The sequence below is a fragment of the Macrotis lagotis genome, chromosome 5 (genome assembly GCF_037893015.1).
Source record: "Macrotis lagotis isolate mMagLag1 chromosome 5, bilby.v1.9.chrom.fasta, whole genome shotgun sequence".
In the NCBI taxonomy this organism is placed as follows: Eukaryota; Metazoa; Chordata; class Mammalia; order Peramelemorphia; family Peramelidae; genus Macrotis; species Macrotis lagotis.
Window position 1 is genome coordinate 33364761 of NC_133662.1, and position 144179 is coordinate 33508939.

The 144179-nt window shown below is 34.8% G+C and overlaps 1 long non-coding RNA gene across 1 annotated transcript; it reads left to right on the forward strand.

Moving 5' to 3' along the window:
• The first annotated feature begins 2629 nt into the window (after positions 1 to 2629).
• Positions 2630 to 76974, forward strand: LOC141489663 (uncharacterized). The gene is made up of 3 exons (XR_012468965.1): positions 2630 to 2802; positions 12118 to 12215; positions 76920 to 76974. It is a non-coding gene; the product is annotated as an uncharacterized LOC141489663 (long non-coding RNA).
• Positions 76975 to 144179: the final 67205 nt, after the last annotated feature.

Below are 144179 nucleotides of genomic sequence, written 5' to 3' on the forward strand. Positions count from 1 at the left end.
TTTTTTGACTCTTTCCCATCTGGTTCAAAGCCTATGATTCAAATACAGGTACTTACTAAGAGGGAGTTGGATTGAATCATGGTCAATTTTATTTCTATAAATATTTTCAATTCTCATAAAATTTTCATGTGTTTTACCTCTTTGCATCCTAAAAGAGAATCTGTGAAGTAGATAAATCAGGCATTATTATTTCTATTTCATTGCTGAGGAGTAAGAGTTGAGAAGATCAGTTATCTTCTTTTTAGTTTGTATATCAGTAACCTTTATTTCTCATTATATTCCCCCTTGATCCCTTATCAAAAGTCACCTCTTATAAAAAGAAATAAAAACAAAAATCTTTAAAAGTCCATTGAAAAAGAAATAAAGACATCAATCAGGTCAAAGAATGTATGCAAAGTGAGGCATCTACTGTCTTCCTTTTCTCCAAAGAGAGAAAAGCTTTCTCTTCATAAGTCTCCTTTGGAGTCAAGGTTAAGATTTTAATTAGTTTTTATTTTGTGGTTATTGTTTTTTTCCAATTACATTGTAGTCACTGTATATGTTGTTTTCTTATTTCTACTTATTTTACTTTTTATTAGTTCATTATGTTTTCCTATGGCAACCTGTAGTCATTATATTCACCATTCAACATTGGAGTACAACAATATTAAATCATATTCATATACCACAATTTTCTAAATCATGGTTACAATGAGCTTCTGTTCAATTTTCAAAAATTCTTCATTAGTATTGTTTAAAGTTTTTCTGTAAAAATTTCAGTGTATATGGTTCCTTTTGTGTTGTCCTTAACTTCCTTGGAGCATAGGCCTATCAATAGGATTTCTGTAAACCTTACAAAGCTTTGTAAATATTATTCATTAATCATCATCATCATTATTATCACAATAATCATATCATCATCATCATCATCATCAATAGTAGTGGTAGTGATGGTGGTGGTGGTGCTGATAGTAACAGTAGCAACAATGGTAGTAGCATTTTAGTCATTTTTTTCATAATTCCAATTTGCTTTTCACAAGAACTAAATCAATTTACAACTCTAATCACATGACATTTCTTTTATTTATTTTCTGTACATAGAATATGAAATAAAATATTTATGCTATATACATACAATTTTGGCCTCACCTAAATTTCTCAAAGCATCCTTTTCCCCAACAAGCCCAAAGAGTCTAAAATTCAACAAATGAAGTTCTCTGAAAAAGTCTGAAATGCAGTGTTCTAAACTTAAAGTATCTCACCTTTGCAGTGGTTGGGGAAGTCCTTTCATATCTCTTCTTTGAAGCCCTTCATTTTTATTTAAAGATAATAGCAATAATAATAATATTTTTGTTCAGTCATTTCATTTGGGTTTGACTCTTTGGGATGCCATTTGGGATTTTATTGGCAAAAATAATGGAGTAGTATCTATTTCCTTCTCCACCTCATTTTACAGATGAGAAAACTGAAGCAAATAGGGCTGAATTACTTACTTAGGGTCATACAGTGTCTGAGATCAGATTTGAATTCAGGAAGATGAGTCTTTCTCAACTAGACCTGGTACTCAATTCCCTGTGCCACCTAACTGCTATAATTGATATTTGTATGAGTGGAGAATTCAGGTCTCACTGCATTATGTTTTATTTTGGGTCAAACTGCTTCTTAATAGGAGAGAAGAGATAGATTAGTTTTTAAATTCAAACACTCAAGGTGCCTCTTGGAACAACAAAAGCCTCCCAAATTCTCCCTGAGATAAGTTTTGATAGCAGTGTATTTATCCAAGTTTGCCTGGATATTTCTCAAGTAGCCTCACCTAAATTCTCTAATGACATAGTAATCTTTCCACCTGAATGTTCTGGAATAAGTTGTAACTTTTCATTTCTATTTCTTTTTCAAAGTTTTAATGAGGTGTGGACTGGGGGTGGGGGTGGGCAGTAACCAGCAATTTCTTTGAATGCTACAATCTGACAGCGGGTCACCACTGCATTGTAACCCATCACTTCAGACCACATCAGGAATCGCTCCAAGCTGACATAAACCAGAAGGGTCATAGAAAGAAGGTTCAAAAAGACATTATTTTAAAATTCTTTTTACCTTGTATCTTGAAAGAGGGAAGGAGTTGGAGAAAAAACAAACAACAAATAAGAAACCACTATGTTTTTATTTTCCCAGGGGTAGTTTTCTGCAGAGATGCCAGTTCATAAAAATATGAGAACTTTTTGGCAGCATGACTTTGAAAACAGACCTGGTTTGGAGCCCTCCATGTGTCCTCAGATTCTCCTTGGTGACCCTGAGGTTAAATTTCTAGAGGTGGAAAAAATTTTCAAGGACACTGTGATAGATGATAATTGCTAGTCTGGGTCTAAGACAATCAGAATCTTAAAACTGGAGAAATGACCATAAATTATGTAATTCAATCTATCCCTTTTAAAACTGGGGAAAATATATATGCATACAACTACAACAACTGAAGGTCAAGGAGGTTGTGACGTTGTCAAAGACTGTAGTTAAATTGTGGTAAAGTTTGGGCAAGAATCAAATTTTCCTGAGTCCTGAATCAATGTTCTTTCACATCACATGTTTTGACCACTCAGGGTTTGTTTTTAACTATGATGTTCTTTTCAGTTCTCGAAAGCTCCTGCTGACTTGCTTGAACTGATGCTGAGTGAAGTCAACAGAAGCAATAGAACATTGTCCACATTAACATAAACATTGTGATATGATCAACTGTGATGGGTGCAGCTCCTCTTACAGTTCAGAGATCAAGGACAATCCTGGAAAACCTTCTATGGACAATGCCATCCACATCCGGAGGGAAAAAAGGTATGGAATCTGAATTCAGAGCAAAATATACTGTTCACTTTTTTGAAACTTCTTTTATGTTTTTCCTTTCTTCTCATATTTTTTCTTTCCCCTTAGTTCTAATTCCTCTTTTACAACATGACAAAAATGTAAATGTGCTAATCATGAATTCACATATATAAGTTTTACCAGACCATTTGCTGTCATGGTGGGGGGAAAGGGAAGGGGAGAGGGCTGATAGAAAAATGTAGAACACATAAACTTAGATGAATTCACATTTCTTGCATAAAAAAATAAAATGAAATGAAATTGAAAATAAAAAAGAAAGCTCCTACTTACTCTTCTACAATCCAGGCAAATTGACTGTTTCTCCTTTCCTCATATATGACTATTCAACACCAGTTCTAGGTCATTACACTGTATTATCCCCCAAGCCAGGAATGTGCTCACTCATTCTTCATCAATGATTCCTTTTCTTCCTGTAAAACACACCTCAATTTACTTTCTTCTACATAAAACATTTCTTTATGTCTCCAAGTTCAATAGCCCTCTCTAACCATCACCTTTTGTACTTAACTTTATATTTATTTGTACTTCTTTTCCTTATATGTATATATGTCTTTATATGTATGTATATATATATACACATATATATATACATATATATATATTTATATATATGGACTGTTTCCTTCCCTACTTTTGTAACTCCCAGTGCCTAGAAAAGTGCCTGACACATAGCTGTTTAAAAAAAGTTCACTAACTGGTTGAAAAGCAGACATTTATCTAGTGTACAAGTTTTGAAAAAACATTTTATGCATATTATATCATTGACTCCCCTATATAATAATGCTGGGAGATAAGTTTGTGATTATACCCATCTTATATATGAAGAACTTAATTCATAGAGAGCTTATTTTTCCATGGCTGAATTATTAATGTTGTCAATTATGTTTATAATTTTCCTAAAAATTTTAATCAGTCCTACTTTCCTGGGTAAAAAAGAAATCCATCCTGGTCATAATGTACAATTTTTGTGATATATTAGCTGTACTCTCCATAGTCATATTTTATTTAAAATTTTTCATCAGTAGTTATTATTGGTTTGTAGTCATATTTGGTCTATTGTTTTCTTTCTATGGTAACTCTTTCTGGTTAAGATATCAGGAACATATTTGTAATAGAGAAGTAATATGGTAGAATTTCTTCTTTAATTTCTTTTTTAAAAATAGATCATATAGTATTAGAATTAATTATAAATGTGTGGCAGAATTCATTTTAAATTCATCTAGTCCTTGAGTCTTTTCCTTGGGAGTTTATTTATAGTTTGCCTGATTTCTTTCTTTTTTTAATGTTTGTAAGGCTATGAGGTTAAGTGACTTGTTCAAGATTGCACTGCTAAGTAAGCACTAAGTGTCTGAGGTCAAATTTGAACTCAGGGCTTCCTGATTCCAAGGTCAATGCTCTATCCACTGCACCACCTAGCTGCCCCATTAATATACTTTTCTAAGAGAGATTATTTAAGCATTCTGATTCATTTTCTGTCAGTTTGGACAATATATATTTTTATAAATATTTGTTCAATTAATTCATGTTATTAATTTTACTGACATATAGGTGGATGCAATAGCTCTTGTTTTTAATTTTTAATTGACTGTGAGTTCAGGTTTTTCTTTAATTTTTGATGCTGGTAATATGGTTGTCTCTTTCTTTTGAAAAAATCAAATTAGCAAATGGATTATCCATTTTCCCCCTATTCCCCCCAAAAGACCTGCTCCTGGTTTTACTTATTTCCTTTTTTTTAAAATTTGGAAACTTATTAGTCTCCACTTTGATTTATAGGAGTTCTGTTCTGTGGTTTAAGGGAGGGGGTAATTTGTGGATTTTCCAGGTTTTCTTTTTTATTTCCATGTCCAATTTGTTGCTCCACTCTCTATTCTATCCCTCAAATGTTGGTATGTTTTCCATTGTTGTCGCATTTAATGAAAATGATTGCTTCTTTAATATATCATTTTACAACTATTCTTTAGGATTAAATTAATTAATTTCTAATGAACTTAATCTAGTATTAAAATATCTTTTATTGAATGTATTTTTATTGAATGGTGCTTATCAAAGGATATAGTCAATATTTCTGTTTTGCTGTATTTGTTTTGTAATATAATACATGGACAATTTTTGTAAAGGTGACATGCCCAGCTGAGAAAAAGGTTATATTCCTTTCTATTCCCATTTGACATTCTCCAGCAGTGTATCATACCCAATTAAAATTCTATTTTTCTCTTTAACATATTTCTTGGGTATTTTACAGTTAGGATTATATAAGTATAAGAGGAATAAATTGAGGCCCCCCACAATTATGTTTTTTCTGTTTAATTTCTCCTGTGATTTAACTTTTCCTTTAATAGTTTACATATCATGCCATTTTGTATATATAGGTTCCTTATTCTCTTAATTAGATCTGTTTTTGCTTTTGCTTTATCTGAAATCATGATTGTCAACCCTGCCTTTTTGCTTCAGGTAAAACTTAAGAAACTCTATTTCAGTCATATATTCTAACTGTGTGTTTCTTATGAATCATATATAGTTGATTCATCAATTCTGCTATCTTCTTCCCTTTAATGATGAGTTCATCCCATTCATGTTTATAGTTATAATTGTTAATTATATTTCTCTCCTTTTCTGTCTCTTAGATTTCTCCTTCTCTTTTTCCTTTGTTCCTTCTTTAATAACCCTATTTTGCTTCTGAACCTTGCCTATCTTAACCTACTCTCTCTCTTATTCTTTGCCCTTTCCCCTTAATCACTTTCCCTTCTTCTTCCCTGTTTGGTAAGATATATTTCTATTCCTAACTCTAAGTTTGTGTAGTCTTCTCTTTTTTAACTAATGTGAAGTTCAAATTTTCTTCCCCTCCCCATCAATTACCCCATTGGTTATTAAAAACTAAAACCTCTTTCTTGTGCACTCCATTTATGTGAAAACATTTTCTCCATTTTCCCCCTGCTCTTCTGCTTCTCCTAGTGCATTGTTTTTCCCTCTTCTTCCATTCTTCATTTAAGATCATCTAAACAAAATAGGATCATATGTCTATTTCTTTCTCTGGGTCTAAATTAATTAAATTCCCTCTAACATTGCTGATGATGACAAAGTTCTGAGGGATTACAGGTATTATCTCTCCATATAAGAATGTCAACAGTTTAACCTTATTTAGTCCTTTTAGACTTCTCTATGTTTTCTTTTTTGGTTTACTTGACTCTTGATTTGTGTGTCAAACTTTCTCCATGGTTCTGACCTTTCCACTGGGGATATTTTAGAGTCCTCTATTTCCTATTTCATTTCCCCCCAGTAGGATCATACTCAATTTTGTTGGGTGGAGATAGCAACTCTAGTATAGATTTATACTCAAATATTAAATTATATATATATATATATATATATATATATATATATATATATATATAGTATGGAATTCTAGTGTAGAATTATAATGTGATAATAATAATTGTGATAATAATAGCTGATGAAAGAATTGAAGCATACCTGAGAATGGGTTTAGCAGGACTATTCCATGGAACAAGAACAAAAATTCTGCAAAATTCTGGGAACTTTAAAGAAATGTGTCTCAGAGTTGGAGGGTTTGTACTGTGACAAGCTGAAATGATTCCCATGATGACCCTCAATTAGAAAGAGCTTCTGAACTCACTGGATCTTAAAGTCCTCTACCCTTGACTGCAATCTGTAGATTGCACTGAGATTATTGAAACCATTCCCTGGGATACTTTTCAATCTCTCTCTCTCTCTCTCTCTCTCTCTCTCTCTCTCTCTCTATCTATCTCTCTCTCTATCTATCTATCTATCTCCCTTCCTCCCTCATATATGTAACAAATTATAAATATATAAATATAAAATTAATATATATTACATATTTATGATTAAGAATTCCTGGTTATATGACAGTAGGTTTTCAATATTGATCTGACATATTATCAGAGTAGTAGTCCCTATCTTCACTCCATATACAGGTTCCATAACCAAACCAGAATCATAGTTCAGTACATTGCAACTAGATCAAAGAGAAAAAGGTAGAAGAAATGGGAAACTGATGGAGGCACAATGTTGTGACTTTGTCCCATCTGTATGTGATTGGTGAAATTATCACACCCTTATCTTAATCCTACATTTAAATACACAAAAGAGAAACTTTTAAAATCTATTTAATGATTTCTTTTTCCCTTTGCTGATATAACTTTAAAAATATGCCTACCAATTTATTTGTTAAAAAAAGAAAAAAAAGGTAGAAAATTTCCTTTTGGACTTAGTTCCCCTGTGTTGAATCTGAGCCTGGAGCACCTTTTTACAGCTGGAAATAGGGGGTTATAATGAAAATGCTGACACAACCTCAACTATAGAGGTGCTAGCAGGCATTGCTATAATAAATAATGTGGGAAATATTTTACACTTCAAGGCAATTACATGTTCAGCCATCTTTAGGATAGCTGGCCCATGAAGGGTAAGGATTAGGTTTCTTTGACAAGTGTAAAAGACCCATGACTCATGAATGCCAGGAGGCAAGAATGAATTACAAGAACTGAGTGAAAGCCACATAATCACCTATCATAGGTAAAAAATATTCTGTTTATTTGCAGGAGGCAGGCTAGCCAAGCCCATCTAGAATGTTCCTACCAGTTTGGGATTTGATCATGTGGATTGGAGTTATCAAACATTGGGCAAATTCCCTTTATGACGTCAACTAGAATCATTATTCTCACAGATGTTTCTACCATAATATATATAATACATACAATTATTTATATATATATATACATATATGTATGAGTGAACAGAAAAATGATGATTGCTTGTATTGAGGGTATCAGATCTATCATATACCACAATGACAACCAAGAAAAGCAGCAGTAGGATGGTTGATGAATGGTGAGATTCTTAAACAAGGGAGATATTTATAGTTATATATAGATTTTATATAAATATATTTATATAATGTCTCATCTCTGCCTTCTAATTTTTTTCTGATTGTAATACTTTTATTACAGAAGACAACTATTTAAAGTCTGACCCAAGCTTATTTTATTTTTTTTATTTTTAGGTGCACTGTAGACATAAAAATTCATTATCAAAGAATGCAGTTATAATTCAATGTAACTAATAATAAAGAAAGGAAGAAAATAGTAAAATAGGGAACATAATTCTTATAACCCCCCCAAAAAAACTATAATTTAATTTACCTTTAGTCTTTCTAACTTCCTAGAATAAGGGATGTTACAGTTACTTTGCAACTCAAAATCTGAATTGTGGAAGTTTAGATAGCAGGGCCATTTCATCTTTGAAGTCTTTCTCAAGAGTACTTTGAAAGTAAACAAAAGAACAATAGAAAACTCTTAGCTCTCATCTGTAAACATTATCATGGTTTTGACAGTATTCTAAGCTTGAAGACCCCATGACTACAGACCCAGAAATTATGTTCTTTCCCTTTATTCTAACCGTATCTTTCCATTCCTATTTGGACATTCACTTATCTAGGCCACATTTTTAAGCCTCTCATGATAAAAATTCCTCACCAATCAAAATTCTCAATTAACCACATCACCATGCAAATGTACAGACATAAAGGAAATTATTTCACATTCCCTAAATCTCATGAAAAATGAAATGCAATAGAACATATATATGTGTATATATATATATATATATATATATATATATATATATATATATATACACCAAATGGCATAGTATGTAAACTATTAAAGGAAAAGTTAAATCACTTATAGGAGAAATTAAACAGAAAAATCATAATTGTGGGAGACCTCAGTTTATTCCTCTTGCACTTATTTAATTCTAACTATAAAATACCCAAGAAATATTTTAAAGAGATAAATAGAATTTTAATTGGGCATGATACACTGCAGGACAATGTCAAATGGGAATAGAAAGGATATATTTTATCTCAGTTCAATTACTACTAGGCATTTTTAAGGTTCAGTTATTTAGTCTTAATTTAATTTTGAATACTTTCTTTAAAGGTTTTGTATTGTGGGACAGCTAGGTGGCACAGTGGATAGAGCACCAGCTTGGACTCAGGAGAACCGGAGTTCAAATGCAGACTCAGATGTTTAATAATTGCCTTGCTTTATGAGCTTGGGCAAGTCACTTAACCCCATTACCTTAAATGAATAAAAAAATTTTTAAAAGATTTTGTATTGCTTATAATTCTTATTGCATTTTGCTTAGTGAAGTAAGTCTCATATTTCTACTTCTTTTGTTTTTTTTGTTCATGAAGAATGCTTCATAAATGGTATGTTGTGTTTGTAAAATTGTCAGATATAGATATGATATATCAATATTCTTTCTTTTCCTGTTCATTAGCAGAAATCTGTCATATCATATCAGTTTTCTAAAGTGCAATTCAGTTAGATTTATCAACAACTAGAAAAGAAAAATTGATGCCTCAAACTATTATACTTTTATTGCACATTTCCCCCTTATTTAGATACTTTTTCTTTGATTACTTAGATATCATTTAATATTTATTATATAATAATAATATTATTATTATTATTATTAAATTATTAAATAGTGATCTTATTTCATTATCTATGATGCCTTTAAGCATAATATTCAATCATAGTTAATTTTTCTGTTGCCTCTTCTGAGATCATGATTGTTACTCTTGGTTTGTTTTGGTTTGTTTTTCTTTTAGTTTAGCTGAAGCATAATGAGTTTTGCTTCATCTCCCTTTTTTTAAACTCTTTGTGAATCTTTATATTCCAAGCATCTCCCTCATAAATATCAATTTTGGTCCCTTTTCATTCTGTTTCTTTTTCTCATTTATATGGATGAATACCTTCAATTTATATTCACTTATATGATTGTTGTCTAGTTATTTTACAAACAAGTTGTTTCAAGTTTCTCCCCTTTCACTCCTACCATAAAGAATAAAGTATTAAAAGTGCTAAGCACAAGAAATCAATACTTAAAGTAGTCTAATTTTAGTGCTATGTATCTCCTAATTTTCCCAAATTTAGAAACAATATCTCTTATATATTTTATCTCCTTTTAATTACTTCAAAAAATTAACTCTAAAATTTTCTTTGCTTTGAATTTTCTGCTTGATTCTATTGTTCTGCTTATACCAAAAGAAGTCTTTCCTGATTCTGATGGTGCTCTATCTGCCACAAAAATTGTCATGTAAATATTTTGAATTTATTTCTGTTGATTCTGTATGTTAGATATGTACTTGTATTCACCATTAAAATGAAAGCTTTTTTAAGTTTTATTCATTTTATTTTATTTTTATGCACTATTACTACTTGATAAATGCTTGTTGACTAATCAGTTGCAAATTTTATATTCCTTTCAAATTTATCCTTTGTTATTTTTGCTATTGATTTTTATTTTTATCTTTAAAAAGTCTTAGACAAATAATTTGGAAATGAATCTATACTGATAACCAGCATTTATTCTATGTTAAGATAGAATCAGTTTTATCTGTTGCAATATTATTGATAAATATCAAGTCTGCTATCTTCTAACTCACTTCTTGAAGAAAATCAACAGTGATATACATGAAGTTTCTACATAACATAAAAATCACTTGCCACTTTTTCCAACATATTCATCACTATCTTCTCATATACCTTTTGATATTCTTTCTATAAACAAAGCCAGAAAACAAAAACAGCTAAAAACTAAAAGAGGTATGGCATGTAGGCTCTCTTTGGAGAAGTTATTTAAGAAATATTGGTCCTCTCAATAAAAAAGCAAGCAAACATATATTAATTGCAAACTATGAGTCAGACACTATGCTAGAATGTGTGCTCATGACAAGTATTTGCAGGTAGACTACTAGGAAGATAATTATAGCTAATTGAGAAGCATATTTATTTCAAATATCTAGAGAAAATTTTAATGATTACCTCAATAAGATCCTCTAAATTAAATTGTTATTTAGTTTACTTCTTGGTGACCTCAATGAAAAGATGATCATACAGAAAGATAATAAAAAATGTTAAAAAATGATTCAGAGAGGGGTGGCTAGGTGGCACATTGGCTAGAGTACCGGCCCTGGAGTCAGGAGTACCTGAGTTCAAATCCGACCTAAGACACTTAATAATTACCTAGCTGTGTGGCCTTGGGCAAGTCACTTAACCCTATTGCCTTGCAAAAAAACCCTAAAAAATGATTCAGAGGTAGCAATCAAGAATAGACTTATAAACTACACAGACTACTTACACTTACATGTCATAAATATGTTCTTCAAAAGTTAGAAATTGTTACCAAATGAATGTCCTTACTAAATTAAATTAAGTATAGTCTAACTGGCTAAAAATGACTGAGTACTGATATTAATCTGTAAATACAAAGACAGATGATTTTGAATAGAAATTTTAAATTAATACCAAAACTGAAGGAATTAAATATTGGAAGATATGGAATATAGCTGAAGCAACTCCAACCTGACCTATTTAAAGATGTTTTAAAACCAAGAAATGAAAAACTAGAGATTACTATAAAAATTAATTATTTCCTAATGGCATATAATTCAAAAATCAAAAACATCAAAGGAAATTAGAACCTCTTCTACCAACATAGTACATAGGACAGACAAGGGCAATAATAGTTGAAAATGCAAGTTAATTATGCTGGAGGATTGTGAACATTATTTACATCTTAAACATGGAAATGGTAGGAAAACATTTTTTAAAAGTTTGGCAAGAGAAACAATGATGCTAGAGAATGTCCCCCAAATATTTTAGGAGTATATTAGAAACATAACACTATAAAAATGAAAATGGAATTAAAATGTTGCTTCTTCTGCAAGGAAGTACATTTTTAAACTGAAAAAAAAATAATTTCACGCTATAGGCAACTCCTAGCGAGTTTACTCCATGAATAAAGATTGGCACCTGCTAATAACTTAAGTCTTAGTTACCTGATTAAGCAACTTGTCTGAAGTCATATATGTCAGAGATGAAACTTAAATTCAGGTTTTACTTACTACAAGATCTGTTCTTTATCTTCCATACTATCTTTATTCTCTGCTCTAAAATCAGTCATTCTCCAAAACATAAAACTTTTAAAATCATACAAAATTCCTTGAAATATGTAAAAGAGATGACTTAAATTGAATATTAGTCAACAGTGACATAAAACAGGAAGAGTTACTGCTGTAAAGGCATCTGACTTCTCCACATGATATGTACAATTCAGAGTCTAAATTGAATCTTACAGTTATTTAACTAACAAGGTCCTACAAATGCCTCTGTATCAATTCTCAGGATATTGCATAATTGATCCATAATTCCTTTCTTTCAGGTTTTGTGGTTGGAGAAGTTTGTAGAAAGCAACCATTTGGCAATCTTCCTGCTCTTCCTGGACGCATTTACAAGTGTCAATTATCTTTTGGTGATATGGTATGTTTGTGAGTCATGGTCTTACAGTTTAAAGAACTAAAGTTATGGTCATCCAAAGGGCAATAAAAAAGTGAGGAGACTGAAGTTTCTTACCAAAGAATTGCTTAGGAAAACTGAGTAAAGGAACTCACCAGAGAGTTATATACCTGCTTAGAAAAACAGGTGGACTAGTCATGCAAAGTAAGTGAAGAATCAAAGATTAACTTTATTTACGTCCTCCCTAGCATCTAAGGCAATTCTGGGCACATACTATATTCCTAATAAATAGTTGTTGATTAATTGATGGCTAACATGTATGAAGAATAATTATAGGTTGTACTTTAGAAGATAATTAGTTGGAAATTGAGTTTGTGGAAATTCCCATGAAATGAATTTATGTTTTCAGGCTGGATCCAGGCTTTGATGCAGAAAGGAATAGAGGAAGTAGGAGGCAGTCTATGAAATAATAAAGTGGAGTCATGAAGTTCCCAGCTTATTTATTCTGTAGATTTATTAGAATAGATAACATAGTATCCCTATACCTCAGTTTGTTGTAAAATTATAAAATAAATGATGACTTTTTCATACCTCACAGGCATATATTGAAGATAATTTCAATTTAATTCAAAACATCAATCATTTATCAAGCCTCTATAATATGACAATCAAGGTGTTAGGTGTTGGTGCTACAAAGACAAAGGAAAAATAGTTCTCTCCCCATAAAATTATATTATTTTGGAGAAAGATGTCAACATGTGCACAGTAAATAAATGCAAAAGACATTCAAAGACAAAGTAGTTCAGAGAGAAAGAGATATGCCCCAAACCAGAGATGTCAGGAAGGGCATATTTTTAAAAGTAACATTTACTCTAACCTTGAAATGAGCAAGGTATTTCAAGAAGGGAAAGAAGAAAATAATATAGGGTATAGCTATGCAAAAGAATGGAGATGAAATATGGGATATCATGAATGAGAATGGGAAAATAATCCCATTTAGCAAGAAAATTGTGGAGAGTAGGGGAAAGAATAATGTGAAATCATCCTATGTATACAATTTTAATTCAGAAGAAATACTAAGAACTTTTAAATCAAAGTATATATGTGTTTGTGTGTGTGTGTGTGTGTATTTTTATACACAAACATGTAAGCATATTTTCCACTACATCCAGGGTAAATTCCTGATCCATATTTGACCAAAGGACCCAGAAGACTCCCAAGAAGAAAGTGAGAATGGTATCTTTGCAGCCTTTTCTTAAATCCAATTCATTTGCATGCCATGGCATCACCTCCCTAATATCCTGGTCCTTTTCAAGAAAGAAGGACAAACAACAATGCATGCATATATCTGATTTCACATATATAAGGACCTCTACATGAAAAAACCAGAACAATTTAAACTATAGCATCAGAGTTATAAAAATGAACAACTTTGTAGATTTGTTTAAACTGATAAAGGATAAATTATCAGAACTAGGACAATTTATATAATAATGGCATTGTAAAAGCAAATTTTAAAGGCTATTAAAAAACTTGATCAATCAATGACCTGTCATGATTCCAGAGGACTAATGATAAAGTATGTTGTCCATCTCTTTACAGAAAAGTGATGGACTTTTGAAAAGAAACATTTTTTGAAAATAACCAGTGAAGGAATTTTTTTTTCCTTAGTGGATTTTCCTTTCTCAGTGGATTTGGTATAAGAGAGAGAAATAAATACTTATTAATCAAAAACTAATTTAACAAATAAATTAGCCATATTATTTATTTGGTGAATTTAGTCATTATTCAGTCAATGACAATAATGCGTATCCATGTTTTATAGCCATAAAATGTGTGGCTATATTTTGGCATGTGTAGTGCATTTCTTTTGGGTAATGACAAAAACATATCTACCAGTAGAAACCCTGAGTCAAAAGATAAGAAAATTTTGGTAAATTTATTCACATAACTCCAATGTGTTTTTCAGAATGGCCATGCTCATTCACTTCTATCAATAGTATATTGATATTCCTTTCAAAAATTTCTAGCCCTTTTTGTTAGTATCTTTGCCAATTTGTTGGGTCTAGATTGAAATAAAGTTTAGGATTTGCATTTCTCTTAGTATTAGTGATTGAATACTTTTTTATATGGTTGTTAATAACTTACAATTATTCTTTTGAGAAATGTTTATTCATATTCTCTGGCCACTTATCTATTGAGAAAGATTTTCACCATTTACTCTTAAACTTAAAATATTTACTTAATGATAAATCAAATGAAGAGTCCTGCATAAAATGTTGCATTTATTCATTAGAAGGCAAAAACAGAAGTGATCATTACTTTCACTCAATAAAAGATAAAAACAGAATAATAAAATTTAATATGAAGAAAGATGGTAATATTTATAACATATACATACTCTAACACTATAAACCAATATGTATAAACCTATATCATACATATAATTTTTATTGGGGGAGGGGGAGAAGTAGACAAACACATAAACATATCAGGGGAGTACATGAATGGAAAAATCTTAGGTGCCCAAGGCAATTTTTCACTCTTTACTTCAGGTCTTGATGTCCTTGATCCCTTCAGGAAAAATATGTACCACAGAAGGAATTTCTCTGCTATTTTTTTCTCCTGATTCTCACTGTTCTGCTGTCGAGTGATAACTTTTTGTTCATACAGAACTTTTTGTTCAAGAGAACTGAGAAAGAGTGCTACATTTTTTAGTGACCAAGAAAGTTCCTTTAAATTGAAGAATTTAGATTCCTGATAAGTTCCTCAGATCTGCAAAAAAAAACAAACAAACAAACAGTGACTTCTGCTTTATCTAATAATCTCCAAGCTTTTCTCCCAGCAAAGCTGGACTCAGAAAAGGAAAAAAAAAACAATCTAAGTCTGTTTCTCCCTTGCAAAGCAGAGGATAGTAGATGATGACACCTTTCTCTGAGATTTTATAAGACAATGGGTAGAAGTAGGTTTAAATGTCTCTTCTCATGTCATCAGGATTTAGCTTTCCTCTAGAAAGTGACTATAAGTCACTCCACCCTTTCTCTAACTGATAGGCACATAAATATCTCTTTTCTTATTATCAGATTCCTAGCAAAGTAGTAGAAAAGTTGGTAGTCTTAGCAAGAAACTTTTCATGTCTTCTCTTTCTGGTTTCTTGTGACTGCAATTAAGGTCAGCTTATTCCTTTACTTCCTCTCTCTCATGTCTTTTTATAGATTATTCTTCTTTGGAATTCTTATAGTTTTTTCAATGTCTCAAATCAGTCTGGATAATTAGTGATCCATGAGTCATTTTTATCTTCTGAGGTAAAACTTAAGAAATTTACTTTTCTTTTGTAGAGACAATTATAATTTTAGACAATAATTTATATAGCCTAATTACATATAAAAACAATTTTTAATATTTTTTAAAAGTTTTGACTTCCAAATTCAATTACCCCTTTCTACTTCCTTCCTTCCCTTCTCTCACCCCTACCATGAGACAATTAGCAATAGGTTATGTTCAAGAAGATTCAAACAAACAAAAAAACCTGACTAAAGTGTGCTCCAGTCTGTTTTTAGATAACACTAGTTGTCTCTCTGTAGCTGGAGAGTATATTTCATCATGAGGTCCTTTTGGAATTTTCTGGAATTATTGTATTGCTGAGAAGAGCTAGGTCACTCATAGTTCTTCATTGTACATTGTTTTTGTTACTGTATACAATGGTCTTGGTTATGTTCATTTCATCAGTTCTTGTAAGTCTTTCCAGATTTTTCTGAAACCAGCTTACTTGTAATTTCTTATAACACTAATATTTTATTTTCAATTCTTAGCTGCAGAAAAGAGCTGTTATACATATTTTTGTACTATTAAATCTTTTTCCCTTTTTAAAAATATCTCTTTGGCATTCAGATCTAGTAGTGGTATTACCAGATCAAAGGATATGAAGTTTTATAACTCTTTGGATATAGTTCCATATTGCTCTCAAGAATGATTAAATCTGTTCACAACTCCAATAGTGCATTAGTGTCCCAGTTTTCCCAAATTCCCTCAAACATTTATCATTTTCCTCTTTTGTCTTATTGGACAATCTGATAGGTTGTTTTAATTTTCATTTCTCTACTCAATAGAGCATTTCTAAAGCATTTTTTTCAAATTACCATAGAAAGTTTTTTCTCTTTTTCTGAAATGTACCTATTCATATGTTTGACCACTTAGTTCTATGTTATATATATTTAATAAATGAGACTTTTATCAAAGATATTTGTTGCAAAGAAACATTTAGAGGGGCAGAATACACAGAAATGTTGAGTAATACAATTTCCCAGTCCAATACAATTTAGAAGTTCTGCAGGAAAGGTCTGTTCCACCACAACCAAGGGTTGGGAAAAGCTACAGCACAGTCACAGCCATAGCCTCAGAGTAGCTGAGCTGGGCAACTGGGTCTTTGGCAGAGGGGGCAGTTTCCAGACCTCTTGGCCCAGGGATCATTGGAGACAGATAGAAAGGGTGATAAGAGAACTCTGCCACAATAGAGTGAGTGTGGAGTGGAGCAATGGCCTCAGAGCAGCTCTGCAGCAGGAATTGGCAGAGCCACCCAGCATGTCCAGAGCTGTCAGCCCATAGATGGTAAGTGGGTTGGGGAAGACTGCAGAGGTCTTTCTGCTCTCCCTGGGGCAGGACTCAGCTGTTTTACCACATTCAGATCCAGGTTACAGTTTGGGCCCCCACAATACCACCATAGCCAAGCAGGGACCCTCCTCACAGCTCCAGGGCAGAGGGGAGGGACACATGCAAGAGAGTAGTCAGAGCTTCTCATAAGACCTTGGAGGAATTAAAATCCGAGTGGGGTGTCTCCAACCCCCCCCCAAAGCCTTGGAAGTGTTGTGAATCAGTCATAGGCTGAGGAAAGGAGAAAACAACAGAAAAAGAAGAATCTGACTATAGAAAATCACTGTGGTCCCATAGAGGATCAAAATACTTATTCAGATGATGACAAAATCAAAACTTTGTATCTAAAACTTCCAAGAGAAATAAAAAAAATTGGCTCAGGCTATGGATGAGCTCAAAAAAGACTTTGAAAAGCCATTAAGGGTTTACTTGGGGTGGCTAGGTGAAGCAGTGGTTAGGGCACCGGCCCTGGAGTCAGGGGTACCTAAGTTCAAATCCAGCCTCAGACACTTAGTAATTACTTATCTGTGTGGTCTTGGAAAAACCACTTAACCCCTTGCAAAAACCTAAAAAAAAGAAAGCAATTAAGGTGGTAGAAAAATTGGGAGGAGAAATGAGAGCAATGCAGATAAAGCATGAAAACCAAGTCAGCAACTTGGTGAAAGAAACACAAAAAAATACTGAAGAAAATAACATTTTAAAAACCAATTTATACAAAAAAACCCAATTTAGGCCAAATGGGAAAAAAAAAAACAACACAAAAAAGCCAATGAGGAGAAGACTGCCTTAAAAAGTAGAATTGGCCACCTGGAAAAGGAGATTAAAAAATTCTCTGAATAAAATAACTCCTTCAAATGCAAAATGGAACTAAAGGAAGATGGTGACTTTGTGAGAACTCAGGAAGAAATAAAACTATAAAGAACAAAAAATTAGAAGAAAATGTGAAATATCTCATTGGAAAAACAACTGACCTCGAAAACAGATCTAAAAGAGATGATTTAAAAATTATTGGACTACCTGAATTTCAAGACCAAGAAAAAAAAAAGCCTGGACTTCATTTTTCAAGAAACAATACAGCAAAATTGCCCTGAGATCCTAGAAACAGAAGATAAAGTAGAAAATCAGAAAATTCATTAATCACCTCCTGAAAGAGATCCCCAAAGAAAAACTTCCAAGAATATTATAGCCAAACTACAAAACTCCCAAGTCAAAGAAAAAGACAATAAAAGCTGCTAGAAACAAGCAATTCAACCACCATGGCTCTATAATCAGGATTACACAGGATGTGGCAGCATCTACATTAAGGGCTCATAGAGCTTGGAATATGATGTTCTGGAAGGCAAAAGATCTTGGTTAACAACCAAGAATCAACTACCCAGCAAAAATGAACATCCTCTTACAAGGGAAAAGATGGATTTTCAATGGAATGGGGGACTTTCAAACTTTCCTATCCAGAGCTGAACAGAAAGTTTGATTTCCAAGTATAAGACTCAGGGGAGCCGTAGAAGGGGTGGATAAGAAGGACTAACTATGAGGAACTTAATGATATTGAACTGTTTATATTCCTCCATGGAAAGAAGATACTGATAACTCTTATGAACTTTCTCATTTATAAGAGCAGTTAGAAGGGGCATATATAGACAAGGCACAGGAAGGAGATAAATATAATGGTATAATAAAGTAAAAGGATGGAGTTAATGGGTGATAAAGAAAAGTACTAGAAGGAAGAGAAAGGAGAGGAGGAAGAAGGGGCTAAGATATTTCACATAAGAGTCAAGAAACAGCTTTTAAAATGGAGTGGAATGGGGGAAGGTGAGGGGGAATGAGTGATCCTTCATTCTCATCAGAAACAGCTCAGAGAGGAAATAACATACACACTTAATAGGGTATAGAAATCTATTTTATCCCAGAGAAAAATGAGAAGGAAAGGGATGGGAATAAAGGGGAACAGAGGGAGGGGAGGAGGATGTAGATGGTAGAAGAGAGGGAAGATGGTGGGAGAAGGTACCTGGCTTGTTTTCCTGTTCAGGATCTTAAGAAAATGGAGGAGTCCCTGACAGTACTTCCTTCTTTTTTTTTCCTCCATGCTATGACTACATCCCAGCTTAGCTAAAATTGGCCTGGTGCAAAAGTTGTTACCTATGCCATGTTCCAACTGGTATTAATTCCATTTATCTTCCATGTTTCAGTTTACAAAATGAAGAAGAAAGACAAGATGATCCCCTAGATCTCTCTCCAATCTTAATATTATGTGAATACAGTCTTTAGATTTATCCAATACATATAAATGTGTACAGTCTGATGTCAAAAAGCCTTCTTTAAATATTTGCCAGGCTATATAGCATAATATATTAAAGTACACACATGTAATACTCCATGCAAATATATTTTTCATTCAGAGACCGTCATGATTATTCAAGAGATTTAAAATAACATGCCACCAATTTATTATTGCTACTTATAAAGTCTTTAGAAGGGCGCCTTGAACATTATGTTAGCATTGATGTGTCAATCTTTTAGTTGAAGGATGACAGTCTGAATCCCAGAACAGTCTTAATTAACAGAAAATAATTAGCATCATTTCCCCAGCAGTGAATATGAGATTTTTTTTTTCAACAGAATCCATTGATTGATAATTAAGGAGGAGTTGGTTGTAATAAAACTCCAGTATTGCAATTTCTAATTGGCCTTTAAGGACATTTTTACAGTTACAGTTACTTTGTTCCAGGCATTTTTGCCTTTTGAAGAGTTTTAATAAGGAAAATGCTCTCTCAAAAGCAAAGGCACTAAAGAACATAAAGGAGACTAAGATGACACATTTTTAGATGCATTAGCTTTTAGACTGGTTTTCAGTTGAAGCTCTTGGTGGTGTGCCCTTTTTAATGGTAGTGTGGACCATTGTCACTCCCCAGAAGGGATAGGTTGTTTTATTTAGTAAGGAGAAATTAGCTTAGAGGCATCTCCTCTACATCCATCAGTTCTTGTCGTTGAAGCAGATCCTTCTTGGAAAATTTCTATCAAGATGTTCTTTATTATCTCTTTATTTTAAGCTCTCTTTATTAGTTCTACAATCTCCAGAAATTATGCCTTCATTATAACCCTTCCAAAACACACACAAACACACACACCTTTATACTTACAAATTCAATTTCACTCAAACCCCAAATAATCTTAAAACATGTCCAAACAGTGGTGGCTAGGTGGCACAGTGGATAGAGCACTGGCCCTGGAGTCAGGAGTACCTGAGTTCAAATCCAGCCTCAGACAATAGTAATTACCTAACTGTGTGGCCTTGGGCAAGCCACTTAACCCCATTGCCTTGAGAAAAAAAAAACATGTCCAAACAAAAAGAACAGAAAAAATTCAGATTCATTTAGGTGACTTTTTAAATGTGTATTATGCTATCCCCCCCAAAATGTAAACTCCTTGAAGTCAGAAACTGACTTTTATTTTTGTCTCTAAATTTCCAGTGCCTAGAACTGATACATCCCTAGTTTCTGATACATAATAGGCATTTTAAAATATTGTCAAAATATTGATTGAGAGTTTTGTGATCTCCAGCACTGGAGAGTGTCTAAACCCATGACTTGTAATCTCAATGGAGCTTGCATCTTAGTGGGGTTCCAAAAATAGTGGGTATCAAGATGAGTTTTATATAATGGTTGATTCTTTTGGTTTTCTACTTCTGACATCTGGACTCAATATACAATTGTTTATATGGCTTACCTGATGCCCTATAAGTATGGAATGAAATGTCTTTTTTCCCCAAGCTAAAAAAGAGGCAGAAGGATATAACAAGTTAGTTTAAGGATGAAATTCCAACTCTTTCACTTTAATCTCTTTTTTGTGAACACCACACATGAGTTTTAACACACTCCATTTCTTTAGTTTTCATTAAAGATTTCAATTTACAAATGCCCATTTGTCTTCCATTTAGTCCTAACTTAATTTCACTTAAAAGATGTTCCATAAGCATCTTTTAAGACTTTTAGAAGTTAAAGAATTTAAGTGAGTAAATAAACACACTTTAGAATATTGACTTTTTTCTCTGCTGAATAACACCTTGGCCTCTACTTTTTTTCTTTCATTCTTTGGAATAACTGACAGTGTCTGCTATCTGAAATGTCTAAGATCATGTAATCATGTGCTTCCACATGTGCTTTCACACCACCTTCATCCAAGAGCTCATACACTTACCTTGAGTATGAACAAAGGAGCCAGTCTGCTTGGAAGAGTTCCAAACAATGCTTCTGGCAAGAAGATTCTCAAATAACTGAGATTCCCCTGGGAAAAGAAATAGACAGGCATATAGAGTTCTCCATAGTTATTCTTTTCTTCTCTTTGTGTTTGTTTGTTTGAATTGTCTTTTATGTCCAGCTGAAAGCATGAATCCCAAACATGTTAAATCCATTAGGAGAAATTATTATTCTTTTTCTCACAGCCATATAAAAAGGAATAACTCTCTTGTCAGTGATGCCATCAAACATCAGTCAGAGCATTTGGTGCAATCAATCTATTACAAACCAATTTTATAGCTATATAATGAGACCTAATTGCTATTTTATTAATCTGGCTACTATTAAATGAGTCAGTAATTGCTTTGCATTCAAGTTGGTTTTCCATTTTAAATTGTGTTTCCAATATATTATCATTAACTTATATACTTATTTTATTTAATATATTTTCTCTCTCCTTTATATTTATGAGATGTTTTTCTTTCTTGCTGGCAAATTCACTAGCAGACAGATGGGAAGATGGTCAAGGCATTGGTGTTTTGCAATGATTTCATTTCTAGGGAATCAGATAAAGTTTTAAAGGAATATGAATTCAAGTACAATTTTTGGATATTTTGAATTTGTGACCCAACTTCATTCAATTACCGATTAAATTTAATTTTGTCCACTATTGATAAAAATAATTGTGCCAAACTCTTGGGTATTTATAATTTTAATCATATTGACTCAAAAACAAAATTAGCATTGGATCATTGTAGCCAATTAGCATTCAGGGATCCAATACATTCCTTGGTGCATAACAATATTGAGGGTCAAAAATTCATTGAAAATTTTCCTATAATTGAGCCTGATAAACACAAAATGTCAAACAAGGTAATGTGAACTACTTGTTTTGATCTACATCTTAGTACCATAGAAAGGTAGCCTGGGCAGCAGCCTTAGTACAATGGAATCATATCTAATGCTCGGATTAATTTTGTAGCACCAAAATCTTGGTAGGAAGTTAGGAAGCAGAAAGTGAATCAGTTTTTTCAATCTATATGGAAAGGTTCTTAAAGTCCAACTAATTCTATATCATGATGAATGGCAGTTTCAGTTCTAAACCAACCATTTAGCCTATCAAATAGATCTATCTTTTTTCATTTTCAAAGTAGGTGACTTTTTTCCACCAAATTAGTTATGACTCTTAAAAGTGTGAAAATACATCTCAGGATCAATTGATATTTGACTTTGAAAAACATAAGGATGACAAAACCAATATACAAAGAAATTAGGTGTTGCACAAGAAAATTTTCTAATTTGCAATATATTTCTATAAATTTTCAGTTCTTAGGTATTAAAAAGATAAATGTAATTGCAGGGAGTCAGAGCTACAAAATACTAATCCAAAACTCCTTTTGAACACCAGTCACTTTCTTATATTTATTTCTAAAATAAGAATTTGCAGCAGAGAGAGAAAGCAGATAATGCTATGTTATTAGTACTCTGGAATGACAGAAAATTCTCTGTTAAAACTGTAGAATACAAGAAAATATACAAAACCCTTCATCTTTTTGTTTTAATATTATCTTGGGTTTATTTATATACTATGCTAGGGTTTGTAGGGTTAGAGGTGTAGAATTGCGAATCTCTTAAATTGGAGACTCAGTCCATTTAATGCACAGATATCAAGATCAATGTTTCCTATCACTTCCATTAACCAAATATTGTGGTGAAGTAAATAAATATAAGTTATTTACAATTTACTTATTTCTCCATTTTTTCCCTTTATTTCTCCTTTCTTTCTTCCTGAGTCATTACCATTGAAAAGGACATAGTCATAAATAACAAAGGTTAAAATGTAAAACCAATCATCCAAGTTAATTAAGTTCAGCCATCCTCAATAACATCATCTGGTGAGACATCATCCATCTGATCTAACTTTGTCATTAGAAAAAATTCTAAGAAAAAAACCCTAACTTTTAAGACTTTATGCTGCTTCATTTGGGTTTTCCATAGGAGATACTTTGAGACTTTTCATCTCTCCCTATCCTCCCACTACTGTTCTCCATTTTGCAGATTATGATGCTGGTGATTTGTTAAATATTATTCAGCTACTGAGTTCTGAGAGACATAGGTGTTGTATGATAAATGATTTTTTAATACTACTCAGCAGAGAGGAATTTGTCATTTGTTAAATATATACATATTCACATGTTTATATATAACCATATAATTCACATAAAACTAATTATATACCAATTCCAAATTCTATTTTATGGAACAATATTAACAGCATTATAATTAATGTTTTTATTGCTGATTATTTCTTAAAGACAAAGTATGATGATGGGACTAAAGAAGGCAGTCAGTAACCTAGTCAAATCCTACAAGCTTCTTGGAATTCCCTTAATGTTCCACAAATTTTCTCCCCTTTGTGCTTTTATCACACTGTTCTATGTACCTAGGATGTCCTCTCATGCTCATATAGTATCAGCCTATTGATTTTCTACCCATGGTTTTAATACTACCTCAAAAGCTCTTTGCCATTTTACCTAAACTTGTATATTATTTTATATGAAAATAATTATGCCTCCCATTTCCTAATAGATTCCAAGATATGTGAAGGAAGAGAGCATATCTTATCAATTTAATTCAAGAAATATTTATTAAGTATCTGCTTTGGGTGAAGTATTTGGGGTACATAGATAATGTTATGCTTTCTCATGCTAAATTCTTTGACTTTATGGGGGGGGAGAAAGGGATAAGGCACATACATAGCTAAGGGCAACATAATGAGAAATGTGATAGTGAAAGGAGAGATATGAGAAGGTGGAGAACACTATCTTCACCTGGGAGAATTAGAACATGCTCCATGGAGTTAGTGATGCCTAAACCTCAAAGAGGTGAAATCTAGAGTAAGAGAGACATTAGACCACACTATGGTGGGTGGTCTAAGAAAATATATACAAAGGCAGTTCAAGAATTAACTAGAAGACTATTTTAGGTGCAAAATAGACTGGATAAAGTTTGAGGACAGTAAAATAAAGTGGGAACATGAGATTATAAATGGAACTGTAAGACAAAAACTAGAATTCACCTAGTTCTTTTCTTCATTTTATATATGAGAAAACAAAGGACCAGAAAGGAAAGAGAATGGCCCAAAATAACTGCTGCAGAGGCAGGACTCAGACACTGAATCAGACACTGAAGCTTTTGAGAGCTTTAGATTGTACAGTATGGAGTTTCAACCCAAGGTAAAAGGTAGACATTGGAGATTTTTGAGTAATAGAAATGGCTTGATTATAATTTGTCATAAAAAGATAATTTTGAAGGCCAAATGAAAGATTGGAAAGGGTAAATCCTGCAGGCAGGAAGAACATGGATGAGGCTATTATAGTAGTCTTAGTTATGAAATCATAAGAATATGAATTGGGTGTTGATAATAGGAATAGAAAAAATGGTAATGATATATTGATATGATTAGCTTAGATATTAGATATGTTAGTTTGTGTACCATGGTTAAGTAGCGCTTTTTAAAAGCATAATAATGTCAAGCAGCTATAATGATATTGCTAGCAGTTTTTGAGTTTTTTGAGAATTGTTGTGGAAGCAAAATCAACAACTCTTGGAACTGATTAGATTATGGGAGATAAGAGACAGGGAATAATAAAAATCAAGAATCCAGATGAGTGGAATAATAATGATACTGCCGATAGTAATTGGAGAGTAGAGAAAAGGAGCAGGTTCTTATTTCAGATTGGGACAATGAATTTGGTAAGCTGGTGGGACATCTCAGTGAAAACAGTGGAGGAACTTAGTGATTCAAGCATGGAATTAAGGAAATAAATTAGGGCTTGGAAGTAAATGACGTAAAATCAATATATGAATCTTGGGAAGAAGAGGGAAAGAAGATAAAGGTAGTAAAGAGAAGTGCCTAGGTCAGAGGCTTTTGAGGTCTTCATGATAGACAAGATCAATAAATAAGGGAAGGACTTCAAGAATATATCCATTTAAAATTTGTGCTGCAGAGTCTAACATCTAATTCTACATGTGAGTAGTTAATAAGTAAATTTTTATTTAGTTGAATTTTTCTCAGGTCAGCGTGTACTTTTATTTTAAAAACTCCTGATTAATTCCTACCTAGGTTTTGAAATGAAAAAAAAATCTTGCTTGACTCTCAGTGCATTAGATCATTCTCTATGTCCATAGAAACTAATAGAAGGTAAGAGGAATAATTCAGGCCAAAAATCATATTACCATTTGGAAACACTTGCTTTAAATGAATCGATTCATAGTCATGGTTGGTATAGAGGATCATTGATTTAGAATCAAATATTCAGATAGGTCTTTAGTAGTCTGTTAGTCCACTCTTTTTGTTTTTCTGATTAATACCTGAGACTCAGAGCTGTTTTGTGCCTTACCCATGGATGCATAGATGGTTTAAACAAAATTTGGAGACAGTCTTCTGAATCTAAATCCAGTGATATGTCCCCAGTACCATGCTACTGGACTCAACTCATACAGATCTAGGTGATCATCTAATACAGTTATCTAATTTCACAATTAAGGAAATTGAAATTGATAGAAGTTCAATGATATATGCAGAATCAAAAAAGTAAGATCTGTGATGTGACTGTAATTTGCTCCATATTGCATATTGGTGAGAAGAGTGGCAAATAGCCCAGGCTATGATTAGTCTTTCCTACCTATGAAAAGAGGAAAATAAGTCAATATGTAGAAAACACTAGCAGTTTTTGAGAATTTTTCAGAAACTGAAAGATTATAGTTACCCAAAGCAAGTATTGGCCTTGGTACTGATACAAGTAGGCTAGCTTCAGAAGAGACTACAGCTAACCATGGTGCTGACTGAACTTCCAGTGGTTGTTACAGTATTGAATGGTGGGTAAATTGACCCTACTCCCACACCCAAGATACCCTCAATAAAGTACCTATTGGTGTTGAGATCTTTAGAGATAAAGTAAATGTTCTGTTGCTCTAGTACATAGAGGAGAAAGGTGAAGACTAAAATTTAACATGATCTCTGCTGATTATCTAAGCTAATTCACCTTCATCTCGTGAGAGTTATTTCAGACCCAAGAGTTCTGGGTACATAATTCAGAGAAATCATAATCATAAGTCACAATCATCATAATCATAATAATCATAATATAACCCTCACTTATATAGTGCTTCATGTTTTGAAAGCACTTTACATACATTATTTCAGTTGGTCCTTATAACAATTTGTTAGTATTATTCTCATTTTACAAATTAGGATGTTGAATCTAAGAGAAAGAAAGCAATTTGTCCACTTAGGTAGAGCTGACTTTAAAGTCAATATTCTTTCCACTATACTACAGTTACCCTCATAGGGTTTGGTGATATAAAACTTCATTCATCTTGCTGTGAGATATGTATTTCTACTTTATAATAGGAGTCATACCTTTTGGTGTACCAGTACTCAGAGGACCAGTCTTTTCCTGGGATATTGTTAGTTTGTGTACCCTGGTTAAGTAGAACTTTTTAAAAAGCATAATAATGTCAAGCAGCTATAAAAAAGAAATAGGTTTATTGTGTAATAATTTTTCTTACTTTTATTAGAAATGTATCTCTGAAGCAAATAATAAGTTAATCATTGACCATATTGTCAAATCAGATAAAAGTTTATAAAATACTTAACATTCCTGAAATATTAAGTAGGTGCTTAATCACCCACTTAATCATTACTTGTACCCTACCTCTCTTGATGAGTAAGACATTTAGCAACTGATTTTGCATAACAATAATGTAGTTGATATTTGTATAGCATTTTACCATTTACAAAATGCCCATTATAGATTAGACTTTGAAATTAATACAAATCATTGAAATATATAATTCTTATAATTTTATTTTATAATAGAACTTTCCCTTCTATCTCCTATCATGTCCATATATTAATTTGTATCACAAAATTGTATTTATTTAAATATATTTATTTATTTGGATTTATATTTATGAAATCGCATAGATATAATTTATCCTTAACTAAGAATGACTGATTATTTTCTTCTGCTCCTACATTTAAAATGGATAAAACAGGATATCCAAGCCCTGAAGATAGCACCAGAGTGAAGAAAGTTCAAAATCTTCTAACTTGGGGGTGGCTAGGTGGTGCAGTGGATAGAGCACCGGCCCTGGAATCAGGAGTACCTGAGTTCAAATCCAGCTTCAGACACTTAATAATTACCTAGCTGTGTGGCCTTGGGCAAGCCACTTAACCCCATTTGCCTTGAAAAAACCTTAAAAAAAAACCCCAACCCCCCCCCCCCAAATCTTCTAACTTACCTCCCTTATTCCAGTCTCTCCCTTCTAACTCTCCTCTGTCTATCAATAGTTATCATTCTTCTTCCCCTTAGACTCTGGATGTCAGATGTACCTTTGACACCTGGTCCTCAAGTTGTTAAATTGTGAGGCATCTTCCTTTATAGCATTGTTTAGATCTATCTTTTAGATTCTACTGGCTTTTTCTCCCATTAGTAAGTATTCCATGGAACCTCCATTTTGGGGAAAGGCTCAAAGCAGTTATCCTGATTCAGTTGACTTATCCACCATGCTTCAAATGCCTCCTGATTCTTTTCCCTTGTATCTCCTCTCTCATGGCTAAGTTTTTCCTGGAATTTCCATTGGGCAGGAACTTAGACTATGTCATTTCTGAATCTATATACAGCCATCATGCCCCTAAATAGGTATCTTCTTCCTTCTTTCCCAATATTTGGGGCTCTTTTCAATTCTATGTATTGTCTTTCCCATTAGAATATAAGCTACTTGAGGGTAGGGTATGTATTTACTTTTATTTGTACTTTCATTTCTAGTGTTTAGAACCATCTCTGGCACATAGTAAGTACTTATTAAGTTTCTAGTTTTCAGATAGAAATTACAGAAGGAAGAGGAAATTAAAACCCAGTATAAGTGAAAAATGATCAGAAAGTTCCCAGTTACCCTTATCAAGTTCAAATCATATTGCCTAGGCTGATGAGGATACCAAATAATACATATATGCTTGCTGAGACATTGTAGGAAGGATTTAACAGGATCATAAATTACAGATGATTTTCATAGAAATATTTTGTTGGCAGATGAAGCACTATACAGTGAATAGAGGACAAAGCTCAAGGTCAGAAAGACCTGAATTAAAGTTTTATCTCTCACATTTTAAAAAATTCTTTAAAAATAATTGTAACCATATTCTAACAGTTGATTTTCTTTGTGATTCCATGTGCTTTATTTTATGAATTTAAAAACATTGTTCTAAGAAAAGGGTTCATGGATTTTACTCCTGTCATAAAAAACATAAGAATCTCTAGAATAGAACAAGAAAAGCAATAGCTCTTTTAGACAATATGTAGAGAATAATGTTCAATTTGAAAAGTCTTATTGTTTTAATAAGGACCTTGTCAGCAGAAAGAGAGAAAGAAGACATAGAAAGAGAATATCAGAGTCAGAAATAGACAGAGAAAGAGACAAAATGAAGTACCTTCTCTCCTATTAGAAAGAGACCAAAAAAGCTTAAGATCACAGACTTCTTTTCTTAGATATAATAGAACATACTTGAATTTGAATCTCTTCTCTGACACTTTGGAAAGTCATTTAAATTGCCTGGGTCTCAGTTCCTTCACCTGTAAAATAAGAAAGTTCAACTAGACAACATATATATCCCTTCTCTACTTCAAATCTTTGATCCTATATTCATCAAGAATCATGATGGGAGGGCAGGGGGGGGGGAAGTGATCAAATAAGCAAGACTATTCCAAATAACTGTGTTTTTAAACCAAGAACATTTCTCTGGTCAGATTATTTTTTTTAAAGAAAAATTTTATTTATTTTGAGTTTTACAGTTTTTCCCCCATTCTTGCTTCCCTCTCCCTATCCCCCACAGAAGGCAGTCTGTTAGTGTTTATATTGGTTCCATGTTATACATTCATCTCAGTTGAATTTGATGACAGAGAAATCATATCCTTCAGGAAGAAATGTAAAGTATGAGATAGTAAAATTACATTATAATATATTTTTTTTCTAATTTGACAGTCATAGCCTTTGGTCTTTGTTCAAAGTCCATAATTCTTTCTCTGGATACAGATGGTATTCTCCATTGCAGATAGCTCAAAATTGTCCCTGGTTGTTGCACTGAAGGGATGAGCAAGTCCATCAGAGTTGATCATCACCCCCATGTTGCTGTTAGGGTGTACAATGTTTTTCTGGTTCTGCTCATCTCATTCAGCATCAGTTCATGCAAATCTCTCCAGGCTTCCCTGAATTCCCATCCTTCCTGGTTTCTAATAGAACAACAGTGTTCTGGTCAGGTTATTTAAAATACTTCTAGACTTTTTTTTGTTCTCTTCTTGTGAAGATATAGGAATACTAGAGCCAAAACCCATTCCTTCTGCGTTATAAGCTCCACATTATCTACACCAGGAATCATGCCTTTTTTACAGTAGTTGAGTCAATTCTGCCCTATGTTTGATCTCCCTAGTCTAATCATGATGACTTGTTGGGATTCACTATTGTTCTGAATGGAGTTTATTGGGAGAGAGGCAAATAATTATGTAATGTGCCTTCTTCATCCCAAATTTTCAAAATTCACTGATAATCTTAATCACTGATCAGAAAAGTGGCCAGCATTGTAAGATGCAATAGAATGCATTCTTGTTCAGTTTCCAATTGAGCTAGTATTCCTCTGAATTAATTTCCAATTTTGACACTTTTCCTTGTTCCTATTATTACTTCCTCAAATCTGAATCATTTCTAAAGCACCCTAACTCATCTGTCTGCCAAAGAGATGTATTGGGATGTATTGCTTGGGATGTATTGCTTTGTAGAGTTAGTTGTCTTTTTGTTGGTATATTCCTTGTCTAATATACTTTTGTAAGTTCCTTGAAGGCAGGAAAAAAGGTCATACTTCTTTTTATTCCCCATCCCCCAGCTCTTAACAGAGTGCCTTGCACATAATAGATGCTCGATTTGTAGATTGATTGATTTTGTTGATTGATGGAAGGTCCCACTCAACCTTAATATTACTCAGGGTAAAATAGTGCTTTCTCATTTTCTCAGTGGAAAATATAGTTACAGCTTGCATCAGTAGCTCCTCTTTATAATTTGCATGGTTTTTTTCTTTCGTTTTCATCTTTTCATAGCAGTGCATTTGAAAATGTGATCATTTATCTTATGGATGGAGGGCTCATATTTGTACATATCTCACATTTCTCCTGTGTACATTCATTTTTTTGTTCCAAGCTCTTCTGTCTGATTTACTAGATAATTTTCAACATTATGGGGTCATAACATGTTTTTTTTTCCTTCTCTGTGTCTTTAAAGAAGATACCTAAAAGAAGAGGTCTTTCAGAGAAATTAGACAGACTGGCAATAAATATTATAGACATCATAAAGAACAGGGCAATTCAAGTCCCAAAAGTTCACGTGCTAAATGGTTGTGAAATATCCAGGGGAATCTAATATCTGTGAGAACCAATTTCTTTTGATTGCCTGTTAGTTTTTCAAGGCATAGGGCATGACATCAAATCTGGGGTAAGAGTGGCAAATTTGTGCATGTGTAGCGATTGCAGAAAAAGGACTGAGAGGCCAAATTCACTGATTTTATTCCCTTACCTATTCCCTGTGTCAGTGAGAGTGGTTGGGAATGGCCCCAGGGAGCAGCAGAAGGTATCTCTCTCTGATGAAAGTTCTTTTTCTTTGCTTGTTTTCTTACCTGTAAAAGAAGTCTTGGAAAAGAATGTTACCTAGTATCTAAGATAACTCTATCCCCTTTGTCTCACTACTCCAAACCCAATTCTTCATTCTCACTATCACTGTCACTTCCTTAATCCCCAGTTCTTTCTTAGTTTATCACTCTTGCTCTGACAAGAGTGACAATGCTATTTTCCTTGACTTCTTGGTGAAATACTTCAATTCAACACTATGTTTTAAACTTAAAGCTTTTGTCTTCTTGTCATCTTATAAATAACCATATCTCTCTCCACCATAACCTTTTTTCTCCTTTCTTTGATTTCGAGGTGATTCTATTTGTGGCAGAAAACTCTATATTCACTCTTGGTCCCTTCCCCTGGTCTTTATCTTTACTGGCGGGTTATCACTGCCTAGTCTCTCTGTCTTTCTCTTTCTCTTCCTGTCTTTCTGTGTGTATGTCTCTCTTTGACTCTCTCTATCTATTTCCATCTCTGCCTCTCTGTCTCTATCTCTGTCTCCTTGTTTCTCTCTGTCTCTGACTCTATCTCTTTATTTCTCTGTCTCTCTGTCTCTGTCTCTCTGACTCCATCTCTATCTTTGTGTTTCTGTCTCTGTCTTCTTATCCTGTCTGTCTCTGTCTCTGTTTGTCTGTCTGACTCTATCTCTCTGTCTCTGTCTGTCTATCTATCTATCATCTCCTCTCTCTCTCTCTCTCTCTCTCTCTCTCTCTCTCTCTCTCTCTCTCTCTCTCTCTCTCTCTCTCTCTCTCCCTCCCTCCTCCATTTGGAATCTGACTTCTAACTTCAGCATTCAATTGAAACTACCGAGTCTAAAACTGCCAATAATTTCTAAAACACCAAATTGAATGACCTTTTAGGAATCATTCTTCTTGAACTCTTGAACTCTTTGCAACTTTTGATACTGCATATCTTTATCTCCTTCTACATAATCTCTCTTCTATAAATTTTTATGGTACTGATTTCTCTTAATGCTCTTTCTACTTATCTGATTGATCTTCAGAATTGTTTGGTAGATTTTAATCCATGTCATATCCAGTATTCTTGGATGGCCTTCAGGTTCTATATTCACTTCTTTTTCTATACTATTTTGCTTAATGAGCTAATCAGACCTCATGTGTTTCATTATCACCTTTTCTGTAGAAAATTCCCAGATCCTTATATCTAGTCCTAATCTCAATTGAACTCAAGTCCCATATCACAACTACTTTTTGAGTATATTAAATTCTATTTAACAACATATTTGAAATAATACTCATCTCTGCCCCCCCACCCTACCTTCTTCCAAACTTTCCTCATATTGTTGAAAGCAACACCATCTTCCAAGCTACTCTGGCTTGTTACTATCTTGTTACTACTTGTTACTACTATCTTGTTACTATCCTCAATTTCTTATTTTCATTTACTAACATATACAATCCATTGCCAAATTCTGTCCTTTCTACATTTACAATTTCTCTTGTACACAGTCCTTTGCTTTCCACTAATACCTTGGTACAGGTGCTCATTACCTTTCACATAGACTATTACAATAGCTTTCTAATTACTCTTCTTAGCTCAAATCTCTCCCCATCACAATTTATTTTCCATTCCAATTTTCATGAAGTGTTTTTCCCACTAAAATGTAGACCTGGCACTGTGATCCCTCTATTCAGTAAAGTTCAATGATTCCCAATAACTTTCTGGATAAGATATAAATTCCTCACATTGACACTGAAGATTTTTTGTAACCCTATCCTATCTTAGCAAAACACTTTATTTCCCTTCTTGACCTATCATCTACACACATCTAGCCTGTAATTCTCACCAGATCCTCTATCTCCATTTTCTGGGCCTTTGCATTGGCAGTCCCTTATTTCTGGAATTCTCTACACCCTCATCTCTACTTCTTTGTTTCCTGGGCTTTCTTCACAATACAGCTCAAACTTGTATCTTTTATAGGAGGCTTTTCCCATTATTTCATCCTCTCCTCCCCATTGCCTCCCAATGCCTTTCTTCTAAGATTTCCTTCCATTTAATATGTAGGAATATTGAATGTTCACAGCTATATATATATATATATATATATATATATATATATATATATATATATATATCTATATTTCCAGTCATTTCTTGAGGGCAGGGACACTATTTTTGTCTTTATTAATATCAAATTTTCTTTTTAGTGTTCAAAACCCTTCACAACCTGCCATGACCCACCTTTCCAATCATTTGACAGTGTACCACCCACCACATACTCTGAGTTGCAATGACACCTATTCCTTGAATAGGAAACTCTATCTTTTAATTCCAAATATTTTTCTGCTCCTCAAATTCAATCTAGGATTCCCTGTCTTCCTTCAAAATCCAGATAAAAATCACATGTTCTATTAGAGACCTTTCCTGATCCCCTTTAATTCTAATGTCTTCTTCTCTGTTCCTTATCTCAAATTTAGCCTCCATACTGGTTTAATAATGGAGTTATATGAAAGTTGTCTCCCCCATTAGACTCCGAAGTGCTGAAGAACAGATTGTTTTTCCTCTCCTTTATACCCCCAGGACTTAGCTAAGCTACTGACACATAGTAGGTGCTAAATAAATATTTATTGACAGACTGATTTTGTATACCAAATATAATGGATGTTTGATAAGTTGATTTATTATTGAAACATTACTCTGCATTAAACTTAGCCAGTAGAATGTATAGAAATGATTGTCATTAGGCTAAAGCATGTCTCACTGGAATGAATAAGTGAACAAAGACAACACTGCCTATCTAATGTGCCTGTGCATAGAAGGTTGAATTGAATTGAATTGCTGAATTGAATTATTATCTTGTCATCAGGAGATATTTCAATCCCTCCTCCTCTCAAATATGCATTGTTTTATCAGCTGGTATTTCATTTCATTAAAAATTGTTTTAACTGTTCTATAATGGCATTATTTTCAACAATAATACTAATGATAATAATAATAATGATGATGACTTTTTTGCCATCCTGGTAATAAACATATGTTCCTTAACTGAGTTGGTGTTGAGATAAAGGTACACAATTTTCCCTGGAGCCTTACTCAAAACTTTTCCAGCTTGATAGAATTGGTACTTACAGTTTTTAGGGCCCAGAATTATCTGTTTAACATAAGGCATTGAATAATCATAGTAACAATTAACATTTGTGTAACATTTTAAGGTTTGCAAATCACTTTGCAAATATTGCCTCATTTGTCCTCAAAATGATCCTGGGTACTAGGTACAATTATTATCCCCAATTTTACATAAGTAGAAACTGCAGCTTACTAATGACAAGTGGTAGATGCAGGGTCATACAGCTAGTAAGTTTTTGATAAAGGATTTAAACTCTTGTCTTCCATACTCCAGGGTCAGCATTCTATTTGCCACATCATCTATTGTTTAGTCATTTAAATCATGTTTTTGTAACCCCATTTATGATTTCCTTGGCAAAGATACTAGAATGATTTGTCATTCCCTTTTCCTATTCATTTTTACATATGAGGAAACTGAGGCAAACAGTTAAGTGACTTGCCCAAGGTTACACAGCTTCTAAGTAACTGAGACCAGATTTGAACCCATGTCTTCCTGACTCCAGGTCTAGCACTCTAACCACTGTGCTACTTTAACTATGCACTACATCACTTAACTGCCTTTTTAAAAAATGATAGACTGAATCTTTGATCTCATTAGTGTGGGAACTCCTTCCAACTATATATCTCAAGCTATTCAGGGATATCTATTCTTGACAACTCTCACCTATATTCTCCTATATGTTCATCCTAGGATGTTCACCTAATGTACTAGTGTCCTTTTAAGCATTTCCTTGACATTATACCTGTGAATCATATAGGTTTATATAGCCAGGAGGTACTCTGATACTTGGTGCGCCTTGATGGACAATAAGGGAAAGAGTGCTTCATAAGCTGAATCAACTGAATTAGTTTTCAATATAGATCCTTATTGCATATCCTTCTGCTACATAGCTAAGTTAAATGGCCCATATCTTCTTTTCTGTGTATACATTACTTTGATGAAATCCTTTGTATCTTTTATGTAATTCTTTGTTTTTAATATGTTATAGCACAGTTGTATCCACAACATCCTCTAAAAACTTTTTTATTAGATGATCTTTAAGATTTCTTCTACTTCTAAATCTCTGATAGATCTTACAGCAAATTATGCTGATAATCACAGGGATGGAGAAGAGAGAAGTCAGTTAGTCAATCAACATTTATTGGATTAAAAGAGTTCAACAGATTGGATATGAAGGGTCTTGAATCTAAAGGACTGGAAGGATGGTTTGCCCTTTATAATGATATAGAAAGTTGGGGCTGAGGGAATAATGAAAAATGAGAAAGATAATGAGTTGTTTTGGACATCCTGAGCTTAAGATGTCTACTCAGCATCCAGTTAAAAGATATCTGAGACAGTTGAAGATACCTCAGAAGAGAGATTAAGGCAAGAAAAATAGATTTGAAAATCATCAGTATAGAGATGGTAATAAAAGTTTCTTGACCATATCACTCCAATGTTTTCCAATAGGCATATTTATATAAATTTGGGATTATGACTATAATAACAAAAATTAATATAAAAAGAAGTATCAAGAATTCATTCTACTACACAGATTATTAAGAATTTCACTTCTGAAAAACATCTAGAAGTTGAGCAAGAAAAAGGGAAATTTCCATTGCATGATGTGTGGAAAAAATGTGTGTGTGGAAAATGTGTATGTGTGTGTGTGTGTGTGTGTGTGTGTGTGTGTGTGTGTGTGTGTTAGTGTTTGATTCTCAGGACACTTGACATTTGGTCAGGCCTAGTTTTAGCTCCAGAGTAAAACCATATTGAGAGAAGTGACCTTCTCACCTTAAAGGTGATGATTGCTTAACCAATCACAGATTTTTAACCTGGGGCCATAAAGCAAGTTGGGAAACAGATTTCAACAACTGTGTCCAGCAACACAATCAGCTCCATTATCCGGTTTGTTTTGTGTCATAGGGATTCTTGTTTTAAGTCTAGCTCTTGAAGCATTTGTTTTAATGAGATTGTTTTTCTTTGTGGTTTTCTCTGGTTTTTTGTGTGTGATTTTAAGAGGAAATATTTGCTGATCAGGGTCACCTTTTTCCTACCCTCAGAAAATGATGGTCTAGATTGGAAATGATTGCTATATAGACTTTACCCTGATAATAAATATAAGGGACTACACAATGTACTTAATGTATTCCCTAAGCCCAAAACCTCCTTACTTGTTCTTCTGGAAGAGAGAGGGAGTAGCTAATGATCACAGAATCTCTGAATTAAAAAGCTACTGCTAATCTATGTCCCATATAGAAATCCCTATACAACATTCACAATGAGGGTATATCCACACCCTGCATTGGACACTACCAAACACCTCTTGAGGTGCCCATTCTATTTTAAACCATAGCTCTGATGCTGAGGAAAACTTTTCTTATATTGAGACAGTATTTTCCACCCATTGCTCCTGTCTGTTCTCAGGGACCTTGTAGCCCACCAATCCCTGCTGTCAGACAACTCTTCAAATCCCTGAAGGCAGTTATGTCTCCCATCCCTACCCCCCAAAATCTTCTCTTTTAGTTGAGGATAAGATGACAAAGTGAAACATTTATGGTGGAGAAACAGCTAGGTCTTTACCTTAGGATAGCATCTAGGGATCTTCATTGAATCCCAGTCTTAGCAGGTGTATTGACACCTGAAGCTGTGGTCTCTGATGTATAACTCTAGTAGCATACTTAAACTTTCCAAGTCCTTGGAAACAGAAAATGTTGTAATGTTCCAAGGTAGGAAGTTCCTAACTCTCACTAAGAATTCTATGTACAGATTCCAGGAGTCCATGACAAGAATGGGAAAAAAAAAATGTCTTTTTTTTTCACTAAACTCTAACTGAAATTTAACATTTCCTTCAAATGTAATAAAAAATACATTATTTTATTATTGTTTTATAATTGTTATTTTAAAAAACACATCTGGGGGTCCATAAGCTTCACCAGACTGCCAAAGGGGCCATGAGACAAAAAAAATAAGAATTTCTGGTCAAAGGCCTACCCTGAGACTAGATTAAGAATAATGTTCATTCTTTGCCGGGAATTTAAAACAAAAATCCACAGGAAGGCCCATTTTCCTTCAGTGGTTGGAAGTGCTCAAAGGCAAGTTAGGTCTGTACTCTGGGTCTAATTATAAAAATAATAACAAAAATATAGTATAATATGTACATAATGGGATATTATATTATAGTTATTAACAATATTATCATTAAAATTTCTCTAGGACTTTACAGTTTACAAAACACATCTCTTACAAGAATCCTATGAGGTAGATAATGAAGGCATTATTATCTCTTTTTGTAGATGAGGAAACTAAGACTCAAAAATATTAAAAGCCTTGTCCAAGAAAACATAATGCCATAGAAATGTACTGGCTCTGGAGTTCCAGAACTTGGGTTCAAATCTTCCCTCCGATTAGGAAATTAGAAAATTGTACTATTGACCTCTATGATGCTATCAGGTAAATATTTTTACCTCTGCCTCAGTTTCTTCAACTACAGAATAGGGATAATAATATGACCTACCTTCAATGGTTATTGTGAGGAGGAGATCACATTCACAAAGCTTTTAACATTTTACTAGCAAACAGCTCTTATGAATCTGAGCTCAATATAAATGTATATTATGAGTATGTTTGTGTATAAGGGGATTATATTAATAGTTTTGAATAAATTACATTAAAAGTTTTGAAGTGCAAAGCCCAGGAGAAATTGCATGAGATAGGAGGAAATAAGAGGTTGGTGCCCACTGTTGATAGTAACTAGATAGACTTATGACTATGAGAAAGTCACTGAATTTCTATGATACTTAGCTGTCTCATCAGTAAAATGGAGTTAACATGTCTATTATTATTCCATTTAAGGGTATAAAATTGCCTTAAATATGCCATGCTGAATTGTAAATGATATGGCAGATGGGGGAAGGGGGAGTTCCAGGTCTGGAATTGGGGTAATCCTCAGCTTGAATCCACTGATAACATTTGTATGTTTTACAAATGTTAAGAAAACCCATAACTCTGCTGAACCTCAGTTACCTGATCAATAAGGTGGAGACAATTAAAATAATTCCACTTTAGGTGTCATAGTTCTATTGTAAGGAAAATACTGTGTAAACCTGAAAACACTTTAGAAATATGAGTAAAGCAATATAGAACTATGTTTTTCAATAATTATTTATTGATGCCTCTTTATTCAAGGAACTCTGGGGATTCAAAGAAAGAGGGGTGGATGGATGAATGAATGAAAAACCATTTAAGACCTATAATATATTAGTCACTGTGCTAAATGCTTAGGGAAAAAATATCAAAGTAAGCTTCTGCCTGTTCTTGTGAAGCTTATATACTTAAGACCACTGAAAACACATATAGGCAAGTCCCAATTAGTATAAATAATGAATTCCTAAAGTGGTTTCATTGTTTGATTTCGCTCTGGAACCAATCATCACATTGTACATAACAATAATTTTAAATAATGCAAACTTGTATGCATAGACTACTTCAGAAGATTCGTTATCTGAACTAATCAGGACATAGCTGCATAACAGAGTGAAGATCAAGGAAAGAGTTTTGGTCTAAGTCACAGGAATGGTGGGTGATGACATAATACAGTGAATTATCATGTTATTTCCAGAAACAATAGTAGTATTGATTTGTTACAGTACTCAGTGAAGGAAAGCTCCTGGAGGGGGAAGGGCTGAGGAGTGGGAGATAAGAGAATATCTGTTGATAGCTCTGTTGTCTTTTTTAGTTTTAGTAAATGTGGGGGAAATCCTTGACTCTTTAGATTCTCACATAACTCAGAATATCAAAGGTAGGGACAGGAAACAAAGGGTCTGGGGAAGATAATATAAAACATGACTTAGATCTGGCTAGATTATAATAGACTATGCTGTAGTACAATATAGACTAGATTACAGTAGCTTGTGCTCATTATTCATCATTTAGGCTTTCTCAGTCACAGCAAAGAGAGTTCTAAAACTGAAAACAATTAATTTCCAATGGGAGAGAGGGGTTAGTTTATGACCTCTGAAAGTCTGGTCCAGAGGCTCTTATTCCAGGTGGGAAAGAGGGAATAATAACAGCGCAGACTGTAATCTGTCTAGGGTAGGTTGAATAATAGAAAGTAGACCTGTCCTCATAGAGCTTGAAATCTAGTAGAAAAGATGTATATTACAAAATATAACTATCAATTATCAATGCATATTTATTAGATACCTACTCTGTGCAAAACCCTATGTGCTAAGGCACTGGTGCGAAACACTGAAGATACAAAAACAGAGATGAAATACTGTTCCTGCCCTCAAGGATCTTACACATTAATGGAAGAGAAAACAGACAATTAAATACATACAAAGCAAATTACATACAGTATAAATAAAAAATAATTAAAAGATGGGGAAAGTACTGAAATTAAATAGAGTTGAGGAAGGCACCCTCTAGAAGGTGAGGTTTTAATTGTGACTTTAAGGAAACCAGGAAGGTAAGAAATCAGAAAGGAAGAAAGAGAGTATTCCCGATATGGAGGACAGTCAGAGAAAAATTCATGGAGACAAGAGTGTCTTATTTGTGGAACAGCTGGGAGGCCACCGGATCAAATAACACATGTTGGGAAATTAAGTTTAAGAAGATTGGAAAGACAGGAGGGGCCAGGTAGTAAATTAAAATTCAGTGAACAAGGGCCAGTACATAATGGAAGTTCAGATTTGAAAACTGAGATAAAAAGTTGGGTCTTAGACTATTTTCAATGACTTAACAAAATAGCTTCCCCAGGTCATAAGCACATATCACCATTTTTAATTTGCAATGCAGGTTATATTAATCAGAGTTTTCATTAGTACAATTCATAGGCCTAAAATACAATTTGTTCAGAATATGGTGTCTGTGATCCTATATACATAATTTTGTCCTCATGGAGGATGCAAAAGAAGTCAAAGAGTTACTATCTCCCCTGAGATGGCATATATAACAAGACAGGAAAGGACTGAACAATATAGGACAATATAATTGCACAGTTATTGTGTGATACAGACTATAAAGGCTAATACGAAAGTATGGTATATATATAAATATACTGCATGTTAATCCTCTGAGGTCCTGAGTTCTAACCTCAGCTCAACCACTTAATACCAGATTGACTAGGGTCATATTATGGAGTCTCTCTAACCTTTGGTTTCCTTATTTTAAAATATTCGATCAGTTGATTAACAAGCATTTATTAGCCCTTAATGTGTGCTATAAACTGCTAAAGTTACAAAAACAGGAGTATGACAGTCCTTTCCTTCAAGTTTCATCAACAAGTGTTTATTGAGCAACTACTGCATGCTGGACACTGCACTAAACTAAGAAGATACAAGGAAAGCAAACAACAACAACAACAACAAAAGATCTTTCCCTGCTCTTAATGAGCTCACACTGAGATAATCATGGAAAGAAGGGCAATGAAATTCAGGAAGATTGAAAAAACTTCATATAAAAGGAGACATTTTTTTTTTGCTGAAACTTAAAGGAAATCTGGGAAGCCAGAAGGCTGAGATAAGGAAGGCAATATTTCCAGGCATGTGGAACTATTTGCTTAAATTTCCCCAATTAGGAGGAACTCCTTAACTTTGAAGGCTGTTCATTTCACTTTTGGACACCTCTAATTTTAGGCTTTCTTTACATCAGGACAAAATCTGACTCTGCAATTTCCAGATATTACTTCTAGGTTCTGGATACTGAAAGAGGAAGAAAAAAATCTAATCCTATTTCCAAATTATGGCCTTTAAAATACTCTTGAACACAGTTATTATGGGCAGATTCTAAGTCTTCTCTAGGATAAGTATTTCCAGTTTTTTCAATTCTCAAATGGACTAAACTTTAAGCCACCTTCCTGGTTGTACTTCTTTGGATATACTCAGAGTATCTGTGAATTTAGAGTGCTATGCTTATAACAGAACAGTCTTCCACACATTATCTGACTGGGGTCAAATCCCCTAGCACTAATACTTCCCAAGATTTGGATAAAATATTTCTCTAGCTTCAGTTCTTGTTTTTTTTTTTAAATAGCAGTTTGTTTTTCTAATTTCATGTAAAGACAACTTTCCACATTTATTTTTATTAAGATTTCTAGGAGGCATCTAGGTGGAGCAGTTGATAGAGCACCAGCCCTGGAGTCAGGGGTACCTGAGTTCAAATCTGGCCTCAGACATTTAATAATTACCTAACTGTGTGGCCTTGGGCAAACCATTTAACCCCATTGCCTTGCAAAAACCTAAAAAAAAAAAAAAAAAGATTTTTAGTTATCAATTTTTCTCCCTTCCCCAAGATGGCAAATCATCTGATATAGATTACATGTTTAATTATAATTATCAGATAGCTTCTGAGGTTCTTTTCAGTTCTCAAATTCTGGAAATATTTTACAAATGCTTAAGAAGCGTCTGATCATCAATAAGTCAACAAACATTTGTTGAGCACCTTTTCTGTACCAGAAAGTCAAAGAAAAGCAAAAATTGTTCCCTGCCTTAAAAGATGTTCACAATGTAAAGGAAAGGCACTTGGGTATTTTGCATAAAGTGGTATTAATGTTCTTGTATTGAGTTTTGGAAATTGAGATTGCCCTTTTAGGTAATGGTTTATTCCTCACTAGAGATATTCAGTCAAAGGCCACATTGAATGACCATATTGAAGAAAATACTGTGGACTAGGCTAAGTGATTTTTGAATTTCTTTTCAACTCTGACATCCTGTGATTCTTTGAAATACTAATGACTTTCCATCAGATATCAAAACAATAAACGTCATAGAGGTGATACTATTTCTTGTTACTCCTAGATAACAGAGATTCCCATATTCCCCTTTCCCTTCCTGTTCTCTCTCATTTATTAAAACAATTTTTCCTGGTCATTCTGACACAGGGTCAGGGCAAAAATTCTGCTGAAACAAGAATTTCATCATTTGTTTCATTCAGGATAGATCTAAACAGAGTTCTACCAGCTCATTTCAACCAAAACAAATCCCATTTGCCTGCACTGGCCAGATAGAGGAACTGAAAGCAGGTTTAAGAGTCTAACATAATCTGGTCTGGCTGTAGATGGCAACCTCAGTAAAATGATTTAGTGTCTCCTGAATATAACTGGGTAGTTTATCATTTACTCACTCATACCTTTTGGGTTCCAGAGCTATGTGCAGGTATCTGGGGGTCAACAGTGGAACAGTCTTAAGACTGAAGCTTCATGCTCTCTTACCCTGAGATATAGAAACCGCTTTCAAGATGCTACAACTTTGCGGCAAGTTACTAAACCATTGCAAGTTACTAAGTTAAGTTTTCCATATTGGCAGAGCTGTTGATTTATTTTTCATTTTGTTGACTTTAAAATGAAGTTTTAATGTGGAGGTTATTGAGAACAATATGTAATTTTTGGCTATTGATGAACATGTTTATCACATGAATAATATATGTGGTAAGTGCAGACTTTTTTGTGCCAGGAAAATCCTAAAGGATGAGGCATTATATACTTACAAACCCAAAGGAGAAAGTAATCTCAAAACCTTTACTTCCCTTTATACACTTGGAATCAATAAGAAAATTTGTAAAAACACAGGAAAGACAATATAGGTCAAAAAATTCTTTACTCAAAATTTAGGAATTTAGGAACAATGTTCTCATTGTAGAGTGAGAGATTAAAGTTGATTTTTAAATCACACTGTATATTATTAAATATTTTATGTAAATTCTCATTAATATAAACTCAGTAGTAAATGCCATATTGTCATTATCCTACAGCAATCAATAATAACTTATTGCTACCATGTGCCAAAAAGACTCTGTGGTAATTGATACATCCAAAATAGTAGAACCTTTCATGTTCTTTAGATTTTCTCCAAAGATTCCTGACCCTCATTCTGAGATTATGCCTTCAAGTTATGTCAGTCTTCTTGGATGTAATTTACCTAAACTTTGATGACTTTGATGATGGTAGATGTGGTTTAGCAATAAGGACATTGGTCTTAGTCAGGACACTGGCTTCAAATCCTAGCTCCAATAGTCCTTTGCTATGTCACTTACCCTTAATGAGCCTCAGTTTCCTCATCTGTAAAATAGGGATAATGCACTATCAATAAAGGTTTCAGTTAGCAAAAAAATATTTGTATATTTTATCAATGCCTTCCACTGATGACCAGGCAAATTAGAGTTTGTCATATTGGACTAAATTCAACATCAACTAATATTATCTAGCCTACTGATATCATCCTGCTATCCAATACTGGATGAGTCCCAGCTTTTTCTATCTGGAAATGAAAGTAACACATCCTTTTAAAGATGATCTGGGGATAATTGAGATCACATAAAGTATGATTATAAAATGATGAGACTGATTGCCTTTAGAGCCCAGGGGCACAACCTTTTAAGTTATCTATCACATTGGAAAATCTTCATTCTCCCAATGAATTTAATTTTTGGAAATAGCCAGGCTTTGCTGAAAGCAAAAATTTCGCCATTCATCTGGTGAATATGGTGGGTAATTGAGATTAAAAACAAAGTGTGATTATCAAGTTATGTTCTGAGATTGCTGTTGGGTATCCTGTAAACTGACTCTGAAGGTAATTACAAAAAAAAAGGGTTCCAAATATGTTTTAACAATGGCACCATCATTGCAATAAGTACATAATCAATTAAGGTGACTTTTGAGGGGAAAATCATTTTTTAGATATATATTTTTTTACTCTTGTCCCATTTAAGTGTTTTTCAGGACAGCCAGGCACAGATAGATTGAAAATAGCATCTTTAGAGTATGAAATATCCATGTCAAGACTAGTGGATTTACAAGTAGATTCTATCTCACATTTAAATATCAGGCTCCTTTTATGAAATAAATATGACGCCAATACCTAAACAAAGATTTAAAAAAGTAATGAAATTAATGATGAAATCACATATTCATTGCAATGTTTTCAATATGGTTTTTTAAGAAATAGCCTCATTATTTCATAGCCAAATCTAACAAGTGGGAGGTCCTCTTATAAAAGAACCAACTTTTAATCCTCTAGGTTGGCAATTTCAGTATCATCCTTGATCACAGTCTCTTGTAACCCATCCAGTCAGTTGTCAAATGTTATTTCTTCTTGATTTTTTAGGTTTTTGCAAGGCAAATGGGGTTAAGTGGCTTGCCCAAGGCCACACAGCTAGGCAATTACTAAGTGCCACCTAGCTGCCCCCAAATGTTATTTCTATCATTATATTGTTTCTCTCACATGTCTTCTCTCTAATAATGCAGTCATCTGTCTAGTTCAGACTCTCATAATCTTTTCTAAACTTTTACAATATTCCTTTAAATAGTCTCCTCCCCCTTCTCTTCAGTCCTTTCCAATACATCCTACTCATGGGAATCAAAGTGATTTTCCTTAAAACAGATATGGCAAAGTCATTATCCTCTTCATTCAACCCCTGTAACTCCCTTTTTACTTTAAGACTTTCTTGGTTTGCGTTCTAAGATATCTTCCAATTCTAAATTCATGATGCATTGAATGCTATCTCTTCTTTTCTTCCCTCGCTGACTAGTTTTCTTTAAAGCCCAATTTATATGTGACCTCTTCCTGTTATTTTCCTGCTAGAATTGACTGAATCTCAGATCTCATTTAGTGCTTTGCCGTAAAACCTTTTTACTGGACTTGATGTATTTTGCAGTAGATGGTCAGTAATATGTTGGAGCTGACAGTCAGATGACACTGGAGAAGAAAGTCATGCTTTGAATAGGGAAAATGAATCTTCCTGAGTTCAAATCTGACCTTAGATACTTATCAGCTGTGTGACCATGGGCAAGTCATTTACTTCTATTTGCTTCAATTTCCTAATCTCTAAAATGTTCTAGAGAAGGAAATGGCAAAAGATACTCCTATATCTCTGCCAAGAAAATCTCAAATAGGATCACACAGAGTCAGGCATGACTGAAAATTGACTGAACAAGAACAAAAATTTATATCTCAGAAACAGGTAAATTTCAAAAATAAAAGGTCAGTTTACTGCCTTGTTGATTTATCTGTACTGAAAAAGTAATGGATAAATTGTAAACAATAAAGATTAAATTTAAGTATGCCATATACACACATTTTTTCTCCACTTCTCACCCTTACTCTCAGAGATGGTAGTTAAACCTTTATTATCACTATCTGGCTTATACTTCTTTGTTTGGGGACTTATCCCTCTGCTAAACTGTAAGCTCCATGATAATAGGTATTGTCATATCATTCTTTAGTTTTATGTCACTAGTATATAATGGTTTCTACACAGTAGGCATTTAATAAATATTTGCTTCTTCTTGGTTCTTAGTGATTCCAATACAGAATCTAAGTTGGAATTCACTCCTCCTAACAACATTTCTTACGAGCTAATTTGTCCTTGAATGGAGGCTTTACATGTTTGCTTTCAACAGTATGACGGTAATCCATGCCATCTGAAGAGGACAATTTGGGAACCACTTAAATTTATCTTATATCTAGTCAATTAGAAAACATGTCTATGGGACAACTAGGTGGTCCAGTGGATAGCACACTGGCCCTGGAGTCAGGAGGAATTGAGTTCAAATCCAACCTCAGACACTTAATACTTACTTAGCTGTGTGACATTGGACAAGTTACTTAACCCCATTGTCTTACAAAAATAAAAAAAGGTAATGGAAAGTATGACTATGAGCAATTGTTTCTCTTTTCTTCTGTGTTGATACTTTGGGTTACATTGATGACAGTTTTTTGCCTGAGGTAACCTGAGAGAGATAGCATAAAGGAATCAATCACAGGACTTGGATTAGAGTGCTGGACCTGCGGTCAAAAAGAACCAAGTTCAAATCTGGCCTCAGACACTTACTAACTGTGTGACCACGAACAAGCTACTTAGTCACATTTGCCTCAGTTTTCTCATCTGTAAAATGAACTGAAAAAGAAAATGGAAAATCAATCCAGTATCTCTGCCAAGAAAACCCACAAAAAAAAGATCATGAAAAGTCAGATCTGATTAAGAATGACTAAACAAGAAAAACAAATTTGCTACTTACTATGTCTATTTCCTTGGGCAAGGAAATACTCAAATACTCTGGTCTTTAGTTTTCTCATCAGAAAAAATGAAAGGACTAGATTAACATCTCTTCTGGCTCAAAATCTATGATACCATGATTACTTAACTGCTTATGTCTAGTTATTCAATAATGACCTGGGAATTCAAGAAGTTCCTTCTTTGAATAAAATTCATTTGTGTTTTAATCAACAAAAAGTCATTAAGTACTTAATAAAGACATAGTTCCATGTTTAACCTCCAATATATGGTTTTTACTTAAGAACAAGATGAATTATGAGCTAGGAGACTGAATTTCTACTTATAAAGTAGTGGGCTTTATTTTTTAACCATTAGTAAATGTTTAATAACTGACTTGGAGGGGGATATGCATATGATAAAGTGATTATGCCATAGAACGGAGGAATGTCTGCGACAACTGAGAGGCAATATAATTCAACAGAGTGCTAAAACTGAAGTTAGTAAGATATGACTGATTTTGAATCCTATCAATTACACAAACTAGTAGTATGAACTTCCTTGGACAAATCACCACTTATTTTAGTGTTTTTGTCATCCATAAAATGGGAATAATTCTGTTTGTTACTACCCCAAATACTTGTGAAGACACAAGAAAATGTGCATAAAGTGCTTTATAAATCTTAAAAAATGTACCATGACACATTTTGAAGTTTAAACTTTATTGACATTTTCTCCATCACTTTCTTGTTTAGACAATTAAAATAATAACAATTAAGCAAACCCTTATTTGTAGTATTAGTGTTTTTGCTAAGAGGTATAGTATGGATAGAAAACCAGCTCTTGAGTCAGAAAGACTTGAGTTCAAATTCAGCCTCAGACATTTAATTGCTGTGAATCATTTAGCCCTGTTTGCCTCAGTCTCCTTATATGCAAAATGAGCCAGGGAAGGAAATGGTAAACTATTTAAGTATCTTTGCCAAGAAAACCCCAAATAAGGTCACAAAAAGACAGAAATATACAAGAAAATGGTGTGAATGCTAATCTTGAAATTTTAACAATCTGTTCTCAGAAGGTAGTATGAACTGGTTTCAGCACAATCTTCTTTGTGACCTTAGGTAAATCATTTCATATCCCTGAATCTGTTACTTTATCAGTTAATGTGGAAAAGTGGAATAGGTAACAGGTTTAAAAGGTGATAAGGATAAAGTTAGGCTCTGTCATTCACTGATGGGGTCACCTAACCTCTGTGAGACTACTTACCTCTCAGAGATGGGAGAAAAGTATTTTGCAATCCTTAATATGTTCTATAAAAGTGAGTTATTTTTATTATCTGACAAAAGGAGGGAATTGGACTAGATGACCTCCAAGGTTCCTTCCAGCTCTGAAATTCTATGATTATATAACTGTAACCAAGTCGCTTCAAATCTTGAGCCTTTAGCCAATTTTCCCCATCTTTAAAGCTGAGAGCCTGAGGACCCCTGCTGAACAATGCCCTTGAAAATGTGCAGCCTGGAAAGCTTCATAACAAAGTTACTATAAAAACTTAGCTCTGTTCTCCTAGATTATAAGCTCCACTAGACTATAAACTTAATGAGGGCAGGGTCATGACTTAGTTTTCCTTTTTTGCTTTTCCTTTCTCAGAACCTAGTTTAGTTACAGTGCTAAATAAATGTTCATTTTTTCATATTTTGAAAGGCAACTTTGCTGAACTTCATAAATCATCTACTGGAAGCAATTTGATCCTCACCTAAATATATTACTTGACTTTGCATGCCTTCTACAGATAGGGAAAATTGGCTTGTATTTTATAAATAGGGTAAAGAGTAAGAAATTTGACTTGTAACTGTTTTGTATCAAGATAGACAGTCATATGGGGAAATAAGCAATCATCTTGTGACTGTTGATCCATATAGACAATTAATTAGACTAAAGAAGATTCTTCATCCTTTCCACCAAGTGTTTCTACCTGAATGTTGTGAATAAGTGACCATTTCTGAGACCACACAAATAGGTACATCAAGCTCTCTCTAATTTTTTCCACTTCACTTCCTAATTTTACTTTCCACTGAAATATATTGTAGACCCAAATTCTCTCCTCTGAAAGAATATCAGACTTGCATTGACTAAACAAACTTTTTTTGAAAAATAAATTTTAGGGGTGGCTAGGTGGCATAGCGGATAAAGCACCGGCCTTGCAGTCAGGAATACCTGGGTTCAAATCCGGTTTCAGACACTTAATAATTACCTAGCTGTGTGGCCTTGAGCAAGCCACTTAATCCCATTTACCTTGCAAAAACCTAAAAAAAATCAAAATAAATTTTATAACAAATTGGCTTTGTTCCCTTCAATTACTAACCTGCTTCTTGATTGAAGACCCCAAATCCAAAGATTCCAAATGCTTCTAATAAAATTATAACAACCATTTGTAGTCCTAAAATAACAGACAAGTGCCTAAAGAAAAAAAGTAGAATGTCCTTGAGGTATAAAAGGATGAGTTTTGAGAAACATTTTAAAACCAGTGCTGTCATAAACAATGCTGAAGCTAGAATCATTGCAAAAACTTGATAGTTAAGCCTATTAGAAGAGGAATAAACCTGGTCCTTTAATATTTTAGTGTGTGTGTAAATGCAACTGCTAATTCCCAAATCTTCCCGAATGGTTTTCTTCATTTCTAGTCTAGCAGACTCAGCAATACAGTAAATAAATTAACTCACAGGCTTAGTCAGATCTCAGGGCTCGCTTGATAGCAAGAATTCATGTAAGTCATAGATAGGCTTCAAGGAATCTCCCTAGAAATTGAAAATTATAAAATAGTTTTGTTCTTAAATTTACTTGGTGATCATGAAAAAAATAAAGAGGAGGAAAAACAATTTATTGTCAATGTGCTTTGAGATCTTGAATTAACTGACTTTTATACATCAATGTCATTCTTCTTACAATGAGTTTCAAGGGGTCTAAGCCACCAGTTGAGGCAAATAGCACGTCCTGATCCTTTGAAGGGCCCGGTGTAAGCAGGAAAAAAAAATCTCTAAAACTTAATCCATCTCATTGTGTCTAAGTAGTGAAGCATATAGAGGGTTAGGCTCCTACAATTGCTTGCTGATAGGGTACACTGACTACCAAAAGGCCTGCAAGAGGATGGTATTCCAAAGAGTTGTTTCAGTCCTATACCTCTGGCTATGATTCTATGATGTCAGAGAACTGGTTTGGGCTAGTGTTCTGACAGCACCTTTTCTTGAATAGTACAGTTTGATGTTGGCTAGCTCATTGGTGATACTGAAATTGCTTAAAAATGACCAGAAATCACCCATGAAGTTATTTGCACCAACTGTTCCTATGTCCAATTTGCCAGTGAATTTTAAGACTTTTAATTAATGGCACTAAGCCTTTATTAAAAAATCCTGGTTTAAGGTGTGGCAATTCAAAAATTAGGTTTTTTTTTTCTTCAGTCCAAAAACTTGAGGCCATTCAGATATTCTCATGATGCATTGCTCAAGACTAACCTTTCAGATATAATCCAGATTAGAATTAAAGTTTATTTAATCAAGAAACTTGGGTTGCTGGGAAAGGTATGAGTAATTTTCATCTGCATTTTTTGAGCAATTTAGAATTTATAAAGTATTAATTTATTTTGTACCATGAGAATTTTGGCACAATTAAATTGATATCTATTGAAACTTATCCTGGTCCCAAATGTTTAACTTTGCTCTATACCAAGAAGTCAAGTCAGCAAAAATTTATTCAACATATACTGCAAACCAGGCCCGGTGTTGTGTTGAAGATATTAAGGATGGAAAAAAGCACTTCATTCAGTTGGATCAGTGCAAATAAATGATTTTGCATAACATTTAACCTACCACAAAGGATTGCTCTAAAGATCAAATATCTTCTGCAAACCTTAAATCATGACATATATGTCAACTGTTGGAGCAGCTGCTGTTATTTTGGGAAAACAAAGTAATTCTAAAGCTAATAGTAAATTAATTGTTGATGTGTAAATAGATGCTCCTAATTATAATCTCATGTTTCTCTCCATTAACAGGGACCTGGCAGGATCTCTCTTTGGAGAAAACAAAAACACAAACTTTGCATCCATGTAGTTTGAGTTTCTCTCTGGGCAATCAATCCTACAATTAATAAAGCTGCTTTTCTTTCTTTGTGTATTGAATAGTTAAGACTTTCTCCTAAATTAAACTTCTTTGCTTCTTTATTCTGATTGCTCTTTCCCAAACCAATTTCAAGGTGGCCTAAATGAGAGTATGACTCATATTAAATCAGAGATCAGAGTAGAGAGTTGAGAAATATAGCAGATACTTTTTTTTTTTTTTTTAACAAGGCAATGGGGTTAAGTGGCTTGCCCAAGGCCACACAGCTAGGTAATTATTAAGTGTCTGAGGTTGGATTTGAACAAGTATTTCTGACTCCAGTGTCAGTGCTTTATCCACTGCGCCACCTAGCTGCCCCCTAATAGTAGATACTTTTGAAACTCTAGTCACAGGGTTTCAGAGTTGAAGAACCAGCTTATAAGGACCTCCCTGAACTTCCCTAAAGTCCTAATAAAAAGTATTTCATAAACTGGCCAAACGCTTATATGAACTCTGCATTAGAATCCATTTATTTTAGTCAAGTTTCTATATGGCTTCTCTCTTCACTCTATTGCATCTACCCTCCTATTCCTTCCAGTCTCAGATACCAAAGATTAACATTTTTGTCCCTGGTTGCCTAACATCTATCCTACAATCTTGCCCTCCCTCCCAGTCAGCATGCAATACTTACTTCTTTTCTTACTCTTCTATGATTAATCTTTGGAACATAAAGAATACTCCATAAATATGTGTTGATTCAGGAACATAATTTATCTGTTCAATGACTCAATACTATGAAAATATTAATTTTTCAATCAAAAATAGTTTTCTTATCAAAATGGTAACTTTTTTCAAAAAAGTCAAATAAAAGTAACACAAAAATGCATTTAAAGATAATAATTAGGTAGCAACTTCTAAGAAAATGAACTCATCAGTTACACTTTAGTATATTTTCACCAATTCTTAACTTTTATTCAACTGCCCCTGTGCCCTAGTTGGTATAACATAATGATAATGATAGTAATAAAAATAATGATAGTGATGATGGTGATGACGATTATGATGGTGATGATAGAATTTCTGGATTGCTCAGAATCAAAATGTCCCTGGGCTGCTTAACCTCAGAATCAAAACACATCTTAGTATGAGTCCTCTGACAACAATCCTAGACAATCAAATTAAATCATTCCTTTGATATACTTTATTTACAATGTACTTCTGTTTTTCAAAGTTAACTAGCACTTATTTCAATTCTTATTTTAACATTTTCTTCCTCCCCATGACAGTAAGCAATCTGATAAAGGTTAAATATGCATAATCATGTTAAACATATTTCCATATTAGATATGTTAGAAAAGAAAAATCAGAAAAAAAGAGAGAAACCATGAGAATGAATTTTAATAAGTGATAATAGAATGCTTTGATTTACATTTCTCTGGATGTGGATAGCATTTTCCATCTCAAGTCTTTTAGAGTTGTCTTTGGGGGGCAGAGCCAAGATGGCAACAGGAGAAGAGAATCTCTTAGGTGCTCTCTCTCTATAATATTTCAAAACTCATGAAATAAGAATTCTAACTAAATTTTCAAGAGACAGAACCCACAGATGGATCCAGTGAGGCAGTTCTCCAGCCTAAGGTAACCTGGAAAATAGTGGAAAGGTTTGGCTCCATGGGGTCAGAGTGATGGCCACCAGAGTGAAGGAACTTCACCTTCCTGGAGGCAGCCCCAGGGCACCTAGGAGCTGTGGCTCATGGCCATGGGTACAGTTTCCTGATCTACACCCCAGGGAGCACCAGGCACAATTTGGAAGATCAGCTGGGGGACCTCTGCCAGAGTGAGCACGTGTAGCCCAGCTCTCAGGGAACTCAGTGAGCAGTGTGGCTGCAGTAGCCCAGGTCCCGGAACTGGAAGCAGGTGGAGCCGGTAAGTAGGAGCCCCCAGACAACTGAGACTTGAGTGCTCAGCCTAGGTTGGGGAGTGGAGAGAGACTTCTGAGGTCTGTCCTTTGTACCTGGAAAAGGACTCTGGGGCTCTGACCACATTCAGATCCTGATCACAGTCTAGGCTCCCCATAGAACAACAGGGTTCCCCCCACCTCAGACCCATGGCAGAAGGGTGCACTTGTAGTCATTAACATACCAGGAGAGAAGACAGAGATTCACACACTGAGATCCTTTTGGGGGGGTGTGTCCCAATAATACTCAAAAGCTCAGGAAGCACCCCCAAACCAGGCAAAGGCTGGGGAAATGAGTAAACAAAGAGGAAAAAAAGAGGAACACCATTAAGAAATACTTTGCCTATGATCCCAAGAAGGATCAAAACACTCAATCTGAAGATGAGGAAGTTCAAGCTCCTGCATCTAAAGACTGCAAGAAAAACAGAAATTGGCTCAGGCTGTGACAGAGCTCAAAAAAATATTTTGAAAATAAAGTGAGGGAGATAGAAGGAAAACTGGGAAAAGAAATTAGAGAGATCCAGGAAAAACATGAAAAAGAAGTCAGCAGCTTAGTCAAGGAGATCCACAAAAATGCTGAAGAAAATAACATGTTAAAAACCAGTATAGGTCAAATGGATAAAACAGTTCAAAAAAGTGATTGAGGAGAAGAATGCTTTAAAAAGCAGAATTGGTCAGATGGAAAAAGATATAAGAAAGCTCTCTGAGGAAAACAAATTCTTCTGAAGTAGAATGGAACTAAAGGAAGCTACTGACTTTATGAGAAGTCAAGATACAATACTTCAAAAGTAAAAGAATGAAAAATTAGAAGAAAATGTGAAGCATCTCATTGAAAAAACAACTGATCTGGAAAATAGATTCAGGACAGATAATTTGAAAATTATTGGGCTCCTTGAAAGCCATGATCAGAAAAAGAGCCTTGACATCATTTTAAAAGAATTCCTACAGGAATATTGACCAGATATCCTAGAAGCAGAGGGCAAAATCGAAATTGAGCGAATCCACCAATCTCTTCCGGAAAGAGATCCAAAAAAACAACCCCCAGGCATATTATATCCAAGTTCCAGAACTCCCAAGTCAAAGAGAAAATATTACAAGCAGCCAGAAGAACACAATTCAAATATCGTGGAGCTGCAGTCAGGATCACACAGGACTTAGCAGCAACTACATTAAAGGCTCATAGGGCTTAGAATATAATATTCCAGAAGTCAAAAGAGCTTAGAAGAATGCAACCGAGAATCAATTACCCAGCAAAACTGAACATCCTCTTCCGGGGAAAAAGATGGATTTTCAATGAACTAGGGGAATTTCAAATGTTCCTGTTTAAATGGCCAGAGCTGAACAGAAAGTTTGATCTTCAAATGCAGGACTCAGGTGGAGCATAGAGAGTGGAGGAGAAGGGTAAAATATGAGGGACTTAATGATGATGAACTACATGTATTCCTGCATAGAAAAATGATACTGTTGATACTCATAAGAAACTTCTCATTTAATAGAGCAGGTAGAAGGAGCTTTTACAGATGAAGCACAGGAGAGAGCTAAATTTGAAGATATACTATATTGTAAAAATGGAGTCAATGACTAAAAGGGAAATGTAATGGGAGTAAGAGAGAGGTGGAATAGGCTAAGATATTTCATATAATAAGATTGTTTTATTACAATGAGGTGGCTTGGAGGGGAAATAGCATGTATACTAAATGGGGTATAGACATCTAGAGTAAGGAGAGAAGGGGGACAGGGGAAAGGGGAGGGATGTGAGTGATGGATGAGAGTGTGCACAGTAGGGGAGAGTGATCAGATATAACACATTTTCTTTTTTACTTCTTACAAGGGGATGGGATTGGATACCCTGTCCAGGAGCACAGGGCCAGGTGATTGCTGGGCCTTAGGGGTGGTATGTGGGCTCAAGGCCTCTTGGCCTGAGGGCCAGTGATAAGTCTGCTGTGCTACTCAGCTCCTGTACAGCACATTTAAGAAGAGGGACAGAGTGAAAGGAGAGATAAAATATAGCATATAGTAGTGGGGAAGTATGAATAGAGGGAGTTGCAATCAGCAATAGTAACAGTGGAAAAATATAGAAGTAGCTTTTGTGATGGACTTATCATAAAGAATGTGATCCACCTGTGACAGAGCTGGAGGTGTTGGAACACAGACTGAAGCACATTTATTATTATTTTTATTATTGTTGTTGTTGTTGTTGTTATTATTATTATTATCTGGGGGGATTTACAGGGCAAATGGGGTTGAGTGGCTTACCCAGGGCCATAAACTGTGTGATTGTTGGGTGTCTGAGGCCAGATTTGAGACTGGGTACTTTTGGCTCCAGGGCCAGTGCTCTGTCTGCTATGTCACCTAAATGCACTTATTATTATTATTATTATTATTATTATTATTATTATTATTATTATTATTATCATCATCATCATCATCATCGTCATCATTATTTTTGTTGTTGTTGTTGTTATTGTTATTATTATTATTTTATTTTGGGGGGTTTTGGTTTTTTCAGGGCAACGGATTTGGGGTGGTTTGCCCAGGGTCACACAGCTGGGTGATTGTTGGCTTTCTGGGGCTGGATTTGGGTTTGGATGCTCCTGGCTCCAGGGCCAGTGTTCCACCTAGCTTACATTATTATTATTAGTAGTAGTAGTAGTAGTAGTAGTAGTAGTAATTTTTATTCTCTTTCCTTTACTAATGAGGGTCTATATTTTGGGGGAGGGGGTATTATGTTTACTCTAAAACAAGAATATTTTAGTAATGTATTAAAAAACATTTGTACAAAAATATAGTTAAATAAATATAGAGTTGTCTTTGATTACTGAATTACTGAAAAAAGCTAATTCCATCATACTTGATCATCATTCAGTGTTGCCAATACTGTGTTTAATAGTCTCTTTGTTCTGCTTACTTCACTCTATATCAGTTCATATAAGTCTTTCTAGGTTTTTCTGAAATCTATCTGCTAATCATTTCTTATAGAACAATAGCATTCCATTTAATTCCTATACCACAGCTTGTTCAGTCATTCCCCCAATGATGGGCATCCCCTCAGTTTCCAATTCTTTGATGCCACAAAAAAGCTGCTATAAATATTTTTTGTACCTGAGGGTCCTTTCTCTTTTTTTTATCTCTTTGGGATAGAGACCTAATAGTGGTATTACTGGATCAAAGGATATGAATAATTTTACAGCCCTTTGAGCAGATACAACCTGCTTCTGAAGAAATTCCCTAAAGATTTAAGTCCTTTCTCTTAGTGTTTTGCCTTGTCTCTACTATACTCTTGAGGGTCATATAAGGGCAAGAGCAAATTAAACAATATTATCTCTACATGGAGAATATAACTCTTAAAAAGAAATCTCCCTCCGAATTAGTTTTTATTTTCACTACAAAGAAGTCATTTTTCATTCTATTTTTTTTTTGGAGGGGAGCATAATAGCTCCTCCTTGGTTATTACCAACTCTAAGTGATACAGTGAAGGCAGAGATACAATGTATAGCCCCTCAGACCAAGAAAAGATATAAATGAACACCCCATAAATGGGAACAATGATTAATTGTAAGAATACTCAATACAGATTGGGCTAAGACCCCAGTGATTTTAACACTAGTCAGATGCTAAAATAGCAGGGTAGCTAGAATGTTAGTAGGAAATGGTTGGAAAAAATCTCTCAAAGCACCATGCAGATGTGAATAATGCATTATTAGGACTGTGATATGTAGAGAAAAGTTCTACTGTAGAGAAAATTCTACACAACCTAGGATGTAAACCTGATTCTAAGTGATTCTAGTTTCCAGCATTCTATCTGCTAATGCCATGCTGACTCTTAGGAATCAGAAATATTCTTGTCTTTCATGCACTTCTAAGTGAATTTCCTCAGTGTCTCATGAAAATGTAACTCCACAAATCCCACGACAATTAAATATTTACTTGTTAGAAAGAGGCAATTTGGAGTGGCTAGGTGGTGTAGTGGATAAAGCACCGACCCTCGAGTCAGGAGTACCTGGGTTCAAATCCTGTCTCAGACACTTAATAATTACCTAGCTGTGTGGCCTTGGGCAAGCCACTTAACCCCCTTTGCCTTGCAAAAACCTAAAAAAAAGAGGCAATTTAATCATTTTAATCTGAAAAATGGAGTATAAATAGTTTTGCTAATATTTTAGCTTTCTGTAAATATATAGTAATATAAAATAAGAAATAACAAATATATATGAAATCATAGACAATTTTGTTTATTATAATATGTTCATCATATATATGATCATATGTGTTAACATGCATAGGAGGATATATCCATTATGTGCCTTTGCATGCATATATATGCATACACATATGTGTATATATATATATGTGTGTATATATATACATATATGTATATATATATATATATATACACAAATGAGAGATATAGTATGCCATAGTGGATAGAGTTTGCCTCAGAGACCACATGAGCTGTGTTCAAAGTCAAGCCTTTAAAAAATGCTGGCAGTATGACCTTAGGCCAAGTGACAATCTCTTACCATTGTAAACTTTAAAATAATAAGTTGCAGAGTGCATTCAAATATGCATTCATAGAAAATGTTTCTCACCCTGAGCTGCCCATCATAGCATTGAAATAATATGTATATATGTCTATATAATGTATGTATACATACATGTGTACAAAGAGTATAGTTTGTGCAGTTTTATAGTTACCCAGCTTAAAATTATACTAAGAGTTTTGAATCACTGTCTATACTCTAGGTTGCATATCAATAATACATTACAATAATATTTATATTGATGTTGTTGAGTTATTTCAGTTGTGTCTAACTTTCCAATGACTTCATTTGGGGTTTCCTTGGCAAAGATACCAGAATGGTTTTTCTATTTTCATCTCCCACTCAATAGCTTAAAATGGAACTATAATCTCATGTGCCTATGTGATTGTATTTATAAATGTAAATTCACATGTGCCAAACAGGAATGCAGTTTCTTCTCTTTGATTTTTTGTTAGAATTCCTCAAGAATATAATGCATAATGTTAATATTGTCAAGGCATGTTGCTTTCCATTGTGAAAGGGAAATGATATATGAGAAAAATCAACAGCATGTGTCAATATATGGAGTATGTGGATTTCAGTCTGAAGATATGTATTAGCTTTCATTCTTAGGAATTTTTTTCTCTGGTTATTAAAAAAAAAGAATTTCCCAGGATCACACAAAATGTGTGCTTAGGAGTCAAGTTGGTTGAAACATCTGAAAAAAAAAGAAAAAAGGCTAGACAGTTCAGAGAAGACTCCTTCCATTTGCTTGCTCTGGGAGTACTCCAAGGGCACAGCCGCTGAGAGTGAAAGGTCACCACCAACTCAGGTCAAAGGAGCCCTAAATCTTCTTCATAATGTCTTATGCTTTAAATTGCACCCAGTTGCTACCCAAACACTATTTATTAGTCAATTCTCTTTTTGACGCCCCCACTTTGAAAAGATTCCTGCTAATTTGGGCTCCTAGTACCAGGAATGTGGAAAAGTCAGTGAAGGCTTAATTGGATTAAACTCTGTGTTCCCCACACTTACTGGCAACTTTCATGACAGCTTAACTAACAAGATAATATGCAACAAAGAGATCTGGTATTCAGCAGAGCCTCCCGCCTTACCTAGGGGGGATACACCTGGGCTGGCTGTGATTAGCAACAGAATAACAGGTAACTGACAACAACAGAGCTGGGATACTGTCACCAACCTTATAGCTTTGTGCATTTCTGAGATGAAATTCAAACCTGAAATTTTAGCTGCTCCAAGAAGATTGGATTCAGCAGAGACCTCCTGAATTCAGCATCTGCTTCAGTGGCAAGAGCCAGAGGGGAACAAAGTGGCTTCCTTGGTCTTTAATTCCCCTGGCCAAGCAAAATGGAAATCTGTCCATTTGGCACATCTCGGAGGAAAAGGTGCAATACAAATTTTCCTTAATAAAATAATGCTAGGCTATTAAAGAGCAGTCTTGCCTATGTCACTTGATGTCTGTCTCCTGCACTGCTGGCGGGCACAATGCCAGGGTGTGGTAAAGGGCAATTGGGAACATTAGTTACACCACCTTAGGTATGGTAGCAAAATAATATTTGATAAATGAAAATAAATCCAGGCGGACAAATTTTCCAAATAGTTTTCAGAAGAACCTGTCACTTCCCCACTCTCTTCTGAAGCGTATCCCTTAGTGAGCCAATCCATTTTATCGCCTCTTCCCAGCAGAAAATTCAGTCTGCCCATAAAGAATTCAGTGTTAGCAGGAGAAGGATCATGTTTTCATAATGCACTGGGGCTCACTTTCAAGGGTTTTTTTTTCCCCCCAAGACCATCTTACCCATTAAGGATAAGTACCAGCCTAGGAGATGATGATGTGATATGAATAGATTCAGAAAGACCCTATCCTATATTTTCTCCCCACCCCAGATATCTTCTTTCTCTTCACAGATATATGAAATTCCAGGACAAAGCCTTTAAAACTACAATGAGAGGTGAGAATTATATTAAAATAGCTTATGAATCGATGGAAAACACAACAATGAAAACTCATTAGATTTGGAGTCAGAAGAGTCCATATACCAGACACTGGTTTTGCTGTTTCAGATATGACTTTAGGCAAGACAGTTAACCTTTCTGGAACTCAATTTCCAGATCTGTAAAAGGAGAGTTGAAAAGAACAAGAATGTTGACTTTGTAGTCAGAGAACTGAAGTGCAAATTCTACCTTCTAGGCTCATTATTTATGTCACCTTGGGCAAGTCAAAAACTCCTGGGGCTTCAATTTCCTCAACTATAAAATGTTGGACTTAGGCTAGATGATAGCAGAGGTCTTTTCTAGCTAAGCTAAGAAATTGGCTTTGGTTGTTGCTCAGGTTTTTCCATCATGTCTTACTCTTCTTAACACCATTTGGGTTTGTTTGTTTGTTTGTTTGTTTGTTTGTTTGTTTGTTTTTGGCCAAAATACTGAAACGGTTTTTTTTTTCCTTTACTTCTCTGGTTCATTTTACAGTTGGAAAAAAATGAGGAAAAAAGGGTTAAGTGACTTTCCCAGGGTCATAGAACAAGTAAGTACCTGAGGCTAGAGTTGAACATAGATCTTCTTGCTGATTCCAGGCTCAGAATTCTATCTATTGTACCACCTATTGCTCCTACAGACTGGTTACATTTATATTAATATATGACCCTTTATTTCCATCTCTGTATCTTTGCATGGCCTGTCTGTATGCCATTCCTAGAATGAACTACTTTTGCTGCTAAGGATGCTAGTTACCTTTAAAGCTCAGCTTAATTAGCAAGTCTTGAGACTTTTTTTCTAATCCTTCATGTTACTAATGCCCCTCTCCTCAATTAGCATACATTTATTCCATCCAAAGTTTGCAAACACTTTCATGTAATTTTAATGTTGTCTATCCCAATAGAATGTACGTTCTTAAATGATAGAGATAGTTTCATTGTCTTTGTAATTCTCACACATAGTGCACTGATAGATACATAATAAATGCCAAATAAATGCTTGTTGATTGAAACTAAAATATTCTTTTAATAGGAATGAGGGAAACAGGTAATGGACTTGGAATAATGATTATATTTAACATTAAATTAATCTTGTAAAGTTGATAGAGCTCTTTACAAATGTTATCTCAGTTAATGCTCATAACAACCTTGTGATGAGTCTATGGGGTATTATTATTAACCTCAATTTACAGATGAGCAAACAGGACTAAGAGAGTTTAAGTGACTTGTCCTGGGTCACAAATTTAATAAATGCATGTCTGGGATAGTGGGTGGGAGTGGGAAGGAGGGTGCATTGGAGGAAAGGTTAGGGAGAAGAGAGTTCATAAATGTATTATTATGAATCCCAAAGACAAACTTCAATTACCATACAATTTCACCTGGAGAGCAGCTGTCTGTTTCCATCATGTGTAGAAATCTGACTACTTTGGAGAAATCTTAGTATTCCATAGCCAATGGTAGAATAGGAAGATGTGCCATATTACTACAGTTTTTGAAATTCTGAGTAGCATTGATCCAAAACAGATATAAAAGGAATATAGAAGTGTTACATTTGCCTTTAATTCTATTCTTGATAATCCTGACTATTTGGTCTTGCATGATATTATTTTAGGGTAGCTAGGTGGTGCAGTGGATAAAACTTTAGGCCTGCAGTCAGGAAGATTCATTGTTCTGAATTCAAATCTGGTCTCAAACATTTGCTACCTATGTTATCCTGGTAAGTCATTTAACCCTGTTTGCCTCAGTTTCCTCATCTGTAAAATGAATTGGAGAAGGAAATGGAAATTTCGATATTCAGTGTCTCTGCCAAGAAAACTTCAAATGTAGTCATGAAAAGTTGTATATTACTGAACAATAATGTTATTTTTATTTTATTCTTTGGCATAAAAATATGGGAATCATAGATTTAGAACCAAAAAGATTAGAGGTTATATAGTCAAACATCTTTATTTTTACAAATAAGGAAACTGAGCAGTGTTTAACTGCTTTGCATGAGGTCATAGAATTAGGAAAATAATAGTGTTGGGATTTGAATCCAGCTCTTTTGCCTCCACATTTGTTGTTCTTTCCATTCTACAACACTGTCTTCCTAGAAATAAACATTATTTATTGGGGAGATCCTCTCCACATAAATGAGAAAGTATACTAAGTGAATTGAGCCCTGGCATGGGAAGGAGGAATCAGAATCTTTCTACCAATTTTGATCTTTGCCTTTAAGAACAGAAATTTGGGTCACAATTCATCAGTAATAATAGTAGGCTGAGGAGTCTACTGAGTGAAAGTCACTTGTCACTGCCAAGGCAGAGTTGAAACAACCAATCACTCACAGATCATCCTGACACAAGAAAGAGGCAACAGGTAGTGGTTATCCCATTGTTCTTGAAATTGATCCATTCCATTAAGCCTCTAGGTCTGTCACACACCATCCTAAGGAAAAAAAAAATACTAGAAAACACTATCCTTGTGCTTCCAAAACAGCCACCTGTCCTCTCCTACAAATCAGAAAAGGCTTAACTGTGAAAGTCCTATTTCACAGCATGCCCTGAAGGTCTATAAACTAATGCTTAGCCAAGAAAGAGGAAGGATGTTTAAGAACTTCAAATAGGAAATCTACAGGCAAGAGGAATCCGTTGATCGCAGGTGATGAAAAGCAAGAAACATGATCTCTGGAGTAGCCAGTTTTCCCCTATCTTCATAGATAAAGATCATGATCTAAGATAATATTTGAAAGTGAAAGGGTAGTAGATAGAAAAATGCCTCATTAATTTGTTTTTTCTTTATGTTTCATGTTTTCACAAGTGAGATCTCACTGAATCTATTTATAAGGCAACAGAAAGTTTTGGGAATGGGCATGATATATGAAGACACAGGTCAAGTACCTTTTAACTCTATTGCCATACTAGCTGTAAGCAGAGTTCTTCATTTATAAAAATTTAGCCTTGTTTGAATGTGGTATGATTCAGGGTCAGAAGATATAAATTCAGACTTTGTCACTTAATAATTGCCTGACTAGGAAATTCACTAAATGTTTCTAACCCCATAAAAGGGGAAATGATAAAACTGAACTCTCTTACAAAGTTGTGAAATTCAAATGAAGAAATGTGAAATCTTCTATAAGTGTGAAGGGGTATATAAATATGAACTACCTTCAGTACTCCAAAGGATGCAAATTATTTATTTTGTAAATAATTTAATTTTTTTCAATGAGACAAACTTTTTTTGAAAGCCATAAGAACTCTCATTAATGTAATGATCAGCTATGATTCTAGGGGATTAATGGCAATATGTGCCATCTTCATTCCTTGACAATACATATTCACTTCTTGACAGAGAGGGGTGGACTCAAGATGAAAAGTGAAACATATTTTTAAATACAGTCAAAATGGAAGATGATTGATTTACCTCTATGTTCAACCTGGGTTCTCATAAAAATCTGTATTTTCCACCATTAATTTGGTGCCCAGTTGAACTATGGGGCTCTATTTAGAGTTCATGAATATAAATTCAGTCCTAATTTGGACCATTTTCCTAAGTTCCAAAGCTACAGTTTATGCAAGGGGGACAAAAAACAGTATGAAATCAGGAAGGCTTGAGTTTAGATACTTCTTCTGACAATTTCAAAAAGGAAATGGAAATTTCATCATTTCATTTCATCTCAATTAGTCATTGTTCAAATATATACCTTTAATCAATAAAAGACTGAATGAAAGTGTGTGCTCAATCTGCCCCCACTCCTGGAAAAACACAGAGCGCACACTATCCTGAAAAGGTATCGAAAACTTAGTCACGTTTGATTCTTTGCCTTCTTTTACTCTCTCGAGTCCAATTAGTTGTCCAATTCTTTCAATTCTACCTACAAAATATCTCTCTCATCTATTCACTCTTCTTTACCCATGTGATAAATTTTCTGGCTTGTTCCTTATCATCTCTCACCCAGACTAACTGGTGACTCTTCTTTCAAGTTTATCTCTATCTCTATTTCTATTTCTGTTTATGCTTATTTCTATTTCTATATCTAACCATAAATATAAAATTAAAAGGACTACAAAGGAAATAAATTATGTTATGATGGTATGCACATTTCGTATATATATGTATATATATAAAGATGACAGATATGACTGATTTTAAAATAATTAATTTATATAAGTTTATTGATACTTCATGGTGTCAAGATTTTTACTTTATTCATTCATTTATTTGTTGTTTATTTATTTGCAAGGCAATCAGAATTAAGTGATTTGCCCAAGATCACATAGCTGATAAGTGTCAAATATTAAGGGTCATATTTGAAGTCAGGTACTCCTGACTCCGGGGCCAATGCTCTCTCCATTCTACTTATAGGATAGATGGAGCTGCATATAGGATGTTTTTAAACACAAAAAAATATAGGATAACAAAGGAAATTAATTGTATAGAAATAGATTAGATAGAAAATTATTTCAATCTAACCTAATATATCTACAAATTCCTTTCATTGTACCTATAGAAACCTAGCTATAGAGATAGATAGAGAGAGAGAGAGAGAGAGAGAGAGAGAGAGAGAGAGAGAGAGAGAGAGAGATGATAGAGAGATAGATAGATAGAGGATAGATAGATGATAGATATAGATAGATAGATAGATAGATAGATAGATAGATAGATAGATAGATAGATAGATGATAGATAGATAACTATTTCCATATAATTGACTTCCTTTCTCATCCTAGGTATTTTATTTTATGTTTATAACATTCTGAGAAAAGGTTCATAAACTTCAGCAGATTGCCAAAAGGGTCTATGACACTCAAAACAGGTTTAACTGCTGCTGTTGTCAATCCTTCACACAGCTGCCAAAACAATCTTTATAATGCACATCTGACCATGATTCTCTACTGCTCAAATACTTTTAGTGACTCCCTACTGCCTAACTGGCTAAATTCCAAATTCTTTTGACAATACCTTCATAGTGTGCACTAAACTACCTTTCCAGTTTTTGTTCTATTCTACTCCTAATTTTGTCCTCTACATTCCAACCATATTCTTCTATAACTAACTGATTGCTGTCCTTATCCTGTCATCTTCCATCCTAGGAAATATAAACAATCTCCCCTTTGTTAAACATTTATTTTCTTCATCTCACATCTATTAAAATTATTCTCTTCTGTCAATAGATAGCTAGATAGCCGAGTGGATAAAGAGTGGACCTGGAGACAGGAAGAGTCAGTTGCCAGAGTTCAAATTTGACCTCAGCTTATTAGAGTATGAGCATCTCATTTTTCATATCTTTAAAATGAGCTGTAGAAGGAAATGGCAAACCATTCCAGTATCTTTGCCAGGAAAATCCCAAATAGGATCACAGAGTTATACCTAAATGAAAATGACTGAACAGCAAGAATTGTCGATATCCATTGTAAATAAAATTCCCTGACTTCCACAAAATTTATCTTGATTTTCCCCCATCCAAATCCTAGATGAAAACTATCTCTCTCTTCAGATATTCCTATTGTACTTTGTCCTACTTTCTCTTCTGTTCTTGCCACATAGAGATAAATGGATAGATGGAAGGAAAGATGGACGAATGGCTGGAATGGATAGATAGATAAAATTAGATACTGGATAAAAATAGATAGATAAAATAAATAATGGATAGATAAATCAATAATTAGAAATAGACACTGGATAGATAAATAGAAAATGTATATGTAGAGCATGTGAAATCATTTCAAGAGATAACACTAACAACTAAGAAAATAAGAAAAGGCTTCATATAGGACAATTCAACGAAACATAAATTGAAACTAAATGAAGTTCTAACCTTATTGACAAAACTGTTCTTTCTATTATGCTCTTGGGGGCACTTCCATCCAACAGTAAAATTTCAGGCTTGGGGCAGCATGGTGAGAGCATGAGCAGGACTAGCACAAATCATCCCACCAGCTTTCTAAGTTGACCATACATGGACAGAACCACAACACTTCATACGCACATATAAAAATGTGACTATGCCTACATTGGCACTAATCTACCAGATAAATCTTTTTGAATGAATCTCTTTTTAATATGCTACACATCTGCTTTTGGTTGAACTGACTGAATCAACCTCTTGCTATGGTTACTTCCAGTGACCTTAAAAACCACCAACTACTCGAACTAGTCAAACTCCTTGCTCAAATAGAGGTCATGAAATGGAAAGATATGGTAGATTTTCTCTTTAATCAACTCTAGAACATTGGAAGGATAAAATCAAAGTATTGTCATATGATTTACTCAATATCATTTCCTGAACTTTTTATCTGAACAACTCCACTGATGAAAGAAATATAATATCAGGAAAGAAAGTATTTTTACTAAGTACCTACCATGTGTCAGATAGTATGCCAAGAACTTTATGTATACTTCATTTGATCCTCACCACAATCCTATGAGATAGGTTCTATTATCATTTCCATTTTGCAGCAGTGGAAACTGAGGCAGGCAGAGGTCTCACAGCTAGCCTTCTCATTTTAGGCTCAGCATTCTATCCATCATAATACCTAACCACCTGTCAAAGCCACGGTATCATAGATTTAAAATTGCAAGAGGTCTCAGACACCACCTACATGAGAAAATTGTGGCACAAAAGGGAGAAGCAATTTTATCTGAGACTTGAAGCCTTAAATCCAAACCTTGAAATCTTTCCATAGATGTTGGTATTCAGTCTCAGTTATGGACTATTAGAAAAATATCACCATATTTATAAAGGTGACATTGATGCTTGATAAAATGTTTATTGATGTGCTAGTTTAATATATCTGTTTATCATGAAATGTTAGAAGCTACTCGTAGAATACTAGAAAGAATCTCAGAAATAATCTCCTCCAGATTCCTTATTTTACAGATAAGAACACTGAGGCCCAGGGTTAGGGAGTGATTGTATTACTGGATGGAAGTACATCCAGGAGCACAAGGGAAGTACAATCTTCCCAAAAAGGATAGACTATTATTCATCTTCAATTTATGTTCAGTTGACTTCTCTGATATAAAGCCTTTCCTCATTCTCTTAGCTGCTAGTGGGCTCTGTCTCTTAAAATGACCTCACATTTCCTATGCCCTAGTTCACACATCTTTCCAATGACATGACTTCTACTAAAACCTATGTGTACCTTATGATGAAAAATGTTATTCACTTCCCAAAAGATACTGAGCATTTGAATGCAGACAGAGCGTAATTCTTTTTATTTTCTTTATTTTTCTTGGTTTGTTTGGGGTTTTTGGTCTTTGTTTTCTTTTGCAACATGTATAATCTATATCAAATCCCTTGTCTTCTTAATACGAGGGGTGGGAGAAGGAATGAGGGAGAGAATTTGGAGCTTAATTTGGAATTTTTTTTAAAAGAATGCTAAAAATTGTCATTACAAGTAATTGGAAAAAATAAAATATAAAAATTAAAGTTAAAAAAATAAAAACCATGTCCTGACACCTACTTCAGTGTTTTTTCTATTAACACACTGCATCCATCCAATGATTCATTTAAAATTTATTTCTGATACTGTCAATCCTGTGTCCCTCTGTAATTTTTCATTCTTCTGAACTATTATATACATATATGTGTATTTATATTTTCATATATTCATATATATTTCTTACATTTTGCTTTTAATTGTACTGATCCCATGCTTAGATTTTGCCAAAAGTTGTGATTAGATTTCTAACTGGAATAGATTTACTATCAAGGTATTTCTGTCCAACCTTCCTAACACAACTGGTGGTAACACAACTCAAATAATATTTTTAAATACACTAATTGACTTAACTTTTTGAAACTGTTTTTCTTTCCTTCCCCTTAAGCAAGGAGGGATCCTTGATTCACACATTAGAGAACTTAAGAGATGCACCTTACATTTTGTGAAAACTGACATATTAGCAATCTGGATGAGAATCAAGTAAGGCCAAATGATTATAGCTTCAGAAGATTGATCTAACAAATAGTGTCAGAATTCCTAAACACTTAACTTCACTTTGTCTCTGTCTGGCTTTTCTTTTTCAAATCATTTACCCCCTCCCCATTTTTTCTTTTCTGAAGTTGCTGAGCCCATTAATTTGAAACAGTCTAGCTTGGTAAAATTAGTCATTCTCCAAAACTGTGGGTGGGAAAAAATATCCTTTGATCTTCACCTTCCTAAATTGCTAAGATACCACAGTTATTCACTTCCCTGACATCACTACTATGTGTTTGTATAACTGGTCTCCATTACAAAAGTTGAGGAAGGGTTGTGAATATGTAGCACCCATTTTTAGTGAGTGTCTTTAGTTTCTTTCCAGTTACATTGAGGCAGTGTGGTATGATGAGATAGAGGGACAGATATACTCAGCTAGTATAAATACAAATTATTATAGATTATAGACAAAGTAGTCTGAGAAGTAAAGACATTGGAAATTAAAAGACCAGACATGTACATGATAGCATATCTTAAAGAAGTGCTTTGATTAGTGTCATAGTATAAGCCCTGAAAATAGACAATTGAATTCCAGTTTAAACTCTGTGTTTTCAAATTCTGATCATTAATCTCAGGTTCTAAATCCAGGTTATTTCTGTGATTTGGTGTTTCTATGGCAGACTTAGAAATCTGAGTGCCAATCTCAATCCTGAAGTTTCATCATTAGGAGTTTGAAGTTCCAATAATAGCCCTAAGACTCAGAGGTTTTTTTTTTTTTAAGTCGAGTTTCAGAGTTCTCATCTGAGTCATGATATTATAAATTCTGATCACGAGGCTAGGTTCCAAATTCCAATCTTAATTCCAATCTAGGGCTAAATTTAGTACTGAAATTTTGAGTTCTAATCTCAGCACTGAGTTTCCTAATTCCAAATTCAGGTCTGAAGTTCTGAGTTTCAGTCTTTCTACCAAATCATAGTCAAGTCATTTAAGAAGAATTGACTTTCTTTTCCCCCTCATTCAGAGAGAAATGGGTAATAACCCTGATATTCCACATTGGCATGTCAGAAAGAATTCATTAATTAAACAGCTACTGAAATTACAAAATAATGCAACCTAAACTTAATAATTAACTTCATGAAATGTTAAAGCATTCCCTGGCTTGCTAATTAATAGTTCTAGCTTCTATTCTAAGTTTTTAGTCACATAAAAATAGAGATACGTATCATATATAGCATTTAGATATGAACCTTTTTTGAGTTATTAAAATTTATGCATTTATACATATATGTCTGTATATTTAAATATTCATCTATTGATACATCTATATATAAATATATGTTGAAATATCAATATTGACATGTTCAGTCATTTTTCAGTAGCATCCAACTCTTCATTACCAAACTTTGTATTTTCTTGAAAAAGATACCAAACTTGGGGAGGCTAGGTGGTGCAGTGGATAGAGAACCCGGCCCGGGAGTCAGGAGTACCTGAGTTCAAATCCGCCCTCAGACACATAATAATTGCCTATGTGACCTTGGCCAAGTCACTTAACCTCATTGCCTTACAAAAACCAAAAAAAAAAGATACTGAACTGCTTTATCATTTCCTTCTCTAGCTCAGTTTATAGATGAAGAAACTGAGACAAAATTAATGATCTACGCAGGTTCATATAGATAGCAAAGAGTCTGAGACCAGATCTTAACTCACAAAGAGGAATACTTCTGACTTAGAACCCAGTGTTTTATCCATCACTTAGATATATCTCTCTCACTCTTAATATATATATATATATATATATATATATATATATATATATATATATATATACACACACACCTCTTTTCATACAAGATTTGCTTTGCTGAATATCTGTGTATATGTGGACTTTTTATAAATAGAATCATGTTTTACTCTTATTCTTTTATAGCATCCAGTACTATATCTTGCACTTTAGTATTGAGTGATCAAAAAAATTTAAAACATTTAAAAACATTTTCCCTCAAAACTTGATTTTTCCTTTAAATTTTTAGCATTCATTTTAAAATTTTAAGTTCCAAATTATCTTTTCCTCCAGTCCCTCCCCCCACTCATTGAAAAGAAGAGCAGTATATATCATTTATTATATAATATTTTATGAAAATATGTTCATATTAGCCATATTGCCAATAAAAGCAATAAAATTAAAGTGGCAAAGGTACTTTAAGCTGCGCTTACAGTTCATTAGTTCTCTCTCTAGAGATGGATAGTATTTTTCATCTTGAGTTCTTTAGAATTGTTACTGATCATTGTATTGATTAGAGTAGCTTAAGTCTTTCACACTTGATAATCATTACAATAATGTTATTACTGTGTACAATATTCTCCTAGTTCTGCTCACTTCACTTTGCAAGAAATCATATAAGTTTTCCATGGTTTTTCTGAAACTCTCTCCTTTGTATTTTTTTTAAAGAAATATTTGCTGGTTTGATTTGCTACTCACAACGTTTAGGGGAATCTTGCTATTAAAGGAGGTCTGTAAGAATCAGTTGATAAAGTGAATTTCCTTTTCAAGTGCACAAAAACATATCTTAATCTGCCTGATTTCAGAGGATTATAGAATTTAGGATTGAAAAGTTCCTTGGTGGACAAGTTAATGCAATATCTTATTTTACACAAAAGAAAACTGAATTATTCAGTGGGGAAACAACTTGCTCGAAGTTACATAAGTGATGAGTGGGAGAATAAGAATTTAAACTATCTATTTTCAAGTTAACACTTTAGTGTACAATAATAACTAACAATTATAAAGCACTTTAGGTTTGCAAAGTGTTTTACATATATTACCTCGTTTGATACTCTCACTTTAAAGAAGAGGAAGCTGAGACTGGAATGACTTGTCCAAGGTCATACAGTTAGTGATTGTCTTGAGCAAAATTTGCACTTAGTTCTTTCTAATTCCAAATGCAGTATTCTATCCATTAGCCAACTTGCCAACTGTTGATAGTAACAATGTTCATAGTGGGGCAACTAGGTGGCACAGTAGATAGAGCACTGACCCTGAAGTAAGGAGGACCTGAGTCCAAATCTGATCTCAGCCACTTATTAACTGCCTAGCTGTGTGACTTTGGGCACATCACTTAACCCCATTGCCTGAAATAAATAAAACTTTTTAAAAATCATTGTTCATGGTTTATGTCTTAGAGAATCTTTCCAACTTCTTTTTATCTACCTTCAGAAAACCCCCACAAATAAAGAAATAAACAAAAAAATGGATATATAAGGATAAATAAGGAACCACCAATGTCCAGTTGTCCTGGTCATAAATTCCAAGTTGCTCCTACTAACTTAAAATAGGAAGAATGAACAGTGTATCCCTAGTAGTTAAAGGAAATCACCCCCTATTAAGGTAAAACAGTCTTCCTACACTTTTGTATCTATTGTGCCACCAAGCCTATCTTCAGATTGCGGAGCTTATTGCTCATGGTAGAGAGAAGGTACTTGTGAAGAATCTCATGCTGACCTTCTGAATGTGTTCATTTTTTACCAACTTTCTCTTAGTTCAGGAAGATGTTACCCTGACCTAAAAAAACCATCAGTGATTTCACTAGTGACTTCAATGTTCTAACAGTTACAGACTAAAGGGAGCCAAAGGGAACAATAGTCAGTCTTGTTTTTCCAAATGTTTCCTGGAGCCCTTCCTCATCTCTTCCATGGAAATACTTCCAAGCTGTCCTGCAAATAACTACAAAACATTTAACAACTCTTTGAAAATGCTTATACTAAGACAGCCTCCTTTCACATGGTAACAAGTGGATTAAAATAAAGAAAAGTCAGTGAAAGCAGTCTTCCCCTCCTTACTGGACAGCCTAAAAGCATTACTCAACCTAGGCAAGCAAGCAGGAAAGTGATCACTGGAGAAGAGGAAATATGTAATCTTGTTAGAAACTTCCTCTCTTTGAGCAAATTCATCAAGAAAACAAACATTAGGGGAAAAAATTGAATAGAAAAAAATAAAACTAATTCCTTACCACTACCCTTTATGTTTAAAGTTGCTTTAACTTAACTTTTACCTTCATTCAATTGTTTTAGTATCATTTACATACATAGCCTAATGGAAGGGCACCAATTTATTTGCTACTTCCCTCTACTGGATGATCTGTGCAAATACATCTGTTTCACAAGAGTTTCCACACTACCCCTCCCCCAATTCCCATAGGAATATGGAACATCTTCTTGTTCATTCTTTGTTCTTGAAGAGCACCAATGATGTCATGGGTGATTCCAAGGGAGCTCCAATGATATCTAGTTCAAAAATAGGTGTGCTAGTGACAGTTCAAACTGGCCCAAAAAAAACCCATTATTAATTTTTCAGAGTGAACATTTAGATCTCTATTGACAGGTAGTATATCTATATTATATATCTGTATCTATGCATATATATGTTCACAAGAATGTGCATATGTATATGCAAATAGCTATATCACCACACATATATATGATATTTAACATTTTATATATATAATATATACTCACACACAAATACTAAAAACAATCTAAATAATACATGCATATTATGACATTCCAAATTTTATATTATTCACATTTTATCTATGTCATCTCCATGAAGTAAATCCTATAATTAGTTGAATGTACTTAAGAATGTATAGGATAGTGAAGAAAAAAAATCAGTGGTGATATGAAAGCTCCTCCTATATATTTGAAGGGCTGTCAATTGGAAAAAGGATTAGTCTTCTAAAGGCTGGCCTGAGGAAAGAAATGGGAACAGTAGAATGTGAACAACTGAAGTCATAGGTTTTTCTTCCTTTTTTTTCTGTATCACTCATAACACAATGCCTTGTGAGTGCCAAAGAAAAGCTTAATGGATAGGATTCAACTGAATTTGTCTTAATGTTAAAAGAAAAATTTCTAACAATGAGTTTTCCAAAAATCGGGTTGCTTTGGGGGTTAGTAGGTTCCCTATCATTGAAATTATTTAGGTTTAGGCTCATTATAGAGGATATATAGATAGGATGGGATTCAGTGTCTGAGGTACCTTCCAAATCTAACATTTTATGATGCTGCTGTAATGGCACATAATACTACCAGAGAGACAGTTATAGAAGGGAAGAGAAGAAATGAAGTCTGATACTGGAATCAGAGAAACTGGATTAAAATCCCTGTCTACTACTTACTACTGATATGATTTTAGATGAATCACTAAACCTACCAGGACCTCATTGTCTTCATCTGTGAAATGAGGAGTCTGGACCAGATAGTCTTTTATGTCTCTTCTAACTCTAGCTCAGTGGTCTCCAAAAATTGATGGAGAAAACTGAGGCAGACAATATTTATATGACCTGTCCAAAGTTTTCAAGTTTAGCATGGCAAAAACTCAAGTTAGACCTGTGGTTTTATTACTCAGTATCCAGGTATGGGGCTTTTCCATTCTCTATCAGCAAAAAATGGAAATGGGTTTCTGTGATTTAGGTTTTCTTAGTTTCTATCTGAGTCCTTGTGCTGTTGCTATGTTTGTGTGTGTGTGGGGGTGTATGTATGTGCGTGTGGATGTGTGTGTGTTATCAGTGAAGCAGATGGTTATGATGTTCAACCTCTATTGCTCATGGATATGGTCACAGGTCAATGGGAGGTTTGTGGGAGAAGCATTAATAGGATATAGCTATAGCTCTCCTAGAGTCAGAAAGGAGTGGGCTATAATAGGGGAAAATACGAAAATCATTCATTTTCACATTAGAAGCTGCTGAACTGTGGCACCTGCTCTACTATAGCAATCTGGACTGGTGGCATAAAAGGCAGAGTGTAAAAAGAATTGTAGATAGTATACTAAATGGAATAGAGCTCTCTTTGTCCTCTGAACACTAAGACAAGGCTCATTTAGAAAAGATTATGTGGCTTGGATTTTTTGTTGTTGGTTCCCCCTCCCCATTCCTCCTGTCACCCTAGTCTTTCTGTGTCAGACAATTTTGAAAAATCCAAATGGGGTTTTGGCATTGATACCTTCAGATTGTCCCTAATCAAATAACAATTATTATGCTAGATGACTAATTAGTTTAAATCCTTGATCTGGAGTTTGGAAGACCTGAGTTCAAATCTTGTCTCAGACACTTACCAGTTGTGTGATGTTGGGAAAGATACTTAACCTTTCATCCTCAAATATACAGTAAGGAAAATAAGCACTTACCTCACAAAGTCATTGTGAGGATCAAATGAAATAATTTATTCAAAATCTTTGGAAAAGATTAAAGTTCTGTCTAAATACTCACTGTCTATGATTATTTATTCAAATTTTACTATGTGTCAGTTTTTGTATTAAGCAATGAGGAACAAGAAAAAAGAAAAAATAACCCCTGCCCACAAGGAGTTTTCCAAAATTCTGATGAGTTAAGAGGAGGGGACTATACTATATCTATCTATCTATCTATCTATCTATCTATCTATCTATCTATCTGTCCATGTCCATCTATCTATCTTTCTTTATGTATATATATATATATATATATATACCTCTTCTTTGTATTTATACTTAAATACAAAGAAGATGGAAGGTTAATTTAGAGGGAATGTCACTAAAAATATAATCATTCTAATTCATTTAAAAAGAAACCTGAAGAAACCAGAAGAATCATAGTATTGAAAGAATGAAAGAAGCATTTATTGCAAAACACCAGATACAATAGAAAAGACCTCCCTTGCTCTCAAGGAGTTCACATGCTAATGTGAGGAACATCTTTGGCAGGTTTCAGCTAAAATTCAAATGGTAAAGTCATATGATCCCTGGGGTGTAGCAGGAAAACCAATGTCAATGTCTTTTATTTAATGTCACTTTCATTGATAAAACCATATCAGTTTCTGATATCAAAACTATTTAGCAGTGCCAAGGAGTTTAGTTGGTTAAGGTTTTTTTTTCTATTTTCTAGTAAATAGAAGACTAAATGTGAGCTACAGAATTATATGTATGTGGAGGGAGCAATCAATAGATAAGTAATTTAGAAAAACAAGAATATGGCCTTAGGCCTAGCAAAGAGTTTCTTCTTGACTTCCATTGGAGTTTTTCAGAATGGGACTTTGGATATCTGTGTGCAACTTTGTCTAAGTCTTGATAATCTTTGTCCTAAATCTTAATAATCAAGGCAAATTTCTTCTACAATAATACATTGGACAGAGATTACATTCTCTTTCTTTACTCCTCTCCATTCTTTTCTTTCCTTTATTTCTCTTTCCCTTTCCTTCCCTTCATTTTTCTTCTCCTCCAGAAATGACTATCTGAAATAGGGGAGAGGAGAAGAAAGGTAGTAGAACAGAAGACTTCTGAAGAAAAGAAAGGTAGTAGAACAGAAGACTTCATAAAATATCAATCTCTGGGGGTTAACACAACTTCTCATTCAATACTTTTCTCTTTTTTTCCTAAGGAGGGATGTGGAGGACAAAAATAATGAAAAGTATACAAAGGCAGAATAAAAAGAAATACATAGTTAACAACAATAACTGTGAATATGAATGAAATGAACTCACCCATAAAATGGAAAAGGGTGAAACAATGATCTAGAGAGAAGATTTCAATAGTTATGCAGCTTACAATAAGAAATTTAAGAAATAAAAATTCACACAAAGTTAAAATAAAGGCATGGACTAAATATCCTATGCCTTAGATGAATCCATAAATGCCTACTGATAGAATTTCCTTTTTTCTCTCCCCATCATTATACATAAGTATCATAGGAATCTTGAAAAGCACTTCAATAATCAATTTCTTGTATTGCATATATCTTCTACAACATTGTACATGGAACAAAGCAATTATGCATATGCAAATAAGTAGAGGAACTATTGATCAGAGAAGTTTTATATATATATAATATATGTATATATTATATATATATATATATACCTTCATATGAAGAGTGTTGAATCCCCATTAATATTTGTTGAGATGACAATGATAAATCCTAATGTAGTCTTAGATATTGAGGCTCCTCCAAAAGTAAACACGTTTATTTAGACCTGCTTCATTTAATGTGCAAGACTGGGGTGTTAAATCTGTGATACAGATATCCCTGGGAATATGAGAAGTTTTTCAAGAGAGTACATTGAATATTTGGTGAATTAACCTACTGAAATACCCTCAAAGAAATACTATTACTGGGGGAAAAACTTTATTTTATCTCATTTCTTATGATCATATGGACAGTAAATTCCAGAATTTATTTTCTTTCATTTCAAATAGATATGTGGGGGGTGTTTTCTGGAAGTCAAGAGGTACAGGAACAAAAAAAGTGAGTAACATTTCTCATTGGCAAAGAGGTCCAGTGACTAAACTGACTTTTGAGATCATAATTGGTCCATGTGATTTGGAAACCCTGGATCATTGGTTTGGCATAAAATAATATAATACTAAGATCAATACCAACTCTCTGCAACTTTACCAGATATAGGGCACCCCCTCAACAATACAAAATGCCTAAAGAAATGATTATATTCCCTTACAAAGCATCAAACAACCATCTGTAATACCGCTCTGCAACCGTGTATGGTATGGTCTTCCTAAAGCTATTTTATTTGAATGTTTAACAATCCTTTCCAACATTCCACAATGCCAGCTGCTTGAGGGTGATACGGTATATGGAAAGTTCGTTTTATGTTCTGTGTTCCTGGGCCAACTCAGACTTTCTTGGTGTGAAGTGGGATCCTTGATCGGAAGCTATGGGGTATGGAATTCTGTAGCAGTATATCAAACACTCTGTTAGTTTCCTAATGGTCATAAATGTTGTGTTTGGTGGTTTGAGAAGGCAGAGCCAAATCCTGAATAAGGATTATCAGTCAAAGCCAATCTCTACTTGTTCCATGCAAGAAGAGGCCCTCTGAAACCAATTTGGCTCTAAATTCTGATTGCCCTCCTCGGAGGATTTTGCCAAATCTGGAACTCAAGTTTGGTAATGTGTACTCACATCTCGCATAGCCTCAGGGGAAAAGATTATGTTTCTGTAAGAACATCCTGTTTCCTCTAGCTTACACATTGTATCTCTCCTTTCTTCTCTATCTGTTCATGGACACATCAGGTAAGGTTAGGGAATTCAGATAAAGTTCTACAGTAACTTTTGTTATGGAATGGGAAATAAATTGTTCAAGCTAAGCACTGTATTAAGTACTAGGGAGGCAAATAGAAAAATAAGACAGTCTATGACCTCTAGGTGTCCATATTCTAAGAGGGGGAGATGATACAAATAGGAGAGCTTAGCTTCAGGTCAGATAGACCTTATGATCCTTAAGGGGTTATAACAGACTGGCAAAGGTGACAAAGACTACAGATACACACGCAGAGTTCTGGGAGGAGCCAACAACGAGTACATCACAAGATATTGGCAATATTGCTTCTCTGTACTCTGTAGTTATTTTTTGATCACATATATGTATGTGACAACTCCATTAAGTGACTTTCTCCCCATTCATTATGCAATAAATTAGCAAGTATTTAAGTGCCTACTATGTGTAAGGAATGTGGCAAGGCGTTGGTTTTATAAAGTCAGAAACAGAACAGTCTCTGCCCTCGAGGACTTTAAATTCTGTCAAAGGAGACAACATGTACTTATATTGGTATATGCAGAATGTAAACAAAATAATTGCAAGGCCACATGATGGGGAGTGATGGCACTAGCATGTATTTGGGTGGAGGTTGGTGATGAATTAGAAAAGATTCCATGAAGAAGGTAGAGTTTTATAGGAGACCTGTTTCACATTGCTTTAGCTCCTATTTTCTACCCTTGCAAAGTAGATGCCAGTTCATTTGATTATGAATCTCCAAATATGTACAATCTTCCAAGTCTCATCCTTGGCTTTCTTACAGTCCAAACTATTCTAAGGTCAGTTAATTGGGATGATTTAGCTTCCACTTTACCTTGTGTCACAAAACTGGGCAAACTAGTAGCTAACTGCTGTCTATTGATGAGTGATTTCTTTCACTCTCCAAGGAGGCATTATTGCTTTGGACTTTTCAACTTTTTGAGGGGGATGGGAACTCTATCACCACACTACCAATTAGAATAGCTCTTACATTGATTAGGTCCTCTTCAAGAATGAAGGACCACCATCACAAGCAAGAAAACTAATATAACATTTAATCCAGTTATTCCATATACCTTTTCCTATAACACATTAGGAAGTTAATGAAAGCACCACAGGGAGCTCACAGGCCCTAGGATTAAGCAGACCCTCATTAAGCAGACACTATTACTTACCTAGTCCCCATGAGTTAATGTTCAAGAACTCTTTAAACATCTGGTTGGTAATTTCCCTGTATCCAATATATGGTAAAGGACATTAAATGACCTTAGGTTCCACTGACAGAGAATTGCACTGATTATAAATAGGAGCCCTCTTTTCTTCACTATGTCTTAGATAAGATTACTCTGCATCTGTATGTATGTATGTGTGTGTGTGTGCACATGTTTATATGGGGGAAGTGTTTACTAGCTCTGTGACCTCAGGGGTAGGAGAAATTGTGAGGGAATAGTAATAGTGGGAAGTAATTGTAGTCTTAATTTGATCAAAATCATTGTATCAAAGATCTATAGGTAGAAGGAACCTCAAAATCTATTTATTCCAACTCTTCATTTTACAGATAAAGAAGTTGGGGATCAAGGAAGTTGAACACTTATGCAAAGTCATATAAGGTAGGAAATCTCAATGGATCCCAGGATCAAAGACATTCCTAATCAAGTAATAGAATGTGAGTTCAGAGACCTGCCATGATAACTATGTGTGGAAGACCTCAGTTCAAATCTGACCTCAGAGAATTACTCTCTGTGTGACCATGGGCAAGTCACTTAACTTGTTTGCCTTAGTTTCTACTCCTGTAAAATGAGAATAATAATAGCACCTAACTTCAAGTGTATGAAGAGGATCAAATGAAATAATATTTGCAAAGTGCTTATTAGTATACACAATACATGGCATGTATTAGGTACCATATAAATTTTATTATTATTATTATATAGACAAAAGTTATTTTTGCTTTATTTTTCCTTTAAATTGAATTTTTAATTAACAAAAACCTACTTTCTCTTGTTTTCATCCACATTAACCATGTCAAATATGTATATAAATTTATGCTCATATATCCATGCATATATGCATAAATGCATACATGTCTTAATCTAGATCCTGAATTTATCACTGCTCTTTCAGCAGGCAGGTAGCATGCATCAACCTGAGTTTTCCAAGTCATTCCCCAGTTGACAAAAGGTCAAAGGATATGCAAAGGCAATTTACAGATGAGGAAATCAAAGCTATCCATAGTCATATTAAAAATTATTCTAAATCATTACTGAATAGAGAAATGCAAATTAAAGCAGCTCTGAGTTACCATTTCACACCTATGAGATTGGCTAATATGAACAGAAAGGAAAAGGTTCAATGTTGGAAGGGATGTGGGAAATCTGGTACACTAATACATTATTGGTATTGCTGTGAACTCATCCAACCTTTCTGGAGAGCAATCTGGAATTATTCCCAAAGGGCAACAAAAATGTGCATATGCTTTGATCCAGCATTACTACTACTGGGTCTACACCCTGAAAAGATCATGAAAAAGAGTAAAAACTTCACTTGTACAAAAATATTCATAGAAGCCCTGTTTGTGGTAGCAAGAATTGGAAATTGAATGTCCGTCATTGGAGAATGGCTGAACAAATTATGGTACATGAATGTTATTGGAACACTATTGTTCTATTAGAAACCAAGAGGGATGGGATTTCAGAGAAGCCTGTAGAGACTTGCATGAACTGATGATGAGTGAGATGAGCAGAAGCAGAAGAACATCGTATACCCTAACAGCAACATGGAGGGTGATGATCAACCTTAATGAACTTGCTCATTCCATCAATGCAGTAATCAGGGACAATTTTAGAGTACCTGTGACAGAGAATACCATCTGTCTCCAGAGAAAGAACTGTGAAGTTTAAACAAAGACCGAGTCTATTATCTTCAATTCTTTTTTAAATGTGTCTTATGTACTTACATAATTTTTCTATCTCTAATATTTTCTTTTTCTCCTCAAGGATATGTTCTCTCTCAACATTCAATTTGATGTATAGCATGGAAACAATGTAAAGATTATCAGACTGCCTTCTGTGGGGAGGGGGGCAGGGAGGGAAGAGTAGGTAGGGGGAAATTATAAAATTCAAAACCTTACAAAAATGATAGATAGAAACTACTATTGCATAAAATTTGAAAAAAATAAAATATTTTTTAAAAACCCCGAGTTTTCCAGGATTGTGGTTAGTTATTGTAATGATCAGAATTCTTAAGTCCTTCAAAATTGTCTTTACAATGTTGTTATCATATGAATTATTCTCCTGTCATTGCTCACTTCACTCTGTATTAGTTTATATAAGTTTTCACAGATTTTTTTTCTGAAACCATCTTCTTCATTATATTCTATAGTTCAATAGAATTCCTTTACAAACAACTGCCATAATTTATTGAGCCATTCTCAAATTTAGGGGTACTTCTTCAATTTCCAGTTTTTTCTGCTACATAAAAAAATAGTATTAATATATTTTTTGTACATGATCTTCCTTTATTCTCTTTGGAGAAAACAGGTCTAGTAATGGTATTGTTAGGTCATAGGGTATGAACAGTTACTTTGTCTTTTCAATATAACTGCCTTTATTTATATGTAATTATGGGTACATAAATGGAATCTAGCCATTTTCACTTCTCACCTGAGATTCTTGGAAAATTTTTTCCTTAATGCAGTACTGCTTCCATTCCCTTTGCAGTTAACTTGGGGTACTGAAAAAAAAAAAAAAAAAACCCAGTTCAATCCACAGTCTCTGGATTTTTATTTTCTCTAGCACTCTCAGGTAGGAACCATTATCCCCTCCTATTCATTTCCTTGAATCCAAAGAATTAGAGGGAAGATCACTCAGAGTGTGTTCCACTGAGCTAGGTGATTCATTAACAGAGAGTTCTGAGTCTGGAGTCATAAAGACCTAAGTTCAAATGCAGCCTTAGATATTTAACTAGTTGTGTGACCTTGGTTAAGTCACTTAGCTACTTTCTACCTTATTTTTCTCAATTGTGAACTGAATACCATAATTGTGCTTGCCTTTCTGGGTTGTTGTTGTGAGTATGAGATAGTATGTGTAAAGCTCCTCATACATAATACGTTCTTAATAGATGCATGCTCCCCCCTTTCCCATAAAATGAGGAGGTAGTCCCCCTACTCCAAATCTAGGTTAGAAACCTCTACCCTGACTTCATCCTATACCAAATCTGCATTTATTTTCCATTATAGAAATTCTACCCCAGTACCAGTTTCTTTTATTTCTTTTTTTCTTAAAGTTTTTATTTACTTTGAGTTTTATAATTTATCCCCTAATCTTACTTCCCTCCCCCCACCCCACACACAAGGCAATTTGCCAGTCTTTACATTGTTTCCATAGTATACATTGATCAAAATTGAATATGACGAGAGAGAAATCATACCCTTAAGGAAGGAACAAAGTATAAGAGATAGCAAAATCAGACAATAAGATATCAGTTTTTTTCCTAAATTAAAGTTATGAATCCTTGCTCTTTGTTCAAACTCCACAGTTCTTTTTCTGGATACAGATGGTATTCTCCATTGCAGACAGCCCCAAATTGTCCCTGATTGTTGTACTAATAGAATAAGCGAATCCATTAAGGTTGATTATTGCCCCCATGTTGCTGTTAGGGTGTACAATGTTTTTCTGGTTCTGCTCATCTCACTCAGCATCAATTCATGCAAATCCTTCCAGGCTTCTCTGAATTCCCATCCCTTCTGGTTTCTAATAGAACAATAGTGTTCCATCACATACATATACCACAGTTTTCTAAGCCGTTCCCCAGTTGAAGCATATTTACTTGATTTCCAATATTTTGCCACCACAAACAGGGCTGCTATGAATATTTTTGTACAAGTGATGTTTTTACCCTTTTTCATCATCTCTTCAGGGTATAGACCCAGTAGTGGTATTGTTAGATCAAAGGATATGCACATTCTTGTTGCCCTTTGGATGTAGTTTCAAATTGCTCTCTAGAATAGTTTGGATGAGTTCACAGCTCCACCAACAGTGTATTAGTGTCTCAGATTTCCCACATCCCTTCCAACATTGATCATTGCCCTTTCTGGTCATACTGGCCAGTCTGAGAGGTGTGAGGTGGTATCTCAGAGATACTTTAATTTGCATTTCAATATTTATTGAAAGTAATGAGTAGACATAGCTATGGAATTCCCAACAAAATTTGCAGGGGCTCAAAAAGACACCAACATCTCTCAAGGGGCAATGAAAAGTCATTGATCTTTCAACTGACTTTGAAACAGCTACTGGAGCATCTGATCCTGTGACATCATAAGATGTGTGCTCTTTTGCCCAAGTTCACCATTGTCTTCTGATAGAATTTCTGCACAATTGCCTTGGATACCAATAAGCCTTTCTTTATAGGTAGAGCACCCTTCAGATTAGGTCTTCAAGACATGCATTTTTTAGTCCAGGACAGGTTGCCTGAACATATTCTCTGGGTCAATGAGGAATTAAATTGACATGGTGCTTCTCAAGTTTTTGCAGCATCCAGTGGGTCCTTTAAATCACTGTGCTTTATTCACCTGCTGACATTATTTATGCCACACTTGTGGTAGATGTTTATGAGATCATTGGATTTAAGTCAGTTAAGTGAACTCCTATTAGAAGGACCTGCTAATCAAAGAGACAAATGGCTGGGTGGGATGTCCCTAATTGGTTAAATTGAAGGTGACAAGATGAGAAGCAGCAGAATGAATGTAATAAGTATTGAATTGCGCAAATCTGTTTAGTTTATGTATTATATGTGTTTATATATATGCATATAAATTCACACATTTTATATGTGTGCATTTAATAAAGGAGAGTTATTTAATGAAATGAATGAAGGTTGATATAGGAATGGTTGGTAAACAGTTTATTTTATTTTATGCTGTTTTGTGGATGATGCATTTAAAAGGATACTGTCCTTTGAGCTTTGAGGTTTTAATTTTTAGTTCTAAATTTTCTGTGTGATCTCCAGTAAATAACTTCAAATTTCTGGGTTTACTTTTTTTATGCATAAAATGAGCAATTTGAATTATAGATTTAGACAAAAAAAGTTCTAGAGGTCATCTAATTCAATCTTCTCATTCTCCTTTTATAGCTGGAGAAACCAAGACCATTAAGTTCAAGTGATGTGCTAAATAAATACAGATAGGATAGGCAAGACTAAAATTAGAACTCAGGTCCTCTGACTACAAAAGCAGATGGCTTTTTCATTGCCATCTGAAGGTCTCTCCTAGTACAATGATCATAGAACTCATTTTTCAGTTGTGTGTGTGTGTGTGTGTGTGTGTGTGTGTGTGTGTGTGTCCAACTCATTGTGACTCTTTTGGGGGGGTTTTCTTGGCAATGATGCTACAGTGATTTGCCATTTCTTTCACTAGTTCATTTTAAGATGAGGAAACTGAGGCAAACAGGGCTAAGTGATTACCTAGGGTCACACAACTGGTGAATATACTGATTTATCCTCATATCCACCTGACTTTAAGCCCAATGTTCTGTTCATTGTATCATCCAGCTGTACCTCATGCTAGAATTATGATTCTCTAATTATTGCATGTGCTAGGCTTCTTCCCTGATAAAATTATAAAATCCTTGAAGAAGTCTTCCATGTTTTCTCCCATATTTCTCCCCAATGCTGCCATGCTGGGTTCATAACAGATAGTCACCAGTCAATAGCCAATTTATTGATCTAGAATTGGAATAGGGCTTGGGAACTAAAAAAATCAGTCTTTCCTAAGCACTGTAAAAGGAAATATGTGTGTCTGTGTATGTATGAGTGTCTATGTGCTTACACACACTTATATTCACTCCCTTTTAGCTCCTGGTAAGCCTGATCCAATCCTTAGACCATTAGCAATCATTCTGACTTTACAGACATTCAGAGATGAGGATAAGACTGCACTTTTTGAAAATTTATTACTGGCAGAAGAGCTTGTGTCCCAGGGGCAGGAGTTTTGTTTCTTTTGCAACTAATAGCTCAACATGGATGGCAGGCAGGAACACTTTAAAAAATATCTTCATTCTTCACAGGTGAGAAAAGTGGTAGGTTGCAGTATTTCACTTAATTCAGGGGTGATTTGATTACCCTGATTTTTAAGCATTTTCACTTTGCCCCCAACGTTCCCCATAGACAGTTGGGAAAAATGAGAAAAGCCTGCAGAAACAAGCATCTCATTTTATATTGTAGATGTGGTGGTAATTGTACCTGAAGCAGCCTTAGTGTTGGTTCTGGAGGAAAACAAATTGCATGCAATGAGATTCTGGGGGAAATAGATTTGCTACCTAATAGAAAAACCTTCCTTGATGAAATGGATAATAATAAGTACAAGGGGAGGGAGAGTTATTATTATTTATTAAATTTCATTTGTTTACAAAGTAACTGGAATAGGCCAATGTCAAGTGATGAAGTTTACTCTTCTTATCATGAACAAAGCGAGATCCCTTTCCCTTAGATCTGGGCTTCCTGGAAGCATTGGAAATTGAGGAAACAAAACTTTTGCATACCTTGGGTTCCCTTTAATTCTACAGATAATAGCCCCACTTAAACAGTTAACTACCTCTGTGACCATGGACAAATCATTTAACCATATTCACCTCAGTTTTCTCATCTGTAAAATGAACTTGAAAAAGAAAAATGTTAAACCACTATCTCTACCAAGAAAACCCTAAATGGGATCTGCAAAAATTCAGACACAACTGAAAAATGACTGAATTATGGTTCCATTGCCCCTTGGATATCAAAATACTAAATATAAAAAATCTCTAATAGCTAAACAATGTCATCAGATTAGGTTGAATTGCTCAAGAGCGGAAGAACAGTCAAGAGCAATTTATAGTGTACTAAGTCTGGCATCAGAAAAGTCTGAATTCAAATGTGTCCTTAGACACTCACTAGTTGTGTGATCCTAGGCAAGTCACTTTACTTAAGTATACCTCAGTGTCCTCAATTATAATATGGGAATAAAGCAACCTCTTAGAGTTGTAGTAAGAATCAAATGAGATAATATTTGTAAAAGTGTTTAACCTAATGTCTGGCACAAATTTTTGCTTTCTCCAGAGGAGCAAGTGAGACTGGTAACTTAACACAGCACTCCCTCACTCATATTCAAATCATGTGTTTGTCATGGCATCACCTCCTTGAGGTCAAGGTCTTCTTTAACATCATCATCATCATCATCACCTTTTTCCCATTTGTAGAATGCTTTAAGGTTAAAATAATGTCATACCTCAACAAATTATTTCATTTGAACCCCAATAACAATCTTGTAAGATTAGTAGTACAAGTAGTTTCCCATTTTACAAATAAGAAGAAACCTGAGGGCTAAGGAAGATAACTAGGTAAAAGACAAAATTCACATAGGAAATGGATGGCAGAAGGAACTCAATTCTTATCATTCTCAATGGACTCTCAGACACAGTGTATTTAAAATTTAAGACATTTTATCTTTGATAATGACATCAAGGAGCATTTTGTGGGAGAATAAGATAGTTTAAATTATAAAGTCATCCAGTACAGCTATAGATATACACTGAATCTATCAAATTTCCTCTTAATAACCTATTGTGAAACTTTTATCCGAGAAATTATCTAAATCCTTTTTGAGTATATTTATATATATATGTATATATATATATATATATATATATATTTTATTTTCCCCACTAATTGGAGCCATCATTTCCTTATGCTACCTTCTGGATAGAAGAGTACTTTCTTTTATTTATATTTAATTTTTCAAAGGTCAACCTCTAGCTTTTATTATCAAAAGACTGGGAATCATGCTAACCTTCTCCATATCCTATATGATATCAGAACTTTTAATCATTTCTCCTCTTAGTATCCATGTTGACAAATTTAAAGGAACCTATTTTTTTTAGCATTAGTGGATTTAAAAATTTTTAAAGAAAATCTAAAAATTGTCTTCATGAGAGAAAGTTGAGTGTTTTCACAATAGTAGGGATCTGTTCTCCATTTCTTTAAATTACTGCTTCAATATCAACCTTCATTCTTTTTCATTTGAAAATGTAAGTATTTTAATTACCACATTCTCCCAATGAAAGTTCCCCATCAAAAAAAATGGAAAGGTAGGGAGGAAACCCCCCCCACCATAACTGTAGGGGATTATTGTTGTGCAGTCTAAGTGAAAGCTGAATAATGACTATTTCATTTTTCATATCAAATTTAGGAAAAGGGATGACTCATTCTACTTCTATTTCTGAAAATCCCTCACTAATATGAAAAATAAACATAGACTACAAATGTGAGAAGTCCTTCTAGTTGAACATCATTTCCTTGGGAATTATTAAGGAATCAATCATTGTAGGTAGAGAGCTGAATTTAGATTCAAGAAAAGATGGGTTCTAATCTCACCTCAAATATATTCTATGTGGCTCCTAGGCAAGTCATCATGTTGATTTCTCTGAGGTTGTTTTCTTCTGTAAATAGGGATGAGATGTAAAATGAGGATGAGATAGAGAACTTAACTTATTTCATAATATGAATGTGGGGATTCCATGAAATAAGACATGTAAAGTATTTTGCAAAATGAATTGTAGTATAATGTCAATTATGAGGATGATGATGTTTTAGGAAACCATCCATAGTTTAAACAGAAATATAACCTGACAGTTAAGCTCATGTCAGTGTCCTAAATGTTAATCTCTAAACAATTGAACATTAATTCAATAAAATTATTGGGAATATTGGCAGAAATGGAATTTAAATAACCAACACAAAAAGAGATAATGGGTAAATCCTTTGAGCAACTTATTTAAAAAATGAAACTCTCCATTGTACTCTTTGGGAAGTTGCAAGTCATTCCTGCATCACCATGAAGGCTTTAACTCTTGACTGGAAGAGCTAAGATCTAGGATTTAGAGGCCAATGGAAACTTAGAATATAAGAAGTCTTCCTTTTATAAGTGATGAAACTGAGGCTGAGGGAATTTAAGTGACTTGATAGCTGAGTGACATGGTGGGGACAGTGTTGGACTTGAAATCAAGAAGATACCCTGTCTGGGCAAGTGAACCTGGGCAAGTCATTCTCTCTCTCTCTCTCAATCTCAGTTTTTTCATGTGTAAAATGGGGAGAAGAGAATTAACTTCAGATACTTAGATACTTTGTAACCTTGGGAAAGTCACCTAAATCCTCTTAATCCCAGTTTCCTTATCTATAAAATAAGGATTATCCTATGGTTGTTGTGAGGGAGATAATAATTATAAAGTCACTTAGCATAGTGCCTTTCAAATAGTACCTGCTATGTAAATGTTAGCTATTATTGTTGTTGTTAATTTTTAAGTACTGCATGAATGCTAACTACTATAAGAATATGTGATTTTTGAGGTGTAGTGGAGAATGTAGGTACTATCTTGACTGCTATGCCAATTGTCTGGCCAAATGTAAGGAGGCTGATCTGTTCTGCCTTGATATGCCATTTGTAGGATGCAGAACCTCCACGGGAATGGTAAAATGACTAAGAAAGAGGGGAATAGGCCAGATTAGTAATAAATACGTATAAGTTTATTAGAATTTGTTATATTAATTGGGTTGTTGTGGGGAGTTTCTTCATGAGACCCAGAAGGACAGAATGGTGACAATTCCTGTGTCAATCCCAGACCAGGTCAGTTATTATATAGAAATAGAACAAAGAAGTTATAATGCCAGCAGTGGGCCAGGGTCATGTGCAAATTCTTACATGGAGAATAGAGCTTCTTTTATTTTTTTTTTATATTTACTCAAGGTAGTTTAAATTTCCTGTCCAGCTCAAGGGGTTCCTGTTATTGTTGTATTGTTGCTGTTCTTCTTATTGTCGTTCAATGCAAAATAAATATGAAGTGATCCAGCCAAGATTTCTACCCAGTCTCTCTGGATCCAAACTCAATGTTCTTCCTACTGCATCCTGTTGTTGGGCTAGGTAGAAATAACTGAGATTTCTCTCTTATCATGGTATTCCTTTGATCAATGCAAAATTTATTATCTCACAGCTGTCTTTTTCCTACCAAGTTTGCATGGTTAACCCTTTCGCATCATCTAGAAATCATCTAAAAACGTAAAGTTGTTTTTAATGTTCATAGTCACATAAGCATTTGATGAAAGAAAGTGATTTTTACCTTCGTGCCTAACACTCCTTGGGGAGCAACTCTAGATCACTCTAGAGTGTTAGATGGAATGTATACCAAAGGTTGTATAAGAAATAAGCTCCCCGAAGAAAGACTATTTTGTTTTTGCCTTTTCATATCATGGGACTATCTTAGTGATTGTTATATAGCAAGTTCTTAATAAATACTTACTGAATGAAACAAGCAAAAAAACAAAAGAAATGTTTTGCTGGAAGTCATATTCATTATCAGGTAGGCATTTTTGAGAAATGCAAATGGGAAAAGTAAAGGCATGAAATTGGTTTGTTAACTCTAGAATGAAAATATGCCATTCTGCTACACTACTATTTTAATGATCATCTGAGTCTACTTGCTAACTGTGTGTCTTTGAGCAAGTCATTTGAAAGAAGCTGTGCTTATCCACAGGAAGATATTATATGGCTGGTACTTGAGATATAGGCAGAATAATGTGCAAGGCCCTAAAAGTCATGAACATGGACTAATAGAGTGTTAGATCTGAATGGGTCCTTAGAATATCCTCTTTTTTTGAGGACATAACAGAGTGTTTGAGAAATGAAGTAATTTGCTTCAAATCAATAATTGAGTAAATAGGAGGACTCTTTCTTTTTCTTTCCTATGACTTCCCCCCCACCAAAAATAGGCAACTGATTTGGAGATCTCTTACAGTCATTGGATAATCCAAGTTGATCTCACTATAAAAAAATCTGATAATTATGTCACTATAATCTTGATTGATGATGTTGTTCATCCTTTATTCTCAGAGGATCGATGACATCACAACAGTGATGTCAACTTGTTACTTGGATTCAAGTGAGGCAGAGCTGAATATTCATTAGTCTCATTCTTTCCTCTAGAATCACCTGAGACCTGGAGATGACCCAAGCTAATCTTGATTATAATCCTAACCAAGATAATTTTCCATAAAAATGCCAACAGTCCTTAAGACATATTCTTACTTTGCCCAAATACAGACTTAGAATGAAGCTAAAAATATAATAAAGTGATCCTTTAGGAAGTCAGGTTGACTCTATCTGTTGTCTGGAAAAGAACACTTGAAAGAAACCAGAAGGAATTATTTTTAAACCAATATGACAATTTTTTTTTCCTTTTTAATTTCAGTATCCTTTAGTGTACTTCACTTAACCCCAGTAAAATAAAAATGGCAGAACTGGAATTTATTGTAAAATGTAACCATTGAACAAACTATGCCCTTTACAGACATAAATAGAATACAATTACATAGAAGATAGAAGATCTTATTACTGTCACTTCTTTTTATAATCCACTGTGTAGCTATGGACCACTTTAAGTTTACACATCAGGCTGCAATCTGATTCTCTTCAGTTGCTTCATACCAGTTTCAGCAGCTGGTTTATTCCAACACAGAGTCACTTTTCCCCTGTCAACTTCTGTTAAGTCAAATTAATTCCAATTTCAATACTGACAATGATTTTGTTTGACAGCTTATGTGACCTCTGATTTCCTCACAAGGACATGGTCTTCATCTAAAAACAATCAAAGTAAACTATCTTTGGAAAGAGAATAAAGGAAAGGGTGAAATTACTCTATTGCTACAAAAGACAGGACAAAGGGATTATGCTTTCACAATGGTATGTGAAGCCAGAAGAAAAATAAATTGCCATGTTATAATGGAAAAGGAGAGTCTAGAATTTGTTACTAATAGCTCATTTTCTCAGGGGACTTTTAAGAAAGATATAGACACGTCTTCTTTGGCACAATAATAATAATAGCAAATGTTTATATAGCACTTACTATGTGTCAGCATTGTACTAATACTTTATTATTATTAGTTAATTTAATCCTCACACTAACCCTGGGGAGTTTAATGATAATATCATCCTCATTTTACAGATAAAAAATATAAGGGTTAAGAGACTTGCCCAGGATCATACAACTTATAAGTCTTTGAGGTCAAATTTGAACTCAGGTTTCCTAAATTCTCTATCTAATGCCAACTAACTTCCTCTAGTATTGAAATTCAATCAAGAACTGATGCTGTGGAATTGACTAGGTAAACTCTTCTTCCCTCTTCAAGATCTATGACTCAACAGTTTTCTTCTAAAGTGAATCATGAAAAATGTATGGGGTGGAAAAGGGAGAGACAGAGACAGAGAGAGAGAGAGACATAGAGAGGCAAAGATAGAAACAGACAGCAAAAGAGATTTTTATCATCTATTATAGAAGTTGATATTTATTTTCATTGTAATTGTAGAAATTCCCTCCACTGATAAAGATTGGTTACACAATTTTGATGTAATTCTAGAGAATTTCCCAGAATACTGAGCCCTAGGGATTAACTTGCCCAAGGTCATATAGCTAATATGTGTTAGATTCAGGAGTTGAAGTCAAGTAACCTCAATACCATAAAAATTCTATTCAAATGCCTGATGGAAATGATTCTGAGTTCTTGACAAACTTTTTGCCTAAAATGCTCATCTTCCTCATGTATGCTTTTTGGAGTCTCTCTTTTTTCTTTTCAACAATTCAAGCATCACTTTCTCTGCAAAGCCTTTCCTAAGCACCTCCTTTACCCAGTTGAGAATAGTGTCCCTCCAAAAGCTACCTGTCATTCATTGTGTGTGATTTGCATATGTATCTATGTATGTATGCATCTATCTATCTATCTATCTATCTATCTATCTATCTATCTATCTATCTGTGAGGGATGTCCATGATGCCTCCCTCAAAAGAATGTAAGCTCCTTGAGGACAGGACCTGTTTTATCTTTGAAAATCCCAGTCTTTAGCCCAGTTCCTGATATGCATGCATAATGATGAAGATAATGTTTGTCTTTCATTCTCCAAGAAGACCAGGACATCAGGGAGGTGGTGCCATGCCAAGCACATGAATTGGATTTGAGTGAAGGGGTGCTGTGCTAAGTCACCAGCTTCGCTTTCTCCTCCCATGCCATTTAGGTCTGGTGGCCAGATATGAATCAATATGACTGGAGATGGTCCTGGATGTGAGGCAATCAGGGTTAAGTGACTTGCCCAAGGTCACACAGCTAGTAAGTGTTGAGTGTTTGAGGTTGGATTTGAACTCCCGTCCTCCCTGTCTCCAAGGCCAGTGTTTTATAGCTGCTTGATAATTATTTGAGGTTTCATTGATTAATTGGTTGGTTTTAGCCACTATATTTTCTGTGTGACAATATGGAAAAAAACTTCATATATTTCTAGTTTAATCTTTCTATTAGGTTGTATGTTTCTTAGTTATGTCTTTTCTCCTACCTGGCATGCCTTCCTCCTCTGCCTCTTGTATGACTCTATCCTCTCTTTCCATCATATCTAGAAATCAATATACTTGAAAACTTCAGTTTTCTAGCTTAATTCAAGATCCTTTACTAATTTTAAGGATAAGAAACTAATCAAATCCATTGAGTAGGACCCTTCTTTTCCCAATAAAACAAATGAAGCCCTCTGATCTAAGTGTCTAGGACACCTAAGCCGAGTCAGCTATGTTGATCTCAGGAACTGATTGAGAAAAACAAAATACAGTAATCCTAGACTACAATGAATTTTGTCATGTCTTGATCAATAATGATCAAGTTCTAAGGCTCCCATAACCCTGAAGGTATTTCTCCTCTCCCATTTCACAGTTATATTTTAGAGTTTGACCCCCAATGTGAAAGAATCATTGGGTTGCCCTAATAACCTTCATGTAAGGTAGCATGTCACAATGAAAAGAAAGCTGGACTCTGAATCAGAGGACCTTGCATTTTTTTATTTTAGGGTTTTTTTTTGCAAGGCAAATGGAGTTAAGTGGCTTGCCCAAGGCCACACAGCTAGGTAATTATGAAGTGTCTGAGACCGGATTTGAACCCAGATACTTCTGACTCCAGGGCCAGTGCTTTATCCACTGCGCCACCTAGCCACCCCTAGGACCTTGCATTTTAATGTGGGAAATGTATAGGTACAATATATATATATATATATATATATATATATATATATATATATACAGAATATCTAAAGAATGAACCTAAGATATCTTTGGAAGGGAGTATAATAGTACCTAGGAAAACCTTTGAATTGAGACAAAATAAACTATTATCCTATCCATTGATTCATAACTCTGTAAAGAAGATTATAAGTTCTGCCCTTATTTTTAAAATTACTTTACTACACAAAGATGATTTTCAAAATATATTAATTGGATAATTAATTAATTACTTTATTGGGAGGGATCAGGATTAGATCTGTGATTTCCCTGACATAAGGGACATGGAAGAGGACACAATCTGTATGTAGCAAGGCATCTCATTAAAATATGATGTCCTTCAAATGAAGGACTGTTTTATTTTTGTTTTTGTATCCAGATAACACAGAGGCACTTTGTAAATACTTAATAAATACTTGTTGAACAATTGGCTTAAGAATATTTCATAGATTTGTGAGACTTAATTGATGCATTAGGTAGTTTTTTGAATGATATTTCCTTGCCTCTTTCTCATTCTTTGTTACAAGGAATAACTTGATAGTTAAGAAAAGAAGAGGTAATACAAAACACACACACCCACACCCACACCCCCCCACACACACACACACCTCCAACAGAAATAGTGATTAAACATGACTTGCCTACATTTTTCACTTACTAATTTGAAGAGGAAAAATATCATTTAGATCAAAATTTAATGAAATATAATAGAAATATAACAGTATAGATTAAAAGCCAATCTTCCTCCTCTTTCCTTCATTCCCCCCCCCTTAAACATTGACTAAATAAACTTTGAAACATCTCAAGACCTGCATTTTAGAACTTTTTCTGACTTCCATCATGCCATCACAGGTCGTCTTAGGCTCCCATTCTCTCATTTTATAGATAAGGAAGCCAAGAGAAAAGGACAGTAAGCAAGAGCAAGAATGAAAGTGAGAGAGAGAGAGAACAAGAGCGAGAGTGAGAAAGAGAATAAGAGCTAGAGCTAGAGCAAGAAAGAGAATGAGAGCGAGTGAGACAGACAGAAAGAGAGAGAGAGGGAGAGAGAGAGAGAGACAGACAGACAGACAGAGACAGAAAGAAAGGCAGAGAAAGAGAGAGACAGAGAGAAAGACAGAGAGAGACACACATAGAGAGAAAATTATTTGTCTAAAACCATAAAGCTAGTTAGTGACACAATAAGCATTAGAACCTAGATTTCATAACTCCCAGACCAGTGTTTGTTCTGCCACAGTATACTGTCTCATTTGGTATTCAACTATACCACTTAATGATCTGCCTTTCTTCTTTCCAAAGGGGAACCATCAAGAATTTTTCCAAGTATCTGTGAAGAGATTTCTCCCATCAGTTCCTTGGGTACACTTGGGGGAAAAAATCAAATGCATTAAATTGGAAATAAGAATAATTTACATTATTTTATTAAAGGCAGAACTTAGAAAAAAACTTAGGTGTTTCAGAAAGAGGATCTGAGGAGGAGATGTAAAATTTCCTTCTTCACTACAAAGAAGTTTTCAGTTTTTCTATTTATTTAGTACATTATAAAGAAAAGATCATTAGTAGAAAATTTCCTTGGAGTTTCTAACTCAAAACTAAAAGCCATTCATTGCAATGGAAAATGGTCAAAACTAAGGATTTCATTTCTCTAAAGAAGTTAAGCTAAGAAAAAAATAAAGCAGGAGAAGGGGATTTACACAGGAGATGGGTGTTACAAAGTCAGAGTCAATAATAGTCCATAAACATTTATTAAGCAACTACTGTGTTCCAGGCACTGTGCTAAACACTGGAGACACAGAGATTTTTTTTTTTTTAAGTATTTTCTTTACTCAAAGAGCCTATTGTTGAATTGGGGAAGCCAAAGCACAAATGGAAGTTGAAAAGTTAAAAGGGACAAAGACACTTGAGAGAGGAACTTGGTGGAGAAGTTAGAGAGGTTACTAGGCAGAATAGTTGGGTGAGAAATGAAATGATGTCTGAGTTAAGAACTCTCCTTAAATGGAGGTTTTGGAATTCATGGTGTCATCCTTCAATCAGAGAGGCTGGGTGTAACAATGAGGAAAAGCACCAAAGTTAAATACATCTTTCAAGATGATGAGATTATCCCAATACTATCCTTCCTGGGGCATGCTAAAGAATCAGTCAGAATTTAAATTTAATTTAATTTAAAATAAAAAACAAAAAAAAAACCCCAAAAACAAGTTAGAAGGAAAGGAGTAAGAGGTAGGAGAGAGAGAGAGAGAGAGAGCAATGTGTGTGTGTGTGTGTGTGTGTGTGTGTGTGTGTGTGTGTGTGTGTGTAGTCAGGTAGCATCAACATGAATCTGACTTACATTGAGTTCCCTGAATTACTACAGACACCTTTCTATATCTATGCATTTTTCACTTTTTATCTTCTAATACCTGTCCCTTCCTACAATTTCAGTCATGCCAAACCAAAATGCCAGGGTTCTAGTAGACAGGAGAATAGCGCTATATAAATACATAAAGGGGAAATCAGGTAATTACTATTAAACCTTCCTTTGCTCTCATGTAAGGGTAGAATGATTCTGTGGATGCAGTGTGCCTACATTTCCCAGAATGCATAGCCTTATTCAGATGTAGGCTGAATAGAAGTAGAGTAGTGCCAGGAAGCATGTAGCTACAGATATTCTACTCCAATGAACTCTAGTTTCCTCCCCAAATATACACAGTAAGCTCTGAATAAGCTTTCTTAATCCTGCATCAGAGAAAAATCTTACCTTCATGGTGGGGCAACTAAGACTATGGTTGTAATAACAGTCAAGTCATTTGCTGGGTGTGTCTAGGCATGAGTCAAAATTCCTTTGAGAATGAAAGACTAGAAAAGCAGATAAGAGGGATATGTTTGTGTGTGTGTGTGTGTGTGTGTGTGTGTGTGTGTGTGTGTGTGTGTGTAAGGATAGATAAGATGAAATGAGTCAGAAATTATTTTAGTGCCATATGGGTAACAGTTTTTAGTTTTTCACTTGCTTGTAACTTACACATAATGCTTATTTACTTGGATGCTCCATGATAATTTGAATAATAATTTCATTACTTGCACCACCAAATTGAAACACTAAGTTGTCTTTATCCTCATCTTCAGTGTGATTCCAGAGCTGAAGAAAAACAATTCATTTCCCAAAGTATTTTGTTTAGATCTCTCCTTGGCAGTTATCATAGTCTAGCTTTTTTTCTTCCCCTTATCTTTACCTACTTATATATTGTAGTCCCCCCCTTTGCTTCCACACTCCTTGAGTCAGGAACCATGCTATTTTTATTTTCATATCTCCAGTCCCTTGAACAACTGATATCCAATTCTAAAGGATCCAATGGACTTTATCCTTAGGATTTTCTTGGCAAAGAAACTGGAATAGATAGCCCTTTCCTTCTCCAATGTGTCCCCATTTAGAGATTAGGACCTGAGGCAATTAGGGATTAAGTGATTTGCCAAGGATTACATAGTAAGTGTCTGAGGTCATATTTGAACTCAGATCTTACTAACTCCAGGCCTTGTGTTCTATCTACCTTAACCCCAGTACCCATAGTAGATACTAAATAAATACTTGTTGCTATTGATCAGTAATGAAATTTGTTCATCTATTATCTAAAAATGAACTTTATATATTCATAACTTCCCAAATGACAGCTCACTTGAATAGGATGGTTTCTATAAATAATCTGCTTTACACATCATCATAGTCATGTAAGAGTGGAAGAGGTAGAATTTCATTCCTTTGATCTAGGGCTTAAAGAATTTGCTTAAGGTAATGCAGATAGGACAGAACCACACATATACTAAAGTTTTCTGATCTGTCATTAAATCCTCTTCCCATGGCTTTTCTGTTGTAGGCACATTAGCACTGAAGTCACATGATTATGATTAGAATTTAGCTTCTGGAGAATATTAAGTAACTTGTATCTAAATCTACATGATGACATGGTATAGGGGAAAGTGTATTGATTCTGGAGTCAGAATACCTAGGTTCAATTTCTGCCTCAATTTTCCTACCAGTATGAGCTTAGACAATTCACTTAATCCCTCTGTGTCTCAGTTTGCTCATTTGTATAATGAGTAGGTCAGCCTATATAACCTATGTGATTTCTTTTAGCTATAGACCATCGAATTTTTGTAAAATTACCACAATTAAATTGGTCAGTTGTTTGAATGAATAAGTTATATCTTTCTCTCCTCTCATTAGGTACCACCTTAGTTTAAGTCTTCTTAAAGACTTAAGAATTACCTTTCATCTAGATTATTTATTACAAAAGTCTCCTAACTGATCTCCCTATGTCAAGTTTCCTATCATTATAATTCACTCTATAAACACTACTGCTGAAGTAATTTTTGCTCAAATTACTGTTCTGGCCTCATGGCTCTCCTATTTATCTAGCTCTAATAGTTTCTCATGTCCCATAGGAAAAAAAATGTCAATTCCTCAGAATAACCAAGCAAAAGCCCACTTTTCTAAACTCTTTGGATATTACTCTTTCTCACACACTTTGGGAGCCAATCAACCTGGCCTTCTTTCTGCTCTTCAACTTCAACATTCCATCTTCTGTCATCACACCTTTGCATTATATGTTCTCCATTCCTGGAATGCACTTTTTTTCCTCACATGACTCACACACAGCCCCTCTTTTCTTTTAAGATGCAGCCTGTATATCATCTTCCACATTAAACCTTTTCGGATCCCCCCCCCACACACACACCTTACCAAACTCCCTTGTATTTATTTATATATTTGCTTATATTTATGAAACATATGTATAAATGTACATATATGTATGTATATGTATGTTTATATAGTAAGTTTCATCTTCCCCACTAGAAAGTAATCTTATTGTGAATAGGGATTGCTTCATTCTTTGTAATTTTATGCCCACCTCTCAGAAGAGGGAGTAACATTCCATAAATGGTTAATAAATACTTGTAGATTGACTGATGGTTGCAGCAGGCATTCTATAGTCAGACAATCCCATGAAGTCACAGTCCCTAACTTCTTAAATCTATCAATATCACTAAAAAGCTCTTCACATTTTCTCCCTTGCCTTACTGTTGGTGGATTTTTCTAAGGCAAATCATCCTGAAATGTAATTCCTGAACAATTCTTTCAAGAATGTTTAGCTTGTTGCAACCTGTTAAGTTGCAAGTTTCCCAGGAGAGTCAAAATGTATCTTCCAACTCCCAAGTTCTTTGTTGCCTCCTCTAACATAACTCTGTAAAATAAGTTAAATGGTATCATAGCCATTAGCTAATTCACTATTCCTTCTTGGAAATGGTAAACGAATTGAACAAGAGACTGTCAGCTCTGTGGCAAATTACCCATTCCACCATGGGATAGTTGAATATTTTTGAATGAATGAGAACAATCATTCTGCTTGAGTAATTACCAGAGGTCAAGTCTGCTGAAAGGATTGTGCCTATCTATTTCCCTGTTAAAACACCAACTCAAATCCATAGCTACATGGAACAGGAATCTATTCCCAGATGTTTCTGAAACCTGATATCATGCAAATATCTTAGAAACTTAATACTAACTTATATTGAGCAGGTTCAAAAGCAGCTTCTTCTCAATTGCTCCTAACTTAATTAATATTTTCATAATTAGCCAGGAGACTTCCTGAGTGAAGATGAGATATTTGGATACTTTCAGCTATTAGTGAATTATCTGGGTACCAAAAACATCCCTACATTGCTTTCAAGCAGAAAAAAAAAAATATGTTACTTTCATCTGCTTCTAATTCCAAACTAGACAGGATGAATATGCTTTAACTTTTTTTTTAATCACCTTTTGGCTGAGCTCATACCATGAAAAAAATTTAATCCCAAAGTATAGAATTTTGGGACATTCTAAACAAGTGAAAAGGGGATAGGGAAATAAGGATGTCTAGTTGAATTCCACAGATAATACAGCTTAGTCTCTTTGGGTTTACTTCTGCAGCTATTGTCAGAAGATTTTGGCAGTGGGTGAAGCTACTGAGGGATACTCTTGTAATACTTATTCTGGAGAAACTCAATGAAATTTGACCAGTTGGTCACCTATGAAAACAGTATCTATACTTTTCTCTTCTCAACCAAACTGGACCCCAGGTCAAGGAAAAGAAAGAGAATAATGCAAGAGGTAGGACTTATAAATTATAAAGTTCAATTCAGTTTTATTCTTTGATTCCTGGGCATCACAAGCATTGTGTTTAACGAAATTGGAAGGGATAAATGAGCTTTTCCACCCTATTTCAATAAACAACACTGGGCATAGAGTAAAGTACTAGAGTTAAAAATAGGAAGACCTACCTTGAAAATGTGTCTCTTCCTGAGTGGCCTTGGACAAGTCACTCAGAATCTCAAAGTCAGAAAGTATCACAGAAGCTGTTTAATCTAGTCTTTACTTACACAAGAATTCCTCCTATTATATATATCTTAAAAGTGGTCATCTAATTTTGCTTGATGGTCCCAAGTGGAGAGGATTCTATTATCTCACAAAGCAGTCCATTCCTTTTTTTACTTGCTTTATGGTTAGTAATTTTCTTTACAATGAACCAAGATCTGCCTTTCTATATCTACCACCCATTGCTCCTCCTGGTCTTGGATCATATCCAGTAACTTTGACTTTTATTTTGCCACCATACATGGATGACTCTGGAGACGGGAGTAAGGCCAAGAACTTTGTGCAACTCTGCTTTGCTTAAGTCCAATTTACCTGAAAGTCAAGACAGACTTCTTGATGTCATTAGTCCTCCTTGAGAATGACGGAAGAACAACAATCCATTGTTCCTATCTCTATCCTCTGGGGTCAAGCTGAATGAAATGAAGCCTTCTCTCATATAATAATCTCAGTTATACTTGAAAACAGCTATCACATTCTAACTAGATTCACTTCTTTTCCCCAGGCTATACATACCTCATTCCCTCAACTGATATTCAAATAATATGATATCAACTTCCTTTTATCTATCTGGGAATCTTCCTCTGGATGTTTTCCAATTTATTAGATAGTCAACAAGCATTTATTAAGCAACTTTCTATTGTGCCAAAACCTGTGATAAGCTCTAGGGTGACAAAGAAAGGGAAAAAACATTGTCCCTGACCTCAGGGAGTTCACATTCTAATGGAAAAGACAACATGCAACTAACTATGTACAAATGAGATCTAGATATTAATACAAGTATAAATTTATATATTTCTATATTCTGTTCTGTATTCATTTTTGATTCTTACCAAAGGTTCCAAATCAAAGCAATGGAGCTGTTTGTGTGATTGGTCCAGTCATCATCCATATAATCTGTACCTCTATAAACCAACTTGGTGGTACAGTGAATAGAACCCCAGTCCAAGTTAGTTAACCTCTATTTACTTGTTTTTCAATATAAATATGAATAATAATAATAATAATAATACTCTCCTCCTAGGATTGTTGGGTGGTAATGTTTGAAAAGTATTTTGCAAATTTTTTTATAGTTGTCTAAGTGTTTTTTCCTTATTTATTATATTTATTTTATTTTTGTACAAATGATGTTTTTTTACACATTACTAAAATATTGTTTAAGAATAAACATAAGGGGTGGCTAGGTGGTGCAGTGGATAGAGCATCGGCCCTGGAGTCAGGAGCACCTGAGTTCAAATCCAGCCTCAGACACTTAATAATTACCTAGCTGTGTGGCCTTGGGCAAGCCACTTAACCCCATTGCCTTGCAAAAACCTAAAAACAAAACAAAACAACAAAAAAAGAGTAAACATAATACCCCCTCCCCCAAAAACATATAGACCCTCATGAGCAATAAAGGAAAGGAAATAGGAGCACTAGCCCTGGAACCAGGAGCACCAGTCTCAAATATGGCTTCAGACACTAATAATCACCCAGCCATGTAGCCCTGGGCAAGCTACCCAACCCCATTTGCCCTGAACCCCCCCCTAATAATAATAATAATAATAATAATAATAATAATAATAATAAAAATGTGGTTCAGTTTGTGTTTCAACAACACCAGCTCTGTTGTGGGTAGATCACATTCTTCATAAGTCCATCACAAAAGGCAATTCTATATTTTTCCACTCTTGCGTTGCTGATCGCCACTCCTTCCATTCATACTTCTCCACTGTCATACACTATATTTTCTCTCCTTTCACTCTGTTCCCCTTCTTAAATGTGCTGTAGGGTAGCTGAGTGGTACAGTAGACTAATCATCATTATGTCCCTCATATTTTACCCTTCTCCACTCTCTATGCCTCACCTGAGAGTTGTATTTGAAGATCAAACTTTTTGTTTGGCTCTGGTCATTTTAACAGAAACATTTGAAATTTCCCTGGTTCATTGAAAGTCCATCTTTTTCCCCTGGAAGAAGATGTTCAGTTTTGCTGGGTAGTTGATTTTTGGTTGCATTCTGAGCTCTTTTGCCCTCCAAAATATTATATTCTAAGCCCTACAAGCCTTTAATGTAGTTGCTGCTAAGTCCTGTGTGATCCTGACTGCAGCTCCAGGATATTTGAATTGTGTCCTTCTGGCTGCTTGTAATATTTTCTCTTTGACTTGGGAGTTCTGGAACTTGGATATAATATGCCTGGGGGTTGTTTTTTTTGGATCTCTTTCCAGAAGAGATTGGTGGATTCGCTCAATTTCTATTTTGCTCTCTTCTTCTAGGATATCTGGGCAATTTTCCTGTAGGAATTCTTTTAAAATAATGTCAAGGCTCTTTCCCGGATCATGACTTTCAGGGAGCCCAATAATTTTTAAATTATTTTTCCTGAATCTATTTTCCAGATCAGTTGTTTTTTAAATGAGATGTTTCACATTTTCTTATAATTTTTCATTCTTTTGGTTTTGAAGTATTGTGTCTTGACTTCTTTTAAAGTCAGCAGCTTCCTTTAGTTCCAATCTACTTCTGAAGGATTTGTTTTCCTCAGAGAGCTTTCTTATCTCTTTTTCCATCTAACCAATTCTGCTTTTTACAGCATTTTTCTCCTCAATCACTTTTTGAACTGTTTTATCCATTTGAACTATACTGTTTTTTAACATGTTATTTTCTGCAGCAATTTTGTGGATTTCCTTGACTAAGCTGCTGACTTATTTTTCATATTTTTCCTGCATCTCTCTCTCATTCCTTTTCCCAATTTTTCTTCTCTCACTTGATTTTCAAAATTTTTTTTGAGCTCTGTCATAGCCTGAGCCCAATTTCCATTTTTCTTATAGTCTTTAGATGCAGGAGCTTGTACTTCCTCATCTTCAGACTGAGTATGTTGATTCTTCTGGGGTCTCAGACAATGTATTTCTCAATGGTGTTCCTCTTTTTTCTCTATTTACTCATTTCCCCAGCCTGTGCCTGGTTTTGGGGTGCTTCCTGAGCTTTTCAGTATTATTGGGTCACCCACACACACACAAGGATCTCAATGTGTGAATCTCTGTCTTCCCTTCTGTCTGTGAATGACCACTGGTCATTCCAGAGGACAGACCTCAGAAGTTTCTCTCCACTTCCCTACCTAGGCTGAGCACCCAAGGCTCAGTTCCCTGGGGGCTCCTGCTTACCGGCTCCACCTGCTTCTGGTTCCTGGATCTAGGATGCTGCAGCCACACTGCTCACTGAGTGCCCTGAGGGCTGGGCTTTGCACACTCACTCTGGCAGAGGTTCCCCTCCCCACTGATCGTCCAAGTTGTGCCTGGTGCTCCCTGTGGTATAGGTCAGGAAACTGCCCCCACTGCCAGGAGCCATGGCTCCCTGGTGCCCTGGGGCTGCCTCCGGAAGGCTGAAGTTCCTTCACTCTGGCCAGCCATCCCTCCAACTCCATGGAGCTGAACCTTTCCACTGTTTTCCAGGTTACCTTGGGCTGGAGAGTTGCCTCACTGGATCCCTCTGTGGGTTCTGTCTCTTGAAAATTTAGTTAGAGTCTTTATTTTATAAGTTTTGAAATATTATGCAGAGAGAGCACCCTGAGAGACTCTTCTCCTGTTGCCATCTTGGCTCCCTATTTTTTAGATCTTAAAGCACTATATAATTATATCTATTACTATTATCATCATGGATATGAGATTTATTATTGATTATATATCTTATTGGCTTTGGTATTCAAGTGTGGTATACATGGAAATGACCATAGAATTGTCACTATCCCTGATTCTAAAGTCTCATTGATGCCAATCACTAATGATTCCTTTAAGGTGGGCTGAAAATAACCCAGAGAATAAAGAAGGAGAGCTAAAAGGGTTCTCTCTCAGGGAAAAGCTGAATTGAGCATATGCTTCCTAAAGAAGGCCTAGACTTTCAATAAAGTTTTTTTCTAAAGCAAATGTTTAGCACCATACCTAGCACATATTGTGGATAGGAGGGAGGGAAGGGAACAAGAATTTGTTAAACACTTACTATGTGCCAAAGCACTGTGCTGACCACTTTACAAATATTATCTCATTTGATCTTCACAATAATACTGAGAATTAGGTGATATTATTATTTTCCAGTTGAGGAATACAAAGAAGACAGAGTTTAAATGACTTATCCTGTTGTTATTACTGTTGCTATTCTCTTCTTACCTGAGCTTAAATTTGAACTCAGTTTTTCCTGACTTCACACTCAACACTATTCATTCTCTCCACAGTTCACATAGAGTGAACACTTAATAAATGCTATTTATTGAACATCTGTTCTGTGCAGATCACTGCTCTCAGAGATCTTACAGTATAGTAGTCTGTCAGACTAGGAAATGGCTCACATTTAAGGATTTGACCAAGCATGATGTACCCCCTGCTGACCTTCCATGGTAGCCCTAGAATGGAACAAATGTCTGAGACTCAGTTTTCACATCTAAAATCATATCTGCCCTTACTACTCGTATGGTTGTTGGGAATATTAAATGAGGTAAGGATTTAAAATAATTTTTTAATTATAAAGCACTAAATAAATATGACTATTATTGTTGTTTGTGACTGTACTACTCTCTTTTCTTACCTGGCCTTAAAACCATTAATTACTTCTCTATGTGAGACCACAAAAATAGGAGCATTGTCAAAGCATATTAGATAGAGTGCAAAAAATACAGCAAAGAAGGTTTTATTCCAAATATTGATTTAGATATTTACTAGTTCCTTTATCCTAGGCTATTTAGATTTTCAGAAACTGGTGAAAGTAGAGGTTAAGTGACTTTGTTAGGGTTACACTTGTTAAATATCTAGGACAAGTTTGAATTTTGATCTTCCTGACTCTGTAACTATTGCTCTATACATTATACATTCCTTGTTGAATACACTGAAGGATCATAGAATTATAGATCTAGAATGACCCTCAAAGTTCATTTAGTCCAACTCCCCTCATTTTATAGATGGTAGGATCATAGGTTTGGAGGCAGAAGCGACCTCAACATTCAAAAATATTTCAAAGATGAGGAAACTAAAGTCCAAAAAAGTAAAGGTAAATTGACCAAGATTAGGTAATAAATGACAGAGGTTGAGTTTAGACCAAGTTCCTCTAAATCAAGTGTTCTTTCCCCTGTACTATGATGCCCTGCTTCTCTTGAAATCTGATGTTTGCTATTGGTAACTTGTTTTCAAAGAGGACCATTGACATAAAAGGTACTGGTCTGGGATATAGTGAATGACCTTGGCATCTTTGTTTTTGTTTTTGCAAGGCAATAAGGTTAAGTGATTTGCCCAAGGTTACACAGCTAGGTAAGTATTATATATCTGAGGATGTATTTGAACTCAGGTCTTCCTGACTCCAGGGCCGGTGCTCTATCCACTGAGCCAACTAGCTGCCCTGACCTTGGCATCTTTGATGTCTGCCCAAGCTCTTAGAGTTTCATAACATCTGCTTCAGTCACTTCCATGACCCTTGAAGCAAATTATTGTCATATGCCCATTCCACAGGAGTGAAATCTTCACATGCATGGGTAGACATTCCCCTAACTCACCAACAAGTTTGAAGTTTGTTTGTTACCCTCATGTTGATTTAGCCCATCTGTACAACTACTGTATATGGAACAACCTCTTGAGGCTACAGGAGAGAATCGGGTAAAAATAGAGACAAAGAAAAAGAGGCAGACACAGACAAAAAACACACACAGAGAAGTGGGGAGAGGGAGAGGGAGGGGGAGAGGGAGAGAGAGGGGGAGGGGGAGGGGAGGGAGAGATGCCATTATTAAGCCAGTATTCTAATAGGAAGAAAAGATACAAAGGAGAGAGGTGGAGTAGTAGAAGCACTGAAAGGATAAGCTTTAGTACTTACTGATAGAGTGCTCAGTTTAAGTGAAACATGTCAATTTATCACCTAATCAAGAATTTAATACTCATTATGTGCCAAGAACTGGGTGTACAAAGGCAAGACTTAAGACAAACAAAAAGCAATTCTTGCCACCAGGAAGTTTACATTCTATCTGGAAAGACTAGTACATTTTGTACCTTTTTTTATTCAATACTTTTTATTCTCACCCCACCCAATGACACCACCCTATCCTCTCCCAATCATTTTATCCTCACAAGAATCCTAAGGTTTAAATTTTGTCAATATCTGTTTTATGGATGAGTAAATGAAAGCTGAGAAATTAAATGATCTCTCCAAGATGTCACACATAGTAAATGTCTGAGATGGGATCTTATCTGAGGTCTTCCTGACTCTAAGTTTAGTGCTTAATCTATATATCATATTGTTTCATTAAAGGTATACCTTAAAACTAACCTTTTAACCAATTGGGTTGAAAATTCTTTTGGTATAGTGGATATAGTTCTGCATTTGAAGTTAGTAAGACCTGGGTTCAAATACTGCCTCTGATAACTTAGGTGAGGATAGAATGAAAGACTGAGATGACCTGAATTAAAATCATCTGACCTCAGACTTAGCTAGATGCCCCTATGTGACTCATTTTCATCTCTGTGCCATAATGACTTCATTTGTAAAGTGAAGATAATAATAAATGGCATGGACCTCATGGGCTTCTGTGAGGATGAAATGAGTTAACATATAAGGTGTTTTGCAAATCTTAAAGTATTATATAAAGGCTTATTAGTTTTATCATTATTATCCATTTCACCATGGACAAGCAATAAGTTGACATACTTCACTTAAACTGAGCATCTATCAGTAAGTACTAAAGTTTATCCTTTCAGTGCTTCTACAACTCCACCTCTCTCCTTTGTATCTTGTCTTTCTATTAGAATATTGACTTAATAATGGTATCTCTCCCTCCCCCTCTCCTTCTCCCTCCTCCTCCCCCTCCCCTCCCCCTCTCCCTCTCCCTCTCCCTGCTTCTGTATGTGTGTTTTTTTGGTCCCTATAAGTGTCTCTCTCACTGTGTCTCTATCTCTGTGTCTGCCTCACTTCTTTTCTATGAACTTCAGTATTCTTATCCATAAAATGATCATTAATAGCATCTATACTACTTAGTTCACAGAGTTATCGTGAGACTCAAAGAAACTTTTCAAACAGCAAAACACATGCAAAAAAGTCATACACTACAAGTCTAAATGGAAAGGTTATTGGACTGGGAGTCAACAGATCTAAATTCTATCTCTGTAGTTATTGTTGTTTCAGTCATAACTGACTCTCCAGATTCCCATTTGGGGTTTTCTTCGCAAAGATACTGGAGTAATTTATCATTTTCTTCTCCAGTTCATTTTATAGATGAGGAAACTGAGGCAAACAGGCTTAAGTGATCTGTTTAAACAACTTTAAGTCACTCAGCTAGTAAGCATTCAAGGATAGATTTGAACTCTGGAAGATGAGTCCTCCACTTATCTCTACCATTAATTAGTTGTTGTTGTTGTTTTTACTTTGGAAAAATCATTCCATTTCTTTGCATCTTTTTTCTCATCTGTAAATTGAAGGGTTGGCAATGTTAAGCATTCTTTACTCTGAGAGTTCATATAAGGTTCTGATCAATCACTCATGATATAACATATAGATAGAATTCCTTTCAATTATTCTATAATATGAAGAGCATTAATTTGGGAATCAAAAGATCCAGGGGATTCACATTCAAATTCTAATTCTTTTATGTTTTGCCTGTATGACTTTAGGCAAATTAGTCTCGGAATTTGTTTTCTCACTTACAACATAAAAGAGTTAAACTAAGTATCCTGAGATACTTTTCTGTCCTTAATCTACGTTCCTAAATCATGGAACACTAAACTATAACTTAAAAAGTTTAACTTAACCCCCTGAATTGATTTGCTTTTAGTTAGCAAACCTATCCTCTTTGAAACTAAGTTGCCTCCTGGGCTCCTGAGGTAAGGACAGAGACATTGAAATCATTCAAAGTATTTAGGAATAACCTGACAACCAAGACAAATAAGGAAAGGGGGGGGGGGTGAGGGGGGATCCTAACTGATTTGCCTGAGCAATAGGGATTGGTGGTAATAATAATATTAATAATCCAAAAGGGATAATAATAATCCAAAAGTCTTTGGGCAATTTCATTGTCATTCATCCTTTAAAAGTAAACTGATCTCCTCACTTCCATTACTTCAATACATTACAGCACAACAGTTTTCCATCATATTTATATATCACTACTATTGATCATATTTATATTTCATCTCTTCCTCAACTGATGAACATCCCCTGGTTTGCAGTATTTTTAGTATTTTTTGTTGCTACAAAAGAACTACTTTTGTTATATTTTGCACATAAAAAAGCTTTTCTCTTTCTTTGACCCCTTTTGTGTGTAGGCCTAGCAGTGGTAGAGCTGGAACAACAGGTATGCACTGTTTAGTAATGTTTTCTATACAATTCTAAATTGCTATGCATTATAGTTGTACACCTTCAGAAAAACATCTATACTAAGTGTCTTCACTTCCTTTTCTCTGTCACCCCTAAATCTTCTGCTATCCAATCTCATTGTAAACTGAAACTGTTCTCTTCAAAGTTGCTGATGACTTTTAATTACCAAATCTAATTGTCTTATCAATTTTCTTTGTTTTTGACTTCTGTGTAGTCTTTGACAATGTTATTCACCATCTCTCAGATATTTCTCTCTTCTGGTTTTCTGAAAAACTCCTTCTCTGTCTGTTTTATTGTATTCTCATTCATATCATACCTAATAACCTTGAGTAATCCCCTTCCAAAGACTCTGTAGTGGTATTTCTCTATTCTTCCACTATGTGGCTTGATGATCTCATTAACATTCAAGAATTCAATTATAATTGACACATGATACCCAGATCTATACATATTTAGCCTTTGTCTCTCTTTCCTGAGCTACAATTACATCACTTGCCTTTTGGACATCTCAAACTGGTTATCACATGGGTATCTGGCACTCAACTTGTTTACAGCAGAACTTCTCAGGCTTGGACCTTGGTGTGATTCATTAATCTTCACTCTCACCACATAGATCTAAACTGTAACCTAATCTTATCATTTCTACCTCTATAACTTCTCTTGTAAGTACCTTCTTCTCTCTATTTATATAACTACAACACTAGTTCAGTCCCTCATCACCTCTGATCTATACTACTGCAATAGCCTCATAGTTGGTCTTCCTTAAATCCCCCCCCCTTTCATTCATGGTCTATTCAGTAACCCTAATCAATAAGCTCAAAAAATAAAGCCTCAATATAGACTATTGTTTTTCTAAGATCAAATATAAAACCTTCTATTTATACGTTAAATCCCTTCATAAATTGGTCCTTCTATTTTTTATCTTCTTGTATTTTTGTCTCCTCTTTATAATCTGCATTTCAAGTACACTGATTTGCATGCTGTTCTTCATACATGGCACTCTATCCTAATCTACATGTCTTTGCATTGGTTCTCCTACTTGTCCAGAATATTCTTCTTTCCTCTACCTCTTAACTATCCTGGCTTCCTTCAAGACAAGACTGAGCTAAATTTTATCTTCTGCTTCAAATTTTCCAAGTTTCTCTACTACTAGTGTCTTTCCTTTGAAATTACCTTTTGTTCTCTCTCTCTCTCTCTCTCTCTCTCTCTCTCTCTCTCTCTCACACACACACACACACACACACACACACACACAAACACAAACACACAGACACATACAAAAACATTTTATATAGTTATTTTTATTGTCTCCATTTTTACAATGTGAACTGTCTGAGGTCAAAGATGGTTATTTTACCTTTCTTTATGTCCATAAAACTTAGCATAGGACCTGTTATATAGGAAGTATCAAAAAATATTTGATCATTGAGACTTCAGTTCATCATTGTTACTTTTTAACAGTGATGCTCCAAACAGGATATGATATTCTAGAACTGTTCTGACAGCAGTAGAGTGCAGTACCCTTATCACCTCCCTTGCTCAGGATACTCTCCTTCTATTAATGTGACCCAAGTTAATATCAGGCCACTGGCTATTTCATCATGCTTTCTATTCCTAGAATTCTAGTAGTCTACTAGGAATCCTAGGCCTTTTTTATAGGAATGCCTGTCTATCTAAATATTTACTATATCTAAGGGTTTTTTTTTTTTTTAGGTTTTTGCTAGGCAATGGGGTTAAGTGGCTTGCCCAAGCCCACACAGCTAGGTAATTATTAAGTGTCTGTGACAGGATTTGAACCCAGGTACTCCCAACTCCAGGGCTGGTGCTTTATCCACTGCGCCACCTAGCCGCCCCCTAAGGGTTTTTTTTTAACCCAAATGTTGGACTTTTCCTTTTGGGGTACAAAATAAATTAATTCAAGTTAATGATAACAGAACTCTACCATCCAAATTTCTTACAATCAAAATTCCATATTCCCTAAAAATTTCAATTGTCCCCAAAATGCACATACATAATCTTTCTCCCCTCCTCTTTTCTTCTTCAATACTCAAGACACTCATTCTGTTCTTTTACCGTTAATTTAAACACCTGTCCATTGCAGAGCAGGTGTCTCTTTTTTTCTGATCCAGCTGTAATATCCACCTCAGGATATTCCCAGATGTTTTCTATTTCTAGTTCAATGATACTATCTTTAGATATATATAAGTTCCCCAATAGCTAGCTGTGAGTCAACTAAATTCAATTCAAAAAGCATTTATTAAGTATTTATAATATCAAATTGTAAAATTTAAAGGCAACTTTTAGTGAAGTAAATAGAATGTTGTACCTGTAATTAGAAAGACCAGAGTTCAAATCCATTATTACTTAGAGCAAGTCACTCTCAAGGTCTTCCTTAAGAACTTTGGAATTGATTGTACAATATGGGAGACACCAGCACAGGACTGCCCAGCATGATGTGCCCTCATCAGAGGCTGGGCTGTACTCCATGAGCAAAGAAGAAAGGATGCAACTCAAAGAAAACATGAGAAGTACAAGTTTAAAGAACCCATTCCAGGTTTTAACATGGACTTTTTGTGTCTGACTTGTGGTAGAATATTCCAAAATCAACCTAATATTGACCTGATCAGTCACAGTTGGACATAATGTAATTTCTCTCTAAAATAGTGATGTTGATTATAGTCCTTATCAATAATAAAGGACAAGAACAAATTTGCCCCTCGTTTCTCATCTGTAAAATAAGGACATTAATAGTATTCATCCCCCAGGGTTGTTGTAGTAAGGTAATATTTGTAAAGTGACTAACAAACCTTCAAGTGCTATATAAATGTTATGATTGTTATTACTAATGTAACAGCAGAAGGGTAGATACTGTGTATACAAAAGCAAAACTGAAGCAGTTAGTATTCTCAAAGAACTTACATTCCACTAAGGATGGATAACAAAACATATGCCAAGTAAATTTAAAAAAATAATGGTTTCGTGCATGAGAAGGAGGGTGCCAATGGTAGGATCAAGAAAGACCTTTTGGTTGGAAGTGGCATTTGAAGTGAATCTTAAAGGGAACAAAGTCTCAGAGAAGAGAAAGGAGAAGATTCCAAATCACTGAAACATTTGTTTTATTCAAAAAAATACGACTTTGTTCTTGTATGGCAGATCAAGATGCTGTTATTCATATTGAGCATCCTACATTGCTCTTTTAAAAAAGTATTTATTCCTAGGCTTGTTCCCTTGGGATAATCTCTACATGTGGATTATTATATGATGCATTTTACTATACCTTTCTGCAATAACATAATAAAAATATTATCCTATCATTCTAGCTACTTATAAAACCGGAACCAACCTTGCTCATCAAATTTTGGGTTCCAATTATATTTTTCTTTTTCTGGAATTAGAGAATCATCCTCTTATGTTTCTATATTTTCTAGTTTTTCTGTATACCTTTTCAAACCATGAAATGTTGAATGCGGTATGCTTAGGACCATAGATTTAAAGCTGGAAAGGATCTTAGAGAGGTCCTTGATCCCTAATTTTATAGATGAGACAACTGAGTCACAGAGAGATTAAATGATATGAACAAGATCATGTTGCTAGTACATATCTGAGGTAGGATTTGAACCCAGGTCTGCCTGACTTCAGTTCAAATGCTTTATCTACCATACATGATTCAGAATCTTGAAGCCTGGAATCAACTTGAAATGGAAATATGAAAGGAAAGTGGATAACATTGTATCCAGCCACCTTACTATACCAAATCCTTAGAAAGTGTCTGTGAGGGAGGCTAGGTGGCACAGTGGATAGAGCACCAACCCTGCAGTCGGGAGGACCTGAGTCCAAATCTGGCCTCAGACACTTAATAATTACCTAGCTGTGTGGCCTTGGGCAAGCCACTTAACCCCGTTTGCCTTGCAAAAAAAAAAAAAACACCTAAAAAAAAGGAAAGTGTCTGTGAATGCTGAGAATAATATGCTTTGTTCACATGACTCTTCCCACATTAAGTTGCATTCTACAAAATGAGTATTAAATATCCACTAAGCTATGTTAGTCTTGGCAATGCTTTTGTTTGTTTGTGATTTCATTGGTACAGGGAAATCCCTTAGCAAACTACACAGGTCATAGTCAGAGAGTTGTCTGAGGAACTGAGTGGTTAAATGACTTGCACAGGTCACACAATACTTCATATTGCCTCTCTTCTTTAATTATAGTATATTTATTAAATATAGTTAATAGTGCTATCTACATATAGAAAATATATAGTTCCATAGTACTAAATATAGTACAAATATTTACAATATCTCAAATATTGAAATACCTTCAAATATAATATCTCCATAAATCAATAATCAACAAGCAACTTTATGAGGCATTATGGGATAGTGAATAAAGATTCATTTTCAATGTCAGGGAAAAGTAGGTTCAAATTCTGTTTATTAAATATACTGGCTATGGGTCACTAGGCAAGTCACAGTCTGAGAGTTCTACCCAACTCCTTATAACTCTAAATTGCATAGAAGTACCAACATGCATTGGCAGATAAAGCTACTCAAGGTGAATTCTCTATACCAAAGAAATCAAAGGTTTTTTTCCTTTTTTTCATCATCCTAAATACTGAGGATATAAAGCCAGAAAGTGAAACAATCCTTGGCCTTGAGGAGCTTACCTGCAATAGAAGTATACAACATATGTACAAATAAACATTTTTATATACACAAAATAAAAACCAACATATTAAGACTTGACAAGTACTTTTTGATTATCAATTGATTATCATTGACTATTAAAAGCACAATGATTCTCTGGGAATTTCCCAAACACTTTTCCTTCCTTCCTTCCTTCCTTCCTTCCTTCCTTCCTTCCTTCCTTCCTTCCTTCCTTCCTATTTGCTATTTCTGTCTGGTCTTAGACAGTACTCTTATTTTATTCAAATGTATTTGCCCCCAAGTCAAACAGCCAGCTGTGCTCTACTGAGTGATGATGTATGAAGCAGAAAGAACACAATCGAATTTTTAGATCCAGTTGAGCTTAAAGCACCTCAAGATAAGGTGGGGGGGGGGGAGGGTAGAGAAGGAACACATCTCACTTGAGCTCAGGAATTAATTCATGTAGCAAGCATTTATCAGTAAACCCATGACACTCTAAAACCAGTTTCTTCCTCCCCCCCCCAACCCTCAATTAACCCCTCAATCACTGAGCAGTAAAAGTAAACAGGAGGGACTTCATTATCTAATTAAAATTAATTGTTCATGTGCCAATTAAGAAAGAACTGGGTAGATTGGGTCTGTGGGTATGAGGCTGTGTGTGTGTGTGTGTGTGTGTGTGTGTGTGTGTGTCTGTGTGTGTGTGTGTGTGTGTGTGTGTGTGCATGCATGAACACATGCACTTTTTCTCAGATTGGGGCAATTGCCCTCTGGTCATTTTCTTGTACACTTCTTTTACTTTTAACTTGGTTGGAGCAGTAGCAGGTATTGGGGTTAAGAGCTTATGCAAATGAAAGAATGTCTCAGATTGCTTATTTAGAAACCTCCTCAGGTGGAAATCCTCCTTGGAAGGAAGATACCTCCACCTGGATCATTTAGCTCAATCAATCCCCCTTGGCTTTCAGGATATTTTATGATCTTGTTTTGTTTTTGTTTTTTAACCTTTCTCTACCCACTCTACAAAATACATACATACATTGTTTAAATATAATTGTAGCAAAACTACATATCATTAAGAGAAAAGATGACAGTGGAGAGTCAATTGATAATGGATTTAGGAAGACCTGGCTCCAAGTCTTACCTCTGAAATATAACAAGACAATGTCTCAGAGGCCTAGGAAACTCTCTAAAATAATAATTTACAAACAAATTACTGATATGCATAGGAGAAGAAAGCAGTTTACAGAATGAAAATCACCCCTACATCAGTGACTAACATGACTATGCCACACTACTAACAACAAAAGCAAAAACAAATATTTGGAGGAATCTTACACACTGGTAATATTACTCTATGTTCAGGCAAAAATCACACAAACAATAAACAACAAAAATGAAATACCAGTCATTGAAGAAGTTCATTTCCTTTAGTAAAGGTATCAAACATAAAATATGGTTGGTAGAAACTTCCATGCCTTTGGACTAATAATGATTTTAATATTAAAATTTGTTGGACTTTTGACTCATTTGAAGTAATATTTAAAGAGCATCTCAACATATTTTATACAGTATAAAAGAAGGTTTAGGTCATATCTATAATTAGAAGAACACTCAGCTCCAGGAGCTTCCATACAATAAATTCAGGTGTTTTTTTTTAAATGAGTTATTTGATAGCATTATGGTTGATCCAATAGGTAATGCTTTCAAGAATGTGGACAAAGTCCTTCCAATGAAAATAGACCAAAACACTCTCAATTCCCTGACCACCCACAGATAAGACTTTAGAGAGACACAGATGCCAAAGAAAAGGTGACTTAAAGAAATTTATACAAGTCTAGCTGCTTTTCCAGTTCACCAGGCACCAGAAATGTGATGTGCCATGCTGTGACCTCAACTGCTCTCTTTGGAGTTGGAAGGTAAAATAGAAGGTAGGAGAGTGACCTATAGTGGCACTGTCTTTGCCTGTGAGCAGCAGAAATCCTGTTGAATCTCTGGCAAAGCTATCTCCTCTACTTATATCACAGCCTTAAATAAAACTGCAAATATATTGCCTTAGTGATTTCTCCTTTGCCTAAAAAACTTCTACCCATCATAAATTCCCAACTAATATGTGAAACTTTCCCTGATAACTCAAACCCTCATTTGTCTCCCTTACATTTAGAGAACTTAAAATCTATTCTACATAAGTCTTACCTGATTTTATTTCTTACTCTTTTATGGGTTGATTTCATCTCCCCAACTAGATTCCCAACTGCTTTGCTTGGGGAGGGGGGGGGATGGGGGGTTTGTGTCAGAAAAAGATGTCTTTACAGTATCTTGTAATTAGAAGAGACATCAGTAACTATTGATAGGATTTTAACACAAAAAATAATCATCAGTTTTATATCTTCCCTGAAGTTATTCAAGTTCCATTGGAAGGTGTTCACTGGAGGATCTGACACTTTTTTTTTTTGGTAAGGCAGTGGGGTTAAGTGATTTGCCCAAGGTCACACAGCTAGGCAATTATTGTTGATCTGAAATGGATTTGAACTCAGGTCCTCCTGACTCCAGGACTGGTGCCCTATCCACTGTGCTACCTAGCTGCACCTCAGATCTGATACTTCTTAAGGGAGAACATTTTACTTTTGAATAGCTTTAAGTTTTGTATTTGACAAAAAGTATGTCCTCCTGGTCATAGGAATTCTCTTCTCAAAGTAAACATCTCTTCCAAAGCAGTGATAGGCCCAAAGATCCCTCTGAAAGCATGTAACAACATATCTCACTCATCTTTACAATTCAGTGAGTACATTAAACTTTACACATAGTCAACTCAACACACATCCATTAATTGCATAATTAGAGAACCTTAGATTTTTAGAATTTAAGAAAGTCAAAGTTGGAAATGATCTCATAGATCAGATCATCTATAAATAAATATGAATCTCATCTCTCTATGGTATTCTTGATGTAGTCGCCCAGTCTTTGCATAATCAATAAATGATTCAATAAGCATCTATTAGCTACCTACAATTTGTTGGAAGACAGCTAGGTGGTTCATCGGATAAAGCACTGACCTTGGAGTCAGGAGGATGGGAATTCGAATACTGCCTCAGAGACTTGACTCTTATTAATTATGTGACTAGAGCAAGTCACTTAACAATGATTACCTCACAAGCAGGATCATCTCCCCTCATCCTTGATTCATATCTAGTCCCTGGACCTGGATGACTCCAGAGGAGAAAGTAAGGCTGCTAACTTAGCACTGCCTCCCTCATTCAAATCCATTTCAAGTGCTTGTCTGGGAATCACCTCCTTGATATCATGACCTTCTTTGAGAATGAAGGACAAACATCATCATCATCATCACAATTTGTTGGGCACTGTGCTGAAAATACAAAGACAAAAATGAAATTCTTCCTTATTTTGAGAAGTCTGGTGATGAAGAACTTCATTGTCAACTACATATTTTCCTTGCTAGAAAATTAACACAATTCTTTCCATTTTAGGACATCACTCCATCCCTGAAAATCACATGTTTTGGTCTTTTGCCTTCTAGAATCAAGTACATGAAATCTAATTCTTCTTCTATTTGACAGACTTTGAGACAGTTACCAAAAACTACTTTGTCCTACATAGGTCCTCTTTTCTTCAGGTTTAATACTCTCTCCCCACACCCCCAGGTTATTCTGATTGTGTGGAAATGTTGATTCTTTCACCTTTCTGATCATCCTTCTCTGAATATGTTCTGGTTTGCCCAGTTTAATTTTAAAATTTGACTGAGAACCAAATGTTCTAGTTAGTCCAAGATTATTTTAAAATTTTGCTGAGAGGGCCAAATAGGTGGCTCTGTGGATAGAGCACCTGTCCTGGAGTCAGGAGGACCTGAGTTCTAATCCGACCTCAGACACTTAATAATTGCCTAGCTCTTTGACCTTGGGCAAGTCGCTTTAACCCCATTGCCTTAAACAGAGAACAAAACATATGGTGTGAAAAGGACAGCCCTGCAAACCTGAGGGTTCCATCATTTCCCTAGTTCTGAATGCTATTCTGTTAAAGCAGGCTAAGATTAGCCATCAATCCTAGTAGATCTGGTTTTAAACCCCACCTTTGACAACTTTAAGTTGTATGATCCTGATAAGTTCCTAAATATCTCAGTGACTTCAGGCTATCATCCAAGAGTAAAAATTGGAAAGGTATAACTGTGCATTAGTAAAAAATGTTCTGTAACTGGTACTCCCCATGCCAATAAAAACATAAATCTACTCCACATCTACCTATTCCCCAAAGACTGAAAAGCTTCTTTTGCTAGCATGCTATTGCTTATTCATACTAAATTCAATAAAGTGAGGCATAGATATATCTAACACCACAAATGGATAGCTATTCTGGTAAACAATCAATTAATCAATATTAATTGTCTACTATATTCCAGGCAGGGTGCTAATTTCTAAGTATATAAAGAGAGGCAAAAGAAAGTCCATATCCTCAAGGAGTTTACACTCTAATGATTGGAATTATTATTTAGTATTCATTATAGATTAAATATATAATATTTAGGTTGAATAAATAAATAGACTGGTGATGGGTAGAAGGGGAAAAAAACCAAAGATCCAAGTTATTATTCTGTAGTGGTAGTCTAGCAAGTTCAGTGACATATTCAGGTACATTAATTAACTCAATTTTAGAGATTGTGCTAAAGATATTATATATATATATATATATATATATATATATATACATGTATATACATATATATGTACATATTTCTATTATACAGTTGTTTCTCTTTTTCTCTATCTCTATCCCTACCTATCATAATATGTATGTATTTCTATCTGTATGCATCAATTTATTTAAATCCTCAGATAAACTGACAACCTATTTATGGTGTCCAGAATTTATATTGTTGGACGAACTCTGTAGGTTTTCTATCCAAATAACCAGTTGCATTCCATAGGTAAGAGTATTTCTTTATCTACTTATTCCTAAAAACTCCTTTGGGTGATTATCTAGAAAGCTCTGCAATATTCTGGATAGGAGAAGGAAAATGGAGTGAATTGTTTCTAGAAAATTATAAAATTATTTTAAGAACCCTAAATTTGAGAGGTAGCTAGATGGTGCAGTGAATAGAGCCTGGATCTGGAGTCAGGATGATCTGAGTTCAAATTCCGCCTCAGACACTTAATACTTACTTAACTGCATAACCTTGGGCAAGTTACTTAAACCCCTTTGCTTTGCAAAAACAAATAAGACCAAAACCCTATAAATATAGCCTATAAATAAACACCCATAGTTTTTTATTTTAAATTTATTTATTTTTGAATTTTAAAATTTTTCCCCTAACCCCACTTCACTCCCCCCTCCACAGAAGGCAGTCTGCTAGTCTTTACATTGTCTCCATGATATGCATTGATCTAAGTTGAATATGATGAGAGAGATCATATTCTTAAGGGAAAAAATAAAATATAAGATATAGCAAAATTATATAATAAGATTATGGGGTTTTTTTAAATTAAAGGTAATAGTCTTTGGTCTCTGTTGAAGCTCCACAATTCTTTCTCTGGATACAGATGGTATTTTCCATGGTGGAAAGCCCAATATTGTCCCTGTTTGTTGCATTGATGGAATGAGCAAATTTGTTAAGATTGACCATCAACTACATGTTCGTGTTATGGTGTACAATGTTCTTCTGGTTCTGCTTATCTCACTCAGCATCAGTTCATGCAAATCCCTCCAGGCTTCTCTGAATTCCTCTTGTTTTCTAATAGAACAATAGAGTTCCATAACATACATGAAGTACAATTTGTTCAGCCATTCTTCAATTAATGGACATTCACTCAATTTCCAATTATTTGCCACCACAAACAGAGCTGCTATGAATAATTTTGTACAAGTGATGTTTTTACTCTTTTTCATGATCTCTTCAGGGTACAGATCCAGTAGTGGTGGTGTTTCTGGATCAAAGGGTATCTACATTTTTGTTGCCCTTTGGGCATAATCCCAAATTGCTCTCCAGAAAGTTTGGAAAAGTTCACAGTTCCACCAACAATGTATTAGTGTCCCAGATTTCTCACATCTCTTCTAAAAGTAATCATTGTCCTTTCTGGTCATATTGACCAGTCTGAGAGGTGTGAGGTGGTACCTCAGAGGTGGTTTAATTTGCATTTATCTAATAAGTAATGATTTAGAGGAATTTTTCATGTAACTATAGATCACTTTGATTTCCTCATCTTTAAATTGTTTCCATATATCCTTTGACCATTTGTCTGTTGGGGAATGTTTTTTTTTTGATGAATCTGATTTAGTTCTCTTTATATTTTAGAAATGAGTCCTTTGTCAGACATACTTGTTGCAAAAATTGTTTTCCAATTTACTACATTTCTTTTGATCTTGGTTACAGTGGTTTTTGTCTGTACAAAAGCTTTTTAATTTAACAATCAAAATTTTCTAGTTTATTTTTAATGTTGTTTTCCATCTCTTCCTTGGTCATAAACTGCTTCCCTTTCCCTAGATCTGACAGGTAAACTACTCCTTGATCTTCAAGTATGCTTATAATAATGTTTTTTATGTCTAAATCCTGTATCCATTTGGATCTTATCTTAGTATAGGGTGTGGAGGTGTTGGTCTAATCCAAGTTTCTGCCATACTAACTTCCAATTTTCCCAACAGTTTTTATCAAAAACAGAGAGTATTTATCCCAAAAGCTGGACAATTTGGGTTTATGAAACAGCAGATTACTATAAACATTTCCTGCTATTTCACCTCATCTATTCCACTGAATCACCACTCTATTTCTTAACCAATACCAGACAGTTTTGATGACTGATGCTTTATAATATAATTTTAAATCTGGTAGGGCTAAACCACCTTCTTTTGCATTTCATTTTTTTCCATTAAATTCCTGGAAATTCTTGAGTTTTTATTTCTCCATATGAATTTATTTAGAATTTTTTTCTAAATCATTAAAGTAAATTTTTTGGAATTTTGATTAATAGGGCACTAAATAAGTACTTTAGGTGGAATTGTCATTTTTATTATAGTAACTTGGCCTATCCATGAGTTCGTATCCATCAGTTGATATTTTCCCAGTTATTTAAATCTAATTTTATTTGTGTGAGAAGTGTTTTGTAATTGTTTTCATAAAGTTTCTGAGTCTGCCTTGGCAGGTAGACTCCCAGGTACTTTATATCATCTGAAGTTACTTTGAATAGGATTTATCCTTCTAACTCTTTCTGCTGTATCTTGCTAGTCATATATAGAAATGTTGAGGATTTATGAGGGTTTTTTAATATCCTGCAACCTTATTAAAGTTGCTAATTTTTTCTAGTAGCTTTTTAGATGATTTTTGGGGATTCTCTGGGTATACTATCATGTCATCTGCAAAGAGTGAGAGTTTTGTCTCTTCCTTCCCAATTCTAATTCCTTCAATTTCTTTTTCTTCTCTTATTTCTGAAGTTAACATTTCTAATACAATATTGAAAAGTAGTGGTGATAATGGGGATCCTTGTTTCACTCCTGATCTTACTGGGAATGCCTCTAGCTTATCCCCATTGCATATAATGTTTGTTGATGGTTTCAAATAGTTACTGCTTATTATTCTAAGGAACAATCCATTTATTCCCTTGCTCACTAGTGTTTTTTAATAAGAATGGGTACTGTATTCTTTCAGCATATATTGATAAAATCATATAATTTCTGATAGATTTGTTGTTGATATAATTAATTATATTAAGTTTTCCTTATATTGAACCAATCCTATATTCCTGGGATAAATCCTACTTGGTCATAGTGTAACTTGCTGTAATCATTTTTGCTATTTTGCACCTATATTCATCAGGGAGTTATATCAATTATTTTTTTTTCTCTGTTTTGACTCTTCTTGGTTTGGGTATCAGCACCATATTGGTGTCATAGAAAGGGTTAGGCAGAGTTCCCTCTTTACCTATTTTTCCAAAGGGTTTATATAGAATTGGAACCAATTGTTCCTTAAATGTTTGATAGAATTCACTCCATCTAGCCCTGGAGACTTTTTTCTTAGGGAGCTCAATAATGGCTTGTTGAATTTCTCTTTCTGAGATAGGGTTATTTAGGTATTTAATTTCCTCTTCATTTTGCCTTGGTAACTTATATTTTTGTAAATATTCATCCATTTTGCTTAGATTACCCTATTTACTGGCATAGAGTTGGGCAAAATATTCAGAAATATCACTTTAATGTTTTCCTCATTGGTAGTGAGTTCACCTTTTTCATTTATGATACAAGCAATTTCATTTTTCTTCTTTCTTTTTTTAATCAAATTAACCAGGAGTTTATCAATTTTATTGTATTTTTTTCAGAAAACCAACTCTTGGTTTTATTTATTAGTTCAATAGTTTTATTGCTTTCAGTTTTATTAATTTCTCCTCTAATTTTTAGAATTTCTAATTTAATATTTAATTGGTGGTTTTGAATTTGTTCTTTCATTAATTTTTTTAGTTGCATGTTTAGTTCATTGATTTCCTCTTTCTCTAATTTATTCACGTAATCATTTAAAGATATAATATAGCCCCTGATGGCTGCCTTGGCTGTTTCCTACAAGTTTTGGTATATTGTTTCATTATTGTCATTATCTAGGATGAAATCATTAATTCTTCCTATAATTTTTTATTTGATCCAATCATTCTTTAAAATGACGTTATTTAGTTTCCAATTAGTTTTAGGTCTATCTCTCCCTGACCCATTGTTGCATTTGATTTTTTTTGCATTATGATATAAGAAGGATATAATCACTATTTTTGCCTTTCTGCATTTGATTATTAGGTTTTGATGCCCTAGTACATGGTCAATTTTTGTTTAAGTGCCATGTACTAACAAAAAAAAGTATATTCCTTTCTATCCCTGCCGAGTTCCCCTGTTCACCAGGGAAATTAATTTGGCTCAGGAGAGAAAAGAAACATGTGTATACTTGGGTGGGCATGCTAACAGGACAACTAGCAGAGCCATTAATTCACAGTATCAGACAGTTCTTTATAGCAGAAAAGCACAAAATTCAAATGCAAGATAAAACAGTGATGTTTCTCTTAACTTGCACAGACCTAGGATATAACCTAGGTCAAGAAGTTTGCGTATAGGGCTATCACAAAAGTGAGGTCATGGATGACACAGTTGTGTTATCACAGCAGAGCTCCATGGAAAGCGTTCAGCTTGAGGGTCACCTAAGCCTGGACTTTTAGTCATATATGACCTTTAACCCAAACTCACCTGAGCAGCTCTCAACATATCCCCATTCAATTTTCTCCAAAGGTCTATCATGCCTAGGTTTTCTTACAATCTATTTATCTCTTTAACTTCTGTGTTATTTTATTTTATGGTTAGATTTATCTAATTCTGAGAGTGAGAGGATGAGGTCTCCTACCAGTACAGTTTTGCTGTCTATGTCTTCCTGCAACTCATTCAAATTCTCCTCTAAGAACTTGTATGCTATACCACTTGATGCATGCATGTTTATTATTGAAATTGCTTCATTGTCTATGGTACCTTTTAGAAGGATATAGTTTCCATTCTTATCTACTTTTAACAAAAATCTATTTTTGTAGCTTCTTTGTCTGAGATAAACATTACAACCCCTGATTTTTTCACTTCAGCTGAAGCAAAATATATTTTGTTTCAACCTTTTACCTTTACTCTATATGTATCTCTCTGCTTCAAAGGAGTTTCTTTTAAGCAGCATATTGTAGGATTCTGATTTCTTAATCCACTCTGCTATTCATTTATACTTTATAGGAGAGTTCATCCCATTCACATTCAAAGTTATTATTATTAACTCTTTATTGCCCTCCATGCTATCTTCCCTCTGTTTGTATTTTTCCCCTTTTTTCACTTTATCCATATTCCCCAGTATTTTGTTTCTGAATACCACCACCTTCAGTTTGCCCCCTTATATCCAACCCCCCCCATCTTTCCCCTTTTCCTTTGCCCTTTCTTCCTTCCCTTCCTTCTGTTAGTTCATATTTTCCTCCCCTTCCCCCTTCCCCTTTTAATACTTGAAAGTTACAATAAATTTATGAACTTAATGGAGTGTGTGCATAATTATTTTAAGCCAAATCTGATGAGAGTAAGAGTCAGGTGATTCTTACCTCCTCCCTTCTTCCCCTTTATTGAAATAGGTCCTTTGGATATAATGTGATTCACCTCATTCAATCTCCTCCATCCTCCCTTCTCTTTACTGTCCCCCTGTTTTAGGAGGTATTGTTTTTAAATCATTCTATCAAAGTCATGGTTATGACATGAGTGTCCATTATTTCTGGCTGAGTATATTCTCTCTAGCTGATTTACAATTCTTGAGAATTATGAGAGTCTTTCTCATATATTTATATATATATATATATATATATATATATAAATAAATATATATAAATATATATATATATATATATATATATATATATATATATATATATATATATATATATATGAGGATACAGCCAATTTTATTTTATTGGATGGCAGTTTTCTTCCCTTTATCCCCCCCCCCTTTTTAACCTTTTTCACATGTCTCTTGAATCTCCTGTTTGAAGTCCAAATTTTCCATTGAGCTCCAATCTTTTCATCAGGAAAATTTGGAAGTCTCCCATTTCATTAAATGTCCATCTTTTCCCCAGAAGAGAAGGCTCAGTTTTTCTTGGCTGCATTCCAAGCTCCCTTGCTCTTTGGAATATCTCATTCCACACCCTTCAATCCCTTAATTTTGATGCAGCTAGGTCCTCCATTACCCTTACTAGGGTTCCTTGGTATATAAATTGTTTCTTTCTGGCTGCTTGCAGGATCATCTCTTTGACCTAGTAGTTCTGGAATTTGGCCACAATATTCCTTGGTGTTTTCATTTTGGGATTCTTTTCCAGAGGGGATTGATGTATTCTTTTTTATGTTTTTGCAAGGCAAATGAGGTTAAATGGCTTGCCCAAGGCCACACAGCTAGGTAATTATTAAGTGTCTGAGACCAAATTTGAACCCAGGTACTCCTGACTGCAAAGCTGGTGCTTTATCCACTATGCCACCTAACCACCCCTGATGTCTTTTTTCAATAACTATTTTGCCCTCTGGTTCCATGATATCAGGGCAATTTTCCTTCACTAAATCCTATAATATTAAGGCCAGGCTATTTTTTCCTTCAGTATTTTCAAGGAGTCTAATGATTCTCAAGTTGTCTCTTCTAGATCTATGCTTGAGATCATTGGTCTTGCTGATGAGTTATTTTACATTTTATATTTTTTTTTGATTTTTTGATTTTAACAGATTCTTGTTGTCTCATTAGGTCATTGGTTTCCACATAATCCATTTTTTTAAAGAAGAAATTTCTTTATTTACCTTTTGCAACTCCTTTTCCAATTGATCAATTCTATTTCTGAAGGAGTTTTCCATTTGTCCAATTGAAGTTTTGAGAGAATTATTGTCTTTGTGCATTTGTCCAATTATATTTTCCAAGGATTTGTTTTCTTGTTGCAAGGTGTTATTCTTCTCTTGGGTTTCTTTTCCCAAATTTTCTAATTGATTTTTAAACTCCTTCCTGGTTTCTTCAAGGAAGCCTTTCTGGGTTGGAGACCAAATCATATACTCTCTGAGTTAGGGTCTTTATCTTCTAGGTAGTTTTCCATGGGTGCCCTTCAGTGGCCTTTCTTCATCTTCCTAAGATCTTGTGTAAGAGGAGGTGCTGGTTCACAGAGGTTTGCTGCTGATATCCCTAGAGGCTTTGCTCACTGGGTTTAGTAACTCCAAGTGGGCTGGCCAGTACAGGGTGTTAGTTGTTTTCTCTGGAGCATCTGTGACCTTAATTTGAGGCCCTCTCCCTAGTCCTGGAGAGGGTGGGTGGTACTGCTGGATACTTTTATCCTTAAACAATGAGGGCTAAGCCCTGGAGTGAAGTAGTTAATCTCCCTGTTCAGCTGAAGGAGCTCTGCTGTCCACACCTGGTGGGGGGGGGGGAGTTGTTACTGTTCTGGGAAGAGGATTTTGCTGAAATGAAAGTATGGGGTCCATGGTCCTCCAGACTAACCAAGCCCAACAGATCGATGTCCAGCCACACTCTGTGCTGGAACTCACCCTCCAGCCCTATTGGAGTGCTCTAACCTCTTTTCCCACAGCCAAAGCCTCCATGGCCTAGTTGACTCTCAGACCACGGCTCCCACAGTCAAAGCTTCTGCTGATCTTAGGTTAGTCTGGCTCTCATCCCACGCCAGCTGGCTCTCCACTTTCTTCCCCACTTCATCCACTATCCATAGATGTTCTTCTCCTAGCTTCTTTTTTCTGGGTTTTTCCAATTGAATTTCTGTTAAGAGGTTTGTTTCATATTATATATGAGGGAAGACCAGAAAACCTTAGCACAGTGCTTTTCTTCTCTCCACCATCTTGACCACAAGTCTCAAGACCCACCCATATTTTAAAATCATTATTCAAGTTGTGGAGTAAACTTGAATCTTGGTATACTTACAGTACTTAAAAAAAATGGAAAATGAGCTTCAGTGGATAATGGAGTACCCATCAAAGGAGTGAGTAGGCAACAACATATTGTATCTCACTTGAAACCAGCAATCTTAATAGAGAATGGCTGAAAAGAAAGTCATCAGAGATATGAATGAGTTAAAAAGATAGTGTGCTTATAAGGCAAAGGATAACTGAAGACTGCTCATTAATAATTTCTCAGCATCAGGAGAAATTGAACACATTGGATAGACCTCCTATGGCAAACTTAAGAGAATTGGGCACATTCTGAGTCATCTCACCACATGGCAAGGAGGGATAGTTGCCTTAGGTCCAACATTTCAGAGTTGGGATTTGAGTTCAAGAATTAAGCCCTTGAAGGGTGGCTAGGTGGCACAGTGGATAGAACACTGGCCCTGGAGTCAGGAGTACTTCAGTTCAAATCCGGCCTCAGACACTTAATAATTACCTAGCTGTGTGACCTTGGGCAAGCCACTTAACCCCATTTACCTTGCAAAATCCTAAAAATAAAAAATTAAGCACTTGAATGTTAGGAAAATGAGAAAAGGAAGTGGTTTAGACTATTGATGCTAAGAAAGACTTGAAGCTCATATACATATGTGTGTGTGTGTGTGTGTGTGTGCGTGTGTGTGTGTGTAACCAGTCCTTAAAGTGATGAGAAGAGATTAAAAAATAAAACTGTCTAAGGGCCTAAGACTGTTGACCTGGCAACAATACATCTTCCCCCCTCCAATGATACTCCTTTGGCTCTATGACACTCTAATTTAGTTTTCTTTCCTCATCAAATATGACTGTGCTTCTTTATTTCATTTTTATCTTGGATCCTCAGACTGTAGCACAATTATCAACACAGAGAAGGTACTTTAAGAGCTGATTGATTGATTTTATTTTTTTATTTTTTTTAGGTTTTTTTTTTTTGCAAGGCAAATGGGGTTAAGTGGCTTGCCCAAGGCCACACAGCTAGGTAATTATTAAGTGTCTGAGACCGGATTTGAACCCAGGTACTCCTGACTCCAAGGCCAGTGCTTTATCCACTACTCCACCTAGCCGCCCCGATTGATTGATTTTAAATGAAGATCAAATGTTTAAACATTTTGGAAGAGGAGAAGAGTGACTTGTGTGATTTTTCCATTTTGGGGTATTTCCTCGGTAATTTCTTGAAACAAAGGTGGTATGTCTAGGTCTACAACTTAGCTCTGTTACTTATTACATTATGACTGTGGGCAATGATTCCTAATGGCATGGCCTTATTCAGATCATTTAATCTCCTTGTGCCTCAGTTTTCTCATCTATAAAATTAAGGATTTGGGCTCAGTGACCCCCATGGTCCTTTCCAGCTTTAAGTCTATGGTCTTAAGAATATCCCATCCAGCATTTCATAGTTTTCAAAAGTATACAGAAAGACTAGAAGATATAGAAACATGGGAGGTCAGGTCTTTCTGAGCGCAGGTCTCTTCTCTCTCTAAATGCTGTAGTTCTGTTTATAAAGGTGCAACACTTCTGGCAAACAATGAGGTGCATAAGTATCTCAGTGAAATGTAATAGACACTGAATTTGTAGTCAGAGGACCTGAATTTAGCTCCCAGTTCTTCGACTTTACTACCACTGCAACCTTGGAAAAACTCCTTATAGCATCTCTGGGCCTCAGTTTCTCAACTGTTGAGCTATAATGATAAGTCTAGATTTTTTCCAGGTCCCTTCAAACTTCACAGCCACCCATTCTCTACTGATTAAAATAAAATCAATATGTAAAAAAATTTAAAAAAATGCTGGGTAGGTTTTGATTCATTTATTTTTTGTTCCTTTTTAAAATTTAACTAGGTCTTTTGTTTTTACATTATCTTTATTTCCAATGATATCCCTAATCTCTTTCTTACCCAGTGAGTCATCTCTTATAACAAAGAATTAAAAAAAAAGAAAGGGGAAAAATGCATTTTATCAGATTTGATCAATAAATCAATTAAATCACATTCTATGCAATGCTTTTAAATGGAAAGCTTCTTTAAATCCTTTTAACAGTCATTAAATTTGAACGTAAACTGCAGAACCAGGTGCAATGTTATCATTTTTGTTGTTCATTCTTCAATTTCAAAGAAGACCAATGCCATCAAGAGGGTGATGTCTTGACTTGCAAGTATGAATTGGATTTGTGTAAAACAGAACTACACAAATTTATCAGCCTCACTCTATCCTTCAGAATCATCTATCTGAAAAAAAAATGAGTGGAAATCTCAACTAAGTCAATTTAACATTATACATCTATACATACATCCATGTAAGTATGTATATTTGTGTGCATATACATGTATATAGATATAGATAAAATATGTGTGTATGTGGTGTGTGTGTGTGTCTATCAATCAGAAATATTTGACAGAGGAAGGGGTTAGTGCTTTATCTATCACTGAGAACTTCAATCTAAGTAACTGATAACTTTTTAAAAATTTTAGTGTACCAACAGTAGAAATTTAATACACAGGAAGATATTTCATTAGCTTAGGGATCCTCCAGGTAGCTTAACTCTCTCTACCAATTCAGTTTGGCACAGAATCTGTAACATATTCTTAGAATGTTGTCAAGCACAGTGGTATTCAACTCCAATACACATGTGGTTACTAATGCATACATAGGAATCTCTGTAGACCACATGATGACTTAGTTTTAAAATTAATAATATCTATGTTTTATTGTATTTTTATTTATTTTGCTAAATGTTTGTCAATTTCATTTTAATCTGTCCCTGGAATTACTCAATTGTATTTCAGACCTCAGGTTTGATACTCTGATCTAGAGTACTGAGAAGCTACATTCTTCATTGCTTATACTTAGTGTCATTTTTGGAAGGTGTTCCATGTCCTTTGGTAATAGATAAAGATGTCTTTTGTTAATAAGGTGAGATCAAACTCACTTCTGAGAGGAAGTTGGTAAAGTGTCTTGCTAGTGTGACACATACTCTGGAAATATCTTTCAATGCCTCCTCACATTATTAGGCCATAGGGAGATCTCTCTGGACCTCTGGAAATCTCTACAGCACTTCCTCTGAGAGTTCCAGGGGTAGCCTCTAAGGGTTTAGGAATTGTTTTATAGTTCTTATCTGTTCCTACCAGTGTGTTTCCCCCAAGAATTATTCATTGATATCACTCAGACAGACTTAATTAAAAAGAGGTATTTGCTAAGACAAGAGAGTAAAACAGTTGGTACAAAACAATCTTCCCCCCAAAAGTCTTTAACGCACTTTCTCATTAGTACAGACAGTCATGGGAAAAGTGAGTTTAAGTTTAGAAAGCACATGAAGCAAAAGGGTAACTCACAATTTCTGAAAGTCTTTTTCTCTCATTCATTAGATACTTATGCAAAGTGTATCTGTCATAATGATTTCCTTATAAAGTTTTGAAATTTATTCTTCTCAAGGAGATTAAGTTGTTCTCATATTGATGTAGACACCATGTCAGCTATTTCAGGGATGCTTACTAGTAATAGGAGATATATATATATGAAGTTCCAAATCCTCCAGCCACCTGAAATTCACAAAGTCCTACCTTGGTCAAAGAAAAGAAGATAAGACCAAAGTATTTTCCAGACATTGACTGGAGAACAAACTTGGAATAGCTTCCACTGAAAGAATCCTCAGTACAATTCAATTTGCTAATAGGATTATGGGAATGATATTTGTCTGATCCTATATCCAAATTATTTTGAACTCCTTAGTCTGTACTCTCTTTTAATGTTTTTTAATTCTGAACTTCTCACCATACTCACACCCACACCCACATCCCCACACCCCACACACACACATACATACACACACACACACAAAGAGAGAGAGAGAATATTTATATATACAAAGTAGAACAGAAAAAATAATTTTATAGAAAACTATGAATCTCCATTATGTGCAGTTTAATAAATATGTGTATGTGTGTTTTATGCATATGTGAAACATTCAATATGGTACTTTTAAAACTTTTATGCTTTGTTTTTTTCTGGACTGCCTTCTGATCTCTTTTGCACATTTTAAAAAAACTAATAACTCTTTTCGTCTTCATTCTCCTTTCTTCTTCCTCTTTCTTCTTTCTTCTTTTTTTTCCCCTTCCCATTCTCCTCTTTGGGGAACACTATCAGTAGTTTTCCTCTTTCACAAATTAAAATAAAAAGAAAATCAGTTCTTACAACAAATAAATGTGATCAAGGAAATCAAATTCACATGTTTTCATGACCAAAAGAAAATGTATTTCTCATTCTCTAAATAATGTCACACTCTGCTTTTGCCCCACATATCCTCAGTGGTTGTTGCTTCTCTGGTGCTCAAAGTGAGTAATCTGAGCACCAAGGTAATATAAGAAAATGGAGATGCCATTCTGTTTCATGTATTTAGAGGCTAATAAACTGTGAGAGTTAGAAGGAATTGTAAAGATCATTTAGTTCAATCTCCTTATTTTTCCAAATGAAGAATCTAAGACTAAAAAAATGGAAAAGACTTACTCAAGATCATATTGATCATGCTTCCTTTGACCATAAAAAAGAAAGCTCTGTGTACAGAGACAGACCCTGCTAACCTCTTTGCTTTCACCAACCTTGATGGCCCATGAGCCTTAGCTGCCCCAAGGCATACATCTAATGAGCCTGTTGAATAATCCAGGACTCCTTCTTTGGCTGTATTTTTCATTAGAGGCTGGTACCCAGAGATAACTAAAAATTAGCATTTATGTTCACAATCAAAAAATCATTCCAGTTTAATACATATCCTTTCCCTCTGCATTCAGATATTTTGGTAATAGGTACTAAGAGTATGGCTTAGTGACACATCATATATATTAATATAATGCATAGACACAAACAGATATATGTGTATTTGTTGTATCATTGGAAGTCATGTACTTAGCCATCTCTCTGCTGCATGTATTTCCTTTACCTTAAATGTTGTAAATGCTGTCATGCTTACCTTGTGTTATACTCTTAATACACTATCTAAGGCTAAGAGTTTTCTGTAGAATGCACAATATTAAATGCTCCATTTTACATATTACACATATCAAAACGGCAGATGCCATGAAAGATATATTTTTTTTTCCCGTGGGGAGAGGGAGGGGCCCAAGGAAAGATTCACCCAAAATAATGAATCACTTTCTATCAAGGGGATGTTCAGCTAATTCGAGTGACATTTTGACAATAGCATGCTGTCAGTCCAATGGTTTGACCTATACAACAACCTCTAATTATTGCTAATTAAATAATTAATTATTCATAGAAGTGCGTGCCATTAGCATAGCAGAGATGTGTTGGAATATGAGTTATGTGCGGTTTATGAATCTTCAGAAAATAGATTCTTTAATAAATTAATAAAGGGGCTCTGGGGTTTCATTAAAAGGTGGCTGGAGGGGGTGCTTGCCTGTTTCCAAGGAGACCACAGGTGGTTCACTTGCTTTTTTTTAAAGTTAAACTTGTTTGGGCTAGATGATTTTTTCACCCTCTTCTCCCTACTTTGTCCTCAGGCAGAGAATGGAACATTTTAATGAAACCCCTGTTGTCTTCCTATCCCTTTGATCCCCCTGTGTTCTTGCCAGTCTACACATTGGCCAGTTGGATAAAGGGTTTCAGATTTTTTTCCCCTAGTATTAAAAATTGTGGCATGTCCTCCATGAATAAACAACATCAAAATGGAGACCCTTTGAAACAGAAATATAGAGCAAACAAAAGGAAGAAGGAACAGGCATGAATCTGAACACTACCACTGTCATTTAGCAATTTAATTATCACTGACTCCTGACTTAGCTTTTGCAGTTATTTTTTCCACTTAAGCCTGAATGAGGAAAATTATAGGAGTTCAGGAGAAATGATATTCTCATCCATTCCCCACCCCACCCCCAATACTGTCAATGTTCCCAATGCCACATGGAGTTTAATTTCTACGTTATCTCATGGTAATAATGATAATGGTAATATGAATATCTTCTAGCACTGCTCACTAAATAGTGATATAAATAGTAATATTAATGTTTTTCAACATAGATTTAATGCTCTGAGCCATATTATAAATTCTGTCTTTGTTTAAGCAGTGAGGGGGACACAACGTACTATTACTGTTATCATTAGAACTCAAGGGCACTGTCTAGAAGTTGGTGTCCGAATAGGACTCAGTCAGCTGGCAGTTCCAAGGGTCAATGATGGAGAAAAGAGATTGAAAGAGAATACTTTTTTTTTCAGTTCTTGAAACTGACTATTAAATTAGAATTAGAAATATGATATCATTTCTATATGAGGAATATGAACCTATTTACATTTTAATATAATTTTACCTGATTATTGCTTTAGAAATACTGATTTTATATGCATATATATACATAAATACATATATGTATATACATATATACACATATATCGTTCATTAAGGAGCTAGTCATTTGACTTTGGAGTTGTTTCATGATCCCTTCAGATTTATAAATAGAAAAGATCTTTATAATTATCCATTAATTAACCTATCAGTAAGTATTTATCAAGCACTTGTTGTTTCTGTTATTCATTCATTTCAGTCATGTTTGATTCTTTGTGATTCTATTTGGAGTTTTCTGAGTACAGATACTGGAGTGATTTGCCATTTCCTTCCCTAAGTTATTTTAAGATGATGTAACTGAGGCAGGGTTAAGTGACTTGTCCAGATAGGTAGTAAATGTCTGAGTCCAGATTTGAATTCAAGAAGATGAATCTTTCTGACTCCAAGCCCAACACTAAGTCACTTAGCTTATTAAGTACCTATAACAGATAGTGTTAAGTACTATAGATTAAAAAGCCAAAAATAAAATATCCTCTGTCCTGAAGAAGCTTAATTTCTTTCAGGGGAAGCAATATTTACAAAGAATAAATAGTGTATGTACCATAGGCTTTTAGGATTAGAAGGAATTTCAGAAATGATCTAGATCCAGATGGTGATGGTGATGATGATATGACATTTATATGATGCTCAAAAGATTACATAGTGGTTTACTAACAACATAATATAATCCACTTAAACCAAAGCTCTTTGAGGTACTCAAAGTAATTTTTAAGAATGTAAAAAATCCAGAGAACAAAAAGTCTTAGAATCATTGTTCTGTACTCATCAAATTATTGGTGTTAGTCACCTCATTTATCTGACAAGAAATAGTATTAAGGGGCAGGTGGGTGGATCAGTGGATAGAACACAGGCCTTGGAGTCAGGAGGGCCTGAGCTCAAATTGGGCCTCAGACATTTAATAACAACCTAGCTGTGTGACCTTGGGCAAGTCACTTAACCCCATTGCCTTGTAAAAACCAGATAGATAGATAGATAGATAGATAAATGAATGAATGAATGAATGAATAAACAAATGAACAAAGAAAGAAAGAAAAGAAAAGGTATTAAGTGCCTATTATATACTAGGCACTATTCTAGGTACGAGGAAAAAGATTAAAAGAATCACAACTTTTAATGAACTTATATTCTAAAGGAGAAGCGAACAAGTTAATATAAAGCAGAATTAAAAGTCAATAAATTATATATCTGTGTGTTTATATGTACACACATATACAGATAGAGACATAAAGACAGAAGGAGAGCAAAAGACAGAGGGAGGGAGGGAGGAAGAGAGAGAGAGAGAGAGAATGTGAGAAAATGGGGGGAGAGAGAGAGAGAGAGAGAGAGAGAGAGAGAGAGAGAGAGAGAGAGGAAGATTTCAGCTAGATGGAAAAGTAGATAGAGCTCCAAGCTCAGTGTCAGGAATATTTGAGTTCAAATGTAGGCTCATACACTTACAACAGTGTGACCCTGAACAAATTATGTTACTGTTTGCCTCAGTTTCCTCATTTATAAAATAAGCAAGAAAAAAATAGCAAAACATTCTAGTATCTCTTCCAAGAAAATCTCAAATGAGGTCACAAAGAATTAGACACAATTGAAAGCAACTATACAACAGCAAAAAATATATAAATTTTTACCTTATATTTATGGAAAGCCTATTGGATACTTGGAACTATGCTAAGCACTTCCTATCTCATTTGAAACTCACAGCAATTCTAGGAGGTAGGTGCCATCATTATTCCCATTTTACAGTTAAGAAAACTGAGGCAGAAAGAGGTTAAGTGACTTGTCTAAGGTCACATACCTAGAAAGTATCAGAAACAAAGCTTGAACTCAGACCTTTCTGACTCCAGGACTACACTGTATCTGTGTCACTTGACAGTCTTTTATGATTATTTCAACATAGGGGTTGATGAACACAAAACATTGAGATAGGAGATGAATTGCTTTGAGTGAGGTACAGAAAGGAAGTTAGTTTGGCTGTACCACAATGTGGGAGGGACAATAATGTCCATTGTATCTGGAGAGGAAATTTGGCACCAGGTTGGGTAGGGGGTAAAAGATCAACAGGTATTTTGTCCTAGAGGCAATAGGAATCTATTCTGTATCTGTGTCTGTCTGTCTATCTATAGATCTATTTATCAATCTATCTGTTCTTTCTGTCTCTAACTCTTTATCTCTCAGTCTCTGTCTCTTGTCTTTCTCTGTCTCTCTCTTTCTCCAACCACCTTTAGCTATGAATTTAATTTTCTTAAACTTTCTTCACCTTCATCCCCTCTGTCAATCAATCCATCTGAGGAACCCACTACAAGATTTAAAGTAACCAGATTCAGTTTTTGGGACTATCACTAATCAGCGACACCAAATATAACTGACCTAACACCTTATTGGTTCCTTCTTTGCAAGTCTTTTCATTTTTTCTCCTTCTCATCTTTCCAACTTCACGTAACATAATATTCTCTCTCTCACTCTCTCTCTGTCTCTCAAAATCTCTTTAATTCTATCTCCTTATATAAATATATGTTTTCATATATATATATAAAACATAATAGACCTATTATTATATGAGTATTTGATATTCGCAGCTCTCCACAGATGCAAAAATATAATTTGTCTACAACTGACAGTCATAGAGAATGGCCTGGGAGAATTAAGTATAATTGGCTTCTCCATGGTCACTCAGAGATCAAAAGTAGAATTTGAATCCTTTTCTTGGATCCAAGGCAAGTCTTCTATCTACCATTATATTTTCTTTGTTCAAAGGGCTTATATAAATGTGTTATTATTATTATTATTCTAATTTTTAGCATTGTTTATCAGTATAGTCCTGATGGAAATGGTATTAGTAGAAGTCACAATACTGCAAGGATTCTTTTATATTTAATATTCTATGGTCTATTAAACAAGTAGATAAAATCATTGCTTTAGGTAGTGGAATTAGTATAAACTTATCTTCTGTAGGCTTACTGAAAGCATATTTTTTAAAAAAAAAATTATTTTAAGGTAATGGGGTTAAGAGTGACTTGCCCAAGGGGGCATCTAGGTGACTCAGTGGATAGAGCACTGACCCTAGAGTCAGGAGGATCTGAGTTCAAATCCTACCTCAGACACTTAATAATTACCTAGCTGTGTGGCCTTGGGCAAGCCACTTAACCCCATTGCCTTGTAAAAACCTTAAAAAAAAGGGACTTGCCCAAGCTCACACAGCTAAGCAATTTAAGTGTCTGAGGTCAGATTTGAACTTAGATCCTCCTGACTCCACGGCTGGTGCTCTATCCACTGCACCACCTAGCAACCCCACACTGAAAGCATCTTATGGATAATTCAAGTAACAGGTATGATGACAAGAATGACTTTTATCTTAATATCCTCCCACATGGTTTTGATTTTTCCCTATATGACTCTATCTGGAAAATTTTTGTTTCCCTAAAGTTCCTAGATCATATGTATTTAGCTAATGACGCTTATTAGAAATGTTGTTCTTCAATTTTTATGGTTCAATCTTATATCCAAGGGATTTTGCTTAAAATATTTGTCTGTGATAATGGTCTGGTTCCAGTCCCATTTAGTTTAGAAATAACTCAAGTCACCAGGTTATGTTGTCCTAAATAGTAGATGTAAATTTCTGTTACTTTCAGGGATGTGCTAAACAGTTTTTGCCATTTTTTTTCATAGTCTGCATTTATCAAAAAGCTTAAGTTATTTAAGGATTACCTTTAAGTGATTTCTGGTAAGAGTGATTTGATTCTGAATTGTCATCATAAAAACACAACTTCTATAAACAAATCTTAATAACTCAGTCATTTGTTTGATGCTTCTTTGTGAACATATTTTTGGTTGAAATCATATGGATATTGCCCATAGCCTTTTGAGATCATTCTTGTATTTGAGATTTTTTAAAATAGTTTCTATCTGGAGAAAAACTGCTTTTGGTTTTAGTTGACACATTTAGAGAAGCATCCCTATCACTAGACTTTGCTATTGTTTAATCGATTGATATCTATTTGTTGCAAAAATATTTCTGTAAGTTCTTAACTTTTCTGTTAATGGCTCAGAATAGTCATCAATCCTCTTGCTTTTTTTGGTGAGGAAGTGTTAAGGTTTCCAAACCTGATTTAAACTGATGGGCTCTGATTTTCATTAATATTGTACTACTTTTTGTTAGGATGCTTTCCAAACTTTTTATTGGCAATTCTATATTTCAAAATAAAGCTTTTTTTCCAAATATTGGTATTGTATAGCTGTTAATTACTTTAATGTTATTCCTTACCTCTAAACTTTGATTTCAGAATGTTAGTAAATATCTTGATGGTTATGTTAATATAATCCTACCCTTTTCCTTTATACCTCTATTAGGATATTTTCTTAATACCTCTTGCTAAGGATACAATCTTATTTTGTTTAGTTTTGCTTTTAAATTCAGGAAGGGTATGATATAGTTGGTACCAATATTTTCACAGATATCTGGAATGAAATATAATCAAGAGAGGTAAAATAATATCAACCCATTAAAGTTAATTATAAACACAAACGGATGTTTACTAATATACATTATAGGAATAAGAATCATTTTTGGAAAATATTATCAACCCCTATGGGCATTCATTCTCCCTCCCCCTTTTAAAAATGGGCTCAGGGAAGATGAAAGCCTTAATTAAACACATACTTTATTTCTGTGTTTAGTTTTCATAAACTGCATCCTTTTAATGTAAAACTGACATTCTGGCATTGCTTGTATGCCCAGAAGAATCAGATAATCAACAACAGTTTATAATAACAGTGCACTGGAATAATTAATAAAGTATGAAGTTCAATAAAAAAAACACACATGTGTGTTCCTTAATAATACAACAGGGAGATATCATTTTCACTTAGGATTCTAAATAGATTTGAAGCATTAGAAAGTGATGATGATAGAAGAAGGATATATGATAGATGGTTCCTCTTATTTCCTCTGTCCACTTTTTCTTCTTTTTTCTTTCTCCATTCTGTATTCCTCCTTTCTCCATTACCTACCAGAAGACAGGGTTTCAGGTTTGAGTTTTGTAGTTTCTAAAATGTATGAGTCCCAAAGCAGAAGAGTGTTTAGAAGTATAAGAGGACATGGCATCAAAAAGTCTTGCCAGTTTAATAAGAAACAAAGATATCTTTATTAATCTTTAACAATATTTCCCTACAAAAATTATGAATATATCCAAGGACTCTTTATTTGGGACATTGATTACATCTTCTTGATAACTGGGGGCTTATTGAAAGCAGCTTACTGAAAACTGAGTTTAGTCTAAGACTGGATAGGGTGGTGGTGGTGGAGAGGATTTACTGAATAATAGTAATGATAGATCTGATAAGATAGATTTGGTAAGACATTGAACTAAAGAGGATCAAAACTCTGAGAGAAGACACACACACACACAAACACACACACACACACACACACACACACACACAGACACACATACACACAAACACAGAGGTAATGGATTCTTTTCATACAACCTTCCCTAAGAAGGCAGGAAGAAGAAATCTTGTTCAACCTCAAAGACATAGCCAGGGAAGGAGGGATAAGGAGAGACCAAGGACAAGTAATCTAGGACTTAAACTGGCCTAATTAATAAATCCTAGTTAGCACTGAATTTTATATTATATGTCATTTGACTTAGGAGCCTGAAGTTCACCTTCCACAATCAGTATATCTGGCCCATATAGTTAAATTTCCTTGGGATGCTGGCAGCTATATTCTTTCTAACTTAGTTTCCAAATAGACTTCTGAACCTTCCAGCTCCAGTGTAGAAAGATGAATTCATCTCACTAATTTCTGCAACTCTCCTTCTCCCTGTCTTTGGGCATTTCCACTACTTGGATAAAGGAAATTGAATTATGTGGAAGTTCAAAAATTTAAATGAGAGTCACCAGCATATTTGAAGACCTTTGCCTCTGGCGCAGTTCTTCAAATGGGAGGGCCCATGAATATGAGGAAAGTTGACCAGTTTCTTTTTTTCCAAATCAGGACTTCTGTCTTATAGGTGGTGATAAATCAATAAACAGAACATTTCTGTCTCATCTGCTTTGGTCTTTCTAGCTCTATGATCTCCCCAAGAGTTCTCTTCAAAGAAGGTTTGAAAAGTTCAGGATGCCCTCTCTCCCACAACAGTTCCCGAGAGTCAAATGAAATACCTAAAATTAGTAAGTCTCACCAAGTGTTTAGAGAAGTTTTGAAAATTATCACAGCAATACTTCTCTAGCTCTTTTTCTTCTACAGTAGAAATGTCCTAACTTTCAAATGAAAAATTTATACCTTGTTCCCATGGATGAAGATATGTGAAGTGATACTGCATGATGAATGAATGAATAAAAAGTATTACATTGGTAAGTGCTTTTTCTGTTCTAGACTTAACCCTTTTCAGACATAAGTCACTTCACTTAATTTGTCTCAGTTCATCTTTTGGAAAATGAGAACACACTGGAAAAGGAAATGGCAAACCACTCCAAGATCTTTGCCAAGATATAGTCTTAGAGAAATTTATAGAGTCACAAAGAATCAGATACCACTGAAACATTTAAATGTGCTAAACTAAGGATATACATGCAAAAGTAAGGCAATGTCTTCTATTTTTAGGGACTAGAGACAACACACATAAAAGGCATTGGTTTTTATTTTATGGTTTAATTTTAACTTTAAAGTTGTGTCCATGTAAAATTAGATGGGATTGAAAGAGTAATTAAACTTGATTTTGGATCATTGATCTAGAGCTGAAATGGACCATAGAGGACAGCTAATCCAATTTCCTCATTTTATCAATCAAGAAACTGGGTTTCAGAAAGATTAAGTGATTTTTCCCAAGTTCACACCGATTGTGTAACAGAACTAGAATCTGAACTCAGGTCCTTCAATTACAAGTATGATCAGTACTCTTTCCACAGAATCATACATTTCCTATTTAGCAGTGATTCCTAGGATAAAGATCAGAAATATTAACTCCATCTCATTTGGGCTATCTGAACCACAGAATACAGTCACAGTGAAGTGAAGAATTGTCTAATTGTTTGGGCAATCTGACCAATGTGACTTGATTCTTAAGGACACTACACCTCTATATTTTCTCAGAAAATGATTTTTAATGAGTCTATCAGGAGAAATGAGATACTTTAAAAGCATTTGGCAGGATTCTTGGTATATGAGAAGGTACTTAATTAATGTTTATTTCCTTCTTTACCAAAGTATGAACACCCTAACAGTCATAGAAATTCCCAATCTTTTGTCTTACATTATAATTAGGCAAAAAGTAAGCAAGAATTTGTTTCCCCTTTAACATTCCATTCCTGATTCTATTTCCCTTTTTATGATTCCTGTTTTCCTTAGGCTGCTCTTGGTATTATAACCTTATTTCACCTGTATAAAAATACATTATAAAAGAATCCAGACTTAGTTACTATTGCCATCACCACCCTACCATGTGCTCCCTATTTCAACCAAACTTATGGTTTTATCCCCTTTGCATACCACGTAATGTCCCTGCTCTTGCCTTGCATGCACTCCTGCCTTATCTTATCCTTTTAGACTACCTAACTTCAGAAAGTCTTAGTTATAAGTTCTACTTCTGAAATGAGTTTCCTATTTCCCATCTCTGAAGGAAATGCTTAACTATATGTATGTATACACACATATGCACACATATGTGTGTGTGTGTGTATATATATAGGCATCTTTATATATGATGCTTTCTTCCTGAAAAATGTAAGAACCCAGAGCCACAGGGACTGTTTTTATTTTTATCTTTATAACTCAGATGTTACCATAGTGCATAGTACATGGTAAATAATAAGCAGAAAGAGTAAGAGAGTGCTGAAATTAACTGAATTCATTTTTTCAGTGCCCATTGTATCCTTCTCTTAGTCATTATTCAAAAATACTTTCTTCCCCTTTATCCTTGAAGTGCAGAATTTGGGTGAATTTTCTATTATTTTCTATACTATTGATAACTTTGACTTTATGGACTAGAAAAAAAAGATTAGATATTCTTCTTTATACTTAGTCTGAGTTACCAATAATAGATGAAATTTGTAAGTATCTCAAAGTCATTAAAGGAAATAAAGAATGGATTCCATTTTGTGTTAAGCTGGAGCCCCCTATAAATCATCAATGATAGAATACATTCACAGAATTTGCTCCCTGTGATGTAAGATGAGTCTAAAGAATCCATTGATTATTGGTGATTTTATTTTATTTTTGTATGACCAATACACTCTGAGCTTGATTCTGTAGTTCATTCTTTTTTCTCTATATCAGTCAACTTAATGAGTGTGTTTGTGTTTAAAAAAGGGCAGGCACACTTACTGTGAACTTGAAACCCAGTGTCTAATTGTAGGAGATTACAGAAGTAGTCATGGAAACAACAAACATAAACTCAGACAGACTTCAAGAGATAAAGGAAAACAGAAAAACCTGGCTACTATGGTTCATGGGGTCACAAAGAATCAGACACAACAGAATGACTCAACAACATTAATAATAATAACAGCTAGGAGATTTAGCATTTTATTCCAACAGGTCATCCTAGAAAGAAGCTTCTTCCTGAATAAATTTTATTTTATTCCTTAAACAAACAAATGAATAAATACCATTATAGGGAAGATTTCTGCAAGCCACTGAGAATGCATCAAATGATGAATTGGAGTTCAAAAGGATGTTAAAGGATAGCTAAACTAATTCATTGCTTGTATATGTGAGTAAATAGAATCCGAGAGAGGTTAAATAATTTGTCCAGAGTCACAAAGGTAGGGAGTAGTATGCCAAGACTTGAGCTCCTGATTCCATATCAAGTGTATACTCCACTCTTTCTCCTTTTGAATTACCAAATTCCTCACTCCAGTTGCTGTAATCCTAGTGTGTCCAACTGTAGTCCATGGACCACATGCAGCCCTCAAAGTCCATTCATGCAGTCCATTTGTGTAACTGGAAAATAAAGGAACAGGTAAGCTACCAACATTGCAACATCACAGACCAGCTTAACCCTTAGCTAATATGGGTTGACTTTTTCCATGTTACTAAGGTTGTACAAACTCATTTACTGCAGGCATTTTTTGATTTGTTACAAAAGATATACATATAGGAATTAGAATCTTTATTTTAAAATGCTATATGATTCATTGTAATTGCAAAAGGTGAATTTATTGTATACACCATTACTTGCCATTTTCTCACAGGACTTTGAGAATCGATTTCAAGATTTTAGAAAACACCAACTCCATCAATATATTTGTCAATCCATTCTCATTTGACATCAACATGTATAGCCTCTGGCTATTTGGGTTTGGTTCTGCCTATGAGGAATCATTATTCAGACTCTGGAAAGCATTGGTGGAAACAAAACAAAAATTTATTTAAAACCTTGACAAGACATAGGAAGGTCTAGGGAGAGAGAGAGAGAGAGAGAGAGAGAGAGAGAGAGAGAGAGAGAGAGAGAGAATGAGAGAGATTGAGAGATTGGCTGGGCCATGGTCAGAGAAGACTGTGGCCCTGAACTGGAGTCCAGCTGAGGTTTTTATGCCTTGCCTCTCATCCAGAGGGCAAAGGGCGAACTTCCTTTCTCTTATTAACCCCTGAATTAGGCAAAGGGTAAAGCTCAGGGAGATCAGTATACAAATTTTACATTAAGCAATGAATCAATGGTACATTAAAAATGAGGAGGGTCTCCACCCAAGATTACAATTGTTTCTGTTACAGTCATAATTCTCTACTTCAAGTCAATTTACATCTCAAGAGGCAAGTTACATCTCCACCCAAATTCTTTCTGTAACATTCACAATTCTCTTCATCTTTCCCCTGCATCAAATGTTGCCTGCAAACTTGCAAGTAGAATATAAATAGTTTCAATCAGATATGCAATTTAAAGAAAAATTATTTAAGGGTCTTTGTTGAACTTTTTATGAGTTGTACCTGCCTAAAGAAAAATAAGGTTGCATTTCACAAATATTCTCTATTCATGATGTCTTTTTAGAAAAGCTTTTTTTCTCATATTCAGCATACAAAAAGTTAAAATGGAGCAAAAATTTCAAAAAAGCATCTTGAAAATATTCTTTGCATTACTACCACCTCTATCAAACTAGATATAGTTGCACTGATATTGAAAAAGTGGGTTCTGTATTCACATTAAAAATGACATACTCTTATTTTTGTTTAAAGAGTAAATGTTTCATGTTTGTTATTTTTATTATTATTATTATTATAGTATTACATTTTATTATACTTTATTAAATTATTATATTTTATTATGGGTTACATTGTAGTCATAAATATATAATAAATTCTTTTGGCAGTCCTTCACAAGATTTTGTTGGGTGATATGATCCAGAAGAGCTAAAAGGTTGGATACTGATGCTCTAATCTTTATTTCATTGACTTTGTCATCCAACCATTTTAGAGCTAAGAAAGGACTTAATTGATTATCTAGTCCAAGGCATTCATTTTTTATTATAAATGAGGAAATTTTCAGAATGGTAAATTAACCTTCTCAATTCACCTGGGTAACAAGTCAGAAAAGTGGTCTGGGAATCCAGATGCTTTAATTCCAAATCCATTATTGGTACCAATACAATATAGAATATTTTCAGGGTAAATAGTTCATAGGAAGCTATTTAGATTAAAAAAATCTCCATAAAAAGAGCTAACATTTATGTAGTGCTTCAATGCTTGCAATGCTATGGTCCACTTGCCTCATTTTTAAACTTATAGGAACTCTGGAAAAGAGGTACAAATTTGAGAGAACTACTGTCTTCCTGTAGGTTTCACAACTAAGTATCTGGAACCAGATTTGAACTCAGGTATCCTTGTATCTATTCACCACTAAAAGCTGAAGGTAGAAAATGTGATACAAGAGAAATGGGAGAGAAATTAAACTCTAGTTTCATCATTCTTTCAACCACATTTATTAAACAAACTGAGATCTGGGGAAGACAAAAGTTAGTCAAGATCTATTACCACAAGGAGCTTGTGAAGCTCTAAGTTAGAGGGAGAGGTGTTACACATACACAAATGTAGAATTTTCAGCATAGTTACAGTGGAAAGATTACTGGTTAAGACCTGGGTTCAGATCAAGCCTCTGATTGTTGGCTCTTTGTGTACCCTTAGGAAAGTCATTTAATCTAACCTAGGTTTCAATTTCCTGATGTTAAAAAAAGGGTAGGAGGGAATTCTAAAGCAATGATCCTATATAATAAATGTATAATGGCTAACTCAAAAGAAAGTTTGATTTTGTAGATTGTTCAATTGTGTTTTCGTCCTCTGACTTTTTGTGACTCGATTTGGGACTTTTTTGGCAAAGATACTGACTTGGTTTCCCATTTCCATCTCAAGCTCATTTTATAGGTGAAGAAACTGAGGCAAACAGAATTAAATGACTTCCCTGAGGTTATAGAGCTAGAAAGTGTCTGAGACTGAAATGCAAATGTTCTGAACTCTAGTCCCACTATTCTATTCCCTGGGCTGTTTAACAACTCTGCTAAAGGTTTTGCAAAGTGCATGCATAGCCCTCCATACTCACTCAATTTTCTTCCTTTTTTTTTTAAAATGAGTACTCATAATGATTGAATGTCACCCAAAATTACCTGATTGCCTCTTACCTTCCTCATGCTAGATCAGAATCCCTCTTCACATTTAGACTATGAATTGCATGCAAGCATCCCTTTCATTCACACTGAAAGATCTCAATGGGGCTGTTGTCTGTAGGATGAGACAATCAATCTCATTTAAGGAAATTCTTTACAATAGAAAAAAAAAAACTGAGAGAGAGAGAGAGAGAGAGAGAGAGAGAGAGAGAGAGAGAGAACAGACAGTTATAGCAAAAGTCCTGACTGTTAAAGCGTTCTTCTAAAGGGAATCTGGCACCCACCATATCTTTTCCTGGCAATTTGCCAACCTCCTCTCCCATTCAGAAATGGCTAAAAAGTTTTGTTACCATTTCCGCTGATGCTGCTATGGCATGACTCATTTCCGTATCAAGTGTGCCTGGTTACATTAACAGCCATGTCTTCTTTGATCAAGTGACATCATGGCATCCGCTCATGGATGCCCTGGCCGGATTTTGCAAAGCTCTCCTTTCATTCACAGCCACACCCAACTGAAAGCAGAGGATTCTTGCTCTTGGGAAGGCCGCCAATACTGAGCCCATGAGTAGAAATGAGAAAACCAAGGAATTATGCCCCAACCCTCAAACTTGATTTTTTTTATTGTTACTTTGTGCAGTTGCCCACCTGGCATGATGCCTTTGCCAAAAGAAGAAAAGTTAACCATTAGTGTCATGAACCCTTGCTAGACCCTTTATAGATTCTCTCAGTGATTAACCACCCTCCATTACACACTTTGTAGAAGCAACTAACCTCATTCTCTCTATATCATCACTCTGAATATCCTGCTTTTAAAAAATATCTAAAAAGTCATTCACCTTATGGTAAAAATGGTGGGATCTTAAATCTATAGCTGGAAGAGGCTTTAGAGTTTATCTCTTCCAATTTCTCCAATTCTCACATAAAGTATTTGAGACTCGGGATTTCCCTAGCATCACATAGATAGTAATTGACAGAGCCATTGTACAAATCCATATTCTCTGACTTTAAATCCAGGATTTATCCTTTTGCACTATGCTTAAGTAAAATGCCCAAAGGCACATGGGCAGTAAGTACCAAAGCTGAGATTTGGAACCAAATCTTAAGCATCTAAATTCAGTGCTCATTCAATTTTACCATGCATTCTCCATGACATGCAAGGTTTTTTTTCTCTCTTCTAGGCTGAGAAACAACTTATTCTCTTCATTTTTGCTCGTTCTTCATCCATGTCATACAATCAGAACGCAGGTTTAACCTTTGTTTCTCCTTTTCATTTTATTTTGTCTCCTTTGGTAATCTACAGGAGTAGTTTTATGACCTTTATTGTATGATTCTCAGATCTACATATGATCTAACTCTAACCTTTCTATGGAGTTCATCACACATCTCCAACTGCCTTTTGGATATCTCACACTCAACAAGTTCAAGACAAAACTCATTATCTTCCCTCAAAATTACCCCAACTTCTGAACCTCACTGTCAAGTTCCACTCCTCTATCTCCTAGGTTAGGGTTGACAAATTATATCCAGAGGGCCAACTATTGCTGATATCTGTTTGTGTACATCCAGCTGAATAGTTTTTTATTTTTTAATACAATAAAACCGAATTTTAAAATGTAAAATCAGTTATTAGATCACAAAGATATTGTGGGAAAGATTTGACCCTCAGGTTATAGTTTGTCAATTCCTGGCTCACAATATTGGCATTATCCTCAACTCCTAATTGTCACTTATCCAATGTGTCTAGTTTGTTGACCTTTATTCTATTCTTATAAAATCTCTGGTATATATATATATTCCCTTCTCTCCATTTATAGAGCCACAGCTCTTATTAAGGCTCTTATTTTTCACTTGGGCTACTACAATACAAAAGTCTTCCAACTGGCCTCTCTTTTGACCTGTTCAAGTCTTTCCCCATTCCAGACCACCCTCCTTTCTTTAGTTCCAAGATAACTTTTATAAGGCAGAGGCAGTTCATGTCACCAACTTGCTTGAAAAATTCCAGTGACTCCATATCGCTGCCAGGATCAAAATTAAATCTCTCTCTGTTTGACATATAAAGCTTTTCATAATTTGGACCCATCCTACTTTTCCTAGCCATTTCTCACCTTATTCACTTTTATACACTCTGCTCTGGTTACTTTGACTGAACAGCAGTCTTTCAAGTGATGCCACCTGCCCTTTCTCTGCCTATGCACTGGCTGTCCCCATGTCTGCTATGCTTTACCCCCTCACTTTCTTCCCTTGCTTTCCCAAATTTCCTTCAAGAAACAGCCCAAATTCTACCATCTGCAGAAGGTCTTTCTTGGTACAAATCAAGACATCACCCTCCTGATGTCATCGATTGTCCTCAAGAACTAAAGACAAACAACAATAACAGCTGCTAATGACTGACTCTTTTAGACTATTCTCATCCATGCTAAATGTTTACTTCAGTTATTAGGTGATGCCAGATCTATAGTTGGGAAAACTCATCTTTCTGAGTTCAAATCTGGTATCAGACACTTCCTAACTGTGTGAACCTGGGCAAGTCATTTAACCCTATTTGCCTCAGTTCCTCATCTATAAAATGAGATGGAGAAAAAAATGTGGCAAACTGCCCCAGTATCTTTGCTAAAAAAAAAAATTCTGAATGGGGTCATAAAGAGCCAGGCAAGAATGAAAATGACTGAACAACAATAATGACAAATGTTTACTTTTTTTTTCATTTAGAATGTATGTTTCCTGGGAACAGGGATAATGACCCTTTTCATTAGGGAAGGAAAAAGAGAGGGGTGTTTCTTGTTTCTTTTTTTGGTATCCCCAGGGCTTAGCACTGTAGAAATACAAAGCCTCTAGTAATTGCTGTTGATCAACTCACATGAAATAATTGAATTAATCTTTGTGCAATTTTATATGTCCTCAGACTAGGAGGAGTGGGTGAATGAAAGGACAAGAGACCTTTTTGGTGCCTCTGCTTTCACACTATTATAAGCATCTGCCCAGTCTGTCTTATTGTAAGTCCAGTCATTTCAGGTACACTGGCCAAGTTATTAAAAAGATTCACAGCATTTGAAAGCAAAAGTATGGCTTTGCTATTAGTCTGATTTTTTTCCATCCCTTTCCTGGACTATTGTCTCATTTATTTCCTCTTTTATTTTATTTATTCAATTTGTTCCAAATTGTGCCATTTGCTACTCGGCCTCAGGGGGCACAGGCTATTAAAATTACACTAATAATTTTAAATGACTTAAAATGATTTGAAAATAGCACAGCTGCCAAGAACTGCAACACCTAAGTTGGTGAATGATGCCTTAGCCAAAGCAAGACTGCATTACATGGTTCTGTCCCATAAACTAAGTAGGACTTTGTAGGGAAGACAAGACATTCCTTTACTAGTATAAATGTAGGCAAACCTCCCTTTAAGGGAAACCATTCTCTGAAAATCTTAAACTACAAAACAGCTGGAAGTGGTTGTTTGATTTACAAAAGGATTCTCTATGGAACTCATTTTGAAAATATTCTTCATCCTTCTCTTTTGCCATCATATTTTCCATTATCACTGTGCCTTTGCTCATAATAAGTACCAAAAAATATTTGACATTTATATGAAAATTTAAACTTTAATTATTCTCTACTTTGAGCTTCAACAAAATTCTTGAGGTAAGGGCTGTTGTTATCCTTATTTTATAGATGAGGAAACAGAAGCAGAGAAATTTAGTATCTTACTCAGCATGAGTTATTAAGTGTCTGAGGCAGACAAACCCAAATATTTCTGACTAATGTACTATCTTTGGGTTTGCATTGCCTCTCATATATGTTTTTTTAGAAAGAATTGGACTGAACTGGACTTGTACTAGGCTTGTTCGTACTAATTACATGTAATAAGAATGTCGAACACTTCATTCAAACAGGAGTCCCTTTGAATTTTAATAAATAAAAAATAAAAAGGAAAGCCTCTAAAGCAGAAAGTACACATATGAATGGATCTGCCTATGACATCCAACATTAGCTCTGAGGTTAAAATCAAACTAT